This window comes from Bradysia coprophila, chromosome III (genome assembly GCF_014529535.1).
Source record: "Bradysia coprophila strain Holo2 chromosome III, BU_Bcop_v1, whole genome shotgun sequence".
Taxonomy (NCBI): Eukaryota; Metazoa; Arthropoda; class Insecta; order Diptera; family Sciaridae; genus Bradysia; species Bradysia coprophila.
Genome location: NC_050736.1, coordinates 4,803,697 through 4,929,779, shown reverse-complemented (window position 1 = coordinate 4,929,779; position 126,083 = coordinate 4,803,697). Strand labels below are relative to the sequence as shown.

The 126,083-nt window shown below is 35.2% G+C and overlaps 20 protein-coding genes and 3 long non-coding RNA genes across 33 annotated transcripts in view; 15 read left to right on the top strand and 8 right to left on the bottom strand.

Annotated features, from left to right (window-relative positions):
• The first annotated feature begins 3,438 nt into the window (after positions 1-3,438).
• Positions 3,439-4,679, top strand: LOC119079464 (toll-like receptor 7). The gene is made up of 2 exons (XM_037187395.1): positions 3,439-3,537; positions 3,846-4,679. The coding sequence occupies exons 1-2, from the start codon at positions 3,527-3,529 to the stop codon at positions 4,669-4,671; spliced, it is 837 nt and encodes a 278-aa protein (XP_037043290.1). The 5' UTR covers positions 3,439-3,526; the 3' UTR covers positions 4,672-4,679.
• A 5,032-nt stretch (positions 4,680-9,711) lies between these two features.
• Positions 9,712-10,790, bottom strand: LOC119079458 (antigen 5 like allergen Cul n 1-like). The gene is made up of 3 exons (XM_037187383.1): positions 10,475-10,790; positions 10,175-10,413; positions 9,712-10,107 (listed from the first exon to the last, which is right to left on the bottom strand). The coding sequence occupies exons 1-3, from the start codon at positions 10,763-10,765 to the stop codon at positions 9,771-9,773; spliced, it is 867 nt and encodes a 288-aa protein (XP_037043278.1). The 5' UTR covers positions 10,766-10,790; the 3' UTR covers positions 9,712-9,770.
• Positions 10,791-15,096: 4,306 nt separating this feature from the next.
• Positions 15,097-24,991, top strand: LOC119079332. The gene is made up of 7 exons (XM_037187140.1): positions 15,097-15,739; positions 19,320-19,508; positions 20,495-20,636; positions 21,551-21,678; positions 22,927-22,986; positions 23,763-23,872; positions 23,940-24,991. The coding sequence occupies exons 2-7, from the start codon at positions 19,353-19,355 to the stop codon at positions 24,862-24,864; spliced, it is 1,521 nt and encodes a 506-aa protein (XP_037043035.1). The 5' UTR covers positions 15,097-15,739; positions 19,320-19,352; the 3' UTR covers positions 24,865-24,991.
• Positions 24,992-27,166: 2,175 nt separating this feature from the next.
• On the top strand, positions 27,167-28,573 carry LOC119079333 (general transcription factor IIE subunit 2). Its single transcript, XM_037187156.1, has 5 exons — positions 27,167-27,342; positions 27,411-27,494; positions 27,559-27,721; positions 27,791-28,081; positions 28,141-28,573. Exons 1-5 carry the CDS (start codon positions 27,281-27,283, stop codon positions 28,411-28,413), a joined length of 873 nt encoding a protein of 290 aa, XP_037043051.1. The 5' UTR covers positions 27,167-27,280; the 3' UTR covers positions 28,414-28,573.
• On the bottom strand, positions 28,473-31,544 carry LOC119079312 (chitooligosaccharidolytic beta-N-acetylglucosaminidase). Of its 3 annotated transcripts, none has more exons than XM_037187110.1 (7): positions 31,229-31,544; positions 30,615-30,703; positions 30,044-30,554; positions 29,869-29,977; positions 29,661-29,809; positions 28,813-29,599; positions 28,473-28,753 (listed from the first exon to the last, which is right to left on the bottom strand). In XM_037187110.1, exons 2-7 carry the CDS (start codon positions 30,686-30,688, stop codon positions 28,593-28,595), a joined length of 1,791 nt encoding a protein of 596 aa, XP_037043005.1. In that variant the 5' UTR covers positions 30,689-30,703; positions 31,229-31,544; the 3' UTR covers positions 28,473-28,592. The 3 variants fall into 3 exon arrangements, with proteins under 3 accessions (XP_037043005.1, XP_037043013.1, XP_037043020.1); XM_037187118.1 differs by having other exon boundaries at positions 31,221-31,517; XM_037187125.1 differs by lacking the exon at positions 31,229-31,544 and adding an exon at positions 30,933-31,065.
• Positions 31,545-31,781: 237 nt separating this feature from the next.
• LOC119079299 (salivary glue protein Sgs-3-like) lies at positions 31,782-33,043 on the bottom strand. Of its 2 annotated transcripts, XM_037187098.1 has the most exons (3): positions 32,556-33,043; positions 32,103-32,139; positions 31,782-32,072 (listed from the first exon to the last, which is right to left on the bottom strand). In XM_037187098.1, exons 1-3 carry the CDS (start codon positions 32,628-32,630, stop codon positions 31,798-31,800), a joined length of 387 nt encoding a protein of 128 aa, XP_037042993.1. In that variant the 5' UTR covers positions 32,631-33,043; the 3' UTR covers positions 31,782-31,797. The 2 variants fall into 2 exon arrangements, with proteins under 2 accessions (XP_037042993.1, XP_037042986.1); XM_037187091.1 differs by having other exon boundaries at positions 31,782-32,139.
• An 818-nt stretch (positions 33,044-33,861) lies between these two features.
• LOC119079288 (reticulon-4-interacting protein 1 homolog, mitochondrial-like) lies at positions 33,862-35,611 on the top strand. Its single transcript, XM_037187081.1, has 5 exons — positions 33,862-34,412; positions 34,478-34,616; positions 34,769-34,931; positions 34,992-35,268; positions 35,361-35,611. The coding sequence occupies exons 1-5, from the start codon at positions 33,999-34,001 to the stop codon at positions 35,475-35,477; spliced, it is 1,110 nt and encodes a 369-aa protein (XP_037042976.1). The 5' UTR covers positions 33,862-33,998; the 3' UTR covers positions 35,478-35,611.
• Positions 35,612-36,491: 880 nt separating this feature from the next.
• On the bottom strand, positions 36,492-38,282 carry LOC119079283. Its single transcript, XR_005088149.1, has 2 exons — positions 38,218-38,282; positions 36,492-36,609 (listed from the first exon to the last, which is right to left on the bottom strand). It is a non-coding gene; the product is annotated as an uncharacterized LOC119079283 (long non-coding RNA).
• Positions 38,283-40,776: 2,494 nt separating this feature from the next.
• On the bottom strand, positions 40,777-45,259 carry LOC119079275 (ATP-dependent RNA helicase vasa). The gene is made up of 11 exons (XM_037187061.1): positions 45,067-45,259; positions 43,408-43,433; positions 43,252-43,324; positions 43,069-43,179; positions 42,510-43,009; positions 42,349-42,447; positions 42,109-42,285; positions 41,531-42,005; positions 41,414-41,463; positions 41,177-41,349; positions 40,777-41,136 (listed from the first exon to the last, which is right to left on the bottom strand). The coding sequence occupies exons 2-11, from the start codon at positions 43,429-43,431 to the stop codon at positions 41,133-41,135; spliced, it is 1,686 nt and encodes a 561-aa protein (XP_037042956.1). The 5' UTR covers positions 43,432-43,433; positions 45,067-45,259; the 3' UTR covers positions 40,777-41,132.
• A 2,074-nt stretch (positions 45,260-47,333) lies between these two features.
• On the top strand, positions 47,334-48,236 carry LOC119080126 (BTB/POZ domain-containing protein 6-A-like). Its single transcript, XM_037188348.1, has one exon. It carries the CDS (start codon positions 47,334-47,336, stop codon positions 48,234-48,236), a length of 903 nt encoding a protein of 300 aa, XP_037044243.1.
• A 4,566-nt stretch (positions 48,237-52,802) lies between these two features.
• On the top strand, positions 52,803-55,305 carry LOC119079266 (mitochondrial enolase superfamily member 1-like). Its single transcript, XM_037187048.1, has 10 exons — positions 52,803-53,151; positions 53,215-53,433; positions 53,499-53,528; positions 53,804-53,896; positions 54,017-54,167; positions 54,233-54,390; positions 54,452-54,594; positions 54,656-54,819; positions 54,884-55,065; positions 55,126-55,305. The coding sequence occupies exons 1-10, from the start codon at positions 53,044-53,046 to the stop codon at positions 55,237-55,239; spliced, it is 1,362 nt and encodes a 453-aa protein (XP_037042943.1). The 5' UTR covers positions 52,803-53,043; the 3' UTR covers positions 55,240-55,305.
• Positions 55,306-56,918: 1,613 nt separating this feature from the next.
• Positions 56,919-59,976, bottom strand: LOC119079255 (inner nuclear membrane protein Man1). Its single transcript, XM_037187038.1, has 3 exons — positions 59,072-59,976; positions 57,605-58,930; positions 56,919-57,538 (listed from the first exon to the last, which is right to left on the bottom strand). Exons 1-3 carry the CDS (start codon positions 59,685-59,687, stop codon positions 57,330-57,332), a joined length of 2,151 nt encoding a protein of 716 aa, XP_037042933.1. The 5' UTR covers positions 59,688-59,976; the 3' UTR covers positions 56,919-57,329.
• A 3,174-nt stretch (positions 59,977-63,150) lies between these two features.
• LOC119079235 (WD repeat and HMG-box DNA-binding protein 1) lies at positions 63,151-66,908 on the top strand. Of its 2 annotated transcripts, XM_037187029.1 has the most exons (13): positions 63,151-63,338; positions 63,401-63,554; positions 63,613-63,696; positions 63,762-64,005; positions 64,063-64,178; positions 64,244-64,553; positions 64,608-65,201; positions 65,269-65,540; positions 65,598-65,855; positions 65,918-66,076; positions 66,137-66,265; positions 66,321-66,572; positions 66,635-66,887. In XM_037187029.1, exons 1-13 carry the CDS (start codon positions 63,262-63,264, stop codon positions 66,839-66,841), a joined length of 2,856 nt encoding a protein of 951 aa, XP_037042924.1. In that variant the 5' UTR covers positions 63,151-63,261; the 3' UTR covers positions 66,842-66,887. The 2 variants fall into 2 exon arrangements, with proteins under 2 accessions (XP_037042924.1, XP_037042922.1); XM_037187027.1 differs by having other exon boundaries at positions 63,174-63,338; positions 65,918-66,265; positions 66,635-66,908.
• A 2,182-nt stretch (positions 66,909-69,090) lies between these two features.
• On the top strand, positions 69,091-82,199 carry LOC119079228. The gene is made up of 3 exons (XR_005088135.1): positions 69,091-69,101; positions 69,818-69,824; positions 81,797-82,199. It is a non-coding gene; the product is annotated as an uncharacterized LOC119079228 (long non-coding RNA).
• LOC119079219 (hairy/enhancer-of-split related with YRPW motif protein) lies at positions 74,330-78,486 on the top strand. The gene is made up of 3 exons (XM_037187012.1): positions 74,330-74,806; positions 76,757-76,977; positions 77,731-78,486. Exons 1-3 carry the CDS (start codon positions 74,658-74,660, stop codon positions 78,444-78,446), a joined length of 1,086 nt encoding a protein of 361 aa, XP_037042907.1. The 5' UTR covers positions 74,330-74,657; the 3' UTR covers positions 78,447-78,486.
• Positions 82,200-88,051: 5,852 nt separating the features above from the next.
• On the top strand, positions 88,052-104,849 carry LOC119079213. The gene is made up of 3 exons (XR_005088132.1): positions 88,052-88,082; positions 104,373-104,375; positions 104,714-104,849. It is a non-coding gene; the product is annotated as an uncharacterized LOC119079213 (long non-coding RNA).
• Positions 92,771-97,150, bottom strand: LOC119079116 (putative uncharacterized protein DDB_G0287457). Of its 2 annotated transcripts, XM_037186952.1 has the most exons (3): positions 96,803-97,150; positions 96,658-96,755; positions 92,771-95,205 (listed from the first exon to the last, which is right to left on the bottom strand). In XM_037186952.1, exons 2-3 carry the CDS (start codon positions 96,721-96,723, stop codon positions 94,042-94,044), a joined length of 1,230 nt encoding a protein of 409 aa, XP_037042847.1. In that variant the 5' UTR covers positions 96,724-96,755; positions 96,803-97,150; the 3' UTR covers positions 92,771-94,041. The 2 variants fall into 2 exon arrangements, with proteins under 2 accessions (XP_037042847.1, XP_037042839.1); XM_037186944.1 differs by having other exon boundaries at positions 96,658-97,150.
• Positions 97,874-103,484, top strand: LOC119079055 (ATP-binding cassette sub-family A member 2-like). Its single transcript, XM_037186863.1, has 9 exons — positions 97,874-98,278; positions 98,335-98,607; positions 98,681-99,534; positions 99,598-101,531; positions 101,752-101,913; positions 101,979-102,322; positions 102,376-102,711; positions 102,771-102,819; positions 102,881-103,484. The coding sequence occupies exons 1-9, from the start codon at positions 97,889-97,891 to the stop codon at positions 103,357-103,359; spliced, it is 4,821 nt and encodes a 1,606-aa protein (XP_037042758.1). The 5' UTR covers positions 97,874-97,888; the 3' UTR covers positions 103,360-103,484.
• Positions 104,850-112,732: 7,883 nt separating the features above from the next.
• Positions 112,733-114,407, bottom strand: LOC119079178 (holotricin-3-like). 2 transcript variants are annotated; one of them, XM_037186988.1, is made up of 2 exons: positions 114,241-114,407; positions 112,733-113,170 (listed from the first exon to the last, which is right to left on the bottom strand). In XM_037186988.1, exons 1-2 carry the CDS (start codon positions 114,256-114,258, stop codon positions 112,829-112,831), a joined length of 360 nt encoding a protein of 119 aa, XP_037042883.1. In that variant the 5' UTR covers positions 114,259-114,407; the 3' UTR covers positions 112,733-112,828. The 2 variants fall into 2 exon arrangements, with proteins under 2 accessions (XP_037042883.1, XP_037042884.1); XM_037186989.1 differs by lacking the exon at positions 114,241-114,407 and adding an exon at positions 113,248-113,392.
• Positions 114,408-118,846: 4,439 nt separating this feature from the next.
• On the top strand, positions 118,847-120,663 carry LOC119079131 (acanthoscurrin-2-like). 4 transcript variants are annotated; one of them, XM_037186963.1, is made up of 5 exons: positions 118,847-118,985; positions 119,154-119,433; positions 119,464-119,484; positions 120,014-120,068; positions 120,225-120,663. In XM_037186963.1, exons 1-5 carry the CDS (start codon positions 118,977-118,979, stop codon positions 120,487-120,489), a joined length of 630 nt encoding a protein of 209 aa, XP_037042858.1. In that variant the 5' UTR covers positions 118,847-118,976; the 3' UTR covers positions 120,490-120,663. The 4 variants fall into 4 exon arrangements, with proteins under 4 accessions (XP_037042858.1, XP_037042869.1, XP_037042857.1 ...); XM_037186974.1 differs by lacking the exon at positions 120,014-120,068 and having other exon boundaries at positions 119,464-119,485; XM_037186962.1 differs by having other exon boundaries at positions 119,154-119,484; positions 120,014-120,067; positions 120,227-120,663.
• An 821-nt stretch (positions 120,664-121,484) lies between these two features.
• On the top strand, positions 121,485-122,618 carry LOC119079203 (cold and drought-regulated protein CORA-like). Its single transcript, XM_037186993.1, has 2 exons — positions 121,485-121,606; positions 122,266-122,618. Exons 1-2 carry the CDS (start codon positions 121,592-121,594, stop codon positions 122,599-122,601), a joined length of 351 nt encoding a protein of 116 aa, XP_037042888.1. The 5' UTR covers positions 121,485-121,591; the 3' UTR covers positions 122,602-122,618.
• Positions 122,619-124,462: 1,844 nt separating this feature from the next.
• On the top strand, positions 124,463-125,333 carry LOC119079165 (guanyl-specific ribonuclease pgl-1-like). The gene is made up of 5 exons (XM_037186984.1): positions 124,463-124,615; positions 124,685-124,777; positions 124,842-125,058; positions 125,117-125,170; positions 125,223-125,333. The coding sequence occupies exons 1-5, from the start codon at positions 124,607-124,609 to the stop codon at positions 125,285-125,287; spliced, it is 438 nt and encodes a 145-aa protein (XP_037042879.1). The 5' UTR covers positions 124,463-124,606; the 3' UTR covers positions 125,288-125,333.
• Positions 125,334-126,073: 740 nt separating this feature from the next.
• The window catches only part of LOC119079063 (coronin-6), a 9,592-nt gene continuing 9,582 nt past the window's right edge, over positions 126,074-126,083 (top strand). For both annotated transcript variants that reach the window (XM_037186923.1, XM_037186883.1), the window contains exon 1: positions 126,074-126,083. This exon is cut by the window's right edge and continues 109 nt beyond it. The gene's annotated coding sequence lies outside the window, so the exon portion shown is untranslated.

The window sequence follows — 126,083 nt, the reverse complement described above, 5'->3', positions numbered from 1 at the left end:
GAAATCGTTTTATTTTCAATTGGTTTTGAACAGTCATTCTGTACTTGTATATTTGCTATAACTGCAGTCATTTGTTTTAGAGTTATTTTTGTAATGAATCTTTTTGTTAGTTTAGTCTTGTTCATGTCGTTTTCCCACTGTTTTTATTTTCAGTTGTGAGTCTCAATGACTTCAAGGCTTTAGAACAAGAACTCTGAACCAGTGAAATATTGTGGAAAAACGAGTAATTCCTAGCTAACGTTAAGCGTTTAGCGTTAAGAAACGTGTCATTACCATCAAACTTATTTACTAAAAATATACCTCTAAGTATGAGTCTTTACAGTTGACGTCAGTGAAATTTAATCATGAATTTAATACATCCGTTTTTCAGCTGATTACACTGACAAAAAAGAGTGAGGAGGAAATAGCGGTTTCATATAAATAAACTCACCTTTCCATGAAAATCATTGAAAGGTAAGTTTATTTATATGAAATCGCTATTTCCACCGGCTTGTATGGACAGACCATACCTGATTTGTACTTTCATTGGACGAAGCTACCCGCGACAAGAGAGATTTTCAACTCTTTTTTGTCAGAGTACTCATACGTCCTTTCAACGGGTGAAAAATAGTTGAACACACGCGAGTTTTATTGGTAAAACCGTATAAAGACGTATGAGCACTTTGGTTTGTATGAAAAACAGCTGAGTCAAATTCATGCCTAAATTTCATTGACGTCAGCTGTACAAAACTCACAAAAATAGTCCCTACTCTAACACAATTTCTTCTATTTAGAGTCGAGGAATGTTTTTAGTTTCTAATCAAAATCAAACTGAGTTGATAAGCATTTTGGGAAAACAACTCAAACCTTAACCATAATCAATCATTCCGCCATCTGGTGAAGTAATCCTTAGTTTCAAAACTGAAACGTATAAAACCAAACGTAAAAATTGTATAATAAAAGCTTTATTTACATTTACAAAAGTTACACTGATTCTGAAAAATTACGAGAGGTAAGCTATGCTGTGGTAAAAATTATAGTGAAGAAGCCACTCGTGATATTGTCAAATAATAAGTCTGACTTAGAAATACGAATGGAATAAGTCAGAAGACAAGATGCATTAGATGATGAGCATACCGGAGAGAGTATTCAAGAGCCAGGCCGAACGTGACTTTTTTTTGTTTTTGAAGAAGTGACTTCAAAAGTAGTACGAGATGGTATTTTTCTTATTTAAAGTTCTACCTGCATGTCATTTCATGTTTGCGTCAGAAATAAAACTTATCAAAGATAAGCTATAGTCTGTGTCCAATATTGAGTAAGAATTTTTTTGTGTTTTATCATAAAATGTTTGGCAAAGTTGAAAGAGCGGTTTTTTGGCGTATATCATATTTATCGTCGTCAACCCACAGCGCTAATATTTGTAATGGAAATGGGAGAGAGTCTGAGTCTGAGTCTAAAATGAGTCCGCGTACAGCATCACGTCCTTTAATAACTTTTTGTGATATTCCTAGAGTTTATTTTGCAGTATATTGATAAAATTTATATCAAACCCCAGATCAGTCTAAATCATTTATTATTGTCCTCGTTCAGAAAATACAGACCAAATTTTAATGTTACAAAAAAGTTTTCAAAGGAAAATTGATGATTTCATGCGTAATTTTCGACGGGCTCATTATAACAGTCAATACCATCTATAGCAACCTAACTACATTTATTAAGGTAGTAAAAATGCAACACAGCTTTTACATTTTACATGTAAAATTAGGACTTAGTCAACAGTCTGTTATTCTACATTCAAAGTAATGAGGTGATATTTTGACAGCGTAAAAACGAAGTTTGAACGATGCGGTCAGTTTACGTATGCTTGGCTAAGTGCCCAGGTAAATTTTGCTTCGGCTCAGCCGCTAACTCACACGCACTTGGCCCTACGAAAATCGGGTTGGTACGTATCTCTGGGAACTTCCAAAAGTAAACTCATTTTATTTCGTTTTAGTTTGATTAAATCTTAGTAAATCATCTTAAATTTCTTGCATTTCCAACGTACACACTTGAGAGATCATCATCAAATTTTTGCTTGGTCTATTTTGCATAATTCCATACCGTAAATAAAATTCCGCATGCAGCATGTCTACATCACTCGGAATTATTTCAATCAGAAATAAAATTATCGTCATGAGTGTACTGGTTAAGTATCGCCGGCTTTACTCGCAACTGTTAGAGTTATTGATAAAATTTAAAAAAAAAATCTTAAAAGATTTTCATTTATTGAAAATTTTCACGTGGTAACGAATATGGTTTCCCGTTTAAAGAACATCCACGGCGTAAAGACATTTTTCCTAGGTGTTCCTTAATAGTCGGTTTCGCTGAACAAATTAACAAACACTAAACTTTATATTATAGATTGACAAACGAAACGAAAACAAAATTCATTGAATTTTGTAGTCATACTCAATAAATTTAATTATTTCATAAATTAACAGTTTTATTTGTAACCCTAACAATAAAATGTTAATTGAGATTTATTGGAACATTTTACAGTTTGCATTGAGAATGCGGTTTGTGGATTTTGTTTTATGTCGCGTCGGTCGTTATAAATCTTCTTCGGTCTTCTCGCTCCTATCATAACACTCTATCTATGGCTATATTTATATTAATGGGAAATTATGTTAGTTTACGTGTTACGGCATGTTTCATTTTCATTTACATTGCCTAATCACGTAAAGCATTGTACTTACGAGGTTCCAAGTTGTTATTTGACAAGTGGGGAATACAGCCCTCCCCTTCGGGTCGGGCTGTAACACCCCACTTATCAAATACACAACTTGGAACCTCGGAAGTAATATACTATTACTTATTCGAACGATTCGGTTCAAACAACGTTCTAAAAAAATGTTCAGGTTAGGGCTAAATTTATTAACCAAATTTACCGAATTTATGTTTCGGTACATTTCGGTAAATTTCAGTAAATTCGGTAAATAAATTTAGCAATAAGAGGCCGTGTCTAGCTATTATGCGATGCGAACAGCATTTGACACCTTTATGCAAGGAACACCAAACTTGGCGTTCGCCATCGATATAATATAGGGTAGATAAGTAATGTCAAAGCAACATTACGTTATGCGGAAAGATCACATGTGTGTAATGTAACTTACGTTTTGAGAAAGAGCGCGAAATAATGTCATACAAATATTTGAAAATAATTGAAACTCTGCATTTCTCAATTTCCTTTTTCTCTTCGTTTTGTGTTGTGATTCGTATTTTTTGCACTTGTATGTGTGCTATATTTCCGAAATTTCGTTCTTCGTGTCTCATTATCTATAGTACATTATATCGATGGTGTTCGCACAATGTTGTGATTGAAATACCCTGTGCTGCATTATTTTATTATGATCAAATGTAATCAGAGATGTCAAAGGTCAGCGATAAGAGATGTCAAAGGTCAGCGATATGCAGTACAGATATTTCATTTTGTCAATATATATACAACCGCGTATTCAACCTCAGTCAGTCTTTGCATTTCAAGGAAAGCAGTTACGACAGTGCAAACATGATTAAGTTGTAAGAAATTTAATTTTTAATTATTTTTTGTCGCATTTCAGTTAAAGTCAAACAAATTTGAATCGAATCAGTGTTATGATTGAAAGCTTGCTTCAGAACAAGCTATTGTACTGCTAAGTGCTAATTTGGTTCTACATCTACTATGTGCGTGTAGCAGTGTTTTTGAATGAAAAAGCAGCTGGTTAACAGCTGAAGCAAATTCGTCTGACTTTAGCTGTATTCACTAAGGTTGTAAACTTTGGGCCCCCTCCCAAAGTTTACAGCTTTGGTAATCACTTGCTCATTTTATTTTGTTGATTTCTACGTAGATTCATTGTACTGTCGCTTTTACTTGAATCACAATACGTTTGGTGTGTCGTGGATGTAGTTTGTGAACAATATCGCAATTCATATGGTGCTGCCGATCCCAATTTTTGTGTTATTGACCGTTTTGCACAATCGACTTCAAATGAGTCGAACGCTTACAATTTTCGCTCCGATCTGGATAAACAGCTCGTGAAATCAATTGCCTTTTTTGACGAAACAACTTCGTTAAATGTTGGAACGTTTCCTGGTGGAATTTTCTCCACATTTCCGAACGTGGGTCACCTGACTATGCAACGAGTAAATGTATCCGAACTCAATTCAGACAGTTTCGTCAACGCGATGAATTTGTGGAGCTTGGATTTACGATTGAATAAAATCAAAGCAATTCGAAGTGGTGTCTTCTCGATTGCAGCGGTTAGAGCCCAATCTGCCCAACAGCATACTGATATTGAGAAAGTCACATTCGACGATGTTTATCCGTTACATGTGCTGTGGAAACTCATTTTGAACGGAAATGAAATTGAGGAAATTGATAATTATGCATTTTATGGATTGCGTGCGCTGTTTCGAATTTATATGGATGACAATCGGTTGACTATCATTCGTCGACACACATTTACCGGACTTAATCGGTTGATTGAACTGTCTTTGGAAAATAATCAAATTTCGACGATTGAGGAGCATGCATTCGATTTTCCGAATATCCGGACAATATTCTTACAAAATAATCCATTAAAAACATTGTCAAATAATATAGTTAGAAGAGGGTCACCGGCAATTGCTTTAGACGAAAATCAAATGAAAGAATTAAATCGAACAATCAATTAATTTTCTCATGTTCACGCTTTTTCATATTAAAATTATTTTAAATAAAATCTGGAATAAAATCGAGTGAAGGCACCCAAGTTCACTCCCAATTTCCCTCTTGGCTCTCTGTTGAGAAGACCTTATGGGAGTTCGTGGAAAACAGCGCTGTAAATTATACATTATTGACTTTCGGCTCATAATGACACCATGGAGGTAATTTCAGATTTTAAAACATTTGACGAAAAATTTGAAGTCAGCCGTTATCCATTGAACCTACCATTCACTAACGCGTAAAAACATAAATCGGCCTTTTATACCATTGTCTGCCATTGTTTTTGTTTATGAAATCCGCATTCATTTCGTCTTTTCGTATTTTAACACCAAGAATCTGTAATGTGCGAAAAACACGGTTTGTGGAGGGTGAGGAAGGTGAGGAAAAAAATTGAAACTGTCTCATAGACGCTTCTTAAGCCAGTGCTAACGACAGACTCGTTCTACAGCGATTGTGCTATTTTTTAATGCAAAAATCCACACAAAGAGAAGACCCTACTTGCAACAGTTTGATGAGTAACAGTCAATGCAATCTATTGTGTGTTTCTTTGATAAGACGTTTCCACTTGCTATAGTCTTTCGTTTTGGAATTAATAAAATTGTTATCAATGTTTTTGTTAACTTTGCTCGTCATAACTAATTTCGTCTTGGTCTTACTGTTTCTATTATTAGTTGTTTTTCTGAGTGACTTCAGAATGAACAGGAACTTACAATTTCATTAATCAAAAACCAGATTTGTAACTAATTAAAAACCAAAATTCTAAATTCAACTTTTTGTTAGTAAAATAATATCTCCTAAGACAGATGGATAATTATTCTTCTTCTAAGTCGAAGAATATCTAGCTCTAATCAAAAAGAAATTGAAACATAGATGAAAACGCTGATAATCATTTTGAGAAAACTAGTCAAAACTATAATCTTAACCATAATGCATCATTCCGCCATCTGGCGATTATGTCTCAAAACTGAAACGCAAAAAAGCTTCATTTTACATTTACAAAAGTTACAGTGATAAGGAAAAATTACGAGAAGTAAAAGCTGTGATGAAAATTATAGTGAAGAAGCCACTCGTAATACTGTCTAACAATGATAAGTCTGAGTTTGGTAGGAACCAACCATAATATACGAGTTGCATTAAATTGCAAGCGTAGAGAGTAATAAGTTTATTAGCAAGAGATATTTATTTTATTCTTCATTAATACAACATTACTTCATTACGAGGGTAGGTACGAAGAAGGCTAGTAGTAATTTCGCGCCGTATGGGCGCGAAATTACACTATTAAAGTAGGAATCTCGCGCCACGCGAAATTCCTACTTTATTAGTGTAATTTCGCGCCCATAAGGAACTTCTTGCTGGTAGGAATCTCGCAACGTCTCAGTTGCGATGCAGGTATCCTAACATTTTGTAAAAGGAAAATCCACTTTTTCTGAGTAAGGATACCGGTATCATTGATGCAAAATATGTGTATCTCAGTTGGGATACCGGTATCCTAACGTTTTGTAAAAGGAAAATCCACACTTTCTATGTCGGGATACCGGTATCCTTGATACAAAATACGTGTATCTCAGTTGGGATACCGGTATCCTAACGTTTTGTAAAAGGAAAATCCACACTTTCTAAGGATACCGGTATCCCTGATACAAAGCTCTAGGGTGTTAGAATAAAATTCGCATCTCCAAAATTTATGTGCCTGATACTCAACTGAATCTACCGCTAATTTATCGCCAGGTACTAGTAAAAATTCTCTTAATCAAGTTAGCCATTGAAAAATGTATGGGCGCGAAATTCCACTATAATATGTGTAATCTCGCGCGGCGCGAAATTACTCGTTACCACGAAGAACTAATAGGGTCAAGCTATATTTAAGTCCATATTGACGGTGCAACAAATGAAGTAACAGATTTATTCATTGCATTTGTAACACGATTGCCGTTTAGTTTTATTTTTCTTGTAAAATGATCTTACTGAATAGTGTTAATGGTCTAATTTATCCCAATCAGTTCATATCCCGGTTTTTATTTAAACTTCATGGAATTCGTCAGGTTATTCTCAAACAATCTACTTGAGATGTTCCTACCCGAGACACAGAGCCTAACATTTTCGAAATAATTCCACATACAATTCACAACGAAACCCAAATCTACCAGAATTCTGTAAGTATTTAGGGAATCAATTCTGCCGGTAATATTTAGTCTCACAGACATTAATATACAACAACTGCATTTCAAAAATGTTATGAATGAATGCGGCATATGGCCTGTAACAAGGAAATAAAGACAAATAACTGCGGGATGAATGTCACCTGTCTGATTGTGCCTTTATACATTATTCACACCATATAAAATTCAACATAATTAAGCTTGTACATGTAAGGTGAATGGTATACATGTAAGATTAAACGAAAATTGCATTTCATCATCGAAAGAAATTATTTGCTCTGTGTGTGTATAGCCGCATTTTGATGTATGTTTTTTTTTAAACATTTGTTCTAATACACATAATGCCAATATAGCGTTGAATCAGACAGGTAGATCGTACACATTGTCCAACGGACAAAAATAATTTCCTTCATGGTTCGATAATTTCCTTTCTGTTTAAAAACCATTTTTGTGTATAAAATGTATAGTTTATTGTACGAATTAACATTATGCTTGCTATGCTATACCTATACTTCACATATGTAAGTGTTTATATTTTCAAAAAAAATGTATAATAATAAAAGCAACACAAAAAAAAAGTTTAATTCACTTGTTGTATAAATTAAGAATTGTTTTTAACATGTGTTTGGCTGTACATTTTATCGTTAACAGTTGCTATTGCCTACGCAGCTAAGGGCCAAGCATACCAGGGTTGTTAGATGTCTGAAAGATAAGAACTAAGAACCTATCGACGTAACATCATTTTCATATTAGTCTGCAAGAAAGATTGCTCATTTTGACTCATTTATCGATGTTTGTTCCTAATAACAGTCTTTTTTTTTTACACGAAGTATCTCCTTCAGCGCTTTACCTTCGAGAAATGTGCCTATTACACAACCTGCCTGAGAACATTACCTGGGTAAAAAATTCGCTTCGTTTTTTTTACGGTTTCTGTGATGAAGTTAAGACTATCCTACAAGTTGGACTTAATCTTTCAACGGCAAAAGGAACGAAAATATGATTTTCGCTCTCAATGTTTTCAAAATAAAACCATTCCATACCGTTGCGCTCTCCACAATCTTTCCATAGACCTTCTTACTTAAGATGTCTATGTATCGGGTAAAGTGTGGGATTTACATTTGCACTGATGTGATGAATCCGAATCGTAACCAATACTCGATATCCAAGAGTATCCTAGGCATCAATTATACCTTGTTCATATTGTCTAAGTGAATTTGTATCAAATGAACAACATCAAGAAAACTGTCAGAATGTCCATTAATAGTTACTAGTATTGATGGAATAAATCCGATGAGAATTAGATGTTTCTAAATTTGTTGTTCGTTAAATGTGATTGGTTTAATTCCACTCCCAATCAAGGGCCACCAATGGTGGTCCACCATTTCTTAGATCATAGGACATTTTAAAAGGGTTCTCCAACAAATCTATTGCAATGTTTTCTTGTGGTGTCTTTTAAATATCTTTAATTCGACATTCAACAGAAAACCCAGCGAAATTTGAGTATTGAAGAAACAAATAAATTCTTAAATTGAAAAGGAATCGTTGATGCAGGTGCATCTAAAAATACAGAAAACGATTATCATTCAAGTGATATTGAATTTCGGTCATATTGATAAAAGTATCTTTCACTGAAGCACTTGTTTCGACATTTAAAACAGGTGTAAAATTTACACTTTATCCAATGCAGCAATGAAGGTAAGGAAAAATAAAGTAAAAATAACAACAACAACAACAAAACGTGAAATCATACTCGACTCCACCAGCACCAGCATATTAACATTTATTTGTATATTAAGTACCTATGTTAAGAATGGAATGAAATTCACCCCAAAAAAGTTCTTTTTTTTTTCAACGAAATAATAACTATCATTTACCCTTATGTTCGTTGACCTAAACTAATGGCACTTTTGTACCCGTTCAGATCGGAAGTTTTTCAGAGGTATTTCGAGCATACTACTACTTTTGAGAAAACAGGAAAATCTGAAGTTCTCTTTTTTGCGGACGGCAATATCATCTGTTGTTCGGCAGACGCTTTTCTATATTCAACAAAATGCTTGTCAAAATAAATGAAGTAAAAGATTGTGTATTGTGTTCTAGAAAATGATTCGAGCAAATAAAGTAAAAGATTCAAAGTATTGGAGACAAAAAACCTATCGAAGCATAATATAGATTCGATTTTATATAGGGGTGTATATCTGCCGTCCGTGAAAGTTCATTCGAAAATGTGTAGAATTCTTAGGTCTTTCAGACTGTAGGAGAAGGAAAAGAGGATGACGTTACCTGCAAATAAATGAGGCAAAATGTTTATCACATATCTTTTCATCACCTCAAGTACGTTAGTTCTTGACCGTGATATTTAGCGAAAAGTTGGCATAGTTATTCCAATATTGAGCGACAGATTTCATTACACTTTCATCGGATAGGATATTTCGAATCCAACAGGGAATGTGAATATTTTTAACAATATTTTTCAGTTCATTTTTTGTAGACAAAATGGTCTCTACCTTTCCAGTAATAACTTGAGTCACACAATATTTATGTATTTTCATTTTGACGCGTGACACTATTAATCACGAAAAAGGTAATGGATTAGGTGGTTTTTTTCTAGTGCAATTAAGTACATGTAAATATACGTAGATAGGATATCCATACATACATTGACGTGTCGTATAAATTTATCTCTGAGAGCGTTTGCACTCGGACTTTTCCTGTCGACAATTAGGGCTATTGTCGGGTCATTATCTTACAAATAACTAATTTGAGGAAAACATTTTCATTTTTCCTTCGCTCGTCTCATGGCTAATTTGGCGACAGGTTTAATTTTAGATACTAAAAGACACTGTGGAGTGGATACACCAATTTATTCAATAAAAATAAATTTATAACTATTTCATAGTATCGCGCTTGAACTAATGACGATTTAACAGGTCTATATTCAATAGATGCCCCAATTTGAGCGGATCTTCTACTTTCAGTTGAGTTATGTTCAACAATTTTAACTTTATCAAATAATTTTCTTCCTCTGTATTACACAAACCGGGTGATGTTTTACTGCATCCGGTGACACAGGCAGAACATGCCGGTCCAACGTCATAAATGGGCTCATTCGGGACATTCGCTGAGGAATAGTTACAAACAAAAAACAAATTCTGACGTGCATCATTATCAGTGACGTAATATACCAATGCACATCCGATATGACCACAGCTGGCTCGAATCATTTGAGCGAAATAATCGGAATCGTCACTGTAAAGAATGTTGGTTGGTTTAAGGCATAAGATCAGTTATTTTAGAATTTTAGTAAGTTAAACACCCTGAAAAAGATCCATATCGTTGAATTTCGTTGGCAACGTTATCGGCTTGACTTAACCAGCTGTCGATTATTTTTTTAACAGTTTTGTTGATATCCATTTTCTTAGTGGATTTTATGGAAAACAATGCAATGTTTTGTCCAACGTCACCATACTTTGGTGTGTTTCTACATTCATCATGTACGTACCGACAGGTTTTAGCAGTGTACAGAGCATTTTCAGCTAGTTCGCTTTCCCATTCCTACAACAGGTACTAACATTTGTGAGAAAAGTTTTTTTTTTGTTAACACTTACATTGTTACCATCTTAATCATTCGGTTGGCAGGTTTCAGTCCTTTGTAATTTCCTTCAGAGATACTTTCTCGTACCTCATTATGGATGTCGACAATAAGACGCTTCAGTTCTTCAGTCATTCGAACTTCCTCAGCATTTTTAGGGCAGTCTGGCCCGAATGACCCATCTTTTCCGCAGCGACAATGTCGTTTACCCTTGCAAAGTTCTTTTGAACAATAATTCGTTGTGAAACTGGGCTCAATCAGAATTAGAACCAGGTTGATTACTAGTAACAAGTTATTTATTCCCAATAGCAACATTGTGCAAAAGTCCTATCCATTTTATTGAAGGTAATTTCTTTTATAAACTTTGTTTTCGTGACTTCCTCAAGTCTTTAGAACGAATTTTACGACTCTCGTGTTGTACTTTATACTTTAATAATCGAAAAGATTCATTAAATCTACTTTAAAGTTGAAGATTGATACAGGGAAATTCACGTTGTCGCTCGGAAAGTTATGATATGCATTGAAGGAGTACTAGTACTAGAAATATACTGGTTACATTAACTTGGTCGCACATTCCCCAAACCCCAAGATTGTATCCCCTCAACCTTGTGACAATCGTTGGTCATTTTGCGATTCTGAAATAGTTATTTATGACATTTATGACATAATACACATTGTGAGACTAATCAAGTGCATCGCACTCGATGTCATAAATAACTATTTCAGAATCGCGAGTTGCATTAATTATATTTTTCACAGGTTTTTCGCTGAAAGCAAGCGTTAATGTATGATCGAATCTGCTACTTCTTTTGATAAAATTGGTTTTCTCAACAGATTGATATACAATCTTTTACTTCATTATTTTTAACATTTAATTTGCTGACAAAATGAAATTTAAGACCAAAATTTTTTTAAATGTGTGTGTGACAGCCTCTCCTGGACACCATGTATCTTTTTATAGGAGATTTTGCGACCTTATAACATAGCTACATAAAACTCATTCTATCCAAGAGAAGAACGATCGCAGTACATCAAACTCGAGAGCAAACTAGGCTAGTGCGGGTGGGCTTTGCAGCTTCTGGAAGCTTTCAAATTTAGGAAGAATATTTTATTTTGAGTAAGCCACACTACAGTTCGGGTTTGAGTTTAGCGCTCATAACATAAACGTTGGATCGAATGCAACTGACCCAGACACTTTTAAAGATAAGGAACACCCTCATACCAAAAGTTTTCTTTTCACTAATTTTACTCTATTCCACGAATTCGGTTTTTCTCAATCTAACTGCGAATATAATGTACATGTCATGCATACACATCAATATTAACCCACCCAACCATTCAATTTTTAAATCATTTAAAATAGCGCCAACAAATTTAGACGGAAAATAAAAATCAAATTTTAGTGTTGCGGTAGAAAAGACTATTACAGGTTGTCGGCAGGTAACTATATTTCGTGTGTTATACCATAATTGTGCTTGTCGCTGCTGTTTACATTAATTTTTTTTTGTTTAATTTACTCTCATTAAATTGTCAGTCGATGTTTGTTTTAGAAATATTATTTTGTTAGAATATACAAAACTCAATTTGTAGTTAACTGGATTGAGTATACATATTAACTGTACTCGAATAAAACGCTAAATTTGTTCTATTGATTTTCGGAAGTAATTGGTTGTTAGAGGATATGTGTGTAGAACCGATTCTTTTTTGTGTGTTATCGGGGGAAGAAATATTTTTTGAAAGAAATGAAACTAATGTGCATATTGTTCAGTGAAACGTTTGGTTTCAATGTGGTTGTGGTGAAATATGTAAAAAAAGCGAACGATGTGCCCGAGAAATTATTATCACAAAAGGTATTTTAGCATGTCGTCAGGTGGCTATTCCAGACTAAATGGTGAAAAAGGTCACTACATCTATTTATAGCAACGTTTTCATCAAATTCGCCATTTCACATTATCGACAAAACATACCCTTCCTTATTAAAACTATTCGGAGAATATTATGTATATAACATGATAGAAAAAATAACGTGGTGCGCACACTTCTGCACAAACGGAAACTTTTATTAATGAGCAAAAGGTTACCTAAGGATAATAATTTTTTTTAAATAAAAGAAATCAACCTGAATGTTCGTAGCTAGATGGTAATCTAAGTATTGATGAACAACAATTTCGTAATTTCAAATAATGAGTAAAATGAAATGGAATGTGTCCGATCAAAGAGACAAAATTTCAATTTATTAAATTCAATCGAGAACAGTAAATTTTATCGATGTTATACGGAATGAACGTAATTGAGCCATTATTATTACGTTGTTTCGTGTCGATAACAATAATATTATTTTGTGAACTGCGCCCATGTAACTTACGGATCAATTAAAATTGTCAAAAATATTTTACGTAAATGTTTGCTCAAGAATGTTCAATACATTTGTATGCAGACCATTCCCTTGCTATCGTTAAGCTTTTTTTTAGCAAGTAAACTCAAACCATAAACCCATTCCATTTGATTCGTCATTTATAAGTCACAAATCATTATGTGAAGGGAGTCGTGAGACTTAAACTTTATTTCGATCAACAACAAAAAAAACCACTGTAACTAAAAAGTCGTTCCGTTTCTTCGTTGGAACACACTTTTGGTATATATTAATTGTTGGCAAAATTATGATTTCAATAAAAAGAAATCAAATGACATGGAAGTTGGCATTAATATTTGGTGGAATGGGCAAGAGGGTGGGCCTTTAAGGTATGAATAAATAATAAATAATAAATAAAACACGCCATGCCTTTCGTCGGTATCCTATGTACTTGAAGCTAAGCTAGTTTGTGCTTCCGTGGTCATTTTAGTTCACCAATAAAAAAGTGTAGATCGTGCAGCCCTGACAGACTGACAACAATGTCACATCTTAGCTTAAATATTTGAAATTACTTTTACTAAAATCTTATCTCGGAATGTCTTACGCATTACAAACACCATATTTCAATAAAAATTACCTTGTCAAAAAAATCACACCTCTTGGAATAAAAATGGATTAAATGGGCAATTTAATTCCATACGATTGAAGGGCCAGACTGGCTATCGAAATGTAGGAAAAAGATCTTAATGATAAAAGGCTCTACTTTTGCTATAGTAGCCTTTTATCATCAATATCTTTTTCCTACATTTCACAAGGACACCTCTCGGCATCATTGCATGAAAATTACAAAATATAACTTGTAATTTGCCTAGTCGCCACATATCGCCATTCCGGGCCTGGCCATTTATATTGTCGCTAAGTATTGTAGTAGCATGATATGGTCCATTAACCTGTTACAGATGGAATATGACCCGTATTTATTTTTCTTCGATCAAAGTATTTTTAATCGCTTGATTTCAAATCTTGTACTTCAATTTTTTTAACATGCATTTTACTACATAAACGATCTTATTACCCTGAGCTTGTCGCTATTTTTGTCGTCGTTATCGATAACAGATGAATAGCCGTATGTGACAGGTTGAACTAGAAGATCCGTGCCGGACTGGCCCCATGGGCGTTCGGGCGATTCATGAAGGTCCTTTTGATTTTTGTATGGATAACGGGCAACGAAGGGCCTTTCAAAAAATTTATCCATACAACGTCCGAAGGGCTTTTTTGAGCCAGTCCGGCACTGCTGGAAGTAGAATGCTCCAGACCGTCAGTTAGTTTTTCTAATCGTGATATTGAAAGTTTAGCTTAGATGCTTTTCACGGTCCTGTTTTTTCTCATCTCAGCTGTTGTACTGAACTGTACCGAGTGTGAGTCTATGTTGATTTCTAAATTTATATCCGATTTAAGGTTCCGTTGACTGTCATTTATAGGGCTAAAGAAATTATATTCAATCACGATCACGATTTTGGTTGTAAAGTCACCCTATTGGTTTAATAGGAACAATTCAACCATACTGCCATGTCTTATGTTCTATTATGCTACATTATATTAATATTCTATCATCGTGTATCGCACCTAATATAGATTTTCTCATATATGTGAACTTAAGCATACAATACGATTCAGTTCATATATGTAGTCCATTTAATGTATCGTTTCGTACCAAGCCAATTTTTTTACAAGTTTTTGGTAACTTTCGAATGCTTTATATTCGCTTGTATTTAGGCGTATAGTTTTGACTACAAAAAAAATCCGGGCTATATATAAACACCATAAAAACTAAATCAAATGATTTTTGTTTTTAGAAATGGTTATGCATACACGCGCATAGACGCAATATACTATTCTGATGATTACATCCGTTAGACATCCGTTAATCGAGTGCTGGATATTTTAAATGCTGCGAATATAATTTTATTTCTAGATTTATATACCCGTGTATATTCATCACAATCCATTCCACTGTCTTCGCATGCAATAACCTATAGCATTTTTTTATAATAATAATACACTATCGTCATGCAAATACCAACATAATATCAACCAAAATCCATCGAATACAATACAATTTGAAATGAACATAAACTACCACTACCATCAATCCATCCCTATCGCACCACCGACTAAAATGCGATTACCATCAGACCATGAATATGAATACCACCTTTTCCTTTTTTTTATATATCATCAACATAATAATGTTAACGTTAAACCCTACATATATATACAAAACTCTTGGATTGAACAGAATGTTGATGGTGTTTCAGTTTGAAATAGTTTTTTTTTAAGTTATTAGTTAGTTGTTCGTTGAATGTTGCTAAGGATACTGTGCAAGTTACTTAGGTTACTCGATAAACCAAAACAAAGTTATACACAATACGCTATACTATAAACGCGGTAAAACTAATTTTTCTATTGGAGTTTTAGGTAGGAAAGTCTTGTGAAATGGGATTTTCCTAAAGTATATTTGCATTTTCAGTGAATACAATGTTCAATAAAGCATATGTATAGCTAGACTACTAGGCGAATGAAGAAAAAAAAATAATTGCGTAATCCACCGATTTTGAATAAAGTTTATTCGATAAGACCAAGTCTTCGTGAGCAGTTGAACAAAACTTTTGAAGCAGTTCAAGCCTAGCTTTTAAGCTGATCTGGTTGTTGCAGAATGGCAATTTTTACTGCTAACAAAAAAAAGTTGATTGTTAAAAAAATGTGAAAAATTACTTTTGTAAAAACTTAACATTTTTCGTTTTTGATTTTTTTCCTTTTTTTGATTTGATTTTATTTTGTTTGTGTTCTTCGAGACGGATTTCTTGTGATAAAAATTATTTTATTAATTTCGATTACAATTTGGATTTTTTGGAATTCGTTTAAATTGGTCGAATGTAAGTAGTAGTTTAACCATTTTAACCACTTCAATTCAATTATTGTTACTCGAAACAGGGTGGATTAATTATCAAATTTTGTTAGATAAATTCGTGGGGGTGTGGAACGTAAATTTTCGTTACTTAGTTTTTACTTTTAGGTTTTTAGTCCTTAGAATAGGTGCATTCACCTCTCACTATTTCCGTTTTTTTACGTTTTTATGATTTCAAAAAGTTTTAGCAGGTGCAAAATAGAATGGGATGGGTAATTTGTTAAAAGTACAAGTGAATAAAGGTGATTTTCTTCCCAAGGTATTTTGGACATGCATCACTCCAGTACTGAATACTAAATAATAGCTTAATTCTATGGAATGGAAATTTTTGACTTTATCAATAATAGTTATAACTCCAATTCCGTAAGGACAAGCTCGCCCAATTGATACATATTATCCATCTGTTATTATACGACAGAGTAAATACAGGTAGATTTAACTAGGGGCCTGACTTATCTAGTAGCCAAATATTTTGCGAAGTAAAATTAAATCAATTATGTCAGTGTTCATTTGAGTTCATTTTCATTCAGTGTGTTAGGTCCTTACCCTTATTTAAAATCCGAGAAATAAATCGCTTCTGCCAGTATTTACTTTGTCGTAGTTATTACAGCGAAGGTAAAAATAAATTATTAATATCAATTAATTGGCAAAATACATGAGAAGCAAATGTAGTAATTTCCTGTAGAATCTGTTAATTAGATAAAATCCAAAAGTAATAGATTTCATGTCTCTCCCAATGACATTCTTGTCGTTGTATTTTGTAAGGAAATTCGAATTTTTTGACTTAATTTTCTCATGAATATCGAAAATATAAAACTATCGAAGTAGGATTATTAATCTTAAGAGGCACCGGTACTTAGCTAAAATTGTAGCCTACATTTATGTGCCTCATATTTCATTTTTATTGATATCTTTTCATCAGAATCCTTTTTGAAAAATATACGACCGCAATTCTGACCACGAATGTGTGAGCTTTAAATCAAAATTAGTTTTGGCTGAAGTCGTTTGACCAGCTCTGAGAAAAGTGAGCAGTTTAACGAAATTTTCATAAACTGCTCATTGTTGTCAGAGCTGGTCAAACTGCTACAACCAAATCTATTTTCTGTTGAAAGCTAACACATTCGTGGTCGGAATTGCGGTCGTACATTTTTTAAAAAGGATTCTGGTGGAAAGATATCATCAAAACTAAACTAAAATACAGTATTTAAAAATCGCCCTAATGTATGCTTTTCAGTAAAGTGCTGGTGCCTCTTAAGTCTTTTCGATTTAAAGGGGTTTTCTTTAATGAATTCTAAGACTACCAATAGCTAAACCAAGTACCAACTTGTCAGCACTTTCCGAGTTGGTTTTGGTGTTACGAATTTTGTGTTGGCAGCCGTAAACGCCGTAAAATTGTTTTTAGCGATGAGATTTGTTGAATAAAAGGCAAGAACTGAAATATCGGCAGGACTAAAATTTAAAACCTCGCAGCAATTGGATACTCACTCAGATAATTCTATAAACTCGTCGTGACACGAGAGTTTTTCTTTTAGACCTTGCCATACTTTTTCTGCTGTAATTTTCATAAGAAGAAAGTGTTTCTTATACAAATTGTTAGTAGGCATCTTTTGGAGGAAGAAAGTAATTGTCATTTTTCGACACTAGTTTTTATGAAAGTATAAAATTGTAAAAAAAACTGGATTTAAAAGTCGTGAGTTGTTTCTTATGAAAAATACGGCAGTTTTGTTATGATGAGAACCTCAAATTTCAATAGCACAAAGTTGCCGCTCTTGAGACAGAATAAACATTTTCAAGCAGTGCCCAAAAACAGATATTTCACCGAAAAAATCAAGGATCTGAAAGAACAGGTTAAGACAACTCTGAGTTGATCACGAAGGCGGTGACACACAATTGCGTCAACGGCTGAGACGTTTTTATGTAAAATGGAACTTAACAAAAACAAAATTCTGAATTTTCGAGAAAAATATTTTCTTCAAGTTGATTTCTCACACTATCTGTTTAAAAAATTTGGTGTCACCCGCTTTCGTGGTTGTCTTAATCTGTTCTTTCAGAACTTTGGTAAAAATGACCAATAAATTGGAAAGTAGAAATAACTGACCATTACTGACCATTATTTGGTGTTGAGGAATTTCGCACCAAGTTATTCACAATAACCCACAAAGTGACATTTTCCTTATATGAAATGTGTCATTTTGTCTATTATTGTGAATGACGTGGCGCGAGATTCCTAGCAGCCCATTATTTCAATAAAAAAGAAAATGGCAATTTAAGGTTACACCATTGTAATCGTATTACGAAAAATAAGTAGATTGACTCGTTGACGAGTATTCTTCAACAGATCAACAGAAACGTAATATGAAACGAAAGATTGAGTTTTGTTAGATAAATTGGCATTCCTGGTATACCACCACGTTTTATGAGAAGCAAGTTTTGTGGATAAACATTTCAGTAGATTCTAAATACCGCGTTTTCAATCTTCATAGAAACATAGACAATCGCATCATGATATAAGCATTGAATCTGTTACTTCTGTTGTTCAATTGAAAACTTTCTGGTGTTCGATAAAAATTCTTTTCCTTCATTTGTTTAATGTTTTTTCGCTATATAAGACAAGAGTCTATCAGAGCTCATTTGTTATTTTGTCGTCATTGTCGATAATAGATGGCTAAGCCGTTTTTCATTATGATATATAGATTTGCGAAAATTTGCTCTAACAAAATTGAAATGAAATAGAACTTTCGAATCAACGCACATTTATAAACTGTTAATCCTAAATCTTGGCACTGGGAGAATTCACAGTTGATATTCGAATCTGTGGATCTTTTCGTGCCATTATTTAAGATTGATCAAATCGACCATTAATTGTTGAAAAGTTAATTTAAAACTTTCTTACGACGTTGCACTAAAAGCTGTAACGTATGGATATGGGTGTATGAAATTAAAGGGGGGTGAAGTAAGAAAATAACATGAACATAAAACCGTAATTTTAAGCTCACGAAAGAAAAATTATCAGATTATCAAAATAAAAACTTAATTACGTAAAAAAGTATATTGAAGAAAAATTCACGTTACGTGCAGTCGAAACTCATAAAATTTCCATTTAAATCAATGCTAATTGTATAGGTATACAGATTTTTCCAACATGTTCCTTACACCACCCCCACCCCCATATTCCCGGCCACACTATATTATATACGCCTTTATAAGGCACAATTCAACTCAAGCAATTCGCTGTAGTTTACTGTATAAGTTATAGGAAGGTAAAAACTCGCCCTAAGTAAATTTGTGAAAAACATGCAGAGTCAGGAAAGTAATAATAGACCACAGAGCTTAGTTTTATTTATCGCACCTGAAATCACTATACAATTTAGTACAATCGCTGGTTTATTGGCATTTTATGTATAGAATAGCATTATTAGGCATAATATACACACACACATGAGTACATAAATTAATATGCCTTGTGTGTAGAACATCTACCTCATTTTTCCTTTGAAAAAACAACATTTCCCGTCTTGATGGTATTGATTAAATAATTTTTTTTACAGAATTTTATACACGACAACGTTTGGATTATAACGATGGCGCCACAAAATTCAACTTTATTACATGAAAACTTTGAATCATCGTCAGAGTTGGGTCGATTTAGTCCAATTTTTCCTTTGAATGATAAGAGGAGGTGTGACGAAGGATTGCGTCAAAGAAAATCGATTTCCAGCAAAGAGCTTCGTATCGAGGTATGATAATACAGTTCCAATAGCTTAAAATAGATTCGAAATTATTTTTGAAATGATTTATCTATAGACTCGATTGAATTGAGCTTTAGCAACCAGCAACCGTATCACTATTATGATTCGAATCTATTACTTCTTTTGATCTATTTACGTATTTACAAGAGATTGATAGGAAATCTTTTACTTAATTAGTTCTATCATGTATTTTGGTGTGTAAGATCAGAGGTCATCATTTCTATTTTTGTCGTTGCTGTTGATAAGCCGTCAGTAAAAGATTACGTTGAGTTTCAGAACTGTTTCCAAACCAAGGCCAATCAAGCTTTCTAATGATCTTCACTTGTAATTTTAAATTGGTAGTTCTTCAGAAACCGTAATAACAGTAATAATAACGAATCGAAATAAACGCGTCGTATGCATCGCTTTCGATTCCATTGAATGTATGTATGATGCAATTACAAGGTATTTCGTAGCAACGAAATAAGTTAATAAAAAATGAATGAAAAATTAAAGCTCACCAAACTAGTTATTATTATGCGTAAAGGGGTGGAAAATTACTCAGGTCTCGCTCAAAATTACTAGTAATTTCTAATGAAAAATTTATGAGAAAACGTGGAACAACTCCGTCAAAAGCGCAACCACTATATGTAATACATAATTGGATGCATGAACTTTGAAAATTGTTTATGATATCTACTGCAATTTATTGAATCCATTGAATGACCCACATTGATTTGCGTAGTATTCAGTTTAGAGTTAGACCCTCTGTGACAGTGTTTTAATGAGGTTTTATGTTACGATTGATCCCTTTAATAAATGAAAGAAATTAAAGCCAAGAATGGAAAGAATTGAGGAAAACTGTAATATTGCGTAATATAGTTGGCCCCCATTCAGAAATAAGAATTTTCTTTGTTTTTTACTATTTCATTATTCTCATGCCCACAACAAAATAATATGTAAATGAACTTTCCATTCTTTATTCGAACCAACAGGAAGACAATGAAATTCCAATCTGGATATGTGGTGAACCAAGATTCATATCAGGCATAATGAGCAATACAACTTGCTATGAATTAATTCAAGCGTTGATCGATGATGAATTGCACGACAAGAGGAACGAGAAGGGAAATGTTGGTAGGTATATATTGTAATTGTATATGTATATCATGCGAAAAGTGTTTAAAAAGTCGATTTGCTTGTGTTATGTATATGTAGTTGGACATTATAGTTGCTACATTGTTAGAATGTGACACAAAAATTTATTTGAAAGTTGCGTGATTTTTAGAAGGCAGGAAATTTCGTGAAAATTTCTTTTTAACTTTGAGTACTAACATCGTCAGGTGGACTAACACAAACGACTAGGAACGTACCCCATACAAAAAGGAAACTTTTGACTTTTATATAAATCATTTATATGGAAGGAGGTGACACATACGCGATTTATTTCAGCTAAAACCAAAATTGAAATTTTATTTAGTGTAAATTATCTTTAGTTTTTATCGTAAATGCCTAGAGTAGTTATATACAATAGATGCAACATGAATATCGTTCACTGCAGCCTATTTTTAGTTTTTCGATAAATTATTTAAAGTACTAGATTTGTAACTCCATATACTTCAAGTAACAATGAAGGCTTAATTAGTAATTCTATACTAATAAGAAAGACTATTTAACAATGTACTCGATATAGATATGGATAAATAGCTCCGTAATTCAAAAAAAATCATTTTAATGAATTAATTAAATTTTATTGATTCAATTTCTGTCGCCATACTGTTTCTATCTTTTTCGCTTCAAATATTTCACACTACCTCCCACACATTAAGCATACCTTGACAATTATTTGTCCGTTCACTGTCTATAGAATGATGTGTTAGTTTACCAATTTATGCCATTCAGTACTCATTGACCTGTCTACACGAATTTTGCGCATAATTATGGATTCAAATTAAAAAGCACAATCAACTCAACACGCTGCACAATATACTGCAGAGCTAAAATATAGAGAACATGCGTCTGTCGTGTAAATAATTATTTATAAATTACAGATGTTGCGGTGTCGCGTGATTTGAATGACTACGTGATTACAGAATGTTGGCGTGATGTCGAGCAAGCATTACCTGGAGAGACATATATTTTACCCATTTGGCAAGCATGGAGTACGGCTAGAAATGAGGTAAGTGCATTGAAAATAATGTCAATATTTGTATACACGGGGTAGAGAAGTAATATTCGAATAAATAATAAATGTGATTATAGTTGACCACTTAAATTATTACATTTCTGTACAGTCCCCAGCCAAACCCCTTGTCAAGTTTTTCTGATTTTATTTGATAAGTTGGTCGCTTTGTTATTTATTTATTCGAGTGGTTCGATGTGTTTATTGATTTGGCTTTATGCCGCATTTTCTATTATGTGGCGACAATTTATCAAACCTATCATTCAATGATCGCTGTATATGGGTTGGTTTTGCCTAAACTTTTGGTATCTAATTATATGAACTATGGTGGTTGCTATTTGCTCTAGAGTGATGCCATTCGTCGTTTTTCAAAACCCAGTACGTTGAAAATCCATTTTTTCAAATAACAGAACCAACCCGAATAAATATTCAAACCATGACAGAGTAAAGTTTATTTTACTCTGCCGTGTTCAAACAAATCGGACCGGCAATGCCCGCCCCTTTTTTTTCACATTAAAAATTCAGTAAACGTCAATTTCCTCTACATATCTGGCATTTTTAATACGTTTCTCGATGAACTTAAAATAACTGAACATGTACAAATTCGGCACTGACAAAAAAGACTTTGAAATCTTATCTATGGCAGGTAATCTGTCTCCAGGTAATGTTTTTTCTCATACAAAATACGAGTTACCTACTGCAGATAACTTTATTTTCCATATGAATTAAAGTTACCTGGAGACAAATTACCTGCCACAGGTGAGATTTTAAGATCTTTTTTGTCAGTGGGGTCGGTTTCTCTGATCCTTAAATCTAAAATTCCATGAGAACCAACCCGAATCTTTGGTTTTACAACGCGAGCCCTCACTATTTCAAATCTTGTACTTCTTTAACATGCATTTCACTATATAAATGACCAGAGTTTTTCATTATTTTTGTCGCCGTTATCGATAGCAGATGAATAACCGTATGTGACATGAGAGAATTTTGTAAACTTTTAAATTTCCCTTGTGTGACACAACACTGTCATAATTAACAGAATTCACTCGTCAAATGAGTTCCCTCCTTCATTTCCACTCGTCAAATGTCTTTTTTTCCTTATTTCCTCAGTACTTTCTAAAAGAATTCAGTTAACTCCACGCTAGCATTTGTCTTATCTATGGTGATTTATAATTAAGAAAAATTAAACAAAATAAATTATCTACAACATGAAACGAAAATATTTTCATTTTTCTTGTTTTTCAGATTAAATTCAAACTTAAGATCAATAAAAACAAGGTTGGGCACGACAACGAATACAAAAAGGTAAGCGAAGGTACAAAATTCAGCACTCTATGAAAAACCCATGAATTTCCTTTATTTTCGTTGGACATGAAAGCACGAAAAATAATATTTTAAATACACACAACCCTTGTGCATGTATATTATATCGCTGGGAACTGATTGGTGTTACTGAGTTTCGTGTTTCAGTCTAAATATTTATGTTATTATACGCACGAGAGAAAATAATGGCAGGGTATTAATGTGGTAGTTACACTTTCCAAGACAAACCTTAATTTCATTGACGAAATCAATATGCACTGCAGTCTATTATTGCAGACTTACTTAGGGTAAATGGATAAAAAACCATTTATGCCCATGTCCATCTACTTTCCAACCATGTCATATTCTGTTGACTGATGTAAATTAAAGACTAAGTTTCGTATCCGTGTATTCAAACTCATTCAACTCCTATTCACACATTCATACAATCAACTATGCCCACAAAGAACGGACGTCGTAAGAATTTCTAATAACTAATTCGTTCCCAACGGTGCTAAAATACAAGAGAATGATCTGTAAAGTCAAACTTGGATTTGAAAAATCGTTTTAAACCTTTCACATCATAGGGATAGGGACGTGTTATCGAATCTATTACTTGATTCGTTCCATGTTATTTTCGACACATTTACTTATTTGTTTTAACTAGCATTTTACCATATAAGACAAAGTTAGCTAGAGCCCAGCATTTACTTAAATGTTAGACATTTTTTTTTATTTTCTCCAAAATCAAATTCATTCAACAGATTTCATTTTTTCAGTCTGTAGCGGATCCTAAAGCGAAAAAAAGGAAGTTCGTAACTCTGAAAAAGCTTATCAAACGACTAATTCATCAATCGGAAACTATTCACGATCACTTATCGGTGATTAGGTAAGCAATGTTACCTTGTAAAACATGCAAGTTATTGCCCTAAAATAACTCTTTTTTACTTTAACAGCGACAATCATCTAGAGAAGGCAGGGACGGCGAAGCCAGACAAGAAATTATATGATCCTAACGTAATGGCTAATTTTCTCCGAGATACCGATGCAACGCACAAAGAAAACATTTACGTTAACCCATACACCAGCGTTCCCAATCCAATCGACATTGACCAATGTGACGAGCTGTTTCTGTTAATTGACAACAATGATGACGATCGCGACAGCGGTGTTCATGTTGAATATGGACAATATATTCTCAACCAAAAGTGCAACGCATCAATGAAAGCTAAATTATGCCAAAAAGATCAGTCAAATCAAGACTCTGATTATCAGGAAACGCCAAAACGAAAACTTTACTCAAAGAAGCAGAAGAACAAATTGCGAGAAAATAATTTGAACAGTAGACTATCCAAACACAATCTTCCTCCGGCGGGTTTTTTTTCGGAAATTGAGAAAACATCTAGCCGATACGAGATTATACGGCTCGAAATTCTGTTCCGCATTTCTGATATGAAGAAATTGTTGAAAACTGAAAGTGATCTGACTAAAATTCTAGCGAAACGATGTGCTCAATATCGATCGCAAAATGAAATGTACACGGCGAAGATTGGTTTAGAAATGCAGATTGAACGAATTCAAGCTAATTTAAGTTTTTTTGCCAAAGAAATCATTCGGAATGAAATGCAATTGTTTGAGGTTAAAATGGAAATCAAGCAGAAACAAGGAATTATTAGAAATTTATATCGAATGCTTAAAGAGGAAGAGTCGATTTGTGGACTGGTGGGTGACGGATTGTCAATTGATGATCTCTTTTTGATGGAAGATAGTAGCCAAGATGTTTGCGAAAGGGTGAAAAATTGCTTATCACAAGAAAATGATATATGCTTCGTTGACAATATTTATGAATTTTGTGATAATAATAGCAGTATGGTTGTTTAATGTTTTTAATAGGATGTTAAGATGTTAAGGTTAAGTTAAGTTTTCTACTAAAACTATATTTTTTACGAAATATTTAAAACTGAAATTTAATAAAAAAAAATCTTTTCGATTGTCTTTACTTGTTAATACCGTAACTACAAAAGTGTTTCTGTTGCTCAGCTTATTATCGCCAACAGAAGATGAGGAGGTATGGGAAAGGACTATTGGGGAACTAGCAGCCGATTTAACTCAACTTGAAATAATGAAAATTAAGAAAAGCAACGCTATTGATGTGAAGTACCGACCGAGGCATAAGAAATTCAGTTTTGTTTCATATTTGATATAAAAAAAACTCAATGCTCCACATCTCTTTATGTCAATTTGTTGGCTGGCTAATTTCATATCCCAAATCTAGTACTTCAATTTTTTACAATGAATTTTACTATATAAGGAACCACATTCCCCAGAGCTCGTCATATTTTCGTCGTTATCGATAACAGATGAATAACCGTATGTGGCAGGTTAATTCAGATAAGTTGCTGGTAAATAACAAAACGATGATATGAACCGAGATAGAAACAATTAGACGAAGTGCTTGATATTGATACAGATTTATAATAAAATTTGATCAAATCGTCGATAAGTTATAATTGGAATAAAGTAGATAATTACTTGTGGAAAGTTACTCAATTTATCGATCCAAATGCGACTAAAAAGCGTTTATGTCTTCTGTCGAACGTTTCGTAATTTTGTTTACATCATCAGCGATGAATGGAAAATGAAAATGAAAATCGGTGAACAAAAATAATTTTCAATGTTTACGTTTGCTGTACTTGACAATTATTCATATGCTTTTTAGTCGCATTTGGATCGATAAATTGAGTAACTTTCAACAAGTAATTCCACATTTCCACGATCAAGAAAAGTACCAATTCCTTTGGTCAAAACCAGACAGGAGCGGTTCATTTGCGAAACTTCAAATAAGAGACCTAATACACTGTATGAAAATGAACTCAAATGAACACATAACTTGGAAAATTGTATTCGCAAAAAATATTGGGTTACTAGATTAATCATCGCTCCTGCCTGGTTAACTTTACTCTGTCGTGCTTTGGTTAACAAACAAAAGTAGATAAAATAGGAGGTGAGTAATGCGAAAATCAGCATTTAGTGGAGTTGTTAAGATGAACATGATAAGTATACTGTACCTTGGTATTTTCCAAGTTTGTATATGGGAAGGTTTACTGTTTACGCCAATCTCTGGGGCCGTTATCGAAAAAAAAATCCACTGGACTGTGCTGTAATTCTCAAACAAAATTGTAGCGCAATTTCAGTTTAGTTCAAATTTTGTATCGAAATACAGTTTGAGATAGTCATAAGTGCTATGTTTTTTTCGCGATACGACCCATATAGTACCTTGGAAAATACCAAGGTAGATAGTATACTTACAATGTTCGTCTTTACATTCCCCTATATGTTGGTTCAATTATGAACGCATTATCATGATTCCAAAGTACGATGTGGTACTCACAAGACATGTGAATTTGATCCTTTATCCGCCCGAACTTATCTATCCCTTTCACTAAACACAAAAAATTGCATAGAAACTCGGGACATCTGTTTTGAGATAGACACAATATTTTGTGGACCACTAAGTTATAGTCAACCATTTAAAAACAGGTGTAATTGGCATCGAACTAACGTGCTATTCGTCTATTCATCTAACGCGTCTGAACGACATTACATCCCCAACTATATCTACCTTGGAAAATACCACAGAGTCATACTCGATAGGTGACATAGTGATGTTCAGCACCTAAAACATGTTTAAAATTGACAGCGCTACCATATCATTTCTTGAGTGTAAAATCTACGGAAAACAGAGACTGATTGACAATCGGCTGCTCCTATAGAGTGTTTAAGTAAGAGAGATGGCGAACCGACAACCTATTGTTCCATCTCGGGGTCTGCTGTCAGATTATTTTGTATTATCGATGACAGCAGACCCCGAGTTGATTTTCCATGTTACTCTACTTAAACACCGTATTAATGGAAATGGAAAAATGTGGGACATGATGTTTGCACAGTTGTTCCCCACACACTGTATACAATCGCTGAAGAATTGTATTTTGTTCCATATTAGAATATTCTTCAATTTCTAAACAACGGATGAAAATCCATTTGTGTTGAAAATGTCTCACGTTCAAAATCAAATTTTTAATAACGACTCCAACTGCCACTCACCAGTCAGCTGGCTGCAGCAGTGTTGTACAAATAAAAACTAGCAGCACTGATTTGACGGATTTGACACTTCAATTTATTTTGTTGACAGTTTTTCCTGTGATTAGTGGAAAGGATAGTTTCTTCCTAACTTGATTCAGCAATTTCACATTTAATTCAATTTAAAGCAGGAGGTTAATTCCGAAAACAATCAAAAATGGATCCAGCTCTATTACGAGAACGGGAGGCGTTCAAAAAACGGGCGATTGCTACGCCAACGTAAATGATTTTACTTTTTTTTCATTCTAATTCTGAAGGAAACTCATTTTGTTTATATATTTTGATAGCGTGGAGAAAAAGAACCGACCTGAGCCCATGAAGGAACCTCCCAAACCTAAAGCACGTCCTGTCAACAAAATAGACAGCTCCAAGTAATGATTGAATGCCCAAGTGACATCCGATTGCCCAGCAATGATTTGATTCAATTCGTTTCAGTTACAAGTCAATGACAGGAAGCTCCCAATACAGATTTGGTGTACTCGCTAAAATCGTGAAACATATGAAAAATCGCCACCAGGACGGTGACGATCATCCGTTAACAATTGAAGATATTTTAGATGAAACAAATCAGTTAGACATTGGAACTTCCGTTAAAACTGTAAGCCTTGCCTGTCCAGTACAGACGTCAACAAACCGAAATCATTTTTTTGAAATAAAATTTTCTCAGTGGCTGCAAACCGAAGCCCTGCAAAATAATCCGAAAATCGAAGTATCGCCCGATGGATCCAGATTCGCATTCAAACCGGTCTACAAAATAAAAGATGGCAAAAGCTTATTGCGATTGTTGAAACAGCAAGACTTAAAGGGATTGGGCGGTGTCCTGTTGGAAGAAGTACAAGAGTCACTTCCTCACTGCGAAAAGGCGCTCAAAAATCGTGCCAATGAAATTGTTTACATAACACGACCTATCGATAAGAAGAAAGTCTTGTTCTACAACGATCGATCAGCTAATTTAACGGTTCGTTTGCACCTCAGTCCTCAAAATTTATACTCGAAATTTGTACGTGTTCTTTGTAGGTGGACGAAGAATTTCAAAAATTATGGAGATCAGTTGCTGTGGATGCAATGGATGATGGAAAGATTGATGAGTATTTGGAGAAGCAAGGGATTCGATCAATGCAAGATCATGGCCCTAAGAAGCCTTTAATACCGAAACGAAAGAAACCTCAGCAAAAGAAACGGCAATTCAAGAAGCCCAGAGACAACGAACATTTGACTGACATTTTGGAAGTATACGAAGACAATACGATAACGCAGGAGGGTGCCAAAATCGCACCGACTAGTTCGTAATGGTTGTTATGTATTTCTGGAGCTTTGTTAGCCGCATCTGAAGATACAACTGCAGTTGGTTGTAGAAAAAACGTTTAATTAAAAAATCTTAAACAAATGTCAGCACCTGTAGAGTAATATTTGCATTTTCTAAGAAATAAAATTGAGCATTGAACTATAACTGCAGCGATCGTTAGACATTAGTTCGTATAAAGTGGACAATCGCCTTCGTGTTGCATACACCATTTCGGCTGTAAACCTTCGGCAGCTATTCCATTTTCCACTAAACGATCGCGATGAACCAACATGCGAGGTTCGGCATCTCTCCACGAAATAGTCGGATCGGACCACAATCTTTCAGCTAAAAGTGAAATACAGTTTAATCCGCCCGAACGTGTACAACAAAAAAAAAACGCTTACCTAAAGCACTAGCGCGAGGCCAAAAGCGACCATCTAAAACCTGTTCATCGGCCTGTTCCGACCACAAAGCGGCTTCACCTCCCAAAATCTGTGACTTGTACGGACCGGCAATGATGCCAAGATCATTTTTGTACACTTTTTCCCATCCAATGTACGGCGAACACCAATTCGTTCCTTCACCCACCCAAGAGCCATAGCCACAGTCGAAGTATAATGCATCGTAATTGGACAAAATCAGATTGTAACCGCGTTGAAGTAAGTCCTGAATTTTAATGTCCCCACCGGTAGTCCATATCTGAATGATGTACCGAGAATTGTCCAAGTATTCGTCCACGTATGGAATGTCTGTCAATCTGGATGTCCACATTACGATTGGTAATCTGTTCTTCGTTACTTTGTCGACCCGTTCCAGAGCATTGTTCTGGAAATGGCCCCATAGCTTCATGAAATCGCCTTCTTCATGGCCCCAGCCCTGTTTCGTCATCCAAGCTTTCAGTTCAGTGCTGGTATTCCAGCACGAGTGAGAAACTTCATCGCCACCCATGTGAAACACGTCCGGATATCTAAATATTTCCATAATTTCCCGATAAATGTCCTCTAGTACCGTGTACAGCTCATCCTTTGACGGATCCAACTGGCCGCACGGTGGTTCCACACAATACTTTTGCCATGGTTGAGCGTTAAAACAGACTGTCAAGTTTTTACCTTGCCAGCCTTCACCCACATGTGCCGGAGCATCGAATTCGGGTATTACGCGAACACCTCGCACTTGAGCGTAGTCGAGAATCTAAAAATTTTTGGGTTATTTTTATTGGATTGTAGAAAACTTCGAATGATTTTGTTCGTACCTCACTGATGTCCTCTGCAGTGTACACTTTATCAATCGAATAGGCACCAAGTCGGGATAATTCTGGATGAGATTTGAGTACTAGTGGAAAACTCTGCGAGTCCGTGATGTGCCAATGGAATGTATTGAGTTTAACCATGCCCATGCCATCTAGAGATAGAGAAATCATGAAAATATGAGCGGAGACTTCATAGACTCAAAACTAGTACCAATTGTACGCTTGATTGATCCAACGGAAAAGTAGTTACGTGAAGTATCTAAAAGCAATCCACGATGCTTGAATACGGGTTCATCAATAATGTCAAAGTCCGCAACGATCTGTAATTGAATGAGACACAAAAATCAGTACCTCACTTCCTTCGACAAAGTTACATGAAGTCTAACTTGTAATTCCCTGCGAATGTCATCAAACACTACCATTTGCGATAGCGTTTCCAGTCCATGTCTAGCTCCATAAATGGAAGGTGATTCAATTTTAACGTCGATATCATCACCTCTATCGACAGTCACAATTTTGTAGCTTTCGTTGGTGTTCATGGTGAGTATGGCATCGTTACTTTCAACCAAAATATCGATACGAACTCTTTTACCGCCATCATTTTTAACATTATGCGGAATTTTTGATTTTATTTGCTGGATCAGTCGATCCCTATTCTCGTCCCAAAAACGTTTTTGGTCCTTATAATTTGAGGCACTTAGCACTACCGAATTAACATCAATTTTGGCCATAACATTTTTCAAATTCACCGAACCGGTTGGTTTCGGCCACAACGTTCCGATGTCGGTTCCACAAAAGATTTTGCACACTTGCAGACTTACTGCTTCGGTTGTTGAAACTGTGTTGATGCGCGTTTTAACGCATCGACTGTTCAGGCATTCGTAGCCCCACACTGGCCTATTGATGTAAGGAACTCGACTAAGTAGAGGATCATAAATTAACAGGAGATTTACCTACTCGTTTACATCTTGGACGGCATTTGTGTGAACGATTATAAATATTGTCAAAACGAGGAACGTTGTGTACAGCATCGTTGATGCGTTGAGCTGTCCAATAGAGAAATACGAGAGGTTAAACATGAATGTAATAAATTGACCGTGGAAATCGCTTACAAAACAAAAAAATTATTTTGTTAAAAAAATTGCCCTAGAAACCTGAGTCAACGAATTTGTTTGATCGATCAAATGGTCTGTCGTTGAACGATTGACTCAATTGGGTTCACAGTAATACGAATTAACGAATTAAATAAATAAAAAATGCTGGTCGGACACGTACTTATGGTAACGCTTTGCTCTAAATAAAGACCGATTTCAAAACTTTAATTCGACAATCATTAAAGTACCTAGGTCTTCTCAAAGACTGGTACATGTACGGAGACAAAAATGCATCCAGATAACTAAATTGAAATATAATACAGAATAAATTGAATAGTAAAGACAATCAAGATTAAAGAAATTGCGTCGTCAAGGTCCGGTTGCACATTAAAAGTAAAAAGATTTCCGATCGATTCAAGAGTCAGGTTTTTAAGCTTCCAGTAATATAGTTGTTCGTGACAATGTAGACCTTCTTACCGTCTTTTATTATTCTATTCACGAGTAAATAACTAATCACAAACAACGAGATACACACAATAGCATTGCTTCACTTAAACTAAATCAATACCGTCAACAACCACTCACTTATATATTTTCTTAACATAGCAATACTCTTTATCGAACAAATAAACTATTGAAATTTATTCGAAACGTCTCCAAAACTTAGGTATAATTAGCAAATTTCGGCCGAGAAAGAACTTGTTTCGGGATGTTATTTATCTACCTAAATTTTGGTGTGTAAGTCAGACAGTATATGAAAGCTATATGACATCAAAATGCATAATAGAGAGAGGTTTTTGACATTTTCATACCCAAGGAATTTTATACTGTCGGTAGGATTAGACAATAAAAATATTTGCGCATAAATATTTGAAATTCTCATTTATTTGGTTATCGCAGCTAGTCCATCAAAATTATGCGAACATTTCATGCAAACTTAAGATTTGATTTAAAATTGCTGATCCACTGTGGTAGTATTCGTGTACTGTATTTGGTGAGCTAGTCATTATCGTAATAGGGTCTTCTGACTTAATGCTTGACGACCTTTATGTTGAAGTCCTATGTACAAGTTGCCAATGTAATGGGATTCCATGGGTGGGAATTAATGGAGTGGCTGTACTTAAAGTTGTATCAGCGCTCGGAATTTCTTCACTTGGGTCGTCAGTGGGTGGTATTATTGTAGTCGTTGAAATCGGTGTATCAGTAGTCGGTGTATCAGTAGTCGGTGTATCAGAAGTCGATGTATCTGAAGTCGGTGTATCAGAAGTTGGTGTATCAGAAGTCGGTGGATCAGAAGTCGGTGGATCAGAAGTCGGTGGATTAGAAGTTGGTGTATCAGAAGTTGGTGTACCAGTACTTGGCTCGGTAATAGGTGCCGTAGTTAATGCATATTTTTTATAAGAAAGGGAAGACAAATTATTTTTTGACCTATTTTTCCTCGTGAAACTGAAATGGTACGGTAAAAATAAGGCCATTATAAAGAAATTTTAAATTTGAATAGTGTTTTTCCCACGTAAAAATCCTAATTTTGCATTTAGGCTGTTATTGCTGTTACTCTAATTGTCTCCGATTTCTGCCAATTTGGGTGTTATTTCAAGAAAAGATGCTTAGATACGAAATTGGGATTTTTTACGTGGGCAATTAAGTCAAATCATTCCCGGAGTGTTAATTCGGGCAATTCCCGAATTTTTGGTTTTCTTACAAATTAGTTGTGTGTAGCCTAGATGGGCCAGTCCTGTTTTGGAAACAGATTCTTCCGTAGTATCACATCGTAGCATACGTAAACAAATAATGATATACTCACACGGCATGTTCGATAAAATCCCGGTTCGCATTTATCAGTTTCGGGATTAAAGCCCATACCAATGCCACACGACATCTCTGAAGCCACCGTTGCAACGAATAAACCGACTACAAGAATTTGCAACTGAGTGTAAGGAAGTCGATGTCGTATCTGGACAAACAAAACAATTGGCAGCCCTTTCAGATGTGCACTTTTGCGGCTCTACACTGAAATAAGAAGGATTCGTGCAAAATCCTGTTGAAGGAGAACTATTCGGTCTATTACATCGTATCCAAACTCTACAATCGGTTTCGTTTCGAATAGGTATTTGCGTCAACTCCTTCACACCACAAATTTTTATGAATGTCCGCTTGAGCGTTGGAACAGGTCAAAAACCACAACAAACACCGATGATCATTAAAAATTTTACGCAATTCGTTTCCATTTTAAAAATGATGATGTACGCAGTGTTGGAAGGGACCAATGGAATTGTGCGCGTGCTAGCAATCAAGCGTAAGCCAAGTTACAAGTCACAATTTACGTAGAATAGAGTGCAAAGCAAACATCTTTGAAAGTGACTTTGGCATTGAGAGGATTCTAATTTTTAGGCGTCTAACAAAATTTGTAGCAACATTTAAATATGGAATGCGTATAAGTTTAACAATTAAATCATCCAGTATTTCTTTCGTTCGAAGTATACATTAGAATTAAACACAAAATCTATTACTTCATTAGATTTAACATTTTATCTCACTTTGCAAGATCTCGTCAACAGAAGATCAATTGTTATTTCGATCATTTAGTGAAGAAGTGGCGATTAGTACCAGATATTTGTTCAACGATGGAACATGCTATTTTCTCGCCTGCGTGGTGAAAATTAGAAAAGAAAATTATCATTTTCATCCCTACATTCTCCACTGAAACGTTCGAAGCTTTTGTTGTAAAGAACGTTGTCTTTACCTTGGAAAATAGGACGTAATCTACTATTACTCACTGTATCAGAAATTTATGTTCGACATCAAACATCTTCGCACGCAACATAAATACTGCTCAAGTCAGCAAAGGTAAAATTCCTTTTCGAAAAAAGTTTAACAGACTGCAACCGTATATGTATATCATTAATCTAAGCAGTTTTAATAGGTTGCTTTATTAGACTACGTACGACCAGTGGTTTTAGACCACATTTAGAACGTAAGAGCTTCCTACGTTGTTCAGAGACTTTAATCTCTTTTCCGTTTGTCTGAAAGATCGATGACTATACAATGATATTTCAACATATACTATCTTATCTTACAACATTGACAGTGACAGTGACAGCGAAAGTTACATGACAAAGTGTATGCGCAATAGAATCAGGTCTGAGTTTTTCGTTACTCGAGTACTCGAATTGTTATTAAAGTTTTGAATTTGTACAACTACCTGCCCACTTTGTGAATTAGTATAGTGGAACGTTAAACTTCAATTATGTCTACATCCGATACCATGAAAGCATGGCAGCTAAATTCGTTCGGGACTGATATTTCCTCCCATCTTCAACTAAATTCACAAACACCAATGCCAGAAATAACGAGACCCGACGAATTATTAATCAAAGTTCATGCGACTTCAATCAACCCGATAGATTGTTTTATGGTGAGGGGCTATGGATCAAAGGCCATTCAGATATTGAGAGAGAAGGCAAAAGGTCGTTGGACACTCAGTGTTTTATGCAATCGAGGGGAGGAATTTCCAATAACTTTAGGTCGAGATATTGCAGGGACTGTTGAACGCATAGGAAAAGATGTGACCGAATTTAAGGTGGGGGATAAGGTTTACGGTTTTGTTGTTGTTACACATAAAGGAAGTCATGCTGAGTATACTGTTGTCGATAAGAATTGGGTAAGTTGAATAGTTCATGAGTTCGTGTTACCTCTTGAAGACAACTAATCGTAATAACGTTGTAGGTCCATCTGAAACCAGATTTCTTGAAATTTTCTGAAGCCGCTTCGATTACGTTTGGTGCACTGACAACATGGAGCGTCATAAGAAATGCTGGATTAACAGACTTGAAGGACAAAAACTTCCTTGTTTTGGGAGGCTCAGGTGATTTTTAATTTTTTTTTTGTAATTCCCGAGTCGGTTGTGAATTCTGGATATTTTTTTATGTCCCACTGAATCGTGGTCAAGATCCTTATCTAGTAACGCAACTGCATACGAAAATCGTCCGAATTGAATTTCTCATAGTGTCACTGTAGGTGGTGTCGGAACAGTGGCAATACAGTATTTATCGAGTATAGGAGCTAAAATCACAACAACATGTAGTGCGACATCATTGGCAACACTCCTGGAACTCGGAGCTGATTTTGTCGTTGACTACAAGAGTGATGATGTAGAAAAAGAAGTGGAATCGCATGGACCGTAAGTGTAAAGAATAAACGCTTTTTTGCTGCGATAAGTTACATACTCTTTTGCTATCAGGTATGATTGCATTTTGGATTTATCTGGTGGCTTGGAAAAGAGTGCCAATTTCATCAAGTACGGCCGTCGCGGCTGTCAATTTATTTTGTTAAACTTTCACGGCATACACAATTTGGACAATTACGGATTAGTACTTGGAGGCCTTAAAACGGGATGGGATTTGGCTAGTTTGAATGTCAACTCAAAATTAAGGCACGGTGTAACGATCAGATGGGGTATGTTCACTCCCCATCTGGATGGATTCAAAGAAATTGTCGATCTTGTTCAGCAGAAAAAGGTTAGTTCAATTTAAAGGAAAATGTTTCAAAATAGATGAGCTGAGATCCTCCAAGCATCTTCTTATCTTCGACATTTTATTGTAAATTTCAGATAAAACCGAATGTCGAGCAGGTCTATAAATTTTCCGAAATGCAACAGGCATATGAAAGAGTTCAGAAGGGTCACTTAAGAGGAAAGATTGTAGTTGAAATTATTGAGGATAAGTAACTTGGCAAAGAATTGCACTTAAATCGTTTGTGTTTTTCATGTGCAGTGTTAGGATTATTTGGATTAAGTGAAATTATTTTGTTGTTGTTTTTTCATGTTTAAAGAGGTTGCAATAAATACACTTGTCGTTCAATGGACTAAGATTTAATTTTATAAAATTAAATAAGACATCGGCTGATTCTGGAAAAATAGAATTCTTATAGCATCAGAAACCAAACAATGATTTATGAAAAATCGACTTAGATGGGAGAGGTAGGATCTACGTTATAAACAGGAACAGAAACCCGTTCGCATTTTAAACACATTCAATAAAATATTCAAAAATGTGCCCACGAAAGGAATTGTAAGATCTGGCCATTTTTACTCCAAATATTTCTGTTAATAAGTACAAACGATGATAGAGGTGGTCTACTTTGTAAATAACGTTGTCCAATAAAATGTTTTAAGAAGGAGGATTTGTAATAATTAAATTGTAAAAACAATCTTTGCGAAAAAAAATAAAAAATTCTATTCTAAGGGGCATGTTATGGAGAATTCTATTAACTAAAATTGCCCGAAACTTACCAAACATTTTCTGAATTTACCTTGGTAAGTCTCTGTAAATTTTCGAAAGATTTAGATGATAAATTTCGACAATTTTCAGTAAACGAAATTCCCGATAATATGCATTAGGGCGGTCCAAAAAATAAAAGTGTCGATGAAGTTGGCAGACAACAAACCTTTATGGCCTCCTGATAAAAATTATATATGGGGCCGATGCGATCCGAGTTGGTTTATGGGTCGCTCAAGGACGAAATATGTGAAAAAACGCTGTGATTTTCCATACATTTTTTCGATTTTTTCCATTACTTTCTATGGAAAAAATGTTTTAGCGACATTATCAACATTTTTTGGTCCAGACAACTTAGTTTAGATGCAAAAGCAACAAAAATGCGTTGTTTTCATCGATAGAGACAAAAATCCACAGATAATTTCCAAGTAATGCTAAGTCATGCTTAGTTACTTTTTCAGTTAAGTGTTAGGTGTCGTTGTAAAGGTAATGACAGGTGCTGTCAAACGAGCCCACACACAACAAGTCTCGAGTTGGCGCCTTGTCGCAAAAGTCATTTGAAATTTGCCTGAGTTCACGACCCTGACATTGTTGCACTAAAATCGATCATGTCGGAGGACTTGACGCAGTTTAACTTCCAAAAAAAGAACGAAGAAATTTTTTTGAGACTTGGCAACTATATATAGGCGAGAATTTAAGTTTCTTTCCTTTGGCCTGTATCGCCACAAATCCTATTCTATCTTATTCGCGCTTCAAATACGAGCAAAACGAGCTATCACTCGACTATGTAACTTTAAAATTGCCGGAGATTCATCGTTTTGAAGTTGGTCATTTTGATAGAAAATGCACCAAATTAACGTTTTCCAAACAATCAAAATCTTTCAACTTACTCTGTATGTTTCTATCTGTCTATCTGTCTATCTATCGACGGTCGATCTCGGAAACTAGTCAGCCAATCTCCATGAAATTTTGCAGGAACCTCAGGGTGGGCATAAAAATGAAAATGTGATACGCCATTACCCCAGGAAAAACCAGAATTTTGTTTTATTGGCCTCGAAGTGGTTTCTGAGTGTGGTTTTCGAGGGTCGGGAACGCGTTTTCGGCTATAGCTTAGCTGTATTGAAACCTACAGAGGCGTGCGACCCATCAAATGAAAGGTATTCGTAACACGATTCGAACAAAAAAATAAATAAAAAAAATCGGGGAAGATTCGTTTGAGCTAGAGTGATTAGAGTGACCAAATTTTGAGCTACTCGAGCGTAGGATGAAAGGACTAATATTTTTTTGGGTTATGAGAGATAGAGAATTACTTTCTTCGGCAAAGTCTCAGAGTTTTACGATTAGAACAGAGGGGCATATGTGAAAAATGTCGAAAGTTGGAAATGGGTGGGTCAATTATGTTTTTAGAGGTATTTCTTGAATGGTGACGACTGATATCCCAACAAAAATCTCTTCGAGAAAAGTGTGACGCAGTCTTTGAAATACAATTTCTAAAATGAATGATATCGCTAGAGTTGACGCTTTCAGCTTCGTTACGCAAAAATTAAATTTTACACCCAATTAGTTCAAACAAGCTGGCTTAGGTTTTCCCATCATCTGCCAAATAATTTTTACAAAAAAAAAAATTTAGACTGGTAACAACTAAAATGTTACCAAAAAAATCTGCGTCGCATGTGGCAGATAAATTTTCTTGCTGGTCTGTTCCTGAACATTTGCCACTTTGCGATGCAGATTTTTTTGGTAAAATTTTGGTTGTTACCAGTCTAATTTTTTTTTTTGTAAAAATTATTTGGCAGATGATGAGAAAACCTAAGCCAGCTTGTTTGAACTAATTGGGTGTAAAATTTAATTTTTGCGTAACGAAGCTGAAAGCGTCAACTCTAGCGATATCATTCATTTTAGAAATTGTATTTCAAAGACTGCGTCACACTTTTCTCGAAGAGATTTTTGTTGGGATTTCTATATATCCTCCAAATATTGTTTTCGAAAAAATTTCTTTTTTCAATGAAAGCTTGTGCCGTAAGCCCTCTTAAGAAATAAGTACATCTGATGTACAACCCATAAATGTTTCGGAAAAGCCCAAAGACAGGGTGAACAGGTTGGGCTATTTTGACTTACTTGAGAGATACGACTTAGAAATCATTAAATCGGTCTCTTTGGACTATTCTAAAGTGAAATAAACCAACTCACCTTAACAAGTGACCTCAGCATCAGTTAGTTACGTTCAATTTTTCTTTAACCCTCTTTTCGTGGTTTTTCACATATTTCGTCATTGCGCGACTTAGAGTAATTATACCTAGAGAGGAAGTTTGTACGAGACGAAATGTGGTCCCAACATCAGTTTGTATAAGATACACATTTCGTATAATTTTACACCAATACATGTATGCGTTCGCTTTTGATAGTTCAATTTGCCCTCTTAATTAAGAGGGCAAACACACATACCAATACAAATTTCGTATTTGATGTTGGGACCACATATTTTACGTAATTTTGTTCGAAATCTCCTCTCTAGGTATAATTACTCTTAGTTGCGCGACCCCTAAACGAATTCGGATCGCATCGGCCCCATATACATTTTTTATCAGTGGGTCATAGAGGTTCCTTTTTCCCGAGTCCACCAACTTTCTCGAAACTTGTATTTTTCCCATACGATTTTGGACCTCTCTAATATGCCTTGATTATCAATACTGCGCAGGGCCTAATTTCGATAATTCAATTGTCTAAATTATCAACAACAAAAAAAATCGAAATTCTCAAATTTAGTTTTTGATAATTTCGATAACTAAATGCGTGTATAATAGTTTCGTTTTAAAAACGATTCTCTTTTTAGATTTTTTTTTATGACAACGATTTCAAGTTTTCTATTTGAGCATCGACGAATGGCTACTGAGTCTGAAAATTCAAAGATGTGATAAAAATATTTATTTCGAAAATAAAAATAATTTCTTTCATCCAAAATATATCTTGAGATTTTTGTGTTCATTTTTCAACATTTTTCAACATTTTTAAAGTAACTTTTGATTTGGAAGATTCACAACGAGAAAATAAATACGAGTACAAATCAATAAAAAATTAGTTTTTTATAGTCTTTTCCATTCGTATCGACACAGTATCAACGGTGTAATTACCAACACTTAAAACAATTAATTTTCTTATTTTAAAACTTAATTAACAACTCCTTACGTCGAAATTTATTATCAAAATCGTCAAACATTTAAGTTTCACAGACGGACAAGCATATCATTAGCCCAATAACATTAGGCCATCAGTAATCGAATCTAATACTTGATTTGATCTGAATATTTTCGATAGATTCGCACAAAATCTTTCATTTCACTTGTTTAGATTATTGATTTTTGTCGTTGTTGTCGATAGCAAATGATGTACGACAATAAATTCAAAGCTAAAAACCTAAATCCCTCCTTCAAACAACACAACTTTGAAATTTGATGTGACCATTTTTTAATGCTATGGTTAAGGCTAGGGTCCGATGATGAGCGCGAAGAATTGGAACAACAGAATGAATTTTAAGTTTTCAATTTTTATAATAAAAGGCATGTCTGTAACTAAGGATTGTTACATTAATTGTTATCGAAAATTGCACGAAATTTTCTGAATGAAACAAAAAAATCTTAAACACTGGAAAAGTCAGAAAAATTATAAGAAGAAGCTGTGGTTCTGCGAGTTGAGCAGAAATGAAATATCCGAGCCCGAGAACGAAAGTCCGGACCTGAAATGTACCGCCGAATAAACCGACCTTCCAAGGTCGGTTTATTCGGCGCTATTTCACATTGAATGGAAAATGGATTTTTCATCATATTTCAAGCAATTATTGGTTATGATACATCTAATAGGCTAGTCAATGATTGAAAATACAAAAAAAAAACAATTTTCCATCAACTGAAATGTACCGCCGAATAAACCGACCTTCAAGGGTCGGTTTATTCGGCGCTATTTCACATTGAATGGAAAATGGATTTTTCATCATATTTCAAGCAATTATTGGTTATGATACATCTAACTCCGTCGCTCGTGACATTTTGTAAAATTGAATTTCCAAGCAATTTATGACCCTTATGGAAAATTGAAATTGAAATTATGGCCCTTATATTTCTATTGTTGCCTTATGAAAAGAAATTCTATTTTGACTTTGTCTAACGGCACTTTGAGTCCTTCTTGGGGCTACGGTCCAACGCTATGCCAAATTGTTACATCACGCGATACAAAAAAAAAATTGTGCCACCAGGGCCTATTTTTGGGAAATTGAATTTTCCAAATTTCCTCAAATTTGCCAAAATTTGCTAATATTTTCCAAAATTTTCCAGAATTTGCCAAATTTTTTGATAGCAAATTCTAGCAAATTTTGGCAAATGTTGGAAAATTATAGCAAATTTTGGCAAATTGGAAAATTCAATTTCCCAAAAATAGGCCCTGTGTGCCACACACTGTTTGAAAATCCGAAATGTCTTGTCAGGCACGACAAGGTTTACCATTCGATAAAAATTGTCATTTAAAGCTAAATTTGAATTTTCAATGATGTACGGATGATGTAATGTACGGACGAGATGTACATTTAATAAGGCTACTCTAGCTAGTGTCCTTCTAGACTTCAGAAATTAAAGTCTTAGAACAAATGTGTTTCGTATCGGGTAAAGTTATTGTATGACCTAGGTTGTACACTGTGACTTTATAAATGACTCAAAAGTAACGCGGGGCACCGGTCCATTAATTTAAACGAATTACTTAAGCTAATTAAGAATCACAGTACCAAATATGTCAATTCTTTCTTATTTTTATTGGTTTTGAATATATTTTTTTAGAGCAATAAGAAGTCTATAAGTATGATGAGTAAACATAATAAAATTGCAGCTTAAAAAGGTACGGTGAGAACCTTTAATTATTTAAATAAATCTATTTATCGATTTGTTCATGTAATTAACAAAAACTTTTCGTAATGAACGTTGTGCTCTCTCAAAATTATTCTCAAATTAATTCAGATTCACTTAAAATTTAATGTTTTGATTCTGTGTGAATTTCAATGTAAAAATTATCGAAATACTTAAGTACAATTTCGAATTGTATTTTCTTTGGAGGCGCAATATTTACCAAAAAAAAAAAAATTAAGAAAAAGTAATAGCACGGTTACCATTCCTCTGGCTCTTCCTGCACTGCAATCGGGTTGTTACGTCGACGAACATCTCTTCCGCCAAAGTTGCTTCGACCATTATACGAACCACCACCGTAGTTTGATAAAAAGTCCGGAACTGGTTGACCCGCATCCTCCAAAATTTTCTTTAAATTTGACGCAATTGCTGCGTCCTACATAAAGATAGACATTTCCATGAAAACGATTTTCTTTTGCATAAACTTCGATCACACATACCTCATCAGGTTCATAGAAACTGGTGGCTTTACCGCGATTGCCAACTCGACCTAACAAAAGTCAAACAAAAAACTGAGCAAAATATTGTCGATTTGAGTTTCTCTGCTCGATATTTACCGGTTCGTCCGATCCGATGTACGTAATCTTCGATTTGTTTCGGCAGGTTATAGTTAATGACGTGATTCACATTTGGGATGTCCAATCCTCTTGCAGCCACCGATGTAGCAATCAAAATCTTCATACGACCAGCTTTGAATTCAGCCAAGGCCTCTTCGCGTTGCCGTTGTTCACGATCACCGTGAATCGACGTTGTTGGATGCTTCGTTTCACTTAAGAATGATGCCAGAAAATCGGCATCACGTTTTGTTTCGACAAATACCATGGTTCCGGTCGGATCCGCTTCGTCCAATATTTTGATCAACTTTTCTCGTTTATCGTATTTCTTCACATCGTACACGATCTGCTCGACATCAGTACATGCGCCTCCAATAATTCCGATCGCGACGAATATGTAATCTCGCAGATACTCGCCAGCGGCAAGCTGAATCTCTTCGGGGAATGTGGCAGAAAACATTAACGTTTGACGATTGTGCTGTGAATCCAATTGAAAACATTCAATGTAACGTCTCGTGGCGTTTATACGTTAAGATTGTGGTAATTGGTTTTGGAATAAATAGAAAAAAAGGAATTCGTACCATCTTCACCATCGTCGGATGATTCATAATTTTATTGACATTAGGCATAAAGCCCAAATCGAGCATACGATCCGCTTCATCCAAGACAACAAATCGGATATCCTCAAAAGTGATGTAGCATTTGTCAACAAAGTCTAGTAGACGTCCAGGAGTGGCAACCAAGACATGGCATCCATCCTATTTACGAAGATTTTCGTTAAATTTGTTCTAAAACAACACAAATTAGCCAAACAGTCTTACCAGCACCATGGAACTTTGGTATCGAGAAGCAGTGCCTCCATATACGACAGTCGATTTCAGGTAGCTTCCGTAAGAAAATTTACGGACCTCGTTAAAAATCTGGAAGAAGAAGGATCACTGAACAAGATGTTTGGTGCGGTGACAGTTAACAAAATGATTACTTGAATGGCCAATTCACGGGTGGGCGAAATGATAACCACTTGAGGCTTTGATACTTTCATATCCATTGGCTCGCTTAAAAGTGCGTTTAATATCGGCAAAATGAAGGCCGCTGTCTTGCCCGAACCGGTCTGGGCGCACGCCATTAAATCACGCTTCGCTTTGATAATCGGAATTGCCGTCTTTTGTATGGGCGTCGGCTCCTTATATCCACACTTTGCCACATTGGTTAGCAGGTAATCGGAGAGTCCCGAATCGCGGAAGTTCAATATTGGCTTTGGTGTATCTCTGCCAGTTACCTTGATCGGTATTTTGTCGTATTTTGCAAAGTTTAACCCGGATTCGATCCCCGTGCTAAATATTTCTCTTTCATCCGTTGAAGGATCCGGTGGAATATAAAACTCTCTCGGTTTGTCATCTTTAAATTCTGAGAAACCTCGTCCCGTATCGCGGTCGCCTCGTTCTCTACCACCTCTTCCATTGGAGGATCGATTTTCATTTCCTATAAATTTGAAATTTCAATTTTCCGATTTATGACACTATGGTCAGCCGAACGTTTACCAGAATTGTTTCCATAATCACCGTTCTCTCCGTTACTGTCATTGAAATTTCTGCTTGACGATCCTCCATCACCATTAGTTCGACTTCCACCACGGGATCCACCACCTCTTCCTATGTTACGAAGACAACCGAATTCAATTTGGCTTCAATTACCGATCGATGAGAAGAGATAGATTTTCTTACCGCGACGTCCGTCTGCACCGTCACCACTACCATTCAAACGCATGTTTCCGAACTTTCTGCCGAAACCGGCATCCTGAAGGGAAAATTTTGGTCAACGTTATTCACGTCATTGCTTATATAACTTCAAAATGTAATTTATTGTGGCTGTGTACTTACAGACTCTTCCCATTCGTCAGCCATTTCTGTAAAATTCATTTTATGCATTTTAGAAAGATTAAAAAACAATTTGTAGAAAATATAAACAAAGAGCGCCTTTACATACGCGGCTGTCACATTAGTTAACAGATGGAATTGTATACATTTAAACGAAGCACAACATTGAAAACATTTCAACACAAGCAGTGTTGCAGACATTAAGAAGTTACCAAAGTGAAATCTAGTACAGTGGGTTCATTTTAGTTCGGAACATATTTGAAATTTTTGAGAGTTCTAAAAGTCATCGATGTTCTCAGTCAATAAAGCGTTTCCAGGTTATGATATTTTGGCACAAAATTTGAAAATCCCATAGCGAATTCAAATTTTGCGCCAAAATATCATAGACCGGGAAGAACTTAATTGACTGGGAACCTCGATGACTTTTAAAACTCTGATAAATCTGAAATTGTTCTTTCTAAAGATGAACACACTGTACAATAACGATTAAACCGTATCTGTTAGTCAAATAAAAATCAGCGATGGTTTGGCAAAACCAGCAAAACGAATGAAGTAAAAGATTTTTTTCAAAATTTAGTTACGAGAACTGCATATTTCGGATGTCATCCAAGCTTTTAGATAGATTTAGATAGCTTTTCGACAGTACTGCCTGTTAGACATTTTGACCATGACAACTCTAGATACAAATAAATATGCTGTAACAAGGGGCACTTATTTTTAGACTTGTTCGATATGCGCTCAGTCTTGTTCTATAATTTTTATTAGACCATTATTCATATTTGGTGAGAAAAACAACCCAATATCTAAATGACTTTAACGAGAATTTGATTGAACTTAGCGTAAGTGCGTAATATATGGATCAGTGTGATCGCATCATTTGTGTTCGACTAGAGGTGTAATCATGACAACTTAAAAGACAAAATGAAGAATTGAAACTTGCAGCTGAATGACTTTCAGTTGAAGTCGAAATGAAGGCGAAAATGAAAAAAGTTACTCTTCCGGCCCAACACAATTAAAGTATAAACTGTGGTAAACAAACAGTGCTTAATGCTTGATTTCCACTTACCAAAAAAGTCCTCCGTGTGAGAGACAAAATTGATTTTTTTTCAATTTTTGCTTTTTTACTTAACAGCTTCCTCTCTCACGTAGTACTTCTTGTTGAGTGGAAACCATGCATATAACATGTACACACTCATTCTTGTTAAAGGTGGCCTCAGAGTCATCAGTTTTCATTCCGTTTTGCCTCCGTGTACGTGACAGTCTGTCAAACGATGTGCTCTATTGTATGGAAAGCCAACTGTCATGTACACGGAGGCAAAACGGAATGAAAACGGACACAAATAAAAACGGAATGACTGTGAATTTAGACTAACTGTTGACACACAAAAGATTTTTCTGGAAAATATGGCGCTAATGGAAACGGTGTATTTTGAGGTTAGGTTTAAAAAATGTTTAGCTTGTTTCTTCGGTGGAACAATGTTTTTGTTACTTATGCAAATGCATTATAGGATTTCGAACACCAGATCCATTTATCACACATCTTTTTCTGTGTGGACAAAATCCGATTTACATTTGAACCATTTGAGCACACACAAAATGGAACACTTCAAACCCCAATAATCACTGCACAATTCATGGAAATGTCTTCACTGGTTTACTTACTTGCAAGAGTTCGATTATTTGTGCAAATTAAATTGAGTTACGCGACAAGTAAATCTTCTGAAGCGTTATGAATTTTAGCTGTTACGAACTGCTGTTTTACTCAAAATACTGAACTAAGAAAACACGTTTTATGACTAGGACGAGAACAATTGACCATGGTCATAAACGAAATGAAGTCTATAGTAGAAATGTGTACCACAAATACACCATCATCATCACTGACATAGAGAATGTTTTATGATGTGAGTGAGAAGACTGTAACCAGCTTGTTATAACTTGCCTTGGGGTAGTTGTCAAAATATTTCTTTCTCTTTCATTATACTACTCTAGTGGGTGTATCCATTGAACTTCTGACTTACCATGATGGTGTTAACAGGAAAATTCACAACATCAATCGGTACGAAATTTTAAAATTGTGTAATGATTAGTTCTTGACTCTTCATATAAAACGTGAAACCAGTTCGGGTAAGGGAAGAGCATTATATGGCTGGCTCTGTTAAGAAGCGGACGAAGAGTAGAATGGAAGACAAAAGACGTTTTTCATAAAAAAACGATACATTTTTTCCAGATTTTTTAACAGTGCCAAAATTTGTTTGATACACTGTCCCAGGGACCAAAGTAAGGAACAAGTTTGTAGGCAATTGGCGACAGTGCCCCTCAAAGTGGCGACACTGCCATCGACATTTGCCACCACGGAAATTTCACTGTATCTTATGGCGAAACGGTTTTTCTAACGGATGAGCATATTTAAAGCATTTGACTTCCCCCTATGGCTCCAATCATCATGCAATTATTGCTTCGACTGAACTCAAGAAATTTAACCAATAAATTACCAACAAAATTTGCATTACAAATGGCAATTGTTGAGGAAACCGCACCATTTTAAAGAAAATTTTAGGATAAAGTAAATTTAAAGACAATAAGGGATGTGACCCACCCCTAACTAAAGGTGTTATTATAAAGCTCATGAAAAGTAGTTGCTTTCGCACTAATTTATTTTACCGGAAACGGATACACATTTAAAGCAAAACGTTTCCGCTAAAACGTAATTTTTAAGATTACCGCCGTCATTTTATTTCTACTGGGTCATCTCTTCTGCAACTCACGTCCCACCAAACGACAATATTGTTGTTTGTTTACATGATTGGTCATAAATTTTTTTTCATAATTTTGGTTGCTTCGACGAATATTTTAAGTCAACCGATAAATGAACTGTTAAAAACAACACAAGAAGCACATTTCCTCACAAAATCTGAATTAAATCACACCGAAATCACCGAAATTATGACATTTTCACAAGAAACACTACATTTTTGTGTTGGCGATTTGACGTTTGAAAAACTATAATCATGTTCCGATGAACGACTTTTACGATGATTTTCTTCGTTAAACCATATTTGACTAAGTTCAAGGTGGATGTGATTTGGGTGTGAAATTGAGTGGGAAGTGCTATTTTCATAGATTTTCTTTTTGTAAAATCTTTTAAATGAGACAATATTTTATGGATGCCCGATGTACGAGTTTCTTGTTTTTCGTATTTCTATTGATATTTGACAAGAAATCGCGAATAAAATCGATAAGTCCCTCCCTTATTCCAATTTTGGGTAATGTTTCATTATTGGCACATCAAATCATTTTAGTAACAAAATGTCCGTGTGCCAAATTCACCCCAACGAGGTGAAATTGACACTGTGCCAGATTCACCTTAGGAGTAAATTTGGCACACGAACATTTTGTATGGTGTGCCAAATTACCCCACACCACGAATTGGTATGTGTTTGCCCTCTTAATTAAGAGGGCAAATTGAACAATCAAAAGCGTTTCCTCTCTAGGTATAATTACTCTTAGCAATGGTTCCCAACATATGTATGTCCACAGCCTTTAACGGCAGTAATTCACGGACAAAAAATGCCAATTTTCGACTTTTGGTGGAAGTTTACTAATCCAATAAAAGAATATTGAAATCAAAAGAATGCGGTTTTAGACTATTGCGGCCAAGTGCTATCTGGGCATGTAAACAAAGCGTCGCTAAAAAATAGCTCCGACGGAGCCTGGTTCACTTTCAAAAAAATCCCTCTAAGATTAACGAACAGTTACTTCTACAAGATTCTGGCGCATCTGGTGAGTGTTGAAGTAAATCGAATATTTTTTAACGTCGTTGTTAAAACGTAACATCGTAACACACAAGGTTCAGACACTGCCGATAATTGACGTGAAAAAACACTCTGTTTCAGTGTAAAATTTTATTTAAAAAAAATCAATCCACAATGTCGACTAACGATTCAACCAGCCAACTTCGGAATGCTGGAACAGCTGTAAGCAAGAAACGTAAAGCTCCTGTCGTCACCAGTGAATTCTGTAAGCGATCGTGCACTCCTCTCTACTTAGATGAAAAAATGGCAGACGTTCATTTTGTATTCGATGCAAATGGAGTAAAGTACAAAATACCGGCTCATAAGTACATGTTGGCAATCGGGAGTCCGGTATTTGATGCAATGTTTTATGGAAAAATGAAAGTAACAGGAGACGTAACCATAACGGATTACAGGGCAGAATCGTTCAAAGAATTTTTACAATTCTTCTATTTGGATCACGTCGAGCTGACAGTCACAAACGGATCGGAAGTAATGTATTTGATCAAGAAATACAGGGCAGGTGAATGCTTTCGGATCTGCGATCGTTTTTGGAAGGAAAATCTTACCATGGAAACGGTCGGCTGGATTTTGGAACAGACCATAGTAAGCAATCGAAGCTTGCTACGAAAATTCGTTCTAAATCGAATTATGGATAATAGTCGGCAATACTTCAAATCAAAGTCATTCAAAGATTGTTCGCCGGAAATATTGAAGATGATCCTGAAATTGGAACGCCTCAATGTTCCAGAAACCTTTGTGTTTGATGCGTGCATCGCTTGGTCAAGAAATGTATGCGCCAACATGGGTGTGAACCCAAGTATGTTGAATTTTCGTCAACAGCTGGATGACTGTTTTCATCTGATTCAATTTTCTGCAATGTCTCGCACCCAAATATTTTCTTGCCTGTCAAAATACAGTGAGCTGTTTACGCGGGAAGAACTCTTAGAAATAATCAACATAGCCACGCTAGGTGACGGAGCGCAGCTAACATATTTTGTTGGCAAGAGTCGAGTCAAATCCGCCAAATGGCAATGAAAGTAAATAGATAGGTATGGCCAAACGTTCAAATTTGTTCTAGCCGGAGCACATACGGATTTGCATGGTAGCACCTCAAACAAACTCATTTCTAGTGCAAATTTCCACTAGAAATGAGTTCGTTTGAGGTGGCGCTATGCAAATCCGTATGTGCTCCGACTTGTATGGACTGGCCATACCTACTTATCTACTCTCATTGCCAAATGGGACACCAATGCCTACATGGTATTTTCGCCAAAACGTTTTACCGACCGCAGTTTAAGGAAATGCGAGACGAGTCTATTCCGAACAAACCAGAGCCTTTTATAAGCATTTTTGACTGGGGTGGAAATTATTTTAGGGGCACTATTTTTTTAGCAAAGGGGCCCGTTTTAGACGCTTCGATTTTTAACCTGGTTGCTACGTGAAATATTTAGATTTTGAAAAACATGAAAATTGTGCTTTTAAGCGCCGAAGGCGAAATTTTTCCGTCATATGCGTGGTCATACTAAATTGATATAAAAAATTGACATTTATCTACCTAGGTGAAATAATAGCAGTGAAAAAGTGCTATTATTTCGCCGTCGGTAGTTAAAATAGCGTATTCACCTCTGTTCTCGCCTTCGGCTCATGCAATAACTCCCCAAGTGTCTAAACAAACATGAGGACAAAGCTGAATAATCTACTATTAAGAATGATATAGGTTTCTTCCAAGCAACGGTTAAGCTGAACAAAATGAATAGAACACGAACCGATGTCACCCATAGAACCATAACCACAACTTATTTTTCTTTGTTATTTTGACAATTACATTGTTAATAGTGTTGAGGTTATGGCTCTATGGATAACGGTTTGACATTTCATTTCACCTTGGAAAAAACCTATCGCCAAAACTTCAACCAATTTCGGTGAAAATCGGGTACAATGGTTCGGCGATCCGGGCTCGTTTGAATCGTCTTTCAATTCTACGAAAAATAGGAATTTTTTTACTTTTTGTGTTAGTTTCCCATTTTCAGAGTGAACACGTGAAAAGTAGTAACATGTCGAGGGGTCGCGAAAACAGTTTCTTTGTGATAGCTCGAGATAGAAATGTTTCTAAAAGTTGAAATGTTGTAGGAACCTTCATTAAAAGCATAATCTTCGGTAAGCGCCGCAGCCCGTTCTAGACTTATGACTCAAAATATGGTAAACGTTTGGACATTCCTGCTGGCTTATAACAGCGCTTATCCATGGAAGTGTAGCTCGACTTAGCATCTTTCGTTCCATGTATAATACACCCCAAATAAATTGTGGTGCAAGTCAAAAATGTAGTCGAAGTAAAATTTCTGACCAGTAGACCCATATTTTTCAGTGCTTTCAACTTATTTTTGGTCGTGAAACAGGAGTAAAGCGATGTAAATGTAAGGTCAAAATTACATGTTGGCCCAAAACGGTCCGATCCCATCATTGGCCTTGAAAATGTAGCTTTCGTCCTACTTCGTAGAAGGTGGAAAACCTCATTAAATTGACTTTATAAAATGAACAGAGCCGTTCGCCATTCATTTGCGGTCAATAAATGATCACTCGAGATGTACTTTGTACTTCTCAAGAGGTCACAACCGTTCCCAACTATGAAAAATGTATGTAAAATCGAGTTTTTTCAATTTTTTTTCTGTGGAGATTAGTGAAGATCTTAGACCATATTTTTCCAAACACACAGATCTGTATTCGTTTTTGAATATTTTGAATTTTTCTCGTAATTTATGCTGAAAACAAACGAGGCATTGAAAACGTGTTTTGGTCCTAGTTTTCATTGACATATGCAGCAATCGCAATTTTCGATAGAGAAATTTCTAACTTTATTTGACAGTTGCGACAATTTCGCCATGAAAACAAGGACCAAAACACGTTTTCAATGCCTCGCTTGTTTTCAGCATTTAGGCCCTCAGCATGAAAAGTTGTGTACGCATCTGTTGTGGACGGTTTATCTTAGGCACTTTCACTCGCGAAATTGCCTAATATAAACCGTCCACAACAGATACGTAAATAACTATCGTTGATTTCATTTCATTATTTGAAAAAAAAATTTGAGGCACGCCGTAGTATAATTCTTTATCAGAAAACCGTTCTGCATCAATAAAAAATAGATGTTAAAAACTTACTAAGTAAATTGCGATTATTTTCCGGTTCAGAATCTGATTATCTATCGATGAACACATCATAACAGCTCTCAAAAGCACAGAAGTACCTAATACTGAAATAAAATTCTAGAATTTATGCCGCGCAGCGAGACTTTTTCTCAAAATATGGTCCTTGAGCAAATTTTATGATAGATGCTATACAGCACTTTCATTACAATTTTTGTGTGGAGGATTTGTAAAAAGTGGGGTGCACTGGGGTGGATTTATAAAAAGTGGGGTGGAACGATGTGGGACTGGGGTGGATTTTTCCTCCGAGCTTGTATGTTATAAAAGGCCCTGGCACAAACAGTAACCTTTCACTAGGTGCTGTTGCTATGCAACCCATCGTCGCGAACACGAAACAGAGAGGTAGGATGCGAGGCGTAATGAAAATCATCGAATGCAATGAGAATGGCGACACCAGCAACTTCAACGTTCTTACCGAGCAACCACTGGTTGCGACTTACGGTGACGAAACGACTCCGAGAAGTTTCATAAAATTGGTCCGACCAGTTATGATTAAACGGCTTAAATTCTACTACATTCGAATTGAGTTCGATTCGAGTTGGATCGACGGGAAATTCACAAACAGTACGTTGCCATACGCGACTACGTCATGCTGTTCCAGTTCGGATTTATATCCCATTTGTATTGTATATAAGTGATGACGTTATAATAATAATGACGTAAAGTGAATAAGGAAAGGACGGATTCTTGTTTTTTTTTTATTATCAAATCCCGAGGGGAAAACAACGGCCGAATAAAGGTTTTCCTGTCAAACAATTGTCGTCGAATACAGTCCGTTTTTCGTAGGCATCTTCGGTAATTCATTCCTTCGAATCGATTATCGATATTTTCACAAAATCAATATCAATCGAATGTTTTGTCGATGATCGATTTCTCAGTGGACATTTTCCTTCGAAAAGACCTGTTTAAAAGACTATCTGACTGCACATCGAATTTACTACAACAAGCAGGTTAACAATTAACGGGAACTTCTTAGTCTCAATCTAATGCTTTCTGACGATCTTATTACATGAAGGTCAGTTGCAGAGATTTCGTTTCATTTTCTGTCGATTTCCGTTAGAAGTTTTCGAGTTACGTCGATGCATTCTAGAAAAGTCTACAACAGTTCGATTCGAACCTCTCTAAAAGGTTAGTTTTTCGCGTAATAAGATCGATTTTGAGAAACTTGTTTTCCACATACAAAAACTTATCGTCACCGCAAACGTTTCAAGTGAACAAACGCATTTGCCACACAAAATGATAACACAATTTCCAGAACGTAAACACATTACAGCTTTGTTGCTATGGATGTTTGACACCCCAGTTTTTATGAAGAACTCTGGATAAGTATTGTCTTTGTAAAAAGTATTCTTTACATTTTTTAAACCTCACAGACGGAAAGCATAAGTTTTGCTATAATCGAATTTACTACTCCTTCGACCTGATGAGTAGCTTCAGTAGATTCATCTCAAACCTTTCACTTCATTTATATAACAAACTTTTCTTATGTAAGACCGGATCAGTCAGATCTTGTCCTTTATTCATAAAAGCCGTCCGATACAATCTACCCCAATACAATATACCATGTAATGACGCAATTGGTTAGCATACTCGAAGCATGTATCCATCGTATGTTTTGTTTATAGAATCACATCCACTTGAGTTACTATTATGAAAACAATAAGGCTACCGTCATCAGCTATGTGCTCTGCCTGCATTTCATTCCAATTAAATGATGTAGCTGACTGAGCGATAAATCGTTAATATTGTTTCTCAGATTACAGTCAAGTGGATATTTACAACAAGGCCTCGAACAAAACGTTTACCCATGATATTAATTCGTGTTGTTGACGTGAACGAGAAAGTATTTAAAAGTATTATCCGCGTGAATATAATATACAGCGTATATAAACTCTGTGACATCGTATCGTATTACCCGCATGATGCGAACGAATCTACAGGTCTCACAGAGTTTTTAATCAACCTGTGAGATTGGTCATCTGTTATTGACATTCAACTTGAAAATGTGCGACGAGTCCCTAACTTTCTTCTCTAACTCGTCTTAGTCTTACCCGTCTTAACAGAAACATATAGTTTAACAGATGTGGTAAAAGATCTTGGAGCTAAATTGGAGCCCATTATTGGGGATTATGACATCGGGATTGAAGGATGCTCATGTCCAATAGTTTTTGCTGAAAGTGGATCTTCTGATTCTTTTGATCTAAATACTTTAATATAATCAACACAGAATCCTTCCACTACTTCATTCTGTGTTAGCTTTAACATTTATTTTGTCATGTAACAACATCTTAACTAGAGGTCATTGCTTATTTTTGTCGTCTCTGTCTGTCATAATAGGTTAAATAGCTGTATGTATATATGTAGGCTGTATGTGATTGAATAATCGGTAAGGTCAAAGTTTTTTTTTCTCGATTAACAGATAACCACTCGGCACAAGTCATTTCAGCTAACAGCGAAGTTTACCAAGTTTTCTAATCTTAAAATTTTACTCTGATAATGTAACAGAATCTGCCTTTATAATCGTCACTAAATAAAATTCAGCAAAGTCAATAATTTGTGCTCAGTGATCGCGAGTGCTTTCTGTTGTCATCAGTTAATTTGTTCATAATTATTCGTGCTTAATTTCGGCTATTTGTGATACAATGTCTCCGAATTCAAATATTAAAGGTGATGACTTAGTCATAACTTCCATTACCGCAAAGGACATGCGATGGCCTACCTCTTTGGGTGGACATGGATCCGATGCTATGGTAAACATTTTGCAGCGCAAAAAATACCGATCCGCGCTAATTAATTCTCATCACTTCTCATAGCACACAGATCCAGACTACTCCTGTGTGTACGTAACAATAACGACGGAACGCGGTATTTATGGCAATGGATTGACATTCACTTTGGGTAGAGGAACGGATATTGTCGCAATGACCGTAAAGGCATTGTCTTACTTGGTCAAAGGCCGTAATGCTGGGGATATTTTCTTGAGTTTCGGTCAATTTTGGCGTGAACTTACATCGGAATCACAATTACGTTGGGTACTTTTACGTCCATTTGATATCACAAGAGAAATGGGTTTTCAATTCTAACCTTTTTATTAAAGATTGGCCCGGAGAAAGGCGTTACTCATTTGGTAAGTCGTTTAGTTGTATGATCATTAGATTTGTTTAAAAATTATTGGTTTAAATAGAGAGAAGTAGATACTGCACTATCTTACCTGTTCATGAACAATACTCTCAATACTCCCAATACTCGGGAATACGTAGATACGGCTTATCGTTTTCCTCACTAAAGGTTACTGCTACACTAATCATACGATATACATGAAGTGATAGTAGTTGTTGTACTCCTGCTTTACATAATGAGGATTGAAAAGAAGATTTAAATTTCAAAATTTTATTTGCTTAGGCTGTCGCTGCAATCATCAATGCATTGTGGGATTTATGGGCAAAGTTAGAAGGCAAACCAGTCTGGAAATTGTTGACTGATATGGACCCAGAGGTAGGTTTATGTTTATGTCGACTGAATGAAATGAATCTACAAATATGAGTTGTAAATTGAATTCACACTGCCTTGAACTGTTAGGCACCTGAAATCTAAGTAAATTCAACTTAATTTCAGTTACTCGTATCAACAATTGATTTCCGTTACATAACTGATGTTGTGACGCCAGCTGAAGCAGTCGAATTTCTCAGACAAAACGCTGCCGGTAAAGAGAAACGCGAAAAGGAACTATTAGAAGTTGGTTATCCTTGTTACACCACACAAGTTGGTAAGGTCTCAAAGAATTTCGAGTTGAAAATTGCGTAATCTGAAAATACAAATTACCGTGAATAGGTTGGATCGGATACACTGATGACTACATTCGCGAAAAATGCAAGGAATACATTGCAAAGGGATTCACTGCGTTCAAAATCAAAGTGGGTCGTGACATAAACAGCGATATTAAGCGTTGCAAAATCTTGCGGGAAGAAATTGGATGGACCAACAAGCTGGTCGGTTGAACCGGTGCATGTCTTATCTTATCATTTTTAACATATTCGATCAAAATTTCAGATGGTCGACGCAAATCAAATCTGGGATGTAAATGAAGCTATTGAATGGATGGAAAAACTTGCCGAATTTAAGCCGTTGTGGATCGAAGAACCTACATCGCCTGATGATGTTCTTGGTCATGCCACCATATCCAAAGCTCTCAGGTAAGATGTAAAACACCGATAAACAACGATCACGATTGATTTGTAATATTCCGTCGTTCAGCCCTTATGGAATCTCTGTGGCTACTGGAGAGATGTGCGCTAATCGAGTGATGTTCAAACAATTCCTCCAAGCGAATGCTCTGCAGTATTGTCAAATTGATTCGTGCAGAATTGGAGGTGTCAATGAAATTCTATCGGTTTATTTCATGGCTAAGAAATTGAACGGTTAGTCATAGGGATTATCTGTGGAACGTGTTTCAAAAGCTCTAACAAAAATATTATCCTATAGTGAAAGTGGTACCGCATGCGGGCGGTGTTGGTCTCTGCGAAATGGTTCATCATTTACAAATGTGGGACTACACATCACTTTCAGCCACCAAGGAAGACAGATATGTGGAATACGTCGACCAGCAGCATGAGCAATTTATCAATCCGGTCGTTGTGACAAATGCTCACTACGTAGCTTTGACGGTAGGCATTGTAACTATATATGCACTGATGCAACAGTTCTGATCGGTTCTCGATTTTTAGGCACCCGGATACAGTACGGAATTGAAACCGGAAGCTATTGAGCAATACGAATTTCCCAATGGTTCCGAATGGCAGCGGATGTTTGATGAAGGCATTTTTAAGAGAAGAGAATAGATAATTGAAATGTTGTAGCTCGTGAGGGGTTCGTTAATTTAGAAATAAAATTTTAAATCTGAAAATTTTCGTTTGTACAAACCGTGGAGTAATTTCCGATAATCAATAACGACGACGGAAATTAGCCACGAGCAGCTCTAGCTAGCTAGCATTCGCTCATTCTATAGAAAAATATTGTTGAGACTAAAGAAGTATTGAGATTGTGTGAGTCAAGTGAACCACAATGTGGTCCCCTAAACTGAAGAAGTTAAAGGATCTATTGATTTACTACAATCCGCCTGCCGTTTTAACGGAATAACACCTAAAGCTCGTGGGCCATCGTAATTCCTTCAACCACAAAATAAGAAACTATTTTTAGAAATCGGATAACCAACACAATCACAAGACATTTTGAGTGTAAACGTTTTTGTTTTTAATTCAGAAGAGATTAAATATTACCACAAAAGATACGGTTGTGCTACCAGTGTGATACGCTTGTTCATCTTAATTTATCGCCATTCTTGAGATTGTGAAACGACATCGATATGAGCGTATTAAGGTATACTTTATCGGAGCAATTGACCATCACCATATGATTAAAAGTCAACTGTTCAAGATTTATTTATCTAGTTTCCCATTCGCATTTCTTGAAGACATTTATTGGAAATATAAAACAGCTTGCGGCGAAAACACGGTTCAACAAATGTGACTTTCGAACACGGTCAATGTCGACTTGTAAAACTTGAACAGGACTACTAAATCAAACGAAAATCTGTCTCGATCAGTGACGTCATGCTGCTTTGTTACCGGAAATAGTTTCAGAGCAGTGTGGCCTACACACCGATACCACTCATACCGCCCAAAAAATCTGGGGATATGACGATATAACTTAAGTAAATAAAGGGCGAAAATTCAAACGAAATCCGCACATCGATGCAGGCAGTCCTAGGACCCCTCACTCTGCTTTCCAAATGTTAAATTAACGGCGTAACCACTTTCCGTAATGTACCGCAAATGTTTCGTTTGACAAAGTTCCTGATTTTAACATCGGCAGCTTTACACACACTAGCGGGTTCGAACAGAACGTAGGTACGGACATTCGCTATTGAAGTAATTTAGCGCGAAATCATATGATTCGGTTTCTTGTCATTGAATTTATAGGTATACTCGCTATAAAGTGGAAAATGATCTTCACGTTGTTCTCAAAGAGAGTAAGTATAATCAAAATCTATCTTGAAAGAGAGAATGCGAAGTTCGCATTGCGAACATAATTTATACAAGAGAAAAGTCGATACACAAATGCATGCCTTACATGACAAGTGTTATGGTTACAAAGATATGATTTTCACACTGCGTACAGCAACCCACAGGCATTTGCTCCGAGGATAGCACTGAAGTTTCGAAGACATAGGTATCGACGACTTACTGAAGAAACATCGAGTTCCTGAAGAAATGTCGACTAGTCATCAGAAACTCGCCGTTTTTTTTTAGTAAGTCGTCGATACCTATGTCGTCGAAACTTCATCGAAACCTTCCGATGTCTATGAATTCTTAGAGTAAATTTGAGAGATGGACTCACCTCAATTAACGTTTTTCCAGAAAACTTTTCTTTCTTCTATGATCCGTAGGTACTGCTGCCGACAGTCATTTGCGATATCTCTAGTTTTTATCTGTGAAATCCACAATGAAACTGCACCGAGTTCATGTAAAACATTATTTATCTAAGGCTTTAACAGTTAGAAATGACATAATATTGAGATGAATCTCGAAATTGTCAGTACATATGTTTCTCAAAATCAACTTCAAAGTTTTGTTACTCTAAACGCTAATTAACAATTCAAAACCTCAAGAAAAAAAAAAGATGAATTAAAGTAAAGAAAAAGTCTGATTTTATCGGTTCCGTTCCCCGACTGTTGCTGCTTCGATAGCACATTTACAATTAGATCAATTAGCTCCTTGTCGTTCAATAAAATGTTGCGACAAAAGCCTTTCTTTTCCTCAAAAATAATTTGTCCAATGACAACAGAAATGTAATTTTTTCTCATGATAACTGAACGTTAGTTTAAAACAACAACAAAAAAAAAATGCCTAAAGTTACAACTAACTAATCACTAGTCATCATCGGCAGACCCTTGAGGACGAGCACGACCACTTTCTTCTACGCAATAGGACATTGATAAGTTATTCGTGTTTGATGGCTGCAGCAGGGCCACTCCCGTTGAATGCGGAAACCGACTCAAGTATCGTTCAATGCGCAAAAATTTAATCGATACCAAACGACCGTCGAACCACCATCCGTTGACGAGGTCGTGTACCATGCCTGCAATAGAAGTACATAATAAGTCGTCTGAAAGGGTTTTCTCACGTTAATTATTATCGAATTTACCTGCATCGGCGGGTGTAGCACATCGGACGTACACACAACACGTATTCAAGTCCAGTTCAATGTCGTGTATTTTGCATTTGTTTTCAGCCTTTTCCAACAGGGCATCCGTAACGATCTGCTTCAAGTTGGGATTGTTCACCTCGTGCTTCTCGAACATTTGACGAATCTTCAGACACTGCGTCGGCGGATCTTTTATTTTGTTCAATTTATCGTAGGCTGAACATTGCCATTTCTTAGCGAATGCACGCTTTCCCCCAGAACTTGCGGCCGTGTCCACCCATTTCATTAACCGGCAATCTTCACCGTTTCGGCAACCGATCTCGAATTTGATGCGACTATCGTGATTTTCCAAATAATCGATGGCCTGATCCCAGGCCCATTCCAAATTCGAACGGGCTGGAGCTGACAGCAATTTGTCACGCAAATGGTTCACCACGACCAGTGGATTTGTTGGATCATCTTCGGCTTTCTCCATTACAGCCGTTATGATATCGGCTATTAACAGATTCTTTTTGTCTCTATTCGACTGGATGTAATTCACAATCATTCGATAAATGACGTAGACACTATAGACAACCGATGAAATCAGTCCGATCCATCCAATGATCGTGAAAAAGACCCCCATTTTATTGTACAATGAACACATGAATGGCAGACGCGGTTTTAATATCACAAAGTAATTGGATTGTTTGTGACGCAATTCAACCACATCATCGAAGCTCAAATTGTAGCCGTTTGAGTCACAGTTTGCGATGCTCCACTGTGGATTCATTTTGATCAAATATTCCATGTTATGCAGGTCATTGATTAGCGTTATCAACGGATAATTGGATGACTTTTGCATGGCATTGTTCACCACTTCTTTCGCACTCATTGTGAATGGAATCGACGAATCTTTGCACTTGTTCAGTTCCATCCGTTTCTGTAGCTCCGTTGCCGTCATTTTGATTAAATTCAATGTTGAGTTTATGTCATCGGTGTGAATGCACATCACCCCTTTCGAATCCAGATGATCGTTCGAACACAAATTGTAAACAGCTTCTTGTACGTTCACCGTGCTCGCCAAATCTGGACTGATTGAAATGTAAATGATTGCGACGACAGCAAAAAATACGACAAACAGTCCCAGGATGATGCTGAATTGTTCATTCAATTTTGTGAAGAAACTGGACAATGCCGTTCCGATCGAAACGGAAGTTCGAACTGGTTGACGGTCAGCCTGATGAACAATATTGGATTCACTGGGTCCGGAAGCAAATGTTTCGTTGAAGTGTCGTGATCGAATTGGTGATGCATTGATTGTTTGAGTTAAACGACGCGGCGATACTGCAATACGAAGAGAAAATGATTAATGGTCAGTCAGGGCTAAGGGGGCTAAGTGATCAATCAGAGCTAAGAGAGTCAGATTGCGAAATTTGGCAAAAAATATTTCTTCTTCTCACTTTACTTCATGCACTAAATACTCACGTGAAGATGTGGATAGAGTGGATCGTGGGTAATGCGTCGAAAGTCCATGTGAATAATCCGAAAACAAGTCATCGCTATGACCATTAGAAGTTGCTAAGTGTTCGCGCGATTTCGATAAACTTGTATTGCTGGACGTGCTGGACCTGTCGTAGCCGCTGATGAAATTTTGTGACGTTCGTCCACGAATATAACTTCGGTTGTTCTTATTACTGATCTGTGCATTCGAGAATGTCTTATTTAAACTGTTTGTTGCACTGGCCCCACTGTCATCTTCACTGTCCGTATAATGCCGTACAACAGGTGACACATAGACGGACTGACTTCGCGGCGAAATGTTTGTTTTTGTCGGTGCACTTGTTAGTTTTCTGTTAGTTTTCGGTGGCGGCATTGTTGTACGATGTTGCCGTCGTGTTTCCTTATCTGAATTGTCTTCATCCGACGAATATCTTGTCACCAATGATGTTGCCTGTTTGAGTTTTTTTTGTTCATTATCCATATGCATGCGAAGTTTTTTGATCAACGTACTGCGCGTTGAGTGGGTGATCGGTAAATTAAGTCCATACTGTAGCAATCTCTGTCTCAGTTCTTGGTCACTCAACGAATTCAAGTGATCCATTTTCGATATTATTTTGTGGTATTATTGTGTTCTATCAAACAAATAAAAATATAACCTCACTAAAACTGTCTAGTCTCGACGATCTATTTATAGTTCTTTGATGCGTCATTCAATGCTTGTATTCGAGTGCATTTTAATTGATTCGTAACAATAAAATGTGCGCTGATTAATGAATACGAATACTTTCAACACAAATAGCATTCGGTAAATAAAGAAATTATTATTTTTTATCACACCGTCGAATTTTCAGTACAAACAAATTGTGCGAGAATGACAGCGATTGTGTTAACGGAGAGTTTATAGCGCGCGTTTGTAGAGTTTTCTTTCTTGACACTTCGTATTAACTCTTTGAGGGCTACTCTTTTTTTAAATGCACTTCGTTTGTGAATGAATGCTAACATGATTAAAGTTGAACGGTGTAGCTTGAGTATTAAAAAAAATGAATTTCCCATTGATCGAAATGATCGAAATGCACCGCCGTGATACTTAGTTTTTTGAATGTTTTTTTTGTTCGTGATTTCTTCGATTTTTTTAGTTATTTACATATAACATATCTGTGGTGGACGGTAGATTTTAGGTAGTTTAGCCGTTTAGCACTCTACCTATACTGAAACAGTGCAGCGTTTGAAACAAATTGTCACTATAAGAAAATGTGGAAAAATTGTTGATACAAAATAGTATTGGTAGCTGTCACTCGAAGCACTTTTTAAAACGTATTGTTTTCATAACGAAAATGTTGAGTGTTACGAAAAACGCCTTTACACGCTTCATTATACAAAAACAGACGAAATCACGCGCCGAAAGTTATCGGAAACAACAGTTTTTTAGTTCTCTCTGAGCAGACCTTGTAAACAGGTCTAGGGCTAGAATAGTACATTTCGTACCTAGGACTAAAAGTTTTTTTTAACGTGTGAGAGGTTTCCAGACCAGACGCCGAAGGCGAGTGATTTCGTCTGTTTTCGTATCATGAAGCTTGTAAATTTTTTTTCATCATACACTCAATCACAGTATATGTGTGAATTCGTCCCCAACGAGAATTATTTTTGCATACACAACGTATGAAACATCACAGAGAAAAAATTCGGATTAAATGTTTAATCTAGGGAAAGATTATGAATATTTTAAATATTTCGAAAGATTTCGTTTCAATCTTTTTTCAAAGATTACAAAAATTAAATCTTTTGATAGATTGCGTTTCGGGTTAAAATGGCTAAAAGTGATAGTAGCAATGAGAAGTGAAGATTTTGCAACGAAAATGTTTTGTTTTTGTTCAAAGTTCGTTGTTCTGGTATCTAGTGTTTTCGTAGCTCTTTCGAATTGACTTCGTCACACTAGAGCTACGCAGATGTTTTTGTATTTGTAATTTTGAAACTGAAATAAATGAAATGAAATGAAATAGCGTTTATGATTAGAAGCTACTGCCATGTTAAATTTTTAGTCATCTGTTAGCGATTCAAAAGTAAAAACCACAGTACACAAATGTTTGAGATTTTTTTTCTTTTCATAAAGGATATTGATTTCTGAGTACAGAAATCGTTAAAAAAGTTAATAATTCTTTCATGCAAACTGGTCTGTTATACTTCTTAATCAAATGGTACAATAAAATATGGGTGCAAAATATCGTTTTATTATAATATTTTCCAGACGCTTATGGTACTTTTCAATAGTTTTGCCAGGCTCGACAGGCTGAACTTCCTTATCGTTGCTCATACAAATTTATGAAGTATGATAATAGTTTATTGAATAATTAGAAAAATGGTTCGAAAATAAATCTTGCTAAGGTTAAGAACGCAATACGGAGGTACCGAGGTTAACGAGTTCAAATCCTGATCAAAGTGTAAGTAAAAAAAAACATTTAATTTTAACTAAACAAATAAAATTTCCAATTTCAGAATAAATAAAACAAATAAATCTGACTCAATATTCAAATAAATGTTGGAAAAACTTTTTAATTTCAAAATAAAAAAAAATGAAATCTCTTGTAAGATTTCGATCTAATACATGGACAGATTATTTTCGAAAGATTAAATGCAAGTAATCTTTCGAAAAATTAGATTTCAATCCAAAAATAAATTTGGTCCTATATGTAATCCGCAAAAGATTTAAATCTAATCCAAGATTTTTCTCTGTGTAATACCACCATCGTATGTCAGAAGTTCAATGGCATGCGCCGCATACACAACACTCACTATTCAGTGATGATGATGGTTTGTTTATGGGCCACTTTTCTACTATCGAATTCATTTCGTTTATGACAATGGTCAATTGTTCTCGTTCTAAGCCATAAAACGTGTTTTCTTCGTTCAGTATTTTGAGTCAAACAGCAGTTCGTAACAGCTTAAATTCATAACGCATCAGAGAATTTACTTATCACATAACTGAATTTAATTTGCTCCAATAATCGCAATCTTGCAAGTAAGTAAAACCGTACAACGTTTCCATTAGTGCCATACCAATGTTTATGCTTTGTTTGCTTATCTCTACCCACTATGAAGCCTGAAGCGTTTTGAAAACCAACGAAACTGTACACATAATACTCATACTCATACCCATAATTGGGTCTATTTGTGTCTATGTCCACTTCCCAATTATGAGGTGTATACGTCCATTGGTGAAAACGGTTTTCATGTTTCAAGCACTACTTTCAACGCACTCAACCTGTAAAATCCACAAAATCCATTAAATAACTCGGGATAAAAATGTCTCAGATTTATCAGTCTATAGAGTGTTATTATGAAAGAGAAGAAGATATTTTGACAAGTACCCCAAGGCAAGTTAAAATAAACTGGTCTTCTGTCCTCTCGCTCTCAACGTACCACGTTGAAAGAGAAACAAATACTTTGACAAGTACCCGAGGCAAGTTATACTGACTAGTCTTCGGTTTTCTCGCTCTGATCATAACAGTCTATTTATTTCAATGATTTAATAGAGTAGCTTCACTTTTAAATGTATGAAATGCATCATTGATTTATTTTATGTTATTCAAAGTGCACAAAAATCCGGATTTTCGCTAAACGCAATGATGAAAAATGTTGTCCTCACCTCGGGGAAATCCCACCTTGAGCGAATTGCTCCCCTTGGTTAATGACTATTCGTATATATCCTTTCGGACTTTAACAATCTAAAGTAAACTCAGATGCATCTGAAATATCCAGTCACCAAACCAAATTACCAACAAAATTAGTTATTTTCATACCTCGTAATTTATGCCTTCAGCATGAAAAGTTGTGTACGCATCTACTGTGGACGGTTTATTTTCGGCACTTTAAATTTCACTTATTTCGGGCTCGCGAAGTTGCCTAAAATATACAGTCCACAACAAATACATAAAAAACTGTATATCATTTAGAAACAGTTTCAAACTCATTGCAAGACTATTTTTAAGAAATCATTCCGTTATCGCACAACCTTCAGAGGGTTAACAGCTTCAACTGTTTATATGAATAGCGAAGCCATCTACATTTTGGCACCGCAGATGTAAGTGGTATTGGCGCGAATTATAACGTCACTTCTCAACTTTGTGATTGTGTCGATCGACGAAATAAGTTAATTTCGCTGTTTTGTTCCATTAAAAATGCCCTTTAAGCGATCACTTTTGAGATATGCCCATTCTGCGGGTCATACACATTGTTGCTATACAGCGGATGGCGAGTGAGTTTTTGTATTCTACTTCGCAATATCAATATTTTGACTCAAGATTTACATTCTCTTAGTCGTATCATAACTTCTGGTACCGATGGAGATATTCGCATTTGGCAAGGAATCGATGATGACGATCCAAACTCTGAATGTATCGGAGAATATGTCATCTGTACTGCTCATTATCCCGATCGGATTCTTGCTTCCACAGATTTGAATACTGTTCAGGTAATTCCATGTTCCAACATCATCGTTCTACAGGTAATTTAATATTTCTCTCCTGAAGGCATACACATACCCAGAACGAAACCGTGACGGAACAGAGTTTTCATTTACGGCTCCAGTGACCACAATTAAAGTAGATTCTAAAGTAAGGACCGTTGTTATTGTTTACAATAGTTCGTGTACCTTTATTCTATATCGCCTTTGTTCCAGTTCATAGCTGCTGGCTCTGAGGACACAATTATAAAAGTCGTTCCAATTGACAAAAGTGACGAATTTTTTGAATTGACTGGTCACGATGGACCAATTTTAAAAATTGACACAAGTCCTAAAGGGCTGCTGGCATCTTCATCCGGTGATGGAACAATAAAAATCTGGGATCTAAAGGAACGCAAAGAAATAAAAACCATAAAAGGTTTCCAGGAAGCTACTAGTTTCTACAATGCCAAAAGTTTCGGTAATTTCACGTCATTTGACTATTCGCCGAATGTTTGCTAATTATGTTTTCGTTCAGTCACTCCATCATTTGAACCGACAAAGGGGTCACAACTGGCCTTCGTGCAAGGAAAACAAGTTCAGGTTGTTGAAACAGTTAACTGGTCTAAGACTGTTACTCTGAAGGACGACAAGGTAAACTCTTTTATATTTGACTTGCCGCCAATTATGGTAAAGAAGCCGCTTATGCTCTGATTTAGATAACAAGCGACTACACCGTTTGCTCGTTTTCTCCATGCGGTAGATACATAGCCGCTGGTACATTAACGGCAGAAATATCGGTATGGGAAGTGAGATCGGGAGACGTTATCAAAGGTGAAACGAAAGCAACGGATGCTCAGAAAATCACGGCTATTCAATGGAATCCAGCGAACAACGGCGAATTTGCATATACCGATTGTACTGGCCAATTGGGGACAATCATCGACTGCTATAACGCGGATGAAGACATTCTTGAAAATGGAATCGATGAGACTGATTCAGTGAAAGATGATGTGGACTTTGGCGACAGTAAGTTTTTAATGAATTAGGTCGGAGACGCAATATAATAATTTTGGTTTCCAGTTGAATTCGATAAGGACGATGAAGACAATGAAAACTGTGTGTCCTTGGAACGAATAAAAAATGAGACCTTGGGTCTGACGAAAAATAAAGATGACGATGACGACTTGCTAGAACTGAAAACCAACCGATCGGATAGTGTTGCCGATGTTAAAGTTACAAATACAGTAAGCGCTATACAGCCACCATTCCAATCCAGTTCAACGCCATCCCATTTGGAACATCGGTACATGTGTTGGAATAATGTCGGAGTCGTCAAAGCCCATAATACAGACGATGAGAATTCTATTGGGGTCGAATTTCATGATGCTAGCGTTCATCATGACATTCATATTGGAAACTATTTGAATCACACAATGGCTGCATTAAGTGCAACTGTGCTTGCATTAGGGTGTGAGACTCCGAGTAAATTAGTTTGCATTGCTCTTAGTGCGGGCAGCCGGGAATGGTCAATCAGTTTACCGGATTGCGAAGAAATAATCGCAGTGGGTGCTTCCGAGAAATTAGTGGCTGTTGCAACCGACGTCAATAATTTGAGAATATTTAGTGTGATGGGCACACAACGAGAATTAATTTCGCTACCTGGACCACCTGTTGGTATGTTAACTAATACTTCGGTTGATGAGTCTCTCCAACAAAATATCAAACAATCTTATTTTCGTAGCTGTTGCTGGCTATGGCGACACAATTATAGTGGCCTATCATGCTGGTACTCCCCTGAACAATAGCCAAAATATAACCGTAATGTTAGTGCAAGCTATTGGTTTGAGTGTACGTTGTCGAGAATTCAGACTGGCCTTAACTCCGGGCACAAAGCTGACTTGGTTCGGATTTTCCGACAGAGGATCGCCAGTGTGTAATGATACGATGGGAACGGTTCGCCTGTTCAATTTAAAGGGAAACTATTGGACAACCATCTGTGATATGAACAAGCATGTAAGGAGGCATTCAATTGTAGTCTGTCCCGTGGAGTCTTGACTTTACATTTTGTAGATAAAAAATGCCTCAGACACATTCTTCATTGTCGATGTATCGGAGCATAGCCAAATTGTGCGGGCAATTTTATGTCGTGGTGGAGCGTACCCGATGACAACTCCGAAGCCATTAGTGTCTGAACTACCAATGCAAATACCAATGTGCGACATGGAATCTGAAAAATCGGAACTGGAAGAATCGTTGATACGACATGCCAATCTACAAGTGGACGGTGCTGAAAAAAGCTTGAAGGAAATTGCTATAAAGCTGTTTGCGGTACGTTGAGAATAGTTCCCGTTAATACAAATTTTCATTACCTAAAATCGACTAACTTGCAGATTGCTTGCCGTTCAGAAAATGAGGTACGCGCAAAGGAGTTGGTGGAAATGATTGCGTCGCCAAATTTACTTCCTATTGCTATCAAATATGCCAACAAATTGGGAAGAATTCACTTATCGGCGAAACTAAGTGAACTGATGCCACAATTTGAGGAGCAGGTTAGTGGAAACGCTGCCGAACGTGTGTACCAAAAAATTTATTTTATTTCATTAATCCAGGAAAAGCTGAAAGAGAAACATTCCAACGACATTGAAATGGAAGCCGTTAATCTTCTCCAAAACAGTCCGATGAACGCGTCTCTGATGTTGGCTCAAAGGGAGAAAACTCCTTCGATGTCTATTGCACCGGTAAGGAGGCATTCGTAGCTGTCGTGAAAGTCTCTCATAAATTTTGTTTTTGTAGAAACCGATATTATCAAGTCAAGGCAAACGTAATCCGTTCAAGCGAGGTGCCGGCGGTGCTTCAAAGTTGACTAAAAATCCGCTAAGTCATTTAACTGAAAAAGCAATCGGTTTCAGTGACTCACAGAGTCAAGACAGTCAGTCTTTGAACGGATTCAACCCGTTGACGAATGAGTCGAATGCCGAGGATACGTTGAATAACGGTGGCTCAAATTATCCAGACGATAACATTGAAAATCAGGCTCAAAATGCGGTAAGTTTTAACAGACTCTTTTCTAGTCAAGGAACCGAAATAATTTTTGGATTTTCTCTCAGGTATCCACTACACCTCGCATTAAGTTTATGGACTGGTTTAAAGAACACAGAGACGAAATTGAATCAGAAAATCCGGATGTAATCGCGGCCGAGTTGACCAAAATTGGAATGCGGCAATTTAAAGCCCTTCAGAGTGACCTGAAAACTAGTAAGCGAAAAGCTGAAGATGACGGTAGTGCGGCTTTAAAGCTGTTCAAATATGATTAAAAATTGACGCAAATGATTGTATGAAAATTCTTTTCGATAAATAAAACTATTGTCAGGCAATGCCTAATACAGAGCTGGTTTATATCTAAGACTATGGAGCCCATCACATAGTGTCGGGTCAGGTCTCTCGACTGACTTTTTTTATCAGCATATTTTTGATCAATTTCGCCTCGGATCAACAGACACTTCACAAGAAAACTGAACTTTTCATTTTTATCCCGAGTTTTGTAATGGATTTTATATGTCTCTATGTCGTAATTCTAACATTATGCATCAGTTCGGAGAAGGACTTTGGGTTTATCTTTGCATCGACTCATAAAAAATGATTTCAGCCGGAACAGTCGGAAACACTTTGCCCTTACGGCCTTTCGAATTCCATATATTACACTAGGCCTGCTCTGACTCCGGGGATTGTGGGATATTGGGCTGAATCGTAATCCTATGAGCCCCTTTGTACGTTGTACGCGGCTAAAAACAACAATCGAAAAACAATAAACGTTTTTTTTTTGTTATAGATAATGCCGAAATGCAAACTGGATACGTTTGACACAACATTTTGGGAATACTACAAAAAGGTACTTAGATTAGAGACCGGTTCTGATCGACAGAATATTGAAACGAAATTTTTATTTTGGAATGTGAGCCAAGAAATGAAGAGATGTACCAGAAATTGTGTATCCATTCCATAATTGTATTGGTAGATAAGGCGCTAAATGATAAAACAGTCGTCGAAGTACCTCATATGACAGCAATTTGTTTTTACCTATCACATACGATAACAGTAAAATGCATGTTAAATAATTGAAGTACAAGATTTGAAATCTTCTTCTTCTTCTTCTTTTTCAGCCTGTTTCTCTCCACTGCTGGACGTAGGCCTCCCCAATTCTTTTCCATTCCGAACGATTAGTTGCCACTTGTTGCCAATTTGCGCCTGCAATTCTCTTTATACCATTACTCCATCTCTCTGGTGGTCTACCTCTAGGTCGTGTTTTAGGTGGTCTCCAGTTCATGATCTTTTTGGTCCAACGTTCGTCCGTCCTTCTTGCAATATGTCCCGCCCAGCTCCACTTTAAAGATGCTATTCTTTCCATGACATCAACGACTTTTGTTTGTTGTCGAATCCATTGATTTGTCATTCTATCTCTGAGCGTAATTCCAAGCATACTTCGTTCCATAGCTCTTTGTGCCACTCTTAATTTATTTTCGGAAGCTTTTGTTAACGTTAACGTTTCCGCTCCATATGTGAGCACAGGAAGGACACACGTATCGAACACTTTACGTTTCAGACTATTGTTCATTTTGCTTTTGAAAATTAGCCTGAGTTTTCCGAACGCTGCCCATGCAAGACCAATTCTACGTTTTATTTCTGCAGTTTGGTTGTCTAGACCCAACTTCAATTTGTGACCTAGGTACACATAACTGTCGACTCGTTCAATGACAGTATCACCGATTTTAATGTCTCTGTCGTCGTCAATGTTTGTCATGATTTTCGTTTTCGACAAATTCATCTTGAGGCCGACTTTGTTTGACTCCTCATTCAGATTTGAAATCAATAGATTAAAAATACTTTGATCGATTGATGCACCAACGATCCGATCACAGCCTTAAAATATGTATATGTCTAGAATATTTGCGTGATTAAAGTAACACTCCGGAAGAGGTGCGAAGTCAATTGGTTGAAAACCTAGGTCTTGCAGTGTTAAACAAAATTACAAAATGGAAACATTCATCCTGTCAAATGTAAATGCTTAAAATGCACAAACAAATTGATGAACATTCTCACCATGGACGTCGCTTCGCTAAAGGCACTGGCCTTTTATTTCAAAAAAGAATACGAAAGAATACGCCTGATTTTAAATAACGCCGAGGACAAGGCGAATGCTATCTTTGATGCAATGTGAGCTGCGATTACGCTCAGCAGCAAGACATAAGTGCTCGATTGCTGCTGAGATCAAAGAAGAAAGAATTGGAAATTGACGAACCGATGAAACCGTATGCCGATGAAGTGGGACCGACACGCTGATGGAAAAACCGATTTTCTTCCCGGGAGCAAAAAAACTTAAAAAGCTTCCTGATTTTGAATAAAATAAAATTTCCCGATATATATTATTAAAAGAAAATTCTTGGAAACCCTAGAACTCTCCTAATGTGTTGATATCGTTGAAATGCGGGTGGCCTACGCTGATACGGAACTTGGATACATTTTCTGAGTCTAAGATATTTATTTTGTTCAGAAAATGGAGTTTATACAGCAAAATTAGTTTAATAGCCTGAAGCCCACGGGCTATTTTAATCTTTTTGAGTTTTTACACATTTTTTTTCTGTTTATTCCAAGATCGTTTACTCTCCATAAAGTGTGTATAATCCCTTTTTGCGATTACACGCTTTTTAGTTTTCAATGCAAAGGGAAAAGTTACTTGGGTCGATCAAACGCGTTACAAGGGCAGCAGCTTTATTGTTTCAATAAATGCTTTTTTTCACAATTCGGGTTGAAAGGTGACACAAGGAAAAATTACCTAAATTTTGGTGTGTGTTTTCAGTTGAAACACAAACAATACAAACCAAACTTTCAGCAACTATACATTCACAATCAGTGCCAAGTCAACTTCCGAATCGGAAGTTCCGATTGACGGTTAAAATTCACTATTCCTGCTCCTAAAATTTTGATAACTTTCCCTTAATATCTTATTTTGGGAATAGAATTTGAACATTGACAAAGTGTTGTATTGCTTTGACTTGACCAAAATTGTTAACAAAATTTCTTTTATTCAACGAAGGGCGAACGAAACGTTTTACCGTTTACGATCATAGGGCGGACGAACAACAGGACAAAACAATGCTGATTTCGGCGTATCACGCCATCATCAGTGCACCTATGTCTGCGATGACTATGTGCATATCAGCACGACACAAACTGAAGTGAGCAATCGCTTCAATTGTACAAGCATTATATACACTTTTTGGTCATTTGTTAAGACTCTCTGTTTTTTGTGCTATATCTCTCACATACAGCTTTTGTGGATCTCTCACATCCGACAATTTGTTTTTCGGTAATTTTAATGACAATAAATAAATTGTCACAAAAACCGCGCACAGTATGGCAGCCGTGGCGCCACCCACAACTGCGATGCCAAACTTCAAAAAGCATCGATACAATTATTAATAAAATTGTTGTATTGCTTGGTCAGTAATTCAACATTGACAAAGTGTTGTATTGCTTTGCTTGACCAAAATTGTTGAATAAATTATCTTTTATTCAACGAAGGGCGAACGAAACGTGTTACCGTCTACGATACTGCGCGCGGTTTTAGTGACAATTTATTTATTGTCACTAAAATTACCGAAAAACAAATTGTCGGATGTGAGAGATCCACAAAAGCTGTATGTGAGAGATATAGCACAAAAAACAGAAAGTCTTAACAAATGACGAAAAAGTGTATATAATGCTCGTATAATTGAAGCGATTGCTCACTTCAGTTTGTGTCGTGCTGATATGCACATAGTCATCGCAGACATAGGTGCACTGATGATGGCGTGATACGCCGAAATCAGCATTGTTTTGTCATGCTGTTCGTCTGCCCTCTGATTGTAAACGGTAAAACGTTTCGTCACGAATCGTAAACGGTAACACGTTTCGTTCGCCCTTCGTTGAATAAAAGAAATTTTTTCAACAATTTTGGTCAAGTCAAAGAAATACAACACTTTGTCAATGTTGAATTACTGACCAAGCAATACAACAATTTTATTAATAATTAGAATTTGAAGTCGATTCATTTCACCGTTTCATAAAAAAACTTCCCTTTTTCTAGAATTATCAAAAAAATCACTATGATTTTCCTCCAGCGCTTCCACTCCTTAAACTGTGAATGTAAAACTCTCGTTCACTTCCCGTTATGACGTTATCCAAAAAGAAAATTACAGAGGTTACCGTTTCAGTAAAACAAATGATTCGCCTTAGGCTTTTCGTTTTCAAAAGCTTCCTTCCCGGGAGCAACGCTCCCGTGCTCCCTATGATTTTCCACCAGCAGACCGACCGAAAAAAAAGACAACAGTTAACCAAGTTTACCGGCTCTAAAACAACGTATCCAAAACGATCGAATTTACGCAATTACACAAATTTGAAATTAATTTATTTTGCTATTAAAGGGCTGCCAAAAACTCAAAAATAAAAATAAGAAAATTGTATCAACAATTGTGCATTGCATTACTTAAATATCTTTGGTGAAAACATTAAAGTCTGGCAACTTAATCATGAACCCATGCCTGACAGTGCTGCATTTAGCCCACTAAGCGCCCTGGACCACTCGAATCTAGCGCCGTATTTCTTTACGCCTGATATATTTAGGGGATATTCATTGACGATGGTCAGCTAAGAGAATTAAGGAAGCTAAGTGAAAAATTTCAAGAATTGCGACACAGGCATATTTTATCTGCAGAACTGGTTTTTTGGTATCCTATATTATCTAGAAATGATAAAAAAGGTAGAACGAATGGATGGCTCTCCAAAAATCACCGAAGTTTACGAACAATCAGATATTTTAACTTTCATTCGTCACCAGTATTGCGCGACGTTGCGTCCTAATTTATCTACATGGAATAAAATCTTTGTCAACCACACAATAATTTCCTTTAGCTAATAATATTATTAATATACTTGAAAAAATAGTTTCTTGGAATCATTTTGCACAAAATGAACGAAGTTGTCGTAACATCAGTCCTCACTTTTGGTCCGATATATCAAGTTTTGTAAAAAATTTACGCTATATTTTGAATATATCTTCATCGAACGACCCCATTATATATATATATATAGACACAAATTTTAATCATAGAACTATGTAGATTAGTTCTTCGGCCAGAGCCCCAATATTGACTGCTTTTTCATTTAATTTTTTTTCGGTGTTTTTTAGAAGTCTGACGAGTGGTTATCAGACTAAAAGATCGGGAATAATTGGATGTTCTTTTACAATTTGCTATGTTTCTGCCGAAATTTGCTCAATTTTTAATGGTAAAACTCGACAGTTACTTTTTCTCCGGATCATAAATATCTAATTCATTTCCTTTAAAGCTTAAACCGACAAAAATCAAAGTATATAAACACTGAAGGTAATGCAAATCCGCGAAAACACACAGGACCGCTGAGTATTTGCGTTACCTTCAGTGTTTATATACTTTGGACAAAAACGTCGTTCACATAGATCTAGATAGATGCCCGAAAAAAGTTATTTGAATTTATAACCTACAGTTCATGTGATCGTATATGCGGTAATAGTCAATAATCCAGTCAAAGAAATGACGTAATATTAGATTATTCACCTCTGTCCACATGTTTATTTAGACACTTGGGGAGTTATTGCATGAGCCGAAGGCGAATGTTATAACGCCAAGTGTCTAAATAAACATTTGGACAGAGGTGAATACGCTATTTTATCTACCGAAGGCGAAATAATAGCACTTTTTCACTGCTATTATTTCACCTAGGTAGATAAAAGATTTTATGCCACTCAGCGTCATAATATGCAAAATTTGCAAACTTTAGATGCCTCTGTGGCATAAAACGTTGTATTCAACTCGATGCAAAGTACTTTGCACCTTGATTGCAAAAATTACTATTGTGTTAAGCACTACGTATTACTTTCAATAAAAGAAGCGACAGATTTGTAATGGTTAAACTGCGATATATTTGCTGCTCATAATTTCACCAAAAAATAAAATTTTATAAATCTTCGTATGAATCCTATTCACTCGACCAATTACGAATTAATTACGATCGATGCACAGATTAATCGTCATAATTTAATTGAGTAATTAAAAAGACTAATAACAATTCATAACATCGCAACCACCTCCCCCTTTTAATATAACTTTCTAAAAATGATTTAGGAAAATTAATATACAAAAAAAATCCCAATTTTCTATATTAGACATGGCAAGTAAATTTACTTAATCCACATTTGATTCAATAAATTTCAATATGCACACCATTTCCAAACATTATAATATCGTGGGAAATCGAATACAGACCACGTTCACACACGACAGCCACGTGTGATCGATAGGGACAACAATAGGATGTGAATGTGAGAAAAAGGGAAATGAATTTTATATATTTCGTAAACTCTCTGTTGCTTCGTAAAGATATTATACATAGTAACTATATCACATCACACGCACATTCATAAAATGCAACATTTTTTTAGAAATGAAAATGAAAGAGGAATAGTTGTCAATAACTGCTTCGAGGGAGGAATTTTTGAATTGTAATTGTGGGAAATGGGGTCTACTATTTTGTGATATTACGTGTTCGTTTTGTTCTTTTTTTATTTTACGTAATTTCATCAATGTTTTCCGGGGTAAAGTGACTGATTGTTATTTTTGTTTGTTTGAAATCAGAATTTAGTCTGAAGTTTTGCCACCTTGAGATTGAGATTTTTGCTTTGTACAGGAAAACAGAAGAAGCAATGCAGATTGCAGAATAGAGTTGCTGTCCTAGCGGTTCTTTATAAATAATTTTTTAAACCTTTCCTCGTAATGCATCAGTACATCCAGGGCTGTAAACTTTGGGGAGGTCACGCAGATCGCCATTTTATTAGAACACCCTTTTCCATACAAGAAAATTCACCAAAATCGAATTTGTATGACTTGGTGAATTTTTGGTATGAAACTTGGTGTGTTACCCGCGTGTCTGCATCTGCGAGACTTCCTTGAGTTACAGCCTCGAGTACATCTTAGAGGTTTTACGACTCGACACGTACAACGATATTTCCAAATATCAAAATCCATCGAATTAATGAGAACTAACCAGATCGAAAGTCATAATTCCTTACCGTCCCACTCATCGCCATTTATCAAACTTTAAAATTTAATATTGAAAAGCCAATAGGAAATGGCAAAGTTATTGATTTGATAACCCTTGCTATTAAATCAATTGGTTGCACGAAAAGGTGAAATTCCATTAAACTCTTACCGTGGCACATTGGCCCAGAATTGTTCAATGACACACTTTTCCTTTCACACACAACCAATCCATTCAGAATCGAGAAGCGCATTCCTGAGGAGTGAGGCACGTGCATCAAAGTTAGATTTCTTTGTGAAAGCGTGTTTCTTACAGATTCACTTCATAAAGCAAATTTACTTGAAGTGCACGCAAATACTATATTACAAGCGAAAGTGATTGCTTATTGGTTCTAACTATTTAACATGTACACACGCACACAATATGAAATACAAAAGATAAGTAAAAAGGAAATAAAAAATTTACTCTCCCGAAAAGTAGTTTATCTCGTTTTAGCATGCGTAAACGGATACGTTTTAAGTATGAAAGGCATAACTTACCCCTTATGTTTTTGATATTGAATTTTCCACCGTTTTTGAATAGAGGGATGCATTTCCTATAGGAATATTTTTCAGGGGAAATATTGAGTAGGGATGGCCTCATGCATTGCATACGTTTGAACGCACGACCTAATATCAGTTGAACGACGTTCACACACACGATAAGTCACGTGTGAACACACGCTCTCATCTTCACTTAACATTTTATTTGTTTCTTCATTTCAACTTGTTCGTTTTTGCGTTTAATTATTCAAGTTGCACTTTTCCTTCCGTTAAGAATTTGAGAAAAAGCACCTGCATTCTGTTTGTCGGCGGTTTAATATTATACAGTGCGTTTGCGGAAGTGATTTAAAAAACAGAGGAAGTGCCGTTGACTACACACATCTGTTGAGATTGTGATTTATATGAAGGAATTATAAGTGTTGTTCATTCGGACACATAATAAGAAACTAGAGTGGAAAGAAAAATAGTGTTGGATAACATGGATCATCATATGCAAAATCCGCCTCTTCATTGGGGATACTCAGGAACACCTCCACATAACACCTGGGTACCACCACAGACTCGAGCAATGAAAAGAAGTATTTCGGATAGTGAAGACGAATACTCTGAAACTTCGTCCAAAGACCAGTAAGTGTTAAAATTACAATTTCCTATGCGTGAATGATTTACGAACGACTAAGAAATGTATATCGTGCTAACATCGCAAAAACTCAAAACACGAAGGAAAAGATTAAAAATAAAAGGGGATGGATGAGTGTTGAGCACTAATATTCACGTATTTCTGAACTTTTCATGAAACCAGCAAAGTAAAAATATCAATTGTAAAGTTCACTCAATCGATCTATTAGATTTATTCTTTCAAAATTCATCACTGAGAGTTTTCTCGCAAATATTCTTTTCTTCGAAGGTTTTTGTGTCGCTACAATTTACAATTAAAGTTTATGAGACTGGCAATTCAACAATTTTTACGAGTTCCCTTGGTCATTAAGGATGGGCAAAAAATTCATGAATTTGTCTAAAAATTTGACCTTCAAACAAAACCAATAGACTCAAAGGTATCACAGGCTGTAATATTTTAATGACTTCTTGGTTACACGAGAACACTCAAAAGTAATAATTTAATAAATTTATCAAATCCATTTGTGACATGAAAAGCGGCTCATACAATATGCATTTCCAACGGCTGTGATATATCACTTTCATACTGTTTTCAATGATTTAAGAATAATATTTTCCAACATCTTACGATTAACATTTTCAACTTTCATTTAAATCCCTTGAAAATGTTATTTTTGTCGTTGTCAGATATTGTATAGCCAGATTGTACACTGTCGGCTACCGGTTAAATAGAAATCAATATCTACTGTTGAGTAAATTTTGAGCATTTTGAGACTGAAGTTTTTTTCTGTTATTACAAATATCACACTAACCAATAATCAACCATCCGCATTCATCAGACTGTACTTAAAGTTTGTAGTTTTCAGTTTTATACCTACAATGTTGAATTGATATTGCATAACTATGTCGGAATATCAATGTTGTAAAAAAAAATCAATAATTCTAGAATTGAATGCAGACAGTTTGGCGTTTTATGGGATGTAACGAAATGAGTCATTTAATTTTTTTTTTTAACTCAAATCAATTTATTATTTCACTCAGTGGCACACATTTACTTTTTAAATTTATGGCAGACACAATTCATCAGCATAACGATTTTTAATCAAATTTCTAATTCATCAAAAGTTGAGATGTTTTCTGTTTATGGCGTCACGTTTTTCAAATAAAATAAAATCGCGAAAATTATCGTAAAAATAAGACGATGAATGACATTGATTCTTGATTTGTGCAAAGGGATAAAATGCTTGCACGAAATAACAATGTGAAATGATTTTCGTAATTTTATATATCAAATGCATATACTGCTGATACTGCTACCCATTATGAGTAGTTTGTTTCTAAAGATTCCTTTCTTCATACTGAAGTTACACTGATGATAACTTTTATTCGTCGTTTGTAGAACTAACAAATATTGTCTACAATTATTGAAATCGAATATCGATGACAAAAATGTCTTGCCAACCTCGGACTCGCCTCGACATCTGACATCTAGTGCGATAATATATCCGCATACGATTCGTGTTTCATACGTTTATACAATAAAGAAAATCGAATAAATCGTAGTGCGACGTCAGTCGCTTTAAAAACCCTTGCAAATCCTTTATCGTACTATTACAAAAAAAATATGTTCATGCGACATTGTACACAGGCTGCGTAAGTTGCATATATCATCATCAAATATCACAAACTTTTAAAAATTCGAATGTAATTTTGGTAGCTGTGACAAAAATTTTTGTTTTATTTTTAATAAATTCATGCTCATCCATCTCCCTATTTCGATACTAAAGAAACTTACATAAATGTTCCACTCACCCTTCTATTTATTCAATTTTAAGAATCATATCTCTTCATTTATATTTCACAAAAATGTCACCACACTCATCAATGTGACAACAATCATGTTGACTATTACAATATTGAAATTTAATATTTTCTTTTTTTTTTTCATTTAATTTTCAGAATATCTCCCAAAGATGCTGACACAGATAGCTGTCAACATTTAAGCAGAAAAAAGCGTCGCGGTGTCATTGAAAAGAAACGCAGAGATCGAATCAATTCGTCGTTGTCGGAATTGAAGCGACTAGTTCCATCCGCATATGAGAAACAAGGATCTGCCAAATTGGAAAAGGCCGAAATTTTACAATTGACTGTTGATCATCTGAAGACATTACATGCAAAAGGTGCGTAGAGTATACACACTGTTTTTAATCACAAGCAAAACAATTATCATTTTATTCGTACATCGTCGAGGGATTAATTGCTGTGTTCCATAAAAATGTTATCACTGGGAAAAGTCATAAAACATTAACTGTGCAAAATCAATCAACCACGTTACATGCTCCACATAAGTTCGTTTTCTCTTGAGAACATGAAAAACAAAATACTAAATCGAGTGTGTGACTTTCTATATTCTCATTGTAAGGGCGCGCTGCTCTGTTCAACCCTAATTGTTCTGTGTGAATAGAATACACTCTCGTACTCTTGTTCTAAGGATAAACATTTTACATTTTATGTGGAGTGCAGTTCTAGCCGTAGATATATAACACATTGTATACATACGCTGACTGACTATACTATACGTAACCTGAAATAGACTATGTTGTAAATACACACAACATTTTCGATTTTAATACACCCATAACGTAAAATCGTTGTAAAATAATAATGAAGAAAGGGTCCGATGGTATTCTGGTGGATATAATATGTTATTTGGTATTATATGTTTTATGAATAGAATTATGAATCGTGGGAACGTAAACAATTTAGATGGCTTAATCCGTATACATAACCGTTTAGTGCGTAATTCACTTGAAGGCATCGTGTTGGTTTATTTATTGTCACCAGCTTTGTGCAAACCTAATGATATGGTGCTTGCGAACGAGGGGATGAATTTTTTATACAAATTATAATTCGTTTTTCATTCCGAATTTCAGGTGTCGATTCATTAGCCTACGATCCGCAACGTTTTGCAATGGATTATCACATAATCGGATTCAGGGAATGTGCTTCAGAGGTGGCAAGATACCTAATAAACACCGAAGGAATGGACATACAGGATCCGTTGCGAATGCGTTTAATATCGCATCTGCAGTGTTTTGTCGCACAGCGAGAACTGTCTGTCAAAAGTGGATCGCCAGGTAATTGGACCCATCCACCGTATCAACCAAACTATGCACCACCGCCACCATACCATCAAAATTATCCAAGTCACATATCTGGTGGAAATGGATACATTCCGAATTTACCCAATTTACCGGCACCCACGGCAACAGCCACACCAGTGCCACCATCGAGTATCCATCACTTAAGTACATCACATACAGTCACAATAACTAGTGCCACGGAAGCGTCCCAATCTGCAGCTATACTATCGGAACATCCGGAGGAACAACATGGACAGGACCTCCATCATCATCAACAGCATCAGCAACATTATAGCAGTAATAACCCGCATGAATCACATCCCGATCATCAGGGACCTCCATCCTATATAGACTTAAGTGACATTAATAGAAATAGTTCAGCAAGTTTGGGATATGGTGTACCTCAATATCCGTCCGGCGGAGCCCAATACGGTAATCAGAATAATGGATATAATTCGAATAGTTCAAAACCGTACAGACCTTGGGGTGCTGAAATGGCATACTGACGATGTGAATTCAATGAATAGATATGGTAACAAATGTGTAGCTTTCAAAGTTTTATTTTTATTTCCTTGGTATTATTCCAACAACACACCGAATAGTCACTATTTTTACTTAGATAATTTATTAATTTGTAAATAATTTTATTTATTCTTAACTTGTAGTTTATTTATTGTGTGCTTTAATTGAGTTAGGCTTCGTAGTAATAACTGCAATCGCGACTTTTTCATTTTAAGGAACGGTTTGAAATTTGATTATTACTTTTCATCAGATAATCTACAAATTATTCCATTTTCAGTTAAAAAAGCGTTCTATCATTTCAAAATATTCTTTTAATACGAGTTTATTAGAGTCATTAAGACAAAAACACAATTCTTTTTCCCTAAAAAAAAAAAACAAAACTACTCTTCTGTTTGTCGTTTTATCACAGAGGAGAAAAAGCTTTAAAACTGAAGAGAAAACAAATTGAAACAAGAAATTTTCTATTTTTATACAAATTGTACAAAAAAAATGAATGAAACTAAAACAAAATTGAAAGCCATGTCCGAGATGGCTTACAGTGAAATATATATTTATATTTTGAGAGTGAGAATATTTATTAGAAATAATTTAAGTTTTTGTACGAAACAAATGTGATTTACACCAACAAGATTTGCTTTATTGCAATAAAAAGTATAATTTTTTATGAAAGACCGAACTTGTTTTTATTGCGAAACATTCTACGTACCTACATTGAAGTGTTTTGTCGTTTAGTAGATCCAAAGGAGAAATTGAAAGACCGTGGTAAGGAAAATGAAACAGCTGCCGATAGTTTGTTTTTGATGCGGGGATTTCAGTTTATAGTCCCGAATGGATAATAGAAATTATCAGATACAAGTAACGAAATGGACGAAATTAATAAAACAAACTCGTCAAACTCCACCGAACAATCTATACGACCAATGACCAAATTCCATCGCTAAATTAACACTAAAGTTATACGATCACTTGGAAATAACACGAAAAATTCTCAATTTGTCTACCTGTAATATGTGATTCTCTGTCTTAAAAACTCTACACAGGCTCTTCACAATTGATATTCTCTAAACTTTTATGGTCTTTGACGCCAGAATGAACAGTCGTCATACTCAACTCTTTATTTCCACATATCGTTGTTGGTTGCTTCCAAATCCATGGCCGCTCATATCCGTTTCTCCAGCTTTTCCATATATTGTGTCCTGTCCATATGCTCGTCTGGAATAGCATTCACTTAAAAAGCGCTTTCGCATAAGCTATAATCGAAATAGCAACATTTCACTTCTCGTTTGGAAAAAACACTTTTCAGAGTTCAAGACGAGCAAATAACGCAATAAATTTTTATCGGGGTGTACGTTTTTATAACAAAGCTGCTACTATATAAAACTATGATACATTGCGCCATAATCTACATTGCTACGAATCGGTTGTTCTGGTTGTATGTACTCCGAATGCAGTAACCGTAATATACAAACAGATAATGTTCGAAAAGAGTGTTGTTGAATGTAATAAGCAATTTCTGGAAATTATGCAAACACCACTCAAAGTTTCCAACTGCACCATCAAATGAAATGTAAATTTTATTTATTATTTTGGATGGAAAAAGGGCAAGTGTATATCAGTATATCATGGGACATAAAAATTCAAATAAAATTTTGAAATACACCAGCTTTAGTGCATAAATTATTTAATTTTCTGTAAAATGCAATAAAACTTCGAATAGAGACAAACAAAAAAATTGTAATAATAAGTCACAATATGAATATTACATTAACTCAACCGAGCGTTTCCATAAAAATACAATTCATATCTATTTAATTCAACATCTGCCAATGAATTTGCATAATAAAAATTATTATCATCTAAAATCAATCACATTAAATTTCATGCAACAACAAAAGGAAAACAAAAATCGGGAAAAAATTGGAACAAATAAAGATTTTTATTTATAATTTTCCATTTTTGTAATATCTTCCTATTATATGAATACTGTCGATGGGATGGATACACTCGTTAAATTATACATTCGATTTCTCATCGAATTTTCCATATCATCGAACATGAACTAGAAATCAATTGTTGCTAATGTTTCAGTGGTATACGTATATATAGCATCTGTAAGCAATTGCATGCACACAAATAGAACGATAGCAAAATCATTTTTTGATTCAATATAAATATCCTTGCTCCATTTCTGATTATTATAGCTATCCACTCGAAGCAGAAATTTCATTTACTTTGTAGAAATGTATCATCACTGATATCTCTTCTATGTCATGACCAGAAAGTTAACAAAACCGGCAACTTCCGTCTCTGTAGAAACGAAATGGATATAATGAACGGTGCACAATTAAAGAGTCTGTGCAAAGGACGCATAAGCGATGAATCCCAACTTATCTGGTTCTGGAATGCTGTTTCAGCATGAGTGAGTTATGAAATTTTAGCAAATGACCTACGCCCATCTCAATAATCCCAAAAGTCCAAAATTTCTAGAGAAATCAAGAGGTGGAAGCGGTGGGTTGAATTTTTTCGTCTTTCCTCTTGCTTATATCACCTCATGAACTTCATATGCATTAAATCCCTGAAATACAGGTCAGTTCCTAACAGGGTCGTAGATAGACCTTTTTTCTGGGTGAGCCCGGTGAGTCTTCTGAATGTCTTTGAGGAAAATAGTGTTGAAATGAATTAACACATCGTTGGAAAAACGCATTTTAGTAGTAAAATTTGCCACAGGCTTCTTATTTCTGGATCATTTATGTCTTCGAGAATAATTCCCGAAGAGTTGCGACTCTTCGAAAGTAAGGTTTTCAATGTTTTTGGGTCGAAAATAAGTGGATGAACTCTAATCATCTTCGCTCCCATGTAGCTACGTCCTAGCTGTAACTTAAAAGCGGGGATTTAAAAGTTGACTTATCTCTTATGCGCCACTTGCGCAAACTTTCTATAGACTATACTCTTAAGATAAGTATTACAACTCCAAGCGCAAACTTTCAACAATAAAAAGTACTTACAATGGAAAATTTTTGAACAGGATATTCCTTGTGTATCAAATATCCTTATTTTGCTGAACGTAATGCTACATTCACTTGATAAAAAAATATATAATCAGAACTAACGCTACGTTCACATACAATTCAATGAGTCTTGTCCTTTATTTGCGATTAAATAAAATATTTACTGGACCATTAAGAACAGTCACCAGAACATTTTTCCGGATTCCAAAAAGCGTTTCGTCGTACGTACAAGATGCATACATTGTATAAGTTACAACTTTCTCAGTCATTCAATCAGAAAAGTTCCTTTCACAAAAAGTTTGAACAGATTTTAAGCATTGTAACAGACCAATACCCTCTCTAGCAACCAAACTATAAAAAATAAGGTGGTAAACATTGACAGTGTGCGCTGTCACAGAAAATTTTACACTTTTAAAAATAAATTAAATGAAGTATGAGCAGCGATGACCTTTTTTGTGTTGAAAATATTACGTCTACTGTCACCGTTTTGGTGTTCGAAAGTCAATAATTTGTGATTGTGATGTCTTTTTTGTGTGTTGCTCCGTCAGTTTGGTGTGCAAAAATGAAAGAAAGTTTAAAATTTGTCTTTTTCGTGTGACGTCGGTATTGCTTTAAAAAAAAGCGCGGCGCGGCAACTCCATTACAAAAAAAGTCAGTGTCAAATTTGTCAAAATAAGGTGGTATTTTGACTGCGTCAAAACGAAGTTTGGTTGCTAGAGAGGGTATTGAACAGACGTAAAATGGAAAATTCTTCAATTTAAAAGTTGTGAATGGAAGTGATTTTTATATATTTTATAATTTCCTGTTTCAGTTAACTTTTTCATTCAACTATTGTAACAGTACATGATGGTTGGCTATGGATATGAATGCATGCACTATTGCACTATCAAAGAGAATTTAGAATGGAATCAACTTATCCTGATTTAAAAAGCAAAATGATGTTCAGAGCTAACAATGTTTACAAGATTCTAATTTTCTAGGTCAACTTGATGCTTCATATCATATCTATAGATAAATGTGCACATCGTATATAGTAATCATCTGGATGATGTGGCTGTGTATGTGCATTTTCTAATATATATAAAAATTACGAATGGGGTTATTTACAATATGTATGCATAAAAGGGTGTGTTGAATATAAAGAGAAAGGAAGTCATAGAAAGTGATATAATTTAAATGTAAAACTTAATGATATAGGACCCTCACAAAATAATGAACTTCGGTTTTCTTTCTTTGAATAGTATAGTATACATGATGAACATCTAAATAACTGCTGTCATCCTTTAAGAAAGCCTCAGACAATAGTGAAGACCTTAAATCTAGTTCAATTGCATAGTCATTACAGCGTTAAAGGTGTGTGAAACGGAAGGAAGTCTTAATACATGTCGCTCAAAGATATTTGAGTTTATTATTTGTGTTGTGAGAAATAAATTATGTATATATTTGCATGCGTTAGTGCAGGTAGGTATCTTATTCAGTTCTTGATTAGGTAAAAAAAATCAGTTTTATTCTTCTATTTTTGTTTGAAATGTGGGTCGACATGAAATATTTTTTTTTACTATTTATTTCACGACGATTAAAACGAAGTCTCGAAATTTATCAAGATTATTCAGAAAGATTACAAAAATTGTAGAGGACATTTTTAACATAAGAAATGACAATCGACAGTTAACAACGAATATTGATATATTCGAGGGGTGACGCACTTCCATTTAATCCATTTAATCCATTTAATCCATTAAATCCATTAAATCCATTTAATCCATTTAATCCAAAAAATTTTTTTTAGTTTTACCGAAATAATTAGGCTACCGACCTGAAAAATTTGTAAAGTAATTGCGAAAAATAGATTTGCCCGATCCCCAGCTCGTTTAAGAACTCGTGAGGTATAGGAAAAAATTTTTTGTGAAAAATGGTATTAAATTTATTTAATCCATTTAATCCATTTAATCCACTTTACACCAAAAACTCCTAAAAGTGGATTTTTTCGCTTTTTAACATTGTAGTATGAGTTGTAGTACGTGGTTCGATCAAAATAAACAATTTTTAAGACTTTTACAGTATTTGGTAAAATGAACTTTTTTCCTATTTAATCCATTTAATCCAATTTTTATTCCATTTAATCCATTTAATCCATTTAATCCATTTAATACCATTTAATCCATTTAATCTAGAAGTGAGTTACCCCTCGGATATATTATTAAATTCGTTACTTCTATGATACTTTAAAACACAAACATAGAGAATACTAATCAGCTTTTGATAAAAGCGACACTACCCATTTTTGATAAGGACAAACAAAACAGCAGAATCTAATACTTCTTTTGAGTGAATTATTTGTTTTACTAAAGAAGACTTACAATACATATTTTTGTCGATTCATTCAAATAATAATATTTCATTCAGTGTTCACTTCCAAAACAAGTGATAACTCTTTAGGTTACTATCACAAATAAATATTTTGTAAAAGAGAACAGCTTCTGTTATTGAATATTGTGTATAATAAGTATCTGCACCGGCTTCGTGTGCGAAGTGGATACGCTGATACAGTCCATTCAAAAATTATAAAAAGTGGTTTCACGTGGATCGACGACTGGGGCACAGTCGATAGGAGGGACTTCTTCCGTGACACCTCGACCACAGAGTTTTCGATGATCAACATTTTCCGCACACAGGATATCGCGGACTTTACAAGTCTCAAAATTCGACACACGCTACTGGAGGTGACTTCAGATTCGATATGTGAAAATCTACCCTTTGCATAATCATAACTGATTTAAACTAGCTCTTTCGACTTAGCTACGAATGCGATAGAATATTTTCATGGCCACTTGTGATAAAATATTAACCTGTTACAGACTGCAAGTATATGACCAGAATCGGGTCTATTACTTCCATCGATCAAAGTATTTATTTTTACGTGTTACGGCATGCTTCATTTTCATTTAAATTGCCTAATCATGTAAAGCATTGTACTTACGAGGTTCCAAGTTGTACACAACTCGGAACCTCGGAAGTAGTATACTATTAATCGGTTGATTTCAAATCTTGTCCTTCAACTTATTAACATGAATTTTAATATAGTATAAGGAACCAGTTTACCCAGAGCTTTTCTTTATTTTTGTCGTCGTTATCGATAACAGATGAATAATTAACAGGTCTTACACTGTGCATTACACATGCCTCTGTCATTAAAAATTAGAATAGAAAAAAGTTAAAATTGAATGTGGAATTGAGGGTCTTTTTTCTTTGGTATACGAGTAAAAAATTTTCGGTACTTTTTCTGTGTGACGAATGCAAAATTTTTCTTTCTGCAACGGCGGTGCGAAAAGTGAACTTTCTTATGCCTGATTTGCGTGACGTATGACGTATGCATGGAATTTTTTCGCTTATTTACTGGTGGCTTTACAGAAGTAACTACATTTCATCACAAGTGACGCTAATGCAGCCAAGTAAATATCATGCGCAAGAATTTCAACTCAACCGAACCGAATTCATTACACAGATTCACTAATTTCCTCGAAATAGTTATTTATACAACCGAGAATACAAGCTTCGGCCTCGAGTGACAATCTACACATCTAGTACCTAAAAAAGCATTTATCAACGAGTGAGTTGTATACAACGATTTTCGCAATAAAGGCAATGGAAAGTACTACTTTTCGTAACTTGCTGCGAAAAAAAAAGAATTAACACAAGGAACGCGATACAAAAAATGTCTATTTACACGATGACTGTGAATGATTAGTTGCATAAATAACTATTCAATACCTCTACTTAATTGACCTACGTACTGATGAAAATACTCGTTTAGTATAACGTTGCGATAACAAGCCATTATTCGATTTATATAGTAAATGCAACAACTATACATTTTAACCATTCGCTCGACAATACCCTGGTCGGAAATTAAATATTGAGAAACTTACTTAAAGTTACAATTGACAAATGCGATCGTCGAATAAAAAATTTGGTAAATTTCATTCGTTCATAATGTCAATTGGCTTATCAGTTATCAATAATCAAAATATTCACGCCCCGGATTGGAAACGTCTTGGTAAAAGGTCGTATTTGTGTACTTTTTCAATAAACAAATTCTTTCTACGATGTCTGAGCAAATGAAGCTAATACGATAATCAATTTCGGTGGCATACAAGATAATATGTATTCAATAGAAATAGTTTTTTATGGGTTGATGGTAGCGATATAGTACAGTTTTTATCGTAATTTGTAATGTGGTTATAAAAATCACTCTTTTTATTGATCTGGACATTTGCGAATTATACTGTCTGCTACAAATAGGAATACCTTTTCCATGTGCGCTGTGTGAATAACCTTATTTTCGATCCAAAAAAAATTACAAAATTGTTGAAGTGTCTGTCAATAAGTGAGAATATTTCTAGCTTCTACCCATGGTGAGGTAATAGAAATTTTGCTTTTATTTTCAAAAATGTCATATTGATGCTTTCGTTCCATGAAGACGAAATGTTATTCACACCGCTAACGCATGTATAACGTTCACCGTGGCAAACACAGGACACAATTTACTCTGGACAAACGCTTATTAATAACTATAACTAAGTAACCGTACTACAAAAAGTTTTACCTTTCCTACGATGAACTCAATGTGATTGAGGTCAATTTATTGCTGTGTACACAATTGTAATCGCATACTTCGAACTAATATTACAGTGTAAGTATGTAATTCATATGTCGAATTATTACTTGAGCGCCACTTTCGATGGGTATTGAGCATTCCACCCTGATTTCGTATTGGGTAAATTATATGCAAAGATTTCTTCGATATTCTAAGTTTTTACGTAAAATTACAAAATATGAGACAATATAACACTGAACAGATCCAAAATTTAATATACAACTCCTTTTAACGTTGCTTTCAAATAGGGATGCTTTTCCAATTTCACTCATAAAGAGTGATGAAGCGTGAATACTCTTCCGTTTTGGCATCATTAAAAGTAATGAGCGAACGCATTGGCGAAGACAATCCTTTACAATTCCAAAAAAAAGAGATTAACAATATGAATAATATTGAAATTATCATACTCGTAACTCAACAAATTAATACCGGGAATGGGTAATGTCGCACTCTCAAAAATGTTTCTAATAAGCGCTTGACCAATGGTCAATTTATTTTAAATATTTTACAGTTCAATGATCATCGACAGCTCATTCCGAAATTTGAATTGTAAATGAGCTTGGACATATGCATATACGTTGAATACGTATTCGCGACCCCTTGGATATATTTACATAAATTAGACCGAATCGCGGTGAACAGCTTTATAAGTTGTGTTTTTCCAAATTTGTTTGACCATTTTCGGTATTTTTGTAATTTCATATTATTCGCTAGATGTGTTCATATTGGTCAAAGGTAATATTTTAGATTTAATAAGAGTCCATTCAAGCTGTATTTTACTGAGCGTATCGCGATTATAGTTATTTACATGAAAAGGGATAAAAAGTTGAAAAGTAGAGTTTTCGTGTGAATTTTGTTGATGAGGTGAGACACTCACAGATAAAAATATGGGATTACAATTTTTAGCTCCGAGGGGATTAATTTCAAAAAGTAATTCTTTCGGGATTAGATTTTTAATCTTCGCTTGAAATTGAAAAATGTAATTCCTTCAGGGATTAAAAGTAGGACTAAACAATAATATTGGGGATTGAACGATGAAATTGCTGCTCAGAATTTTCGGTCTTAATTGACTGTCTTGAAATCACACTTTTGTGTTCATTTAGTAACGGACATTTATTTGGTCTTAAAATGTTTCAATGCTTTATTGTGCCTTGCGATACCAGGCTAAAAATAAAAATTTTAAGTCGGTTTATAAAGATACTGCTAGCTTGAATAAATCATAAAATCAATGTAGACATTACAAAGATAGTATAGATATAGAAATTGAAAGAAATTGCAGGAAGGCCACTTTCAGCGGCGTGGGGTAATCTGGCACACCATACGAATTGATGGTGTGCCAGATTCACCTCTAAGGGGCGAATCTGGCACCGTCATGACTTTTCGTTACATGTAGTAAAAGAACGCATACAATGATCGCGTGTGCCAGATTCCCCGATGTCCTTTCAACTGTGAACTATTCCACATTACTATGGGAAAACAGACATTTTTGAATTTAAATGGTTAAACACTTTATAAAAAATAGTCAAAAAACTACAGAAGAATAAAAAAATGAAAATCATGAAAAAATAGTGAGGTTTGAAGTGTCGATCTTGCCATCTATCAATTTGCATTTTAATCCCAATTTTAATCTCACGAGGAGTTAGTTGTTACTTGAAACAACCGTTCACAATAAGCCACGTTGGGATTAAGAACTAATTGCAGCAGTGGTAAAATCGTAGACTGAAATGCAGGAGGTCCCGGGTTCAAATCTCGTCAGATAAATAAAAAAAAAAATCTGTTTAATATAAACATTTCTCATTCACAAAAAAGCTTCTTCTCATATCAGACGTTTAGATAAAAACTATAACATCATATCCGGAAAAAATCGTTTTTTTATTTATTTTCTTCTTAACCTGATACAGACGGCAAGCATATGACCAGAATTATTATCGGGTCTATTACTTCTAACGATCACAGTATTTTTAATCGGTTGATTTCAAATCTTGTACTTCAATTTTTTTAACATGCATTTTACTATAAAAAGAACCATAGTACTAGAGCTTGTCATTATTTTTGTCGTCGTTATCGATAACAGATGTATGTAACAGGTTAAGTAAAAGTAGGAGGGATTATAATATTTTTTCATTGCACTATAAATAACATTTTGATCGGATTAACATGAGATTTTCATTTTCATAGTAAACAAGCGTCAAACGTCAGGACCTAAAAGATTAAAATTTAATTCCTTATTTGGGGATGAGTTCAAGAAATCCCTGATGGGATTAAATTTAAATTCTAAAAAAGATTCGGTCGCGTACTGTTAATCACAAAAAGATTTAGATCTAGGTCCATATTTTTATCTATGTATTCACGCTATTCACATATATTTTATGTCGAAGTGTCTGGGGGTGATCCGAGGCGAGTCTGAGGTCAATAAACACCCGGAAACGAGACTTCAAATTTTATTCCGTGTTTTGTAATGAATTCTACATGCTGTGGGCCACAGAAGTTCATGAAATTAGATGAAAAGAACGATTTTCCTAAATTTTCGACGGTGTTACATTTAAAATCAATTAGAAAACTCGGGGTAAAAGTGAGACATCGCCTCGGATGAAAAAAATTCACACGAAAAATGGATTTTGAATTAACCTTTGTTACATAAAGTGCTCGTTTCTATGGTAGATTGTGTATTGGTTCGGAGATTTTTGTTTTGACGAGTGTGGCGTCCTCTTGTAATATAAATAAAAATAAGTATCTCCAAATCTTCACTCGCGAAGACCATCGGAAATGAGGTTTGACGCTACTGTCATGACGAAAAACGAGTTTCCGTGAGGTGTTGCGAGCAAAATCTTTTACTTTATTTTCTTTACCATTGTTACATTTTTACAACACAGGCTGTCACTAATTTTTTTTCGTCGTACTAGTTAACAGATTACTAATAGCCGTTTGTTGACTAGAATTCATAAAACTAAACAAATAGTAATTATACACGTGCTACTAAGCCATCAATAAAACAAATAAAATAACGATCGAACAACAAACGAATGAAACGAAATTAATTTGATTTGATCAAAAAATGATAACAGCTTAGATATATATCAATACATATATATCGATTGTGAGTTAGAGTACTTCCCACACCCCATAACATTTTGATAAATCGAAACGTTTCATGAGAACATAAATGGGTCAATGGTTATTAAGTCACCTTCATGTTAATTATAGAAACGAAACAGAAAAAAATAGATTTCCCACACTCTGCACTAAACACTAAACAAGTCACCGCCGCAATGAAGGATACATGTGCATATAAAAATTATTTACCATCAACACTCAACCGAAAAAAAGGACTCATAATATGCCTATACACCAAAAACTTGTATAGCCACATCATACATCCACAATACATATAAATGATTAATTCGCATTAAGTACTGCTACTTTTATTAGCAAAACATATTCTTCATGAAAAATTCAATTTTCTACATATTTGTTATTCATTCGAACCAGAAACCGAATATATTTGATAGGGTGCTAAACTATGTGACTTTACTTACCCCATCGTTCTCACGGAATCAGCCGAGTATATTTTTATTTCCTTTTGTATGTTTTTCATAATATATACCGACCTCAACAGATAAATATCGGCTTGTAAAGTGTTCCCATAGGGGTGTGCTATTGTGTGCATAGTATTCTATATTTATATGTAAAACGATTGTATGTTCATTACTCCATGTGTAAGCGTGTGTGTGTTTAGTGATATTCAAATTACATTACTATGTTTCCCGAATTCTATCGTAATTGAATGAACATGAATAGGTACATGGAATTTTCCGCGTCTCCTTAATTTTAGTATACACCGGTTGTAATTGGGAAGATGGTGAACAATTTTCTTGAAATTTCAATTCGAAACGTAAGAGAAAATGGTTCGAAAGCTTTATAGACAGTTTGTCTACTTGATATGATTTATTTTCTTTAACGTACATTGATGTCCTATTAGCATGAAATTATTTTTTTTTCAGAAATCACGTACTTCAATTTGAAACTAATGTAAAGCCTGAGCTTAGGCAACTACTTTAGATCTACCCCTCTTCAATACTTTTGTAATTTTGTTTAGCCTAACAATTTCAAATTAAATTCTGAGTTGTTCAACTCGACATAATCTCAAAGATAATTTTAAGTCGTTGTTGCCATGAGAAAACATAATTTTACACAATACCCATCACACACATACACCAGAAGTCCGTACTTATCTTTTCGGTAAATTTCAGGAAAATGTACACTTTTATCCGTACATTTTAAAGTTCGGCTAAAAAGAAATTTCGTTTACTCAAAAAAATATCGGCGAATCATTTTGTTTGTGATGGAACGTCGAAAATGTGGGTAATATAAAATGAATAAAATCGCTGAAAGTTGAAAGGGTAGATTTTTATCATCAAGTCCATTACTCGTACCTCAAGTTCATGATGAACATTAATATAATCAAGAGTAAAAATACACTCTAACAGTAACAGTATTAACAAAAGTTATACTGTCTGACGCAAGGCTAATAGATTTATTGCGTACACATATAATTTGTACGGTTACATGTATAGTGGATAGAGGCTATACGTCGTACAATGTTTTAAGTCTACAAGTTTCCGTTTTAAGAAAATCAATTCTATGAAGTTACAAAGTGTTAAAATAGCTTTTTCCTTAAAATGATAGCATGTACACAGAACAGGGTGTTGAACAGTAAGCGGTAGCCATTAGACTCGGTTGGCGAAACATATTTTTAATAACAAGAAAACAATTTACTTTATGAATTACTTTTGTTGTTATTTCCAGCTATAGTACGCCTATATCAATGGGATGCCATGTATTGGAAGGTATGCTGTTCTAAACATAATCACATCGAGCCCGAAAACAATACCTACGATGTATTCAATAGAATAACAAAATAATTTTTCTTTTTTGAAAAGCTACAATTAAATAGAGTTTCCTATTAATAGTCTCATCGAAACGGAAAAATATTGTTTCAGAATTTAATGCAAAATTATAGGGCAGCACTTTCCCTTCAGTCGATGTTATGCATAATAAATTAATCAAGCGAGAAAATAGGAAAATAGTTATGAGTACCTACACACCATTCCAATAGAAACTCATAAAATATTATGCACAGACTATAATCGATCAATGCGGCAATTGCATCCATTCTGTCATGTGTAAAATGTATCTAACGCTACCTGCTGATATGAATCACCCTGCACTAGGAAATTCGGGCACAAAGTAAAAGTATTGGTTGCTAAAGGTGGTGTAGTCTGCAATAGAAAGTCAATATGCAAATTCATAGACGTTGCCTTTATGCCAGAATGTTATACACAGTAAAGGTTTTAGTACGCTGTTTCGATTTTCTTAGCCCATGAATTTGCGTGATAGAAGCAACTTTTCGAATCAAATTATATGTTTTTGTATACGTTGATTCAACCTAATATATAGCTGTTGTATTGCGGAATATATTCAAAACGGTCTGTAGATATACCATTACCGCACACGATACATGTAACGTGTGTTGCTACCAAAAATAACAATTCAAACTTTTCAACAATAAATGCTAAAATATACATGACTTATTTGGCTTTTGTATGCATAAAATGTATTGAATACAGGGACGGGGCGCAAATCGAATCGAATCCACAATATCTTTAATACGATAAACCGAACTTTTGTTTGGAATTTTTCCAATTTAAAGAAAAAATATGTTTTTCCAAGCGGCATTTTCCAAGTTTTCGAAAAGCCGAAGTTCAAGTGAAAATTTGCTCAATGTACACCTAAAATACTTTTAATGAAATGATAGAGTGCTTCTACGAAGTAGCGTCATTCGGGATATTATCTTGAGGGTTGTTTCAATTTAATTTATATTTTTCGTTATACGTATTGGGAACATGAAGTTATCTCCTTTGAGATAGCAGAGCATACACAAAATCTTCCATCGGACATCAATTTTGTACTCACTTTTAAAGAAACTTTTAAATTTTGCGAACGGAGGGGGACATTTTGCCACCTGTCTACTCCAAAGTTTGTCATTTCCGGATGTTAATATGATACGAGGAAAGAATCCAGGACGGGATCCGGATAACTAGCAGAAACAATTTCAGTCAATACATTATTATCGAAACTGAAGAGTAACGACCAAATTCTTGATCCAACTTTACTTTACGGTACAGCTAATAAGATGTTCATTTACATCACAATCATGTTTTATCATCGTCTACATGGCGTATTTATGCAATTTTAGGTTAAGGCTGTCCTACGTGCTAGATGGCAAGAAAAGGATCGATATCCTCATTTTAGATGATTTTTTTTTCTGCATTCATAAAACCAATTTTATTACTTCTGCGACAGAAGTAGTCGCCAAATTTACTCTTGACTCGTTTCTACAATTTTTGTTTTGGCTATCCGTGAATATTTCCATGAATATAAAGAAAGTAATGAAATTTTCGAATAATAAACAGCAGTAAATGAAATTACAATCTGAATGAAAGTTGAGATGGAGGATGGTAAATTTTAATTTTGTAATACTTACGGTAATTGAGAGATTTCCATTCTAATGTTCGTAGCCACCTGGGTTGTATAATATCTGGATTGAATTGAAAGAACAGATTTTGTTTTAGGAATGTTTGTATATATATTTTCGTCTGCCAATATGCACATCTTACCAGATAAATATAATCTTATTTAAAATATAAATTTTTTATTTCATATAATTTTTACGATTATTTTATAGTTTTTAAATTTTAACTTTTCTCTTATTACATTTTGATTTTAAGTTTTCCTTTCTTCAACTTTATTATAAATTGTACAAATTTCCATCATCTCGATTGAAATGTTAAAATTGTACATTGACGAAAAACCATGTTTCTATCTTTAATATAGACGAAGACAAATGTGCGAATAAGATTTATATGTTTATGTACATCATAATGTTTAATACATATACGGAATAGCTTGAGATGAAAGATTAAAGTACTGTGTTAGTACCGAGTTGGTACAGGATAAAAAGTAGTGAATGCATAAAGCTGACAGTACATCCGACTGGCACATTCTTCGAATCTATTGAAAATTAGAGACTCCATACAGTTTTATGTTGAAACGGATTTAAGATGGATGGATTGCAAAATGGAGACTGTTATGAGGAGCTGAAGGTTGCTTCTAAGCCCAGATTATGTTTTAAATTTAAAGTTGAGATTGTCGCTATATGAATAGAATATCTAAATATACGACGGACATAACATCACCTTTAAGAACAATTTACGTACAGACAAAATCCTGCATTGCTTCAAGATATAAATGCAGAAAGGAAACATGTCCAACTAGCGAATTATAAGAAAAATAAAATTTCATTGATTAAGCTTCAATTCCATAGGGTGACGTAACAATGTGATTTCTTCTGAAGTATTAAAAAACTTCTAGTTGACATCGTCACACCATTCGAAACGAAGGTAAATCAATGAAATTCATTTTCCTTGTAATTCGATAATTTGACATGTGTCCTTTCTGCATTTAGATATGAAAGCAATGCAGGATTCTGTCTATAAGTAAATTGTTGTTTAAGAAATTTTATTCAAAGCCTGACATAAATTTTACATCACAAAGGATCGTTCTGATGTAAATATACCCAGACCGAGTCCAGATACATGTAATGTTAGATTTTTATGACTACTCTCACTCAATAGTTACAATAAGTTAGATAATTCAAAGATAATTTAAAACGAATGAAGTAATAGATTTTGCATAAAACTGTATGCGATGCTTTAAAGATCGGAAGTAACATATTTCGTGATTGTATTGCGATACGATTTACTTTCATAAAAGGTTATGAATATTAAAATTACTTTGCTCCAAGTACGGTGTATGGAATCCATACTATAGATGTACATGGATTATGGAATCACTTTAGCGACTGTAATTTCGTACCGACGACGGTACGGAAGGACACCGTTTCTCCAGTTCTTCATTAAACGAATTATCGAACGATTCGTCGTCCACCCACGTGTCCAACGTACTAACGCTAGTCCGTCGACTATCCGACACAGTTTCGTAATGAATTGTGTTATTTTTGATGATTTTGTGATTGTCGAAAAATTTACTGTTCTGCAAATATTGCTTGTTGAAGAATTTCCACGAGTCGGAGTTTTTTAGGTACAATTCGTTATGCTTATCATTAATGGAATTGGGTGTTTGCTTTTGATGTTGACCTTTTATCGAAAAATTAAAATTGTTTGTATAATTCGAGGAATTACCATTTTCATCATTGCCGGCCCACTCATAATCGACGTTATCGTAGGTGGAAAGGCGATTAGTCTGCGTAGATCTACTGTAACAGTTATCAAGATATTGATTTAACTCACAGGATGTGGTGCTGTGTTCACTGGAATTGGACGGAGATGGGGGTTGTAAATATTTCTTATTTTTATCGTATTTGACTTTCTCGAAAACGATTTGTTCACTTGCACATAACGAATCATTGAAACCTAATTTGCCGCAACATTTTCCGTTTCCATCGATTGGTGACAACGATATTGAATTAAAATTGGTGCTGCTGCCACCGATTGCATCGAATGGCTTCTTGTACACTTTATTATTGCTTTCACATTGCTTCAAGTTTCTCTCTGTCGCCGATATATAAATTTTATTTTCTGTAAATATTATTTCTTCATCAACGAAAATGGAGTTTTTCACATCGCTACTACTACTGCTGCTGCTGCTGAAGTTATTGTTAGTAGATTTATTTTTATCGTCTTCGTTTTCTTGCGGAACATAGTTTTGCTTCTGGATACGAAAGCAATTCTTTATATTGTTATCAAATCGAAAATTTTTATTGGACGAGAATGTGTTCATATTGATGTCGTCTTCGTCGTCCAAAGATAAACCATCTAAATTGGTGTTTAACTCACTGGAACGAGCAAATAAAATTCCGCTTGAATGTTGCGGACTGGGTGCAATTTTACGACGACCGGAGGGTTGATGATTTTTTTGTTGAGCATAAATTGTTGACTGTGACGGTTTCGTTGCGGATGGACAAGATAGATTGTCGTTGAAAGTTATTTTACGGAGAAGCTGTAAATGGAAGAAATTTCGATTTTTCAGTAAATGTTTTTAGCCGGAACAAATGACTTATTAAACTATCGGTGTGACAAGATACAGTGGTGAATGTGAACATCAGTTCCCCGTTCAGATGCATTATTTCACCTGCTGTGTAAGTATAACGAGTAATTTAAAATCAATTTTAAATTTATTCAATAAATTGAACTTGTTCAAAAGCAAATATTTTTTAACAGGTCCTGAAACAACTTAATTGTTCGTTGAATCTCCTTCACTGAACAATCAAATCACGTCTTTCATCCCACAATCATAAAATTCAATAATGTAAGCTTCTTCTCCCACGTAAGTTTATTATTCTCGTGTTCAAATTTGAATGAACAAATTCTTGTAAAGTAATAAACTAAGACGAGACTTGTGAAGAAGAGTGAGCGATGGAAAGTGTGAAAGTGTCGTGTCAACATATCAAATTTAAGAGGCACCGACGCTTAGCCTTTTAAATCCTCTATTTTTGATTGCTTTTGATGATATTTTTTCATCAAAATCCTTTTCTAAAAATTTAAGACGACAATGACCACTACCAACTTTCAACAAAAAATAGATTTGTTTGTGGTAGTTTGGCTACCCCATTCATTCAAAACGGAGCAGTTTATGAAAATATCAGAAAACTGCTGACTTTTCTCTGAGCTGGTCAAACGACTCCAACCACGACAGAGTAAAGTTAACCGGGCAGGAGCGTTCTGCCTGGCTTATATTACTCTGCCGTGCTCTTGCTCCAACCAAAACTAATTTTTATTTAAAGTTAACACATTTGTGATCGTCGTTATTGGGGTTGGACAATTTTCAAAAGATTCTGATGAAAAGACATCATCAAAAATGAAATACGAGACATGTAAGCGTACCTAGGCTGCAATTTTAGATAAGCATCGATGCCTCTTTAGGATTACGTTGATTACATCTCCGAAGTAAAGGAAGTTAAAATTCAAATTACGAAAGTGAATTTTAAATTGAAATTATAAACAGAAACCGGTAACACCTCGTTTTCTTAAGAGGAATCGATGCTTTGCTGAAAAGCAAACATTTGGGCGTTTTATAAATACTGGTATTTGATTTACTTTCGATGATATCTCTCCAGATTCAAAAGTATGGGTCCGCAATAAGGACCACCAATGTGTTAGCTTTCGACAGAAAATAGATTTGATTGTAGTGGTTTGACCAGCTCTGAGAAAACTGAGCAGTTTATGGAAATTTCGTTAAACTGCTGACTTTTCTCAAAACTGGTCAAACCTCAAACGATTACAACCAAAACTAAGTTTTATTTAAAGTTAACAGATTCGTAGTCGTACATTTTTCAAAAAGGATTCTGACGAAAAGATATCTTCAAAAATAAAATACGAGACAAACAGACGTAGGCTACAATTTAAGCTAAGCATTGATGCCTCTTAAACCTAAAATATGGGAAATATCTACCTTTGTACAGCACTTCTTCGTCCTTCGTACTAAATGACTCATGTTTTTCGAAGACAAATATTCCATAGTCCAATCGTTTAACTAGTTAAAACACAGATTTTCACTTGAATTAATCGTATTGATAATTGTCTTTTTACACCACTATTTTCCATTGTCTCTAACTAAAACATTGTTTCACATTAAAAGAAACTCAAAAACTTATTTTTCACAAGACAAATTTATCGAATTTTACTCGAAAACTTGTAATCAACATTTTATGATGGCACAGCGAAATGACTCTATATCAATAGAACTCAACTCATTGAATGAATGGTATACGCGTGTTTTCCTTATGACATTTCACCCTTAGTTGAACAATCATCCCCTCTCTTTGCTATCGCGTGTGCAACGTATGTGTGTGTATATAAAAATTCACAACAGAAATATGCTTTGAACTTTCGTCTTTCAAGCGGCGAGTATATATCTGCTGAAAAGGGGAAGTTGTTTGTTCTCTCCATATGCTCTTCACCGAACATAAATATTATGATAATCTGAAAGGTTTGAATAATGGCTTGTTAAATCTCGCTGCTTGTGTCTTCTGAAAAAAATGCACTGACCTTGGAGTATTTTTTACGGTCATATATGTCGTTTGTAAGGATACCATATACATGCTTTTCCTCCTCATCCTCTTAATAATTTATTGACTATGTCTTTTCATGGCATAGAAATATTGCTGAGTATTATGTGTCACCTATGTATTATGCAGTATCGTTCGTATTGAACAAACCTCATACAATGTATGCGAAAATGCTTTGAGTCGCATGATTGGGACTCCAATGATTTTAATAAGATGTTGACAGGAAAAGCCCAATGCAAATCTTCAGATTCAAATCAGCGGGGTCTGTAGTCTCAGCCAGTTTCTCTAAATTTGCAAGTACGAATGCACTTCTCGGTTTCATGGAATTCAACAAATTACTTCATATCTATCTGTTTACCTCGTTTGCATTAATCATAACATTACGTGATAATAAGTAAGCTACAACAACGTAAGCGAATTTGAATGAAAATTGAGTCTTCTTACCACAAACGAAACAATCAAATACGCATCGTCAAATATGAATTACCGACTCCAATGATTCACTGAATAGGCTATTTTGGAATTGGATATGGATAAGATAACCGTATCGATTGACAACGAAATAATATGCTTGAGAGCTTAAGTGGCTAACTCCACTCACCAGTATCAGGTGAAATGTCGTTCGAAAAGTATCGAATTCTGGTGTGGAAAAATTTGACCATTCAGAAGCGACACTATATAAGTGCAATCATTGAAGTGATCCTACCAGTTATTATTGTGATCCTATTTACATGGCTTCGTTCAAATTTCCGTCACGAAAATGAGCAACTCTACACATCGAACTATACATTTACACCATATTTGTATTGCTACGGCTGGGATGAGCTACTTTCGAAAGTTGCTTACTCTCCTACAAGTGCATGGACTGAGGAATTTTTGAGAACGATCTTCAACGAAAGTATATCGGAGTACGAATCGTTCGACAGTGCTCAAACTTTGGATGACTTCTTGGTTGCCGAGCAGCCGCGGAATGTACTTGGAATAGAGTTTGATGATTCGCTGAAGGTAACAGCTGAATTTACTCATCATTTTGACCCGTTCTTCAATGGAACTTTTCTTAGGACATCATTAACCCACCTGATATACTGAAATACAGCATAAGATTTCCATATCCTGCGGAAATTCAATGGTTGCCATATTGTGCTATGACGATTCAAAATGCGATAGATAAAAGTTTTATCGCTACCGTCAATCTGACTAGCATTCCGGAATTCGACTTCACATCATTTTCATACTATAGATCGGCAACGGACGAGTTTATTTATTGGCTAAAAATACTTCTGCCTTTGGTATTAGTATTAGCCACCTTCTACACAGCGACAAAAATTATCAAGGTTAGTGAGTCTGTCTTAAGTCTTAACACGGATCATCTAAGCAAAACCAAAAATTTATTTGATTTTAACTTAGAATGTAGCAATCGAACGTGAAAGTCAATTGAAAGAAGCAATGCGAATTATGGGACTATCTAACACACTGCATTGGACGGCATGGTTGACCAGTTCATTTTTCATACCAATTATTGCCTACACACTTGTGACGGTTTTCCTATGCGTGAAGATAATCCACGACCAAGCAATCTTTCAGTTCAGCAGCTTCTTTCTGATTTGGATTTTCTTCGTATTTTACATCATCGCCACTATAACCTTCTGTTTTCTTATCAGCGTTATATTCAAGAAAGCTTCAACAGCTGGCAGAGTGGGCTCGATTCTATTTGTTATCAGTTACGCATTCCATTATCAATTCGGTGATAATTTTGCATCGTTTAACTACATTGTGAAGCTGCTGTTCTGTTTGCCAATCAATACGGGACTAGGGCAAGGAATTTCGATGATTCTACAGCTTGAACAAGATCGTGTTGGACTTCAGTTTGGAAACTTGGCGTCACATGATAATTATGTGAAATTTTCAATATTGGAAGTTTTGCTTTCGTTTACAATTGCGTCAATCATTCATATGCTGTTAACGGTTTACATTGAGCAAGTGTTCACTGGAAGCATTGGTGTTTCAAAGCCGTGGTATTTTCCATTGTCAGCGATTAGAAATTTATTCAAAAAATCTGAGAATGGTCATGCTGAGGAAGTCGACGTGAAAGAGAAACCACCAAGTTTGGCGAACCAAGATTTCGAAAAGGATCCGGAAAACTTAAAAGTGGGCATAGAGATAGTAGACCTGACGAAAAACTTTGGCAATTCGACAGTTGTAAATCAATTTTCCTTGAACATGTATGAGAATCAAATAACGGTTCTTTTGGGTCATAATGGGTAATGGCTACTCATAATTGTCTGTGCAGTCCTCATTTTAAGATGATTTTGTTCTACTTCCAGTTGCGGCAAAACAACCACATTGAATATGTTAACTGGAATGTTTTCGCCAACATCGGGAACAGCTTTTCTAAACAAACACGATATTCGAATGGATATCGATCAGGCCAGAAAATCTCTGGGCTTGTGTCCACAGCACAATATACTGTTTGATGAACTGACCGTTCGTGAACACTTAATTTTCTTCTGTCGCTTGAAGGGCGTCAACAAGAAGGAAGCCATTGAAGATGAAATCAACAAATACGTGAGCCTGTTGGATTTTAATGATAAGATTGATGCGCTCAGCAAAACACTATCCGGTGGACAAAAACGGAAATTATCAATCGGAATTGCTTTAGCAGGAGGATCAAATATCATAATGTTGGATGAGCCGACATCCGGTTTGGATGCTAGTGCACGTCGGTCACTGTGGAATTTATTGATTGAAGAGAAAAAGGGAAGGACAATTTTACTGACAACACATCACATGGACGAGGCCGATGTTTTGGGTGATAGAATCGCCATCATGAATAACGGCCAATTGCAAACGGTCGGGTCATCTTTTTTCCTGAAGAAGAGGTTCGGCTCAGGATACAAATTGATTTGCGTAAAGAAGCAGGGATGTAATTCCAATCAAATTTTGAAAATTCTACAAGACTTTGTTCCGGATGCACATCTGGAATCCGACGCTCAAACGGAAGCTGTTTTCATTTTGAACGAAGACCACTTGCCAACATTTCCTAAAATGTTCGAAAAAATTGAGGAACTAACACAGAGTTTAAACATTTCCAGCTTCGGTTTGTCTCTAACAACGCTAGAAGAAGTGTTCATTAAAGTTGGATCCGATAGGACAGGCAGTGCACCGACTACCGACAATATTCTCTTAAATGATGTCATTCCTACGAAAAAAGTGACAGGGTTTACACTCATGCTGTATCAGGTCTACGCAATAATTTTGAAAAAATTTCATTTTACCAGACGGAACTTCTACCCCATTGGTTGGTTAGTACTAGTGACTGCTGGTTTAATGTTCGTTTTTTTGGCAATTCCAATCGAATTTGATTCCTGGTACGCTTATGATCCTACAATTCCAGAAAATGTTTCACTTTCATCTTTCAATAAGACAGAAACTGGTATCGCAAATGATGGATCGAATCCATATCTGTTTCTGAACTACGTAAGCCTTTTCGAGGGGAAAGATACCATTGAAGAAGTAGACAATTTTGAAGATTACATTCTACAAAAGTATCGAATGTCCGAGCAAGGGACTTATGAACGGAATCTATTTGGGTTAACATTGAAATCTGGAACTATTACCGCTTGGACCCAGAGTAGTCGATCGTCATATTTCCTTCACATGGTAGGCTTAAATCTTATTCATCGTGCAATATTAAAAACGGTAGCGGGAAATCAGTCTGACATCATTCTTTCGATCAAACCGTTCAATATTTCGGCGTACTATGAATACTATCCTGAAAACGATGTGGACGCTTTGACAAGGAAAAAAATGGGACTGAGACAGGACGATGCTGAGGATGAGGAGTTGCCCATTGAGGAGCAACTATCTTTCTCTGCAACGATTATCAACTTTTTGCTGATGTTCCTCATGTTCTACTTACTCACTTGCTATTGGCCATCGATTTTTATCGCAATTAAAGTAAAGGAAAGAACAACACGAGCTAAACTACTCCAATTCATAAGCGGAGCTAATCGATTTATTTACTGGACGGCATCGTTTATTATCGACTACCTCCTTTTGATTCTAACAATGTACATAATAGTTGGCATAGTCGCGCTGACTCACCGACCATACTTTCGAACGGCAGACCAGGTTGGAACTGTAATGGTACTACTTTTGACTTACGGATTTTCAGCCATTCCTTTCATATACATGGCGTCGTTTATGTTTATAAAACATGCGACCGCAGAGGCCTTAGTATCCGTCTATGGAGTTTTATGTGAGTTGATTTTAATAGGTTTTTGGGACCGAAAATTGTACTTTTCATGGACAAGGTTGAAAGTAGAAAGTTGAAAAGTCGCGTTTTATCATGATTCTCGAAGTCTACTCCTCCCGAGGTATCCCGGGATAGTCAAACATTGAAGGGTAACTCGACTTTTCAACTTTTTCTCTCTACATCTGTAGACATCTATGAGATTACTATTAACGATTAATTTCAGGTGGAGTGATGTACATCGTCTACTTGCTGTGTTATTACCTCATCTCTTCAAACGTTCTATCGGATATTATTTATTGGATAATGTTGTTTTTTGGTCCCTTCTCACTGATCGATTGCTTCTCTAAGATCGCTTCATTTCATCTTTTCCCAGTTGAAGCTTCCAGTAATTTTTACAATGAAATCATTTCTTGGCCTAAATGTTCTATAATTGGAATTTTGTGTGTTCAGATGTTTTCCATTTCGAATCAAATGGAGTTGGTGCTAATATTGTGATGATGATCGTTTCCGGAATTCTATTCCTGTCGATGTGTGTACTAATGGATCATTTAATATTCGAGAAATTAATTTATAAAATCAAGACGATTGTCACAAATCCGATAAAAAGTCTTCGAACGACAACTGTTTTTGATAATGACGTTGAGGATGAAAAACAGAAAATTGAAAAGATGACCGGCGACGAATTGAAGGCTTCGAATTTAGCGCTGCAAGGATTATCAAAGCTTTATGGCAATACATTGGCAGTCAACCAACTCTATCTCGGTGTGGACACATCAGAGTGCTTTGGACTATTGGTAAGTGAATGAAATAATTCCAAGTTCAAAAAATTTGGAAGTAAAAATTTAAGGGTGTCAACGGTGCCGGCAAAACTTCAACCTTTAAAATGTTGACCGGTGACGAAATAATTTCATCTGGGGACGTTTGGATCCGAGGAAACAGCATGAAAAATAGTATGATCGGAGCACAAAAATCGATTGGCTATTGTCCACAGTTCGACGCATTACTGTTCGATATTACCGGTCGCGAAAATTTGAAAATATTTTCACTGATGCGTGGAATTCCCATTGACGAAATCGATGAAATCATCGAAAATCTGGCGAAGGAATTCGGATTTCAAATGCATCTTGATAAGAAAATCAAAGCGTATAGTGGTGGTAACAAACGGAAGATTAGCGCGGCACTGGTGAGTGTAACTAATGAGAAATTTGTACGAATCATGCGTAATGATTATTTCCGTTTCAGTCAGTGCTTGGTGATCCAGACATTATATTCCTGGATGAGCCTACAACTGGTAAATAAATGAAATTTTCCCTGACTCACATTTATTCAATTTAAAAGGAATATTTTTCAAGGCATCGACCCATATTCAAAACGTCAGTTATGGTCAGTAGTCAATAAGACACGAAATTCTGGCAAATCCGTTATTTTAACCTCACATTCCATGGAGGAATGTGAAGCATTGTGCACACGCATTGCAATTATGACCAATGGAGAATTTCGATGCTTGGGCTCCGCACAACATTTAAAGAACAAATTTTCCAAAGGCTTCAATCTCACCATTAAGATGAAACGAGACGATGAATCGGAATTATTCCAAATTAACACCCGCATTCACGAACTGTTTCCGACGGTTCAGCTGAAGGAAAAATATCTTGACCTAATCACATTCAATGTGTCGACGGAAAAACTGAAATGGTCTGAGGTGTTCGCTATGATGAGTCGATTGAAGACGGAGAATATAGTGAACGATTTCACGGTCACCCAAATGTCCCTGGAACAGGTTTTCATGCACTTTACGAAGGAAGAACAAATTGAGGCTGCTTCTGTGTGAGACATAATAGACTGGAATGAACAACTCTGATGTATGTATTAGCCTTGATTTCTTGTCGTCTGCAAAATTTATAAATAAAACAGCATTACAGCATGAACATTTGTTTAGATAAAGTTTGATTTGTGATCCAATTATAAAACTCTAATTTACTTTATTGATTTTATTTTATGTTTCTATTTTCGTCCTGTGCTTTTCCTAAAAACACCACCACACACCCAAATCGCTCAGTGCAGTAACTGTAATTTTTGATGTCCCCATTTCAAACACATAATCAAATTTTTTGGTTAAATAAAAATGCAAATAACCCCAAGTGCAAATGGAACAAAAAGGACATTCAAATCCACTCAGAACAACACTCCAAAAAAACAACAATTTTACAATTGAATTTAATTCCATTGTCCGAATGATTTTTTTTTTTTTAATTTAATTGATGTTGAATTGCGGCAATGTTATTTTAAAGCGTTACATTTAATTGTGAAACTGTTTGACTTCACACGAAAAAAAAGTGTCTAATTTGTTATGGTTTTCAACGTCAGTCCCTTCTCGCTTTTCTATTTTTATGAGTCAGTTTGTTGATGTTACTGTCGGAAATATTTTATGATGCACACAGCACTAAGTTTAATTTAAAATAAACGAAAACCTTTGCGAAAACAGGGTTAATTGTTTTAGAATATAAATCTATCTGAGAATATAAAGTAACTCTGCGGCACCGCCACCGCTCGTAAAAATGATTTTATAAATAAGGTGCAGTATCTCTCGGCTATAACGTTTCTCATTTTATTTTCTTAGCACGTATTTTTGCTGCACGAACTGATTGGTAAAACAATTTTGCACGGCTGTTTGTAGCTTTACTAACGTTTTAGAACTTTCAATTACTTCTCACAGGTAGAAGTTGCTCATGAGAGTTATTTGCAGTGAAAAATTTCAGGCATTGGCTTCTGTTTTTTTAAATAAAATTATTTAAACGAATTTCTTCTCGCAAGAAGGTGGAAAATAAACAACTGCAACAAGAGTTAGTTTGGACGACGCGACGTTATCTATAAATCAATAGTGATGAAAAACTCGTTCCACAAATTAAAAAAAATCATTTCATAAGCAAAACCAAGGCAGATTTTAAAGAATTAAATTTCCTAAAAATTCTTCAGATTTCTCAAATATTTTTTTATTAAACTCATAAAATGGCATCGAAAAAGAACTTAAAAACTCTTAAAAATCGATCAAGATATTTTGATAAGCTGTGCTTGAGGAACACTATTGCAAATATCGCTTATAATGTAAGAATTTAATTTCCTTAATCAGACGGTAAGCGTATGAACAGTATTATTGTCGGGTCGGATGCATCCATCGATCAAAGTATTTTTAATCGGTTGATTTCAAATCTTGTACTTCAATTTTTTTAACATGCATTCTATTATATAAAGGACCAGCTTACCCAGTGCTTGTCATTATTTTTCTCGTCGTTATCGATAACAGATGAATAGCCGTACTGGTTAAAATAAGATCGACGCAAAATCTTTTACTTCATTAGTTTTAACAGTTAACTATATAGTAATAAGTGGTAGCCATTTTTCGTTGGTTACTTTTCTCGTCGCTTATACATAACAGATCGTCGGCAACATAACTGAAGGGCGTATCTCTGATATTTCAGAAACTACTAAACTGATTTTGTTAAACTTTTTTTTTCCTTGCAAGGCAGTGAGAAGTTATTAATTTTGAGCCGTAATTTTGACGTAAAGTCAATCGGCCGTATGGTTCGGTAGATATTGTCGAAAAACTGAAAAAAACAGCTTTCCTTAAACCAAATTTGTAATACATTTGAGTCGATTTTGATAAAATTTTATTTTTCCCTGAAAGGTAGTAAAAAGTAATGAATTTTGAGCTCGACATGAAGTCAATCGGCCATACGCCTCAGAAGTTATTGTGGAAAAACTGAAAAGCCTCTAGAGAATACGACGAAAAGTGCTGATTTCACTGACATTTTTTTTTATGCTCAAAATTCATAACTTGTTACTACCTTTCAAGGAAAAAAAAGGTTTTCAAAATCAGTTCAGTAGTTCCTGAGATATCGGAGTCATGTTGCCGACGAGATGAAGTAGTTTTCCTAATAAAATCGAACCAAAAAATCGCAATTACGATCTGTGCGTTTAAACAAATTGTTGGATGCTCGCGTAAAGCTTAGAGTGAAGAAGTATTTTATCATTCCTTCCCAGTTCTAATAATAACCTTTCACAGACGACCACAAATTTCCAAAGAATAGTTCAAAATTCTTAACTTCGTTCGTTTTAATGTAGAAATTCTATTGATCTGACGCTAAATTACAAACCGAGAACACTTTCTCACCAACAAATAAAAGGCGTTTAAACTCGGTCGTCCTTTTAATCACATTCCCATAACACGTTCAAATATTTCTCACGAGAACTGTTAACATTTTCTTGAAATTCGATGGGAATGGGAAAATGCTAACTTTTAAGTTAACATAAAAAAATTGTCGAATTTCATTTCAACTCATAGATTAAAACCCTCAACAAGAAGAGGGGATTCACGCATAGTATTAATTTGAAATGGATCACAACGATTTTTTTTTCTGTGTGTGTCGTTGTCGATATAATTTTCATTTCATTCTCACATCTTATTGGTTCTATATGGTTTATGGTATATATGGTGAAACCTTTGCGTATAGTTTTTATAATAGATGTTTTCACTTTATATTTTTAATGTGTACACACACACTCGTTATTATTATTTATACCTAAATTACATTATTCGGCATGGACCCTTGCATTTATAGCGCATAAAAACACTTTTCATATTTGGAATTTGAATTTTCAAAAGAAATTGATGTTACGACACGTGATCAAAAGTGTGCCACAAAATGTATAATTTTAGGATTACTTTCGTCCTGTTCCTTTGTAAAAATTCAACTTTTATTCGCATTGGAAGGAAGCACTGGGAAAAAAGTGATATTTTATTACAGCACAAGAGATTTTTGATTAAATTTAATTAGTTTTTGTGTGTTTGCATCGACGGCTATATAAAAAAGTGAAGTTCTGGTTACATGGATGTGATGGATAATTTCACTATATGAAGAGTAGTTTGTATGTAAGTAAATTGATTTTTTTTGCTGCTGCATTAAATCAAATTATATTTTTTATGAATGTCAGCAATGAATCGCCTTCATTTTCTTCAGTTGACTAGTAAACCTTACATCACGTAGACATTACTATTACATACAGAATTGTTGTTAACTCTATCATCGCTATATAGCCGATCGTATATGGGTATATAGCGCCGAGGAGGATTTCTGTTTTCTGTAATAGTATTGAGTAAAGACCATTTTCGATGGTACGTTTAAAACCAAAAAAACATCTTTACACCCTTCAAAAATGTTATTTCTTATTTCATTACCAACCTTAAATCATTCTTCATTGTTTTTTTGATGGTTTAGGATCGAATGTCTATTAAAAGAAGATTTTAGAGAGCTTTAAACGCTCCCACGAAACTGGTCCTCAGTCATACATTATAACTAACTCCGACCATTAATCCTACACAGGCAGTAAGGTCTTCTGATGTCCTGAAATTTCTCTAATGGAAGCAACAGAGATATTGTTGAACTTGTTTGTCAGACGGGCTTCCATGGGTTTTAAACGAATTTACCGGATAAAATTCTTTTTATTGAAATTAGCCATCACATCATGTTAGCTATAGCTCAGTATTTGTGGGTGACGTTGTTGTGGATAATAAATGATATTATATGTAAATGAGAATTGTAGCCTTTGATATCTTGTTTGTTATCTATTAACATCCTACAGCAATTTTTACCCAACAACACGATAAATTAACTTCACCTCAAGGTTTTGAGTATCTGCGATCGCACTAATAATGAAAACGACTTCTTGTTAACCTGTTACAGACGGCAAGCATATGACCAGTGTTATTATCGAGCCTTTTACTTCAATCGATCAAAGTATTTTTAGTCGGCAGATTTCAAATCTTGTACTTCAATTTTTTTAACATATTATATAAAAAACTACATTACCCAGAGCTTGTCATTATTTTTGTCGTCGTTATCGATAGCAGATGAACAGCCGAATGTAAGAGGTTAACCTCGAGGTTAACAAATGTTTGTTTATTGATCTCGAATTCGTCTCGTATGAACAAATTTTTCACAAGAAGCACCAATGACATTTTTTGTCCCATGGTTGTGTAATATTAATGTACTTTGACTCACAACAAGGAATATCCGAGAAAGGAGGCAAAATTTTTATTTTTCAAATATGGTCATACGGTCATCGGCGGTATTGTGCAAAAAAGAAATATTTTATTTTTGATTATCAGCCTCACCCTCTCATTGTGTCTGCAATGCCGGGCAATAAATACACAAGAATGCGTCATGGTTCGTTAACGGAACAAAAACCATTAAAATTAAATTCGATTGTCGATGCCGGACATTCGATTTATGATTTAGACTTAAGGCTGATGATGCTTTTTAAATATTTATCACGTACGGATTGTACAGTTTATTATGTAAAATTATAATAAGTTATGTGACTGATATTGATTGTTAATGCAATTTACAATCTTCAATATTTTGATTATTGAATTGTAAGTTGGCATTGTTCAGAATTGAAAGTGTCCTTTTTCGTTTCGGTTTAAAAGTTTATTTATGAATATCCACATTGTCAACGGCTTTACGCATATAATCAGCTTAATGTAATTATGCAATATTGTTTCCCTAGACATTGTATTTATTGGATATTGTGGTTCAGGTTTGAATTATTTTTATTTATTCTCCGAACTTTCGGAACCGAAACAGTTTCCTTCTTCAGGGATATAAGAACATTTATAAGAGTTTTGGGGACACCCAGAAATACTTGAACGTATATAGTTTCTCGGTAGTTTGTGAACGTCCCTGAACGTCCATAGTTTGTGACTATCCGTCACTTACATTTGGTTAAGTATTTAACAGTTCAATGTGTTCATAATTATGGTCATTTCTAGAACAGCGGTGGAGTGTCCATTGGTTAACATACTAGATTCGTTTCAATATCTATGACCTTTTAGCCTTCTGTTTTGTTTAACACAAAAATTATATGCCGCCAATCAACAACCAACAGAGATAAGGTACGGTGAATAGTGTGTGACGTATCATGTAAAATCACTCAACTTATAACTGATAATTTGACTTTTTTTTACGCGAAAATCACAACTTCTCTAATATCACCCCGTCACACATTTATCTCTAGTGCCATCGGTTGGTAAAACCTTGTCTCTACTTTCATTGTATCTAATTGAAGAATGTAATAAACAGATAACTTACCCTGTTTGCCTTTACTGGCATAGGTTTTTACTTAGCAACAAGAGAAAAGCTTTTTGCTGCACACAGAACAACATTTCTTTATTTAATCAATCAACGGTTAAGATTCTACAAAACTGCAAACTGTAAAGATGATTTATGCAAAAAGTATGTAAACATACTGAAGGTAATGCAATTCCACAAAAACTTTGGGATTGATGGGTATTTTGGCATGGCACTACTAGCAATGTCTGCTATGATGGACTCGATCCGTTCAACAAGTTCAAACAAAATTTAAATCACGAAATTGTGATCCACCGCATTCATACGTTTACACCTGAAACTTTCTCGTTTTGGTGAGTGTAATGTATCTTACGGCTCCAAGAATCAAATTTCATCACACGTCGTGGTTTCCAATGAATCAAAAAAGGAATCGCTGCCTAGTAACATCCCATACAATTTCAATGAACAGAACAATTACGCCGACAATCCAACCGAAAATAATGAACATTGGAAATGTAAATTCATCGAGTGTCGCTTGTTGATTTTTCATCCTATTCAGGTGAGTAGCCATAACCTTCTTCTCTGTTTTAACAAAATATTCCAACATCCATCGATTGAACAATCCAGAACTGTGCAACCAGTGAAGCACTTCGTTCCGTCTATCAGGAAACAGTACGGTTTCTGATACTGGAAACATGGCAAATGAAGTCGTAACTACTGTCCCCGTATTGTAATAGCCTCTCTTGTTCAGCCGTCGTTGAATCCGTAACATCATATCGAAATAGCGATCACTCAGCACGTACGACATGGAAGTATTGAAATTGTAAATATGTTCTCTGTAACTAATCGGATTCATTGCAACAATTTTTTCGTCCCACTCCTCTTGAGCTGATCGATAATTTACGGTGTCAAGTAGTTTATAAAACAATTGCTCGGGGGTTGCAATAACTAACGGGGAATCGTAAATGTCGGCAACGGTTTTGATCTGCGGCTTTAGAACCGGCTTTGTCATGTAGCTTTGCAAATCCGACAGATATCCATTGACGACAATAAATCCAACAAATGTTAGCGATCCAATTAAAAATATTTCAGCGCGAGAGAGCCGTTGATATTTTATGTAGCTGTTGTCATTAATGAGAAGGTTAACAACATCCACCACACTTTGAAAAAATACAATTTTCCTCTCTTTAATGTAGCGACAAACACTTAACGTTAGCAGAGTGGCAGTCACTGTACCCGCAGAATATGCAAAAAATTGGTTCGACGTTAAAGTCTCAAGGTAAGCGTAGAAGCTCGAATACGGTTCTGCTTCCGGAACAATAATTCTTTCAACGTTAAAGGCAATCGGGTACATGGGAAGTTTAGTCAAGTTTCTATCAATCGAACCTAGTCTAGAAAAGATGTCAATTCCATTCTGAAAATACTCCGGTAGCGTTTTGAATGTATTATAATCTGGGATCTTCATTATAGTAAACGTTGCGTTCATTACTTGAAACATTGCGAGCCAAAAGTATTTGTCCACATCGCTTAAAAACCTAGTCATTCGGAATTTGTGCTGATGATAGTTTGAGTCTAGGCTGGGGAAAATTTCCTCGCAAAGTGTTGTAGATGTCACGTTTATCACTTGAAAATTGCCATACGAATGGTATGTGAAAATGGTTAACGAACGTCTGGCATGAGCGTAGGTCGCTGCAAATACATTCACAACCGACTGTTCTCTAAACCACAGAAAATAGCTTCGTATGTCGTTCATTAACGTGATAGCTGGAAAGAAAATTCCAATCTTCATGTTTGTGCTGAGTCGCTGAAAATGTTTGATCTTTCTCAGTAACTTTAAGTTTCTATAGAGTGATGAACTTCCGGGAACAACAATCATGAAGGTGTTTTTACTTTCGACTTTCGACAAACTTTCTAAACCTCGTATACCTCCATTGGAACTATTATAAATGAATACACTTCTAGGTTGAGTTCCATGTCCTACTACATTGTCGATGTCTGCCAATGAGTCTAACAGGAATATATTGTGGTCGAAGTTGAAACAGTAGTTTAACTCGTCAATGAGTCTCACTTCCTGAGAAATAAAAGTCAGTAGACTAACTACAGCTATTTGAATTTCCATTGTTTGTCCACCGAAGTTTTGTTGGTTACTAGCTCATTTAGTGCGATTTTCATATCAACTTTGTTAAATGCAGAATTAATCGAACGTTAGTAATTACTCCATTAGTTCGTATTTATGCAAGGTTGCCTTTATAAGCCACCGATAAATTATTGCACTGAAATGTTGTGCACTGTTCTGTGTGAACAATTAACTTCATGAATGTGAAGTTAAAAGGTTCGACTTTTTATCTGAAATTTAATCTTGTGCCTAATTTCAGTGAGTAATATAGTAATGTTGGCAATCCAGCAGTAGGTAATGAAACCTTCAACCTTCAACCTTAAGAACAGAGACCAACGAGTCGTTGAATACATGGGATCATGGGATCAAATCTTTCGTTTAATGATTGAAGTGTGTTGATTTCCCAAATGTCTTCTCTTGAAAGATAAGGTTAAGGCGCATCAGAAAGAAAGAAAAATGAACTGCAAAATCTGTCGATGTCGACTCACATGATTATAATCAGAGACGAGTCGTATGACGAAGTACTTGTTTTTTATCTCTTCCGTAGGGTAAAAGCACCAGTATTCGGCCATTCTTTTGTATTCCATTGTTTAACTAATAGATGACCGAATTTGATAACAGAAGAAAATTGAGTATGAAGGACGTAATACCACCACAGACCTTGTTGTATTGCATTTTCGATAAATTAATCGCTTTTTTTCTTTAACAGTTTTGACATTGACCTTTAAACATAAAACGATAATTTCGTCCGCATATTTTACCCATTTATTTTACGCCTTTTTCAGACGACTATGACATTCTGTTATTGTCATTGGATTTGCCTGATACTCGTTCCAAATAATTCGTGTTAAACCAAATGAAGTAAAAGATTTTACATTAATCTGTTGAGGTTCTTAGAGCAGAATATTTGATAAAAACTGGCTGACGACAGGTTGTGTCCCTTTCTACTACATTTGCAACCATATCTTGCATCTCTTTCGCACACTGGACATGCTTTATGACCGATCACTAATTGTTAAATTGATTAAGTAACACCTGACCTCAGTCCTTCAGATAATCAACTTCGTGCTGCCAATCGAACAAATTATTTTATTGAATTTTACAGAGAAATAAACCAGATTATGTAGTCTACCTCTATGGCTAAGATAAGTCCAGTTGAATCATTTCGACTCCATAACTCGACACACTCATACTGCTAAGTATATGGTACGCTTGATAATGATAATAATGAATACAAATGTAGTGTAGCATACAATGCGACACATACCAATTGGGGCGATCTATAATTTAATTTAAAAAGAATACGGAAAGGCAACAGCCCACCGCCGAACAATCAAATTTAATTTCAACAATTCATTCCTTGTCAATTATCGATTGATGGATTGCAATTTAGACTTTACATTACATCAACCGGTACATTTTTAACCGAACGCACATACAACGGAATCGATACACAATCAATTTTATTATTGGGTTGGTTGTAAAAGGATGGATAGGAAAAAATAAAATCGGTCACGTCTCATTGCACTTATCTAACTTGTGTGTACGTGTTAGCATTGGTTTGACTTTGGTATATGGATGCTGACATTTGTGGTTTTGTAATTGTCGTATATTGTTATTTAAATTTTCAAGGATGGATGATGACTTAGTAGAAAATTTGAAATTGGAAAATTATGTGGAAAAATATTTCGGCGACTGGATAGTTTCTTGTCGACATTATAATATGAAAGCTTGGTTGGGAGCCAATATATTTCGTCATTTTTCAATAATCTGATCGCCATCACATTATTTATTATAATAAATCTCCCTAAATAAAGGCCCTCTCAACGATTCTGCACTTTATATGGGGATTCTTACACCATAACACTGAATTTTTACGTTGAAACATTAATGGGAACACTGGTTTTTTGTCGCCAATGATTACTGCAGTTGAAATAAATTGTAACGCAAAAACATTTGAGTATAGTTGGGAAGCACGAAAAAAAAATTTATTAAATTTATCATACAATGATTTCAATTCGACATTGTAGAACTTTACACAAGCCTAGAGGAATTATTTAGTATTTACGTCCATGTCCATCATTATGTCGACGGTCATCGCGATCATGACCACGATCATTGTGTCCATTACCATAACCGCGCTCATTACCATAACCGCGTTCACTACCATGACCGTATCCACTACCATGTCCGCTACCACCACCATGTCCACCCTGTTCGTGGCGATTTCCAAATCGTTGATCGTCATGTCCATATCCCTGGCCATGTCCCGCCGAACCACGGCCAACTGAACTTCCATGTCCTCCTTGTTTGGTGTCATGGCGGTCGTTTCTGTTGTATCCGATGTTATCATCGTTTCCGTATGCCATTACGCACATAACGATTGCAAAGAGAATTATCTGTAAAGATTCGAAACGAAAAACTCGTTTTAGTTCACAATTTTCAGTTGGAAACGAATGATTTTCAAGTAAATCACCAAAAATTTTGCCATTTTGACGCGATAGCTGTTAGTGTTCACTGACTATTAATTGTCTGACTATTAATTCAGTTTCCTTTTATACTAAAGAATCTTGGAAAATTTTGTAGAACATCAGCAGATAGTATAATAATCGATGTTGCTAATTGCTATCAATAAATCGGTCAAATTGTGTAGTAGTATGTGAGCGATAAGCGAATTTAAACCGAATCATCGTTGAGTTATGTAAACTATTTTTGTTATTGACAAACTATAAGATTTCATCAATCGCTGACACAGAAAAATCTTCTTAGGTTTCCTTCCCCAAACTAAATTTGCACTAATCGCTAATCGCAATTGTATAATTCTCAGAATCGATTCTCAAATTTTCTGCTATACAAGTCAATTAAATAAATTCACAGAATCGAAATAGTTAGATTCTCGTCCGCTTTGAATCATCGTGTCAATTTTTCAGTCAAAAGTTTCATTGGAATTACAAACTTTTTGAAAATCTGTAAGAACAACTGAATTGATTGACCTTGTTCAAGTTCATAAGTCTTGAACAAAGCGAATGTTCCCATTATTTAATCGAAACAATGCGAGACACATTTTTTTGATGTGACCTTGGTACACGTAAACCTTTGATATTGTCGGTTTCTAAAAAATTTCTGAAATGAATGTAAATTGCAAGGGTAGTTCATCCTAAGCAGCTGATTTTAATTCAATTTCTTCATTTTAATTATGAAATTAAATCTCCAATTAATTTAGAATTCGATGTATTTGTGTAAATCTGTCTGTAATTGCGCAGTACTTTATTAGAATGAAATAGAAATTCGAATAAAATATTCAGAGAAATTTCGAATCCAAAGTCACGTTTCTCATTCCATTAAACGCCATGCTTTATGAGTCTCTTTAAAACTTTGTATTTCGATACAAATCGTAGGCTTTGTTGTTTTCAATATTCAACAATTCCTTCATAGAAACCACTGTGAACATTTCATCGAAAATACTTACAGCAATTTTAGCAGCCATTGTATTCGAAATTAATTGATACCAAATAAATAAGTTGAACACAAAATTTAAATTAATTTCTAGTAACAAGGAACACACGTCTTGACTGGTAGGTTACTAAAGCTTTAATAAGACGATCAAAAATTCGCTGAACAAGTTGTCCTGTATGTCCAAAGTGAAGTTGGACAACGTACTGAAAAAAAGATAAAAGAATTTGTGCTGCTTTGGCTTCTGATGAAGTAGGAGCCACACAGAAATTATACCATTCGCTGTTATGTGGTTGTACAATTCGTAAGACCAGATTAATATTCGCTGTGAAAACATTCTGGTTTAAGTCGCAGGTCATGTGCTTCGCATGAGTAGAATTCATTACCGAATGGAACTATGACATTTTTCAATGCAACCAAGCTAGATTATATGCAACCAAGCTAAGAATAGTAACTACACAATGGTAAACACAAATTCATGCTAATTGAACGGGTGGTAGAGTATGGTGCCCACTCAAAAATTGCCAACTTTGTGCTTCGAAAACAGAGTTCCTGGGAGTTTCTTTAACTCGTTATCATCAAACTTCTCTGCAATGGATTCTCTACGAGATTACCTGTCCAGACATACCTCACACGACATATTATGCCGTGTTTTGTCGATTTTATTTGCAAAAAAGTTGAAAATTTTGGTCGAAAAGTCTTAGTTGGGAACACTGACAGAGTTACTCTGCCCGAGTGAAGGCGAAGATCAACAACGTTCTTATGGTCTTTATGGCTGGACTCCTCAGCTATTAACTACAGTTAGCAGTAATGCCTTCTGTTCCCAAATGTCCGAGATATCAGTCAACATTTTTTGCAATTTCATGCTACTACCCGGAAAATCAAAAATCAGCCAAAAATCAATTTAAAAAAAAATGTTTTGCTGTTTCGGATTCCTTGGTCAATTCTAAGTACAGCCTGGGCCAGGCCTTTTAAAATAAAAACAAAATGAAAATACAACCCACCCTACTCTCTATCGGAGTATATTTTTGGTAAGTTGAAATCAATCATAAAGATATACGTCCCGCTAGCTGATGTTTTTGAATGAGAAACCACAATCACAAAGTATCACGAAATAAATACGAATTGTTGATCATGTTGACTACTTAGAATCACAAGAGGTCTACAGCTCATGGAACGAATTGTGATTCCCCGACAAAAAATTATTTTGAAATCATTTCGTATAAAAAACCTTGCGTAAATTAGCAATTAAAAATGTAGTTTTCGGTTCTTCCATGTATTTCACTCGTAAACACGACTTTGTTATGGGTCAGAAGTGATATGAATTTTTTGTTGTCTTTAAGTTCGAAATGCGCATCATTTGGGAGCAAATGATTTGTTAGTTAATTCGATTTTTACGGTTTTGTTATAATTCTTCGTAAATTTGGTATATTCAATTAAAAGTTTTTGCGATTCTTATAAATTGATTGTAAACAACTCATCCACGCGAAGAACATACGTCTCTTAGAAACTGAGCACTAAACCAACGGAAAATATGCCGATCACTTCAATAACACCAACGCACTCCAAGCAAAAGTGCTTCGATTGACACCTGACAAATAGAGTACTATTTTGTATGAAATTTCATCCCCACTGTCAAGTTTCAACACCCTATTTAGAGTACCACTTTCGCTTGAAGTGCGTTGATAACACACAAAAATATTGCAATAACATGGCTGACCGATTTTTGACAACGTTCGTGTATGAAGAGAGAATGCGCTCAGTTTGCGCTTTGCTATGTCTACTACATTATGAATGACCGATTTGTATCATACAGTATACATAGGGAAATGAACCGCATCTCTCTTTTCAGTCAGCCTTGCACTGAAAAATGAATTCCAATTTATTTTACAGTCAGTCTCGAACTGAAAAATGAATTTGTTTATTTGGTGAGTGTGGAACATTTTGACATTTTTTAAATATGTGAATTCGATTCAAAGTCGTACTTTCGATCAAAGGCGAATGTAAACGTTTTTAACCTTTAACAGACGGCAAGTATATAGCTAGTATAACTATTTAGTCTGGTATTTCCTTTGATCAATCAGAGTAAAACCGGGGAGTAGCACTTGATTTGACTATGGACCTTGTATTTTGCGATATGAATTTAAAATAATTTATGTCAGTGTTCATTTGAGAAAATGAACAGCTCCTGCCTGGTTTTACTCCGTCGTGCTTCGGTCTAAGTTTCTTCTTCTTCAAATTATGACAAGTATATTACTTAATTTATCGCCATTTTTAGAAGACTTAAACTCCTTCATCAGCTTTTAAGCCCCACTACTTTAGGCCCTAAGGCCCTAAGATACCCTACTGAAAATAGAAGGGACACCTACATTCTGATCTGCTAATTCAACTATTTGAACGTTGTACTCGTAATCGTAATGTTGAATCAGCAATTCAAAAGGTTGGCTTGTCAATTTTGAAAGTCAATTTAACTTTTTCTTTTTCAATTGCTGTTTCAACATTACGAGTACAACGCTCAAATAGTTGAATTAGCAGATGAGAATGTAGCAGTCCCTTTTAATTTCAGTGAGCAGCGTATATCAAATGTATTAAATCAAATAATTTAATTAGAAGTCTGAAAATCCCCTTTTCCAAAATGAAATGAATGCAAAATCGTTTAAGGTTTATTATGCTAACTATCACAGTGATTAATTATTGTTGTTGACTCCGATCAATTATTGCACTTTTGTTTTGTTTGATGACTAAGTGAGAAAAATATCATTGACTGTTTGTTACATCATAACTCACTGAAATCATCATATTTGCAGTTGCTTATCAAATTGTATGTAAACACAAAGTACACTAATGGTATAAAGCTCGGAACAGATCAGACTAATCTGAAAATTTTCAGACCAGATCTGAAATGAATCTGAAAAATTCGATCTGAAATTTTGAGATTCAGATCCAGATAAAATTTAAATCAATCTGAACTGAATCTGAACTTTAGTAATGTAAACAGAAATTAAAAAAAATATATATTAAAAGTGAAGCGATAACTTAAAGAAAGCACTTCTTGATCGTCCCAATACTCGGGTTGTAGTACTATCTAAAATCTCCATTTTTACATATTGGATATTGTGTGCGATACACTTATGTGATATACTAACATTAACATAAGTTTGGGGTGGTTCAAATTTGTATGAAAAATTGTTTGTACTTTTTTTGGGTAACCATAGCAATTCTGAAAGGTCATGGCCAGAAACTAAGATTGTCAAAAAAATCGAAAATTGACTGGTTTTTGGTCTACCGCAAAATCAAAATGTGAAAAGGTGCCAAATATAGAGATATATCAATATACGGTGGGATCATCCCACTGGGATGTGGGAATTTTTTTTCCCCAGAGTTACCGTATACTCTACACGTCTTAATCGTCAAAGATCATGAAACTTTAAGAATTGAATGACTATATAAAAAAGGAGAAAGATGATAAACTCTGAAGAACACAACTGATATGAATCGATATAAGAGTACCGAGTGGTATCTAATTACTCCTAATGTATTTTTTTCAGCAAATTGCGGCAAACTTAAAATAACTTGAAATTGCTTAGTATTCTACAACCAATCATGTAATGGATAAAATCATTTGTTTTAGAACTCTGTCCAAATAAACAAAAAATGATACCAAGAGAAACCGGTTAATTTATGTTATTTTTCTTGTCTAATTGCAATCATGATTTGCAATAAAAAAAAAGTATTTCTGAAATGTTCTTATGTGAAACTGTAGCCAATTTTAAATTGTAAATTTCAACTTCTAAGTTCTGAATTCTATTTTAATAAAAAATTGATGCAATGCTTAAAGATACCTGTTGTTTTGAGTGGTGTATATAGATATACTTCTTAAATATTTTTCTATAACAAAAAAATGACTAGTAATAGTAAGACAACAACTATGAAGATACCCTGTTGACCTGGCAAAAAATTCACATTCAAAAGACGTAAAGGCAGAAATGTTTTTGTTGAATGTCTAATTATTCAGGGCAAATTTACTGCTTGTGTTACAGAAGTATTTGTAAAACGTGTCCCATTTTTTATGTATTACAAAATAATGTGTATGGTAGTGATGACGGCTTAATGCCAGATAATCAAGAATAGACTGTTAGTACAAGAACTTACGTGCAATAAAAAAAAATCAAATTGCTGAATTGAATTGTTAAGTTGTTTGATATAAAAACTTTATTGTGGACATTGTTATGCTATTTCTTTTCTAGAGCTTCCGCGATGTCGTTTGCCATCATTGTCTGCATACACTCAAGTCAATATTAGAAGCATCATTTTCGTATTGACCAAATCATTTTTTGTTTAAATTTACCCAAATTCTAGTAAGTTAATGACTTTAAAAACTGAGCATACAAGCGATGGCCAGAGTAAATATTGAATTCATTTTTAAGTTCAATTAAGCTTAAAAAAAAGTGTTGTGAGTAAAACCAGTTAAATTAGCAATGAAGATAATGATTTATTTTATTATGTCTAGAACATTATTTGCACTTTTTTTCCGTAACAACTACTTTGAAAATTGCGAAGATCTTTTCAAAGCAATAATGGAAATTCTAGGTATGGGAATTATGTACACCTTTATGCCTTGTTCTTCAAATTAATTTTCAGGTTGTATGTGTGAATATGGGCTGAATATAGTTTTTTAACCTTGAGATGATTTTGGTATAAAACCGTGGTACAGCCACAAATTTTGATCAGTTTGGATAAGTGAGAAACAAAATGTTCTTGGTAAGAGAAAATAAAATTAATCTAATGGATAAACGTTCGTAATAAAATTTGTGATTTAAATGAATGTGAATGTTGATAGTTTATTGCTATTCTAAATGATTTGTGGCTTATCCGTTTATCTTTGAATTAAACAAAACAAATAAATTCTTAAATTCTATTTGTTTCTAGAGAACAATTTATGTGTTAGCTATCGTAATAGCAGTTGCTGTTGCACGTCCGGGAGGAGGTGGATATAATGGTGGTGGCGGCGGCGGTAATTCGGGATATGGCGGAGGATATGGAGGAGCAAGTGCTCAAGCGTCAGCAAGTGCAAGTGCAGGTTCATTCGGCGGTGGTAATCAAGGCGGCTTTGGAGGAAGTGGAGGAGATCACGGAGGATTTGGAGGTGGTGGACTTGGAAATGGAGGACATGGAGCTGCTTTAGGAGATGCAGGACATGGTGGTGGTCATGGATCCAGTGGACATGGATCTGGTGGACATGGATCTGGCGGTCTGCAAGGTAATTACGTGAATTGAATAGTTTGCGAAATTATGCGACTTCGATTTCAATTTTTTGTATTCACATTACTTATATCAGACTTTGAAAATGAACTAATAGCTGATCTAATGTTCCACTACATTAGTAACAAATTATCGAATTTATTTCTTCAATTTTCTGAAACTCTCTTTGTTCATTTTTATGTTTTTATGTCAACTGATATTCTGAAACTCATCAGAATTTGGAATTTGAAAATGTATTAAATGAAAAATGCTGGCAACCAATGCATTTATTTCCATTTATCTCAAGTAACTTACGAATTCCTTGATGCACAAATGATATACAAAATTAAAAACCAAAAGAGTACAATAGCAAGTCTGTATAATCAGTCATAGGAATATTGAGTAATTATAAGTTTGTTCAAGAAATAGCTTCGGTTTAAATCAATAATAATAAGTAATAAACACAAATCTTTTAACGTAAATCGTTCGTTGTTAACTTAAACGTTTTAGAAAAATCGTGTCGTGACTAATCTTTGTTCTCATTGCAGGATTCGGCGGTGGCGGCGGCGGTGGTGGAGGAGGAGGTGGTGGTGGTGGACATGGTAAGTATAGTTTACCTTAAAGTTTGTCTCTCTAAAAAGACGCAAGTGTTTCCCAAATAAAGACTCAAATTACGACTAGATAAATATAATAGAAACAGTACGACCGATAAAATACGAAAATTGCAAAATTTTTCATTATTTTTTTTGTTTTACTTAAAGGCTACGGAGATAGTGGATTTGGAGGAGGCGGACCTAGTGGAGGATACGGTGGATCTGGACATGGCGGTCAAGGTGGACATGGTGGCCATGGTGGAGGTAGTGGACTCAATGGTTATGGAGGAGGCGGACATGATGCTGGTCACGGAGGTGGTCATGGAGGCGGTTTGAATGGCTACGGAGGATATGGTGGAGCTGCATCATCTGGTGCAGCAAGTGCTGGAGGCTACGGCGGCGGTTCTCACAAAGGAGGATATGGTCGTTAATAATGAAAATGTTCTCCAACTAACTAATTTGTAGACTTGTGTACGTATTGGTGTTATTGTAGATGACGACATAACGATTGAAAGATTGATGTGTCTACAAAAACAGTGTGATATAGAAATTCGTATACTTTGTATAATTTGTTGTCCAATAAAATATGCATAAGATAGTCTCAACCACCGTTTTTTTTTTGTTCAGTAGAAGATTATTCAATTCTTCATACATTGCTACTTCATTGATAAAAAAGTCGACTTATGAATTGGAATATGTACTTTTAAATACCAAACAAAAACGTAGATTACGTTTTGTGTTTGTATTTTCAAAAGTTCTTGGTTCTTGTGTTTTTGTGTTTCACAAGAACGTTTTTTAATGAAAAAAAAATGGATAATTTTCAACCTATTGGCATTATTGCCTGTTACAGTCTTCTATATCGAGGACAACATCACTAAAGGGCATATCTCCGATGTCTCAGAAACGATTGAACCAACGACTGAAAGGTAGTAAAAAGTAATGATTTTTGAGCCCGACATGAAGTCAATCGGCCACAACTGAAGAAACTAGAAAATACGACGAAAAATTCCACTGAAATTTAAGTCAGACTCAAAAGTTATAACTTCTTACTACCTTTACAAAAAGTGTGTCAAAATCGGTTCATTAGTTTCTGAGAAATCGGAGATAAGTCCTTTATGGATGTTGCCCTCGAGTGGTACTGACTTTTTTTCCGCTTGTGCAGACTTTTAACATAATATTGATTTTCGTCACGCTTAAAAATGATTTCGTCATTATTGCCATATAAATTGAGACACTGATAACCACAACATATTTTGTTCTCCAACGAGCGGTTATGTAACTTGTATTTTAAAAAAAAGCATTTTGCAAATCGCTTCTTCTATCAATGTTTTCGGTTTCAATTCTCGGTCGGTTATCGCAGGTCAATACTGTTAATGTTTTGGTTTGTTTGTTGTCGTTAAATCACGGATTATTTGAACGCAAGTTACATTTTTCTCTATTTAAGCAACGCTCAAATGAAATACGAACCAGTTTATTATTCGATCAGAAGGTTTTCACTTTTAACTTTACTTAATTTACCAAATTTTTATAAAAATGAACAAAATTGTGGTACGTGGAAATTTCATTTTAAATTAGCTTGATAAGTTGTGCTTATAATAGGGAAATGTTTCTTGTTTAATTAAAAATTCAGCGGCTCTCTCTAATATTTTAATTAATCAATTGAAATACATAGTAATCTATTAATTCTTGTTATTTTACATTGATGTGGTTTAGTAGTGTAAAAAGTACAGATACAGGGTAAACTTTGAAAATGTGGATTGATGGAATAACATCTGAAGTGCATACCATTTAAAAGTTTAAGAATCAATATAAATTCACCATCAAAAAGGTTCATTATAGGTTCATAATAACTAGGTGAAGTGTCCAAATAGAATTGTTTACCAACGTGAAAATTTGAAGCAATATTTATTCATTTCAAAGAAAAATGTAGTTTCGTTTGTGGTTATTACGATCATGTAAATATATCGTGGATCAATTAAAACTAAAACAAAGTTATCTTTTCAAATTAAACGTTTTAAAATAATGAAAAATCACTTTTTAAAGAAGTTGAAAATATTAATTTTCATAGAGAAATTCGCAACAATAGACATATGAATCGGTTCTCAGAAATATCAACGAATGTTTATTATCCCATCTTTAAAATAAAAATTCTAGTTCTAATTCACCTAATTTTGACCCAATTGACCTGAACGTAATTCTCTTAACAGTTGGTGGCACTCGTAGCCATGGTTATGCAAATTTCTGCATTGCCTCAATATGGAGGTGGTCAAAACGGTTATGATAGTTATGGAGGTCAAGGTCAGAATCACATTCTTGGACAAAATGGACACGGTCAATTTGGTGGCGGCGGAAATAATGGCTTTGACCAAGGTGGACATGGTGGTCATGGTGGCGGCTATAATCCACATAGTGGACATGGTGGTCACGGTGGCTTCAATCCACATGGACATGGACATGGACATGGTGGACATGATGGTGCATACGGTTATAATCAACACAGCGGTCATGGCCATGGAGGACCCTCACGCGGTCAACGTTACTAATAAAGTAGATTTTTGAAAAAAATAAACTTTTATTGAAACTACAAAAAGACGATTTTTGAGCAACCCCAAACCAATAAAAACTGGCGCATTGGTGTTAGAAATACGAAATTGTAGTAAAAGGTAAATAACCAATGCATCGGAGATTTAGGTAAATTCGGTAATTAAAATGACCAATAATGGGCCATAATCAGACCTAGTCAGGCTGCATTTAACAAGAAATGTTTTCAAGTAAAAAAATAGAACGCGATAGAGCGGAGCGTAATCGGAGCGTAATACTTCTTCACCTACATTCAAAGCCTCGATTCTTAAGAACATAAGATCGTTTCACATTTTGTAGAAGGAATCATTACTCTTTCTCCTAACATTGTATATAAAGAAAGCATGACTCCTTTACTTGAGATTTTTCATGCTAGCGATGCTATAATCCTTATTTTGCCCACTATGAAGCGTTGTGAAGAGGCGTTTTGTTGGCTTTCTGAGAGGCGTCATCTTACGTGAGAAATAGTCATTTACGTCACAACGACTGTAGTCCGAAAGTACTTTTCCGTGTGACGTATCGAGACCTACAAATAATAATTTTCTCCCCTAAAATGTTGGATCAGCCATATTGGGTGAGAATATGATTATTATCTCACTTAAAATGGATGAATACCAAAACCCGCTATTTATTTTATTTTCTTCAAAGTTGACAAAAATGCGGATTTTCGCAAAACGCAAGTATGAAAACGTTGTGTTCACATCAGGGAGAAAATAGGAAATTCCACTAAGAGCGAAAGTTTGCAGCCAGAGCGAAGCGATGGTAAATAAGGTAGGAGGAAGCATACTCGATAAATTTATCATTTTTAGCGATCAAATGCTTGTTTTCTAGCGATCAGATTCCTATTTTTTGTGATCGAAAATATTTCTAACAGGAAAAATTCCAGTGATCGTCCCATACAAATATTGGTCGAATATAATTTACCAAAGTAAAACTTCAGACATGAATGTATCAAGCGATACATTGGATTTAAGATAATAAACTAGCACGGCAGAGTAAAATAAACCAGGCAGGAGCGCTTGGTTTGAATAGGTACCTGAATTATCTAGTAGCCTTACTTTTTGCGAATAAAATTATTCAATTTACATCAGTGTTCATTTGAGTTCATTTTCATACAGTGTATAGGTATCCCTTATTTGACGTTTCAAAAATGAGCCGCTCCTGCCTGGTTTTACTCTGCCGTGCTACTAGAATTAGTGTTGCGTTAGTCTGATGATTAGACTCATAACTTCTTAAAAATCATTTGTGAAAACAAGTACATTACATTACGCAATAATTCTATCGGAACTTAGAACTGAAATGAAAGTGAGGTCTAACATGCCGTCATCTTGTGCACTTAGTTTAATCTATCATTTAGTCTGCTATCTAAAGCACGGTGCTAATAAACCGAAAATTAGTCAGTTTCCATATAGGCGACAATAAATGAAACAGTTGTGATTCATCAGAAATTATCATAATAAGAATTCATTGATCTTTCCAACTAAAGAACCAGTTTCATAAGATCGAAGAATTTATTCTTTGTGCCTTAACGAAGACTTTATTAATATAACCGGATGATTCTTTAAAGTGCACTGTGCAATGAACAATTTTTTTTTCACAACCAATTACGCACATACTGCATGCATATATGCATATGAATTGATGTTCTTTTAGTTGTAATTCTTTATTTATCATTGCATCTTCTTCTTTTTTCTGCAAGTCTTACTTGCATCACACGTTATTCCAAATGATGCTTAACGTCACACATACCGGTGAATCTGTAAAATGAAAACAACTGCGTTCGGCCTGGGGTATATAAGCTCAACTATTTATTAGTCCTGGAATCAGTTTGAAATTACCCACCACTTGTGTCTAATTAAAAGTTCAGTGCTAAATCGATTTTGTTATTCTTTGTCATTGCGTTGTGGAAATTCTCAGTGAGGTGCTAATTTTCATTTGTTTTTCAAATTGCAAAACAAGTTAGTCATAATGATAAAGGTATAAACTCTACATTGGAACTAAATAAGTAAAGATAAAATATTGTGCAAAAAATCTGCTCAATTCTAGATCAGCTGCTTGTTCATTTTTGCCCTGATTGGAGCTGCCCTTACATTTCCTGCCAGCGATTCAGTCAATCAACGAGATCCCGTACAAATAAAAGTGATAATAATTACTCATTCGATTCTTTTTTTTGATCATTTTTTTAAATTAAATTCCACCCTAGATTTCTAATGAAGATCCTCCAATATCTGCACTAGAAAACAAAGGAAGCAACGAAGCACTTACTCCTGTTTTGGACGAAGATGAGATAGGTTCATTTAATCCGGATATTCAAGCCATTAAAGGTGAAAGCTTAGAGCCAGCAGAAACCTTTGGTTTTGGCTATGGGTTAGGATACTCTGGATGGGGTGGTAGATATAATGGTTACGGTGGATATGGGGGTAAGTTTTCATTAACGATGAATGTCAAAAGAATTGAATAAATGTTGGTTATTATTAGGATATGGACGAGGCTATGGTGGTTATGGAGGATACGGTGGTGGAGGATATGGAGGTAAGAATCATATCTAACGATAGTGGTCTGTATTACAGCAAATATTTTACAGGATACGGATGGAGACGTGGTTATGGAGGATATGGGGGATATGGCCGAAGAAGCTACTATTGGTAGATAAATTGTATTCTTTTCAGAATTAAATGAATGTGAAAAATATAAATTAAATCTTTTAACGAACTGAAGTTTCTGGATAAAAAAATTGGGTGAAATAGTTATTCGTTCACCGATGGGAAAGAAAAGTTGGAAATTTTATTTGTTGTTTCAAGTCACACAAGAAAACTTAATTTCCTACTTTTTCCCCGAGGTAAACACAACATTTTTCACAACAAGGGCACCCGAAGTCTCGCATGCGTTCAAAAATTCATTATTTCCCAACCATTACTTCACGTCATAGAATCGAATTTCTTTTTTTTAACTAAAAAGTAGGAAGGATAAAAACGTTCCAAACGTTCCAGCCGATCAACAAGTGTCGACTTTTTATGTTAAATTGGATTATTTTGAATTTATGCGCCCAAAGTAACATATCTAAAACGTGTAGAACTCGTTCAAACTATACATTTTACGATTCGTGGTGTTTGGTACACAAACAAGATGTCGCTTTTCCTTACTTAACGAAAAATAGATGAGCCAAATAGCTACACAAGACTCGCAAGACGCCGTGAATGAGCAAATAACATCACAAACTAGGATTTTCTCTATTTAAATACTATAAAAATGAAACAACTTTCCAACGGCCTGTCTTTACTTCAGCCTCTCAAAATCCTTATTTTGTCGATAACTGCATTGACATTACAACTTGTCCATTCAAAAGTATATAAACCAGTAATAAACACAGCTAGCATTGGTATGAGAATTTCCAATGGTACAAACCCGATAGCAAAGACATAAGACTTGTAACACCTATGAGTCT

Excerpts from the sequence above, each read along its gene's own strand:
- LOC119079266 (XM_037187048.1), top strand. The coding sequence starts at position 53,044 with ATGTCTCCGAATTCAAATATTAAAGGTGATGACTTAGTCATAACTTCC. Across the intron at positions 53,529-53,803 it reads AGAAAGGCGTTACTCATTTG|GCTGTCGCTGCAATCATCAA; the intron begins GTAAGTCGTTTA and ends TTATTTGCTTAG. Across the intron at positions 53,897-54,016 it reads TGACTGATATGGACCCAGAG|TTACTCGTATCAACAATTGA; the intron begins GTAGGTTTATGT and ends ACTTAATTTCAG.
- LOC119079116 (XM_037186944.1), bottom strand. The coding sequence starts at position 96,723 with ATGGAATATTTGTCTTCGAAAAACATGAGTCATTTAGTACGAAGGACG. Across the intron at positions 95,206-96,657 it reads CGAAGAAGTGCTGTACAAAG|CTTCTCCGTAAAATAACTTT; the intron begins GTAGATATTTCC and ends TTCCATTTACAG.
- LOC119079055 (XM_037186863.1), top strand. The coding sequence starts at position 97,889 with ATGTCGTTCGAAAAGTATCGAATTCTGGTGTGGAAAAATTTGACCATT. Across the intron at positions 101,914-101,978 it reads TTTCCCAGTTGAAGCTTCCA|ATGTTTTCCATTTCGAATCA; the intron begins GTAATTTTTACA and ends TTGTGTGTTCAG. Across the intron at positions 102,712-102,770 it reads GGAAGATTAGCGCGGCACTG|TCAGTGCTTGGTGATCCAGA; the intron begins GTGAGTGTAACT and ends TTTCCGTTTCAG.
- LOC119079288 (XM_037187081.1), top strand. The coding sequence starts at position 33,999 with ATGTCTACATCCGATACCATGAAAGCATGGCAGCTAAATTCGTTCGGG. Across the intron at positions 34,413-34,477 it reads CTGTTGTCGATAAGAATTGG|GTCCATCTGAAACCAGATTT; the intron begins GTAAGTTGAATA and ends ATAACGTTGTAG. Across the intron at positions 34,932-34,991 it reads GAAGTGGAATCGCATGGACC|GTATGATTGCATTTTGGATT; the intron begins GTAAGTGTAAAG and ends TTTTGCTATCAG.
- LOC119079235 (XM_037187027.1), top strand. The coding sequence starts at position 63,262 with ATGCCCTTTAAGCGATCACTTTTGAGATATGCCCATTCTGCGGGTCAT. Across the intron at positions 63,697-63,761 it reads CAATTAAAGTAGATTCTAAA|TTCATAGCTGCTGGCTCTGA; the intron begins GTAAGGACCGTT and ends CCTTTGTTCCAG. Across the intron at positions 64,179-64,243 it reads TTACTCTGAAGGACGACAAG|ATAACAAGCGACTACACCGT; the intron begins GTAAACTCTTTT and ends GCTCTGATTTAG.
- LOC119079458 (XM_037187383.1), bottom strand. The coding sequence starts at position 10,765 with ATGTTGCTATTGGGAATAAATAACTTGTTACTAGTAATCAACCTGGTT. Across the intron at positions 10,414-10,474 it reads CCAACCGAATGATTAAGATG|GAATGGGAAAGCGAACTAGC; the intron begins GTAACAATGTAA and ends TACCTGTTGTAG. Across the intron at positions 10,108-10,174 it reads CGATATGGATCTTTTTCAGG|TGACGATTCCGATTATTTCG; the intron begins GTGTTTAACTTA and ends CATTCTTTACAG.
- LOC119079275 (XM_037187061.1), bottom strand. The coding sequence starts at position 43,431 with ATGGCTGACGAATGGGAAGAGTCT. Across the intron at positions 43,010-43,068 it reads TGATTATGGAAACAATTCTG|GAAATGAAAATCGATCCTCC; the intron begins GTAAACGTTCGG and ends TCAAATTTATAG. Across the intron at positions 42,006-42,108 it reads ATCCGACGATGGTGAAGATG|CACAATCGTCAAACGTTAAT; the intron begins GTACGAATTCCT and ends TTGGATTCACAG.
- LOC119079299 (XM_037187091.1), bottom strand. The coding sequence starts at position 32,630 with ATGTCGTGTGGCATTGGTATGGGCTTTAATCCCGAAACTGATAAATGC. Across the intron at positions 32,140-32,555 it reads GATTTTATCGAACATGCCGT|GCATTAACTACGGCACCTAT; the intron begins GTGAGTATATCA and ends TATAAAAAATAT.
- LOC119079255 (XM_037187038.1), bottom strand. The coding sequence starts at position 59,687 with ATGGATCACTTGAATTCGTTGAGTGACCAAGAACTGAGACAGAGATTG. Across the intron at positions 58,931-59,071 it reads CACTCTATCCACATCTTCAC|TATCGCCGCGTCGTTTAACT; the intron begins GTGAGTATTTAG and ends TTCGTATTGCAG. Across the intron at positions 57,539-57,604 it reads TGCTACACCCGCCGATGCAG|GCATGGTACACGACCTCGTC; the intron begins GTAAATTCGATA and ends CTTCTATTGCAG.
- LOC119079165 (XM_037186984.1), top strand. Across the intron at positions 125,059-125,116 it reads TGGTTACGGTGGATATGGGG|GATATGGACGAGGCTATGGT; the intron begins GTAAGTTTTCAT and ends GGTTATTATTAG. Across the intron at positions 125,171-125,222 it reads CGGTGGTGGAGGATATGGAG|GATACGGATGGAGACGTGGT; the intron begins GTAAGAATCATA and ends AATATTTTACAG.
- LOC119079333 (XM_037187156.1), top strand. The coding sequence starts at position 27,281 with ATGGATCCAGCTCTATTACGAGAACGGGAGGCGTTCAAAAAACGGGCG. Across the intron at positions 27,343-27,410 it reads CGGGCGATTGCTACGCCAAC|CGTGGAGAAAAAGAACCGAC; the intron begins GTAAATGATTTT and ends ATATTTTGATAG. Across the intron at positions 28,082-28,140 it reads ATCGATCAGCTAATTTAACG|GTGGACGAAGAATTTCAAAA; the intron begins GTTCGTTTGCAC and ends TGTTCTTTGTAG.
- LOC119080126 (XM_037188348.1), top strand. The coding sequence starts at position 47,334 with ATGTCGACTAACGATTCAACCAGCCAACTTCGGAATGCTGGAACAGCT.
- LOC119079219 (XM_037187012.1), top strand. The coding sequence starts at position 74,658 with ATGGATCATCATATGCAAAATCCGCCTCTTCATTGGGGATACTCAGGA. Across the intron at positions 74,807-76,756 it reads GAAACTTCGTCCAAAGACCA|AATATCTCCCAAAGATGCTG; the intron begins GTAAGTGTTAAA and ends TTTAATTTTCAG. Across the intron at positions 76,978-77,730 it reads GAAGACATTACATGCAAAAG|GTGTCGATTCATTAGCCTAC; the intron begins GTGCGTAGAGTA and ends TCCGAATTTCAG.
- LOC119079332 (XM_037187140.1), top strand. The coding sequence starts at position 19,353 with ATGGCGCCACAAAATTCAACTTTATTACATGAAAACTTTGAATCATCG. Across the intron at positions 19,509-20,494 it reads GCAAAGAGCTTCGTATCGAG|GAAGACAATGAAATTCCAAT; the intron begins GTATGATAATAC and ends TCGAACCAACAG. Across the intron at positions 22,987-23,762 it reads ACGACAACGAATACAAAAAG|TCTGTAGCGGATCCTAAAGC; the intron begins GTAAGCGAAGGT and ends TCATTTTTTCAG.
- LOC119079131 (XM_037186962.1), top strand. Across the intron at positions 119,485-120,013 it reads TGGATCTGGCGGTCTGCAAG|GATTCGGCGGTGGCGGCGGC; the intron begins GTAATTACGTGA and ends TTCTCATTGCAG. Across the intron at positions 120,068-120,226 it reads AGGTGGTGGTGGTGGACATG|GCTACGGAGATAGTGGATTT; the intron begins GTAAGTATAGTT and ends TTTTACTTAAAG.
- LOC119079312 (XM_037187110.1), bottom strand. The coding sequence starts at position 30,688 with ATGCTGTACACAACGTTCCTCGTTTTGACAATATTTATAATCGTTCAC. Across the intron at positions 30,555-30,614 it reads GCCGTCCAAGATGTAAACGA|GCCAGTGTGGGGCTACGAAT; the intron begins GTAGGTAAATCT and ends TTACATCAATAG. Across the intron at positions 29,600-29,660 it reads CTGCAGAGGACATCAGTGAG|ATTCTCGACTACGCTCAAGT; the intron begins GTACGAACAAAA and ends AAAAATTTTTAG.